Source organism: Larus michahellis, chromosome 3 (assembly GCF_964199755.1).
Source record: "Larus michahellis chromosome 3, bLarMic1.1, whole genome shotgun sequence".
Lineage (NCBI taxonomy): Eukaryota > Metazoa > Chordata > Aves > Charadriiformes > Laridae > Larus > Larus michahellis.
In genome coordinates this window covers 18,402,041-18,546,219 of record NC_133898.1, presented here as the reverse complement: position 1 = coordinate 18,546,219, position 144,179 = coordinate 18,402,041, and the positions used below count along the sequence as shown (strand labels likewise).

General features: G+C 40.7%; 2 protein-coding genes and 1 long non-coding RNA gene across 26 annotated transcripts; 2 read left to right on the top strand and 1 right to left on the bottom strand.

Moving 5' to 3' along the window:
* Positions 1–30,698: 30,698 nt before the first annotated feature.
* MSH6 (mutS homolog 6) lies at positions 30,699–49,008 on the top strand. 2 transcript variants are annotated; one of them, XM_074578914.1, is made up of 10 exons: positions 30,699–31,028; positions 32,286–32,488; positions 38,161–38,339; positions 39,894–42,435; positions 43,820–44,085; positions 44,715–44,832; positions 47,184–47,273; positions 47,755–47,909; positions 48,115–48,314; positions 48,839–49,008. In XM_074578914.1, exons 1-10 carry the CDS (start codon positions 30,772–30,774, stop codon positions 48,918–48,920), a joined length of 4,092 nt encoding a protein of 1,363 aa, XP_074435015.1. In that variant the 5' UTR covers positions 30,699–30,771; the 3' UTR covers positions 48,921–49,008. The 2 variants fall into 2 exon arrangements, with proteins under 2 accessions (XP_074435015.1, XP_074435013.1); XM_074578912.1 differs by having other exon boundaries at positions 39,891–42,435.
* FBXO11 (F-box protein 11) lies at positions 48,975–127,989 on the bottom strand. 5 transcript variants are annotated; one of them, XM_074578915.1, is made up of 23 exons: positions 127,494–127,989; positions 88,906–89,033; positions 88,705–88,786; positions 81,930–82,074; positions 80,456–80,585; positions 79,326–79,409; positions 79,111–79,243; positions 73,961–74,067; positions 73,751–73,862; positions 68,582–68,688; positions 68,358–68,495; positions 57,379–57,596; positions 56,964–57,049; positions 56,791–56,885; positions 55,569–55,691; positions 55,378–55,463; positions 54,938–55,014; positions 54,683–54,826; positions 53,646–53,756; positions 52,366–52,473; positions 50,900–51,008; positions 50,394–50,492; positions 48,975–50,315 (listed from the first exon to the last, which is right to left on the bottom strand). In XM_074578915.1, the coding sequence occupies exons 1-23, from the start codon at positions 127,603–127,605 to the stop codon at positions 50,186–50,188; spliced, it is 2,664 nt and encodes an 887-aa protein (XP_074435016.1). In that variant the 5' UTR covers positions 127,606–127,989; the 3' UTR covers positions 48,975–50,185. The 5 variants fall into 5 exon arrangements, with proteins under 5 accessions (XP_074435016.1, XP_074435020.1, XP_074435017.1 ...); XM_074578919.1 differs by having other exon boundaries at positions 81,930–82,089; positions 127,494–127,875; XM_074578916.1 differs by having other exon boundaries at positions 81,930–82,071; positions 127,494–127,849.
* A 185-nt stretch (positions 127,990–128,174) lies between these two features.
* LOC141740348 (uncharacterized) lies at positions 128,175–143,111 on the top strand. 19 transcript variants are annotated; one of them, XR_012585996.1, is made up of 4 exons: positions 128,175–128,390; positions 128,928–128,961; positions 131,286–131,388; positions 134,563–143,111. It is a non-coding gene; the product is annotated as an uncharacterized LOC141740348 (long non-coding RNA). The 19 variants fall into 19 exon arrangements; XR_012585993.1 differs by having other exon boundaries at positions 132,221–143,111; XR_012585995.1 differs by having other exon boundaries at positions 128,177–128,390; positions 128,866–128,961; positions 131,082–131,388; positions 132,221–143,111.
* Positions 143,112–144,179: the final 1,068 nt, after the last annotated feature.

Here is a 144,179-nt window from a genome sequence, read left to right as displayed (position 1 = left end):
CCTGGTTACAAAAGCTGTAGTTATTCTGTGGCCTACACTCAGCTGTGGAATAATTGCAGCACATCATAACCTCCTGCCCCACCACTTTGTCCTTGAAAGATTTTGGATTCACCATTTGTCATGACCTGATTAAAAAAACCAAGTGGGCAGGCAGGAAGCAGGCTCTGTGCAAATTCTGCGTGGTACTGCTAAAATAAACACACCTGATTGCTGCGAGGTTTCTGTCAAAAAAAAACCCAACAAGAATAGGACTTGACTGGAGGCAAAGGGAAAGAAACAGAGAAGAAATGACAGTTTGGCATCCAAGCCAGGAAGGGACAGTGCACGGCATCACCGGGGCAGGACTCTTCAAAGCGAATGGTTATTACAGTAGGGTAACCATAATACCCGGGGTAGGACTCTTCCGCGCAACTCATACGGCATCGTCAAGCACGGGGACACAGAGGCTTTGCTGACATGGGAAGCTTCCTCTGGTTCCAGCAAGTACCTCAGAAAGATCTGCATTCACTCATAAACATCTCTAGCTTTGGTCTTCAGCCCTGGAGCCCTCAATCTGTGCTCAAGGACAAATATCTGGCACTCAGCAAGCTGCTGGTGAGTGTGAGTCTGGACCCCGCTTTTTGCATATGGAAATCTGTCACAGATGCCAAATTATATGCATTTCTCCTCTTCCCCCTCCTCTTTTTGAGAATTGGATTTGATGATCCTTAAGGGTCCCTTCCAACTTCAGATGTACTGTGATTCCCTGACCTATTTTGCCTAACCATTTTTGTGACTCAAACTTCCAACTTTGCCACCTGAGGTTTTCCAGACCTCTCATTGATTTGCCTGTTTCTCCAGATGTGACACCAAACTGTGAAATAGGTGAGATTACAGCAATCAAAGTGAAAGCTGGGGAAGGAAGTGAGCTCCAGAAAAGCTTTGGGCATAAAGAAGTATTATCTGAGGGCACCTTCAACCGCCAACTGTTCTGGCCATACGGTGTGGACTTGCTGTTAGCTGCCTTTGACAAATGGGAGGCTGTAAGCAGTGAGCTAAATGGCTTGCAAATAACATTTCCACTCGTCCTAAGCCCATCATCAGCTCCAGTGGTGACAGCACATGCAGGCAGAGAGCACAATTTCTCAACAATCCGTGCTCTGCAGCGAAGCAGCAGGTTAATATAGCAAAGAGGCATGTTGCCTCCCAATAAGGTTGGCCCCAATAAAGCAGAAGATGAGAAGGCTCCAAGGAGACCTTATTGCAGCCTTTCAATACTTAAAGGGGGCCTACAGGAAAGATGGGGACAAACTTTTTAGCAGGGCCTGTTGTGATAGGACAAGGGGTAATGGTTTTAAACTAAAAGAGGGTAGATTTAGACTAAATAGAAGGAGGAAATTTTTTACGCTGAGGGTGGCGAAACACTGGAACAGGTTGCCCAGAGAGGTGGGCAACCTGGAAACATTCCTGGAAACATTCAAGGTCAGGTTGGACTGGGCCCTGAGCAACCTGATCTAGTTGAATATGTCCCTACTCATTACAGAGGGGTTTGGACTAGACGACCTTTAAAGGTCCCTTCCAACCCAAACTGTTCTATGATTCTGTAATTCTAATCATGCATCAGAATGGGCAAATAAAGAACAATGCAATACAGATGTGATGCTAGCAGTGGTGTGCTGAACTGCTCTATGCAAAGTATGATTCTGTGAATACAGAAACAAAATAAAAGCATATGTAAAAGAAGAAAGGTAGATACATAAAATCAAGAGCAGAGATTATGCCAAAGAAATGCTAATAAGGATACTACCTATTTTGACACTGTTCTGCCTTATCCAAGTTCCATGACTGTATTTCAAGAAGAGTTTGGAAATTTGTGGGTAGAAAGTTCTGCATGAACTCTCCTCAGGGTCAGAGGGGTACAATCAGAGTGACAGCCCTCTCTTGCATTATCCAACTCAAGGCTATGAAATAGCTTGAACTATAAAAGGCATTTGGATTATGATTGTAACATCTCAATTTAAGTAAAATGTATGTCAGCTACTTGGTACTCAGGTTGTTTTTCCTACCCTTCTGCCCATAGAAGCCTCAGTTCTCTGTCTTGTTCCTTTGATATTTTGTGATCCCATAACTGCCAAACGGCCTAACTAAAAAAAAGTTGACCTGCGCTGCCTATAATGGTCACTTCTATATGCTATAGACTAGCTACATTCTATAGCTATAGTGCTATAAACTACAGACTAGCTAAACTAGACTATATATAAACTATATACTTACATTCTAATAATGATCACTTACCACCTCCTGCATTTCTTGAACCCAGTACAACACCCAGGTGTCATGAAAGAGCTGGGATGAAAACACAGGACTACCTCAGAGACAGACCCTTTGGCCCAGCCAGTTGTGTCCCTCGTCCTAGCCTGGGAATGAGCTTGAGTATGCGGTAGAAGGAAGGGAAAAATCAACACCACATTTGGGCTGTGCAGCCTGGATGCACAACATTGACCCTGCTTTTACCTACAGTGGGAACCTGGAAGGATGGATGATGCTTGGTCACAGGACCAGAGTGTGGGGAAGACGATGTGACACTTCCATATCTCCCACCTTCTTCTCTTCCTGCCCTCCCTCTTTCTTGCCTTCCTACCTTTTCTTTGCCATTACTGCCTGCTCAGCCTGCTGCATAGGCAGCAGCAGCAGGAATTACAGAAGATCTGGCATATTTGCCTCCTCTTAACATCCTTCACATGGGTGCAGGGTGCATACTTTCTTGCTCTGTCCTGGCTATGACCCTACCATTTGTTCGCCCAGGGGAAAGCAGTGGGACTTCACTGTGCAGGAGATGATTGCCCAGGAGGGATCTGGCCCAGGGTGCAAGAAACACATCGTGTTCCCCTTGCTGGCAGGAGCAGTGTAAGCTGTCCCACTGGTAAGCTCTGTCTGAATCAGGTTCAAGAAGTGCTTGAAAAACTGTCAACCTGCCACTGAGACAGCATGATGCATTTCCCTGTAGTCAGGCTCTAGCAGACAAGCAGAATCAGGCTGAAAGCAGAAACCACGGTCCCAGAGCCATAGCCAGCACTTATTAGGATCTCACTAAGAATGAAGTTGGCAGGGCCAGAGAGACATATTGCTAAAAATACATTTGGCAGCTAGCAGGAGAGAAGTAAGACAAAAACCTGCTTCACTCAGCGCTCTTTGGCCACGTATCCTTAAAAGAGCAGGAGGGCCCACAGCAGGCATTCACTGAAATCATCCTCTGTGGGTCCAAGTAGTAAATCTGTATCAGTGGATTCGATACTGAATCCTGTTCAGTCCTGGAAAAACCTGGGAAAGGAGAAAGTATAACCATTTTTTCCATCAAGGAAATGATCACATGTTAAAGCAAATACATGCAGATTAGGAGTGTGACGACGAGTAGGAGCATCACACTGAACTCAGCTTCCATCCCAGAAACTCATCAGAGGGAGAAGGATGATGAAATGAAACCCCACTTTATCTTTTTATTCCACTTTCTCTTTTTAAGTATTTTCTCAGTGTCCGTGATGCATAAAGTTTCTTAGGAAAGATACCTTTCTTTGGAAAGACAGTTTACCGGTCAAGTGCTGTGTCCTGCACTTGCGTCACAACAACCCCATGCAGCGCTACAGGCTTGAGGATGAGTGGCTGGAGAGCTGCCCAGCAGAAAAGGACCTGGCGGTGTTGGTCGACTGCCGGCTGAATATGACCCAGCAGTGTACCCAGGTGGCCAAGAAGGCCAACAGCATCCTGACCTGTATCAAGAATAGCATGACCAGCAGGACTAGGGAAGTGATCGTACCGCTGTACTTGGCACCTTGAATATTGTGTCCAGTTTTAGGCCCCCACTCCAAGAAAGACATTGAGGTTCTGGAGTGAGTCCAAAGAAGAGCAACGAAGCTGGTGAGGGGTCTACAGCCAAGTCCTATTGAGGAGCGGCTGAGGGAACTGATCTTAAAGATTTTTTCCAACTTAAATGATTTTATGATTCTATTGGATCTCACCCGTCAAGTATGTCCTGGTCAAGGAGTGCTGGGGAAGATATCAGACGATTAAGTACTATGTTACAATTGCATTTTAACTGTCAAAGATATTTTTGAAAAGTTCCTAAAAGGTGTAATTTTGTCCTCAGAGCCTTCAGTTTCATTGTGAAGGCACTGCAGTAGGTCAGCTTCTATAAGATTTTGGGATTTATGAGGAAAGGAAAAAAACACCATCATCAATAGGAAAGCTAGAAAGGAAGAGAACTCACAGTAGGAGTGCGGATATGGAGGAGGAGCTGAGGGGGAGGGCATTTGTATTTACTGTCAGGGACAATATTGTCTCCTGGAAGAGGAAAAGTGCACAATACTTGCAGAGCTTCTGCTGGTCTGTGTACGCTGCCTCTTACTAACTAATGTGTGTCACCTACGCAGTACGGTAAAACACTTGACCTCCTTTTGACATTCCCTCTTAGTGAATACCATCTGATGGTAAATGAAGAGTGTCTGTAAGGCAGAGCAGGGCTTCTTGCAAAGACTTCTAATAAGTTGTCACACCTTCTTGCCAGATCTCTGCATCATGGATGCTTCCATGAGGACAGAGCTCCTGTATGGGTTTGGGGAAGATGAGTCATTCCATCCCAGAGGCAACCATGCTTGGGGACGAACTTATTTTCATCCTTTTTAAAGCATCACTTGCAGTGTCTAACTAGCTGACTTTTCACTCTTCAGGTAGTAGGTCTGGTAAAGCAAACCCTGCTTAGTAGTATCTTTTTCTCTTGGTTGTTCCAAGTCCTCCACCTTGCAGGCCTCCACCTTGATCTGGTGACCAGAGTGGGAAGGTAAGCAAAATTTGCTTCTGGCAGCAGAATAGGAGGAGAAGACGTGCTGTCTCATGCCTTGCAAAGTACAACAGTGTTTCTGTAAGTGTGGGGGTGTCCATAAGTGACTGCTGATAATCGTCTCCAAGCCACATGCTCTGCTGGAGGCAGACACTCTTCAATTTCTGAAAAAAAGCAAAGTACCCAGTAATCTTGAGTAAGTGCCGCATGGTTAGGCTATGTAGTTTTTACTCTTCACAAATACAAGTGGCAAGAAAGAAACATGCTGGGACATAAGCCTCTTCACATGACTCAGAACTTGAAATCTGTCTTCTTGCTTAATCCAAGTGTTGTGATTGCAGCGCAAGCACTTTGCTGGCAGTGCATAGTTCTGCTAAAAGCAAGCTGCTTCCTACGGGCAGTTCTATGCAGAGAAAATCTCCTTGGAGAGCTTCCTAAAAGGTTACTAAAAGAGATCCCCCACTAAATTCTACTTCTCAATATAAGCCCATGTTACCTGCTGTCCAAATAATTCCTGGGAGTCAATGTTTCACTCCAGCAAAATTTAGTAGCAAACGGAAATTCTTACAGAAAATTGCATCTGATAAACAAATTCTTGTATGACTTCTTTTTCAAAAAATTTATGTATAATCAAAGTCTAGATTTTCTGACATTGATCCATAACCGATCTGTACCTAATCTTTGTGTGTCAAGGAGTTTACACAAGTTTGGGATTGGTTTATCTCACATTTGCAGCTATGAAAAGCAGGATAATTTAGGCCATCCAGCTATTTATTTTGATAATTATGCCTCTTACATTTATAACGTGTTTTCATTGTAGCTGTTGTGACACCACGGATGGCAAAGCTGGGCAAACTGGCTGGAATAGTGGAATCAGACAGAAAACCTCAAGACTTTAACTGATGTTTTTTAACTGTTCTGTAAGGTACTGCAGTCACCTATTGCCTCATATACTCATTGCTGCTTTTCATCACAGGTGAATTTTATATTGTTAAAATGTGTTAAATCCTTGTAGTGTATTAACTCCATTTTCCTTCGTGCTCAAAAATTCTGAAGTGTCTGCTTCAAAATGTCCTGTATTTTGCCTGTAGTAGATTAAATTCCTAGCTATAGTACGCTGATCTCCTCAATCTGAAATGAGGAGAGAGTAACCCTGCAAAAAGAAGTGCTGCAGTTCTCCGCCTATCATTAGTACATGTCAGCACTTCATTAAACTGTCCAGAGCCTGCAAGCATAAGACAAATGGACTTGACTCTACAAAAGCAGCAGAAGGAAAAATAATCATTTTTCATCCTGTGTGTTTTGTTGATTAATGGATGTACATTCAACTGATAGGGATAAGAATTTGACTGGACAAGAAAGGCAGCAGTTTAAAATATCATATTCCTACAGTTGAAAGCCAGGTGTCTGTGAGCCGTTAGCCCTTGTAAAGGTTGAGAGACCGTTGGTTCCTGGCATGGGCCATGAGATAGTCACCCCTAGATACCTTGGGAAAATGAAAAGTTATCATGCGGTCCATTAGCCGCAAATTCCAATCTGTAAGGTCAGGGCTGAGGCACAATAGATATAAGAGTGCATGACACATTTAAATTGGTGTTGCACCTCTTTTGTAGACAATAATCTTCAGTTTCCAGCGACATTTCTCTCATTGAAAGTCATTCTGTATCTCTGAGAGTTCATGATTTTTAAATCTAAAGGTTTGAAGCTGCTGAAATGCAGCGGTACATTACGTATAGGCAGAGAGACCAAGCCGTTTGAAGAAAACACACTCCTCAGAGGTGAGGAGAGAACACAGGCAAGAGAAATAAAGAAGCAAATGGGCACATTTATGAACATAATTTAAAAAATTTAAAGCTAAAATAATGTTTTGTGAAACTAATTTATTGCACGCATTGTGTGCTTTTATCAGACTAACTTTAAGAAACAGAAGCAAGTCATATATAAGGAATGTGCTTATTTTTAGTCTATAGGAGGAAGAAAATCAGGCAAAGAGCATAGAATCAGGGGGAAAGGATGGCAGGTAATAAGTGAGTGAACACTGAGGACTAAAAAAGATAATAATCACCCTGCAGTGGAAAACAAACCTTTGGGATGACAGGGCCTAATGTGTTAGGATTGCTCAAATCCTCTTTATGCTGTTTAAATTCATGAGTGACCAAAACCACAGCTGGTTTCAAGTCATCCGAGGTTCCCAAGGGAGACCTAAAGTATTATTTCTTTAAAACACCTAGCCGGTTTTTAATTGCCTGAAAGATTATCTGTTTTTCCATGTCTATCTGATAAAACATATTTTTTCTCCTTATCACCCTTGGCACTTCTCTTAGACCAAGAGTACTACTACTGGTGTTTTAAAAGACTTGGTGCTGAAAAAACATGAAATAATCAGAGTGAGAAATACAAGCGCATCGAAAATCAGGGGGAAAAAAAAAAGTAGCTTTACTATGTGACAGCTTACAGGGAAAGAAACTCATTGGGTGAAATTCAACTAGATTTCCCTGAAAATCACAAGATTTATTGTAGGAAGATAAAAACTTTTTGGAAAAATGGCACCCCTTACAGGTGTGCAATCTGTGACTGCGAGATCCCAGAGAGCTGCAGAGCTCTGGGGTCCAGCCGTGTCCCAACTCCACACTGGGGCACAACATGGGTATCCACCATCCTCCTGAGAGCAGAAGGCTGTGTGAATGTGCAGGATTTGCAGATCAAGTAGTTTTGCTGTCTCCTGAAAGAATGCAATCCTTTTATTTTATGTGCTGTGTCCAAAGGGCTTTGCACCATCTCATACTGTATTTCAAAATCGATTTTATCCTCCTCTGCTTGCACGAGTTCCAGCTCTAACACGGGAAATGTTATAAACAAAGGCTGAGGGAAGGGAATCATGGTTATAGCTCCCTGCTCAGTTTTCGTAACGTAGATCTTGATATTTCAGAAAATGGGGCTTTTTTTCCCAGTGCCTCTGGAAATTTTTTTGCCCCTGAATCTCAGTCTATTTACAGATTGGAAAAAGACCCAGCTGGGCAAGGCAAGCAAATGTAGCACTAATAGTCACAAAATTACAACAGATATTAATGACCATCGCACAGGTTTCAGAGAGTGAAGAGCTTCCCGCTGCTAGAAATGACCTACCAGATCATTTCTATAGATTTTGAAGTTTTTTGCAAGAGCGAGACTAACCCCAATAAGTTACTTATGAATTCAGACTTATTAGAACTCACGTGGCAGCTACCTGAGAAGCTATAGCAAGCTCCCGAACAACTGATTTAATTAAATGCAATTTAGGACTAAGAGATATCATATGCATGCAATCATATTCTCTTGATCTAGCAATTCATATTAATAACTCTCAGAAAGCATTTTCAAATTTGTTATCTGCTGGTGCTCTTTTTTGTGTGTATGTTTGATTTATTCCCATTATATATCTCATTGTATACAACCGGCAAATTCTGCTTTATTATGATGCCGTTCAAATTCTGTTTGAGAATATGAGCCAGGCCTAGCAAATCCAAACAGTGAGGGATTCTCTCTGTCCAGTGGAAGCTACCTGAAGATTAAAAATACTAGCTCCAAAACCTCCCTGTGAGTATAAAATGCAACCCTTAAAGAACATGTTGGGACTCATTGAGTGAGTAATTTTTAGGTGTTAACTATATTTATTTGCTTTGTCTGACACATAGATTGGCTACCAACACTGCCTCTAAATTATTTTTGCAAAAGTAGTGCAGCACCCTTACAACAAGCATAGCTTGAACCATAGTATGAATTAAACTATTAAAAGACTAGCCAGTAATTCCTTCTTAACAGATAACAAAATAGAAACAAGTATCAGAGATTACCATAGAGGGAAATTATTATTTCAAAGCTGATTCTAGAAATGTAAAGTATTAGGAGAATTAGACCTGTTCTGTAAAACGTTAAACCAAATCACTTTTCCCACCCATACAATTGATATTTCTTTTTTTAGGGGATGAACAATCTACATTGCGGTTGATACATTACCCCTTACAAGCTCTTTAACCCACATCCCAGAAATAATTATGTGAAATGCAATGGAAAATAAAGATAATAGTTTAAGAATCAGAACACCAGTTTTGGCAAAGTCAAACAGTCAGCACTGATTAATACCAGGTTTGAATCTGAAAGAACTAGAGAGACCTTCCACTTAAAAAAATTATAAAATTTACTTTTGGTGGGTGTTTTCTTGATGTGGGATAGCATTTGTCAGCATCGTGCAAAAACAAAGGAGAGTGAATATTGTGTTCCAAGAAACCTTTGATCTCTTGCTTCGCTGAACACGCCAGGCAGCTGGAACTCCTGACACGGGTGGGCAGCATACCACCCGGGCAACCAGAGTCTCCACAGGTATACCGCAAAGAAAGGCTTGGGTTTTCTATAATGGCAGGACTCTTTTAGGACTCTCTTTTTTCTTCTCAGTGTTGTCACAGAGCATGAAAGGACAATGGCCTGCCAGGTTCCCTAAGAAACCTCCTTGGTGAAGAGGGGACCTTCCCATGACTGCCAGTCTGGGGTTCCTTGAACTGAAATGCTTCAGAAGCATCTGAGCTGACACAGTGCGATGCACACGGGAGATTTTACCCAGTTTTGTAATTCCTGTACTGTTTAAATGACTTACAATAATGTTAGTTCTTGCGCTAGTAGCGCTGTTCCTCTGTAGGAACATTCAGGGAATACTGTAAATCCTGCAGTAATTTTATGGCCAAGCCAATAAAATACAGTTATTTTGGGCTTCAGTTCACAGTGACAGAGAATTACATAAGAATCTGCATTTTCATAAAAAAGAAATGGCAAGTTTCTTGCCCTTACAGAAAGCTTTAAAGGAAGAAAATCTTCAAAATATGAAATTGATGCAATGTCACCTGCCTGAGGGCCTGAAACAAGAGGTCTAAAGAGGCTGATGCAATGTGATGTGATTGAGAGTCTGAAATGTGCTCGAAAGAGTGTGAACTCCAGTATGCATCTTCGTTTTGTATTTATCCCAGAATCCACGGTCCCAGCAAAGCTAGTGACAACCACCCTTGCAGAGAGCAGTGAAAAGGCAGGAACAGGTAACTGTGGTAAGCCCTGCCCACTCACTAAGTCACTGTGCCCTGCAAATTAATGTAGATATTCCAGGTTATCCTGCTGCTCTTGCTTTTTCTCTTACAAAATATTCTTCTGTTCCTATATTCCACTGCTGCTTTCACTGGTTAAATAGGACTACGGCAGAAGGCTACTCAGGACGGAGCCATGGAAGGCTTGTTGGCAATACGTATGGGCATTGAGTTATCTAATTCCAGCCGCCGTGTATTGGGAATGTCATTTAATAAGAGGATGCAATATGTGGATGTAACGCAAAATCATGTTGAAAGTTCATGAAAGTTGCATAGCTTGGTAAACTATTACTTTTCTGTGTAAAGAGCCCTGGAAGTACACATGGGGATAAGGGAAAGAGCTGAATCTGTCAGGAAACTGTATTGAACAATTTTGCACTTACAGCTAGAAGCAGAAAGAAGCCGGGACTCTGCAGAAAAGTAGAATTAATGAAGCCCATTCTTCCCTTTGAGACATAACGTTACCAGCCTGCTTTACTCTCGGTTTATAGAATTGGCTCATCTCCATTTTTTAAACTCAGTTATGTGGTATAACTGGAGGCATCATCTGGCCTTTTGGTATTTGTTACTATTTTCATCTGTTAAATCATTTAAGTATTTTTGTAATTATAAGTGGGGGGGGGTCAAGTGTTTGGTTTTTTTTTTTTCTCTTCTGGCAAAGCTGTTTTAATTGCTTCACTGCTAATCAGCTAATAGTAGTTGGTTTGAATATTTGTGATCTGAGAGTGTATTCTCAAGGGACTAAAAATATGCACATTTCTTTCTGATTTACTAGAAGTAACCATGACATCTAACTGACTGATGTCTTTATCCCACAGTGAACTTAATATAACCTTTGGTATACTGTTGGCTTGCAGAATAAAGAAAACCTTAACAGGGAGTAAAAAGAGAATAGAACTGAAGAAAGAAGTCATGGTAAAGCATCTGAAATACAAATAGGAACAGAAATATATCTGTATGTGTATGCATTGCTAGTTAGTTTTACTTCTCTCTCATTAGCCCCATTTCTGTGAATACATTTCCAAAGAAAAGAAGCTGAAAGAAAGAGAAAGGTGTTCAGAACCCTTTTTTTTTTTTTAAAGTAACGAGGGAAATAAATTGACAACAATAAAAGTCGAAAGAAGGGAAACAGCAGCGTGGGCCATAGCCAGATTTGCTGTTGTGGCTCCAGTTGGGTAAGAGGTTACTGTTGAAGCTGCTCCTTGCCACCTCCCCCTCGATGTTACTGCTGCTCCAAGTTCTGCAGGCATAACTGAACATACAGATTGGAGTTGTGTTATCTGACTTTAGGGAGTCACTGAATGTGCAACCCTGCCAACAGCTCCGAAGTCGGTACTACTGCAGGGGCAGTAGCATCCATCCGAGGGTCTACCTGGTGATAGTAACCCCAGTAACTCAGCTCAGCTTCTGGGAGATCACTTCTGACCAGCTAAATTTGTGCCAAACCAACACCACCAGACTTTTACTACTGTAACTAAGAGCAGAATGTGACACACAAAAACTGCAAACAGAACGGGAGTGAAAGTGCATCACTTTGGAGGAATAGGAAATGAAGAAGAAAAAGTTAAGATGAAAAAAAACGAAATGAGGCAGAATCTGGCTCAGATGTATAAACCATCTGTACTGTGTATCAGTGGAGCAACAAAGATCTGCAGCAATACAAGCTTCTAGGCCACGTGGAAGAGGAAGAGACTGCAAAATGCAGCAGTTTGTTTATAACCGAGGACCTGTTCCAGAGGAGTCTTTGGCAGTGATCTGTGCTGCATGGGCTGCTGGTGAGTCTCCAGGTGCAACTCAGGTGTAGCTTTTTGAGTTTGTGGGGTTTTTTTTTTGTTTGGTTTTTTTTTTTCTTTTTTTTTTTTTTTTTCTTTTAATGCTGTAAGAAACACCTTACTGCTTTTCCCAGATCAATATTTCCACCCTAAGATGTAGCTCGGTTCTGCAAAGCAATCCTGGCTTTTGTCTGCGTGAGCATGGATCTCACAGCTTTGTCGATAAACCGTGAATTCCCTCATGTCACTCAGCACGGAGAGGTGTGAATGGAGGTTCTGGGGTGAGACATTGAGAGATCACTTGAGTAGGAAGTCTTACAGTTGTGATGTTCTCAGAGATATCTGTTTCGATGAGGAAAACAACCGGTGACTGTTCTCTCAACAGCCAGTTGAATTGTGGGAGGGTGCTTAGCATAGAGCCAGTCCTCAACACAGTAATCCTATAAATCCAAAGAAGTTAATGGAATAAAGAGCTTTTTTTTACGACTTGAGAGCCCCCTGTGGCTGCAGATTTGGCAGCAGTGTCTGGCTTCATGTTCCAGAAATCTCACAAAAAGCTTTCCAGTGGAAAAGCAAGACATATTAGATCTCTAAGCCTCTGACACGTATTTCTCATCATAAAACCTAGTATTTTTTGTCCTTTTCTACAGACTTGTGGATTAGTTTTGGACGTCTTACATAAAGACTCTGTGGCTTAGTTTTCCATGTTATTATGCCCTCAATGCACACTTCCGCTGATGTCCTACAGGCATTACTGGTACCCCACAGGCAGTCAAAGCGTCTGACATTGTGGGACGGCTTTTACACAAACAAGGGAGGTGTCTAGTGCCAGCCCAATCCTTTTCCACTAGAACTACTCATCGCTATTTTTTAAGGAATCAGTACTTTTCAAATTGGCTTCCACAGTTACGAGCCTTTGCAGCACAATACAGCTTTGAGCTACCATTTGGACAGGGCTGGTGATTGAGACAGGAGTGCGTCTTTCCTAATTATTCTGTATTTTAAAAAGCACTACAGAAGGGGCTGCCACTGTCTCTGAGAAGGGACTTCTGAGAAGTGACAGAAAGATTCACTCTTTATAGTGAAAATGAACACGATCAAACTAGTCACTGTCATTCTGTGACTTTCACACACATTCTCATTCAAAGCTTGTTCTCGCCCCTATAAAATAAAGGCAACACGAGAAAACTTTAGACTGTGCCCAGCTCCCGTGTGGGAGCCCTGTGAAGGTAAGCAATTACCAACTCTATTCTCCTCCCTACTTGTAAAATCCCTTAGTCTGGTACCGAACCCACCCTGCGCTGGGATGATGGCTTTACTAAGCTACTTTTAGTACCATAGGAATTGACCAGCCCAAACTTTACTGAAAATTAGGCATATAAGAATAGAAAAACAACCCTGCTGGGTCCAACTGCTGGGACCATCCAGACCAAATGCTTTGTCTCCAGTACTGGCAAAGGTAGAGGCTGTGTAAGGAGAGTACCTAAGCCTGGCCAACTTTCTGCAGTGCATTCGCTCAGTATCTACAACTGTTGGATCGGGGATGTTAGAGGGTATGTCCCTTTAGTGTCTGCTGATAGAGCTGAAGACAGTTTGCCTGTGCCTTTTATGAACTTGCTGAGAGCATTAGAACCATAATGTCCTAGAGCAGCAAGTTCTAGAAGTTCAGACCTGGCTATGTAGAGCAGTACATCTTTCATCTCTTTTAAACCCACCTCCTGCTAGTTTCATTGAGTGACCCTCAGCTCTCACATTGCAAGACTTGGGGAACAACAGTTCCACACTCAGCTTATAGTGACCTTGATAACCACAATTATAACCTGCTCTGCTTTTTCCTCTCCACGCCAAACAGTCAAAGTCTTTTTGGTCTTTCTGTGCAGGGCCATGGCTCCATCCTTTGAAAATTTCATTGCCGTGTCTAATGCCTCTCTGCCCACGTTGAGGTGCATGGGGCCAGATCCACCTGCAGGGAAGATGCAAGCTGTGGGTTTGCTCTGGTGCTTTGCGGTAGCCCCAAAATGCCATCTGTTTTGTTGCCAGGACCCTTTCTGATGGTGCCCTGATGGTGTTTTGTTGCTTTTCCAGCTGCTGCCACGCCCTGAGCCAATGATTTCAGTAACCTGCCAGTGATGGCTGCAGGAGCCCTTTCCCAAGTGCTCTTACTGCCTGTTTTGAGCTCAATATCGTGTTAGCATGACTTAGATGTACTAACTATACTTTTATCTGCACTGAAGCATATCAGCCACCTTTTTGACCCCTCACTCAGTGCATCTTCCCCATCATCAGTGCATTTTTGACTGCTAATCTCCATAAATTTGGGGATTTTGCCGTCTGCCGCCCTCTCCAGGTCGCAGGGATGTTGAATGAAACCAGCCTCACAGCCAGCTCCCGAGAGACACTACTGTTGACCCTTCCCCGCCCTGAAAAAGTGAGTTTTGCCTTTCCTTTTGCTTCTTATCCTGTAATCAGATTTCAGACCATGAAAGGACCTTTCCTCCAATCCCATGGAAATTTAATTTCTTTAACAGTTTTCCATGATGAACCTTCTCAAAGCCTTTTTGAAAATCCAAGTGTATTCTGTCCATTAGCAATGTTTCCTATAATTCATGAAATGCTCCTTGTAAATCATCAACATACAGAGTTACCACACGGGAACTAAGCACAGTTATCACTTAGCTTCAGAACCAGAAGCACCTTTAAGTCATATGCTTTTATTCCTCAATTGCATTTTGCAAGGAATAGTCCAGATTCCCTTCCCATGTGGTGCATCTGCTAGCAGCAGGTAAGCGACAGAACCTAACTCAAGCTGCATTTTGTATATTGGTAGCTCAGAGAGTTTTCAAAAATGAAATCTGAAGAAAGAAACATATTCTTCATTTAAATAAAGAAGCTGAACAAATACGTGATTTTAAAAAGCTAATTGTTTAAGGTCTACTCAAAAGAAAAGTCTGGGGTTTCATCCTGATCAAAATAGAAAGTAACAATGATTGCTAGGTCAACCGAAATAGTTTTGAAATCTGATATTATTTCATTAGATTTCAATATACTTTCATGCCATCTTAAATAGTTAACTCGATTTTGAAGTAAAACATTTTAAAATGAAAGAGCAGCACACCTCATTATAAAATAAAAAAAAAAAAACTGTTTCACGTTTTAGGGGCTTTTCTGTATTTGTTGACTGAAGCTTACTGGCCAAATTCCAGTGTGAATTTGCAAGTAATTCCAGTTGATCCAAAATTGCATTGTCAGCAAATGATTTTTTTGTATGAAAAATTTCAGCTAACTTTATATAAACCTCTCCATTTGCAATTGTAAACAAAATGATATGTACTGCTGTTTCATGTGTTCTATTACTTGACTGACTATAGAACTAGAGTGTTGTAATTAGTACACAGGGAAGTTTAATTTGAGATATTTCACACTTCTTCCTCTCTAAACTGCATAAAGTCAGACTTTCAAACTGCTCATCTCACATACTTCCTGACATATTGCTTGTCTTGTTTCCACACAACTAAACTGAACTAAACTAGAATCTAACTTGGTAATTTGCCGTAATTCTCTTTTAGATATCAATCCTCTTAAAAACAGAATTGTTTTGTGCCATACTTTTTTTCCTGTCCTTTCATCGGAAAAGGCCTAGAGTGTCACCTCTGAATATGCCTCATATTACATCCATCTTTTGATAATTTTTACTCATACTTCAACCTCTTAGGTGTCCAAGTTACAAAAGGTTATTGTCAACACGCAGACCAAAAAGTCATTCAGAAGGGGAACTGCACAGGGTGTAAATCTGGTATGAAATCATGATTAACTGTATATGAATCACTCTTTGCAAAGACAAATGCAGGTACTTAGTGATCTAACCACATGCCTCAGGGAAATTTACATGCCAGTGATGTACTCCTCAGAATTTAATAATGCATACGCATCGTTAATGTGCTACTTAGCAAACCTAGAGAATATCATTTATCAGTCAGGCAGAATTTTTTCTAGCTTCATTTTTTTCCTGTTAGCGAGCTCTACAATTCAAAACGAGTAATCATCTAACTTTTACTTAATAAAAATACATTTAAAAAAATCTTTAGTGTTGGTAGGGGAGCTCTTGTTTATCGCACAGAATTTTGGAGATATGTTGAACAGTACAAATATTAACAGGCCTGCCTTTCACCAAGACCAATAAGACTAGGGAAAGTGGGGAAAAAAGTGGGGACAAAAAGTTAAGGGTGTCAAAATGTGTAAGCAGGGAAAAAGACAATTTCAGGATGATAAAAATGAAAAACATTTATAAGAACCTGCTACTGACTGTACTTAATGGCAGGATTTGAAAATACTACCAACTACAACAGGGGTGGCGTCCCCCTGCATATCTCTTTACAATACTATATAAACTTAGAATTTTTCTAAAAAGTGATCTCATATTAGAGCTTTGCTGTATTTTTACAAATGACCCCAAAGGTTACAAAATACTGCAATATTACCCCACCATGTGGGGTTTTTTAACTTAACAAAAGCTCTGGAAAAGGGGAAATAATGAGAAGTCAAACTAACAAGATTCCGTAGTCTTAGTGTATTATGTAGGGGTATAAGAAAATACAATTTATAAAATCATGTAAAGGATCTCAAAATTGTAACATCTTTAGCAGTAATTTATTATAAAAGTTAGGTTCAACATGCAGCTAGTAACTATTTTTAAATTATAACAATGTCATCAGAATATAAACAAATTCATTATATCCTGAATCTGGAGTGTGACTCCCCACGACTTAAGCTTTTTGTTTACCTATGTGATATACCACCTAGGATACAGTTATAATCTGTTGGTTTCATTTCATTTTTAAAACCAAATTATTTTCTTTTCCCTTTGAAAGCAAAATAAACATCCTGAGTCCAGTTTATCCAGCTTTCAAGAACAAAAACCAGAAAGTTGAAGTAATCTGAACTCAATTATGCTTTTAATGTTAGGAAAACATACTTCCTCCACTCCTTTGATATTGAAACAACTTAATCCAACCTGTGCGTTAAGCAAAAGTGAAAACTGAAAAGCAATGACAAAACATTATAAAAGCAACATAAAAAAAAAAAAGAAAGTCTTGAAGCAGTAACATTGTGCAACCTGTTTTTAACAGATGCTTATTTCCAGGTGATAAACTATAGTAAAACCAATTCAAGTACAATTTAAAAACATGTGAGTGACATGTAAGCGTAACCCTATTTCCAGAAGTGAGTGGGCAACCGTAATAGAAGCCCTTTAACAAACAGATACATACAGATAGGAGAAAGCACCATTTGACCCTCCTGTTTGTATTCTTTGCTCTTTAAATGCCTTTAGAAGTCTGTCTCATGAACATTAAAAAAAAAACCCAAACCCACACCTTTTTTCCCTGAAAATGTTATTAGGTCAACATTCAGCAGGTAACTACGTTAAACTTTACTTGCTCTCTCTGTTGTAACAAATCTATGATTAATATTGTATTAACCCATCACAGCTGCATTCAAAGACAACAATGCCTAGTGGTGATGCTAAACCTTTAGCACCTGGAGTTAAGAATTGTTTTTCTAATTAGGTTATTTCTTTCAATTTGTCTTACTGCATGAAGCACATGGAGGTACTCAGTATCCTAACACACAGAACACCACATTACTGGAAGATAAGAGATTAGCAGAAAAATTGCTATCATGAAACCAATACAATGCATATTATGTACTCTTGCAACTGTTTCTTCAGAGCGTTGGTTATTGCAGCAGACATGCCTATTTAAGTAAACACAACATTGCTGCAAAGTAGTTGAAAAATATATCTAACCTGTCAGCTGAGGCAAAGCGATCCACAAGCATCTAACAGAATAAACCCTTTTAGGTGGGGTTCTGTTTCTCAGCTTTCCTCTTTGATTACATTTCTTACTGGGACAGCTCTGATTTTGTATTGATTAAATAAATCGGTCCTTTGTAGTGATGGAGGAGGCCTGAGCATTCAGTACACGTTTCTTTCTACAGATCATTTTCTAGCCAAGCAAGTGACAGTTCACTTGGCTGACACGTGCATAGAGGAGCAAGGTAAGTGCAATGTACCTACATTATCAATTATGGATGGTGATGATGTGGCTCCCTCTGCTGCAGCATCCTAGATGGTGTTGCTGGTCCCTGTCAGGGTTCTCTGGCTTGGCTATGAGAAAAAAAGGAACAGTCCTTTTAAATGAAAACAAGCCAATCAATCCCAAAGTTTATCCTAATAAATCTGGCTCACTAAGAAATAGCTTCACGATTCTCTAAAGTAAGTCATGAAGATATGTATCATTTCAGATAGTAGAGCTGGCAGAAAGCCAAAACACTCCACTAAAAGAGGTTCAGGTGCAGTTGGAGCCTTGTAGCCCCTTGTAAGGCAGGGAGGTGTGTTAAGGGGGTGGGGTATTCTTCCAGAAGGGCTTTAGACTCAGTCTTGGGTCTCTTAAGGTTCCTTTTCCTTCTGCTTCCATTGATTACTCTTCTCCTTTTTCAAGTACTTTTTTCTGTCCTATGCCCTGATCCTTGTTATCTCCTTTTGTCCCACTCCTTACTCTTTTGGGCTTATTTTTCCTTTTTGATCTTCTTTGTTTCACCATTTCTTTATATGACAAAATGCTTGGAAAGGAGTTGTTGCTTTTTTTCTGGCAATAGCATGGACCATTGTCACAAAATCCTTAAAGTGGAGAAAAATGCACCGGCAGCCCCAAAAAGAAACCGGTTCAGCACCCTGATGCTGCAGTTATTACAGTGCACCAACACCCTGAAAACTAAGTGTTAACCACCTTCTGCCACCCACACAACCTCAAGAGGAAGTATGCTGGGGACCATGGGACAGATCTGTGTTTCTATATGTGCCCCATCTCCGTGTGGTATGACAACGGTGTGGCCTGTCATCTCTGTACTACGGAAAGCTGGTCTTCTCTCAATTAATATGGTAGAAACAAATTACTGGGGACTACATTTAGAACTGATGTGGAAAACGGTTAAATGGCAATTTGCACCTATTCTAAGCTCACTTATTTGAAATCAAGATGTAAATTCACACCTGTTTTGCAGACATCTGAAATGACTGTGGTGCCTGTGCAGGAGGTCATTACCTAGTCACTCAGCAGCACAATAACGCTCCGTGTTATTCCTCTGTATCTTTGCAATATCAGTGAACATCTGTGATTTGAGCTCATGTCTAACTTTGCAGTGGAAATAATTGACACTGGAATTTTCACATGGTCGCCTCCATCTGAAGCAGATGCAGAAGGTAATGTCCAGCTGGTTGGTAGATGACTGTGAGTCATCTAGCTCTTGTGCCATTCTCAACCACTCCATCTAGGCCCATTAAAAAATGTACAGCTACCCCCTTAGACTCTCCCTGCCTACTAACAGGTACTGTCTCCTTCTCAGTGTACAGTTCATGAAAACGGACTATCCTTCATCCACTACTGGAAAAAAGATCATTTTGGGAAAGACAACTTTCTCAATTTAATACCATGCGTCTATGTGCATGGGCATACCCTTATCCATGGGCACATGCACTAGGTGCACTCTAGTCGGGGTGATGAACTGCCCTGTTGTGTACCATCAGCTGCACAGTTGCGAGTCCCAGGGTTTTTTTTTTCCGTGAAATTCACAACACATGACACCTTTTGTGAAACCCCAGTTTACAAATCCCCAGGATTACATGAGAATTTAAGTTTTTATTTGAAAGGAAGGCAGGTTCTTAGCTTTCATCCTTCCAGAGAAATATTTGAAAATTAGACCACTTGGAGCTTGAAAAATCACAAGGCAAATTTAAAAGTTCATTACATTTTAAAAACTTGTTATTTTTTAATGCCTGAAGTTGGCAATATAGCATAAGTCCTATCCTGCTGTCAGCTCACAGATTTTACTTAAATTAGATACTAAAGGAGTTCAGTAGTCCTCACCAAAAAAATATGGGGCCATCTGTTTCCAAGAGTTTCTTCTAAAATTATGAATCCCCGTTGCGAGTACTGCCCAGCTGTAATTGGCTGAGAGGTAAGTAAGCCACCGCCTGAGGAGAGAGAAAAAGACAGTGATCAGAAACTTTAACCAGAAAATAAACAAACTATACTTCAGCTATTTAGTAATTTTTTCCAATACAAAAGTGTTTCAAACTAATGAAGTGCATCTTCCGTTCACAGAAAAATAAATGTGTTTAAGAAGTGCACCAATTCAATGAGCTAGTTTAACTATGAAGCAGGGTTTTCTTTAAGAGACCCTGTGTTAAGATTTAAGGAAGAATGTGGGAGGACACAGCAGATGCTCCAAGACAAGTGAAAATTATTTAGGTGTACTTCTATTAGTACAAAAGCTGCACTGTATTATTACTATGAACACAGGATATTCAAGACACACGGTAATAGACAAGTCAACCAATGATGTGGGAGTCTTCCGGCTGAAGTTACCTTCCTGAAACTATGAAGAAAAGAGAATGTGTCAAACAGAAGACCGTTAAATGTGAAACAAAAAAACAGTAATGAAAAGGTAGTGTGTAAAATGAGAGCCTGTCTCCTGGTAACCCTGTGGAAAAGTCAAATTTAGTGATAGAGATTATACCTTAAATTATGCATGGATGAATGTCACAGCCAGAAGCTTTGACTTCTGAAGTTCAGACGGCACTGATAGCAGACTTGCTGTGCAACTAGTCTAACCTCTCAACTGCTCAGTGTCAACTTTGTGAAAATGCCAGTGCCTACAGAATGAGCAATATAGACATTTTCTGACTGGCACAGGCACATGAACTCACATTTCTGATGAAAATCACAGTTCATAGGTTATAGGGTTCACATAGGCAAGATACTTATCATTCATGGCTACAGCAGTTCTGTTCAGAGATGGATAATTATCCCACTACAATTTGGCAAAAACCTCTAAAACCGCACACTTTTTCACTGTCCCTTTAAAATCAGAGCTGTTTACTTTATATGTTTTTGACTCCTGTGTTACACGTAAAATGAATATAGGTGCTGTCTATCATTTTTTAACACCCATCAAAGTTCTAACGTAAGGGCTAGTTGGTCTTTGTTCTGCAGAGCAACGTAGGAAGCCCATAGGGAATGTAGGAAGCCCTTGGATAAGGAATAGTACCACCAGGGTCATACGGTATTTGAGGAGGGGGACCAGCTACAACCAGCCTGCACATGCTCTGAATCACACAGAAGGGGTTTCTGAATATCAGTCTCATGAGGAGCACACAAGGGCTGGCCACGCATTCTTTCCATGACTCCATGTAGCAGGCTACCTGCTCCGTCCTGGCAAAAGCCTTACGCACATCTCTTCCAAATTGTCCACAGGAAAACAGAAGAAAACACTGCAGTGATTCTAAAAATGAAGCTTCAGATAACATTCTTGCTCAGTGCAGACCACCAGGGATGCATCAGGTCCCACTGTGATCGGCAGTGCAGGACCGTGTGGTTCCATGGCAATACAATTGTCACCGGATCATGACTGAATTGTTGGCTTTAGCAGGTAATTAAAGGAAGAGGTGGAGAAGGACATCTTTATATAGTAGCTTATTTTAGACATCAATAAATCTTAGGGTTTTTTAATTAAAACAGAAACTTGTTTTAGAAAGGAAATAATTTTTAGAGCCTGATCTATGAAAAGAATTAGTGTATTTGGCACTATCTCTAATTTGTGAAGATACACCTTTGTCCTTACCTGAAATGCATTCAGTTTTAAATCCCCTGCCTCTCCAAGGAGTGGATGCCAGCTGCACAAATGTATCTAATAATTCTGCACTGTAGGCAAATTGCCCCTGTGTGACTGCTTGCCTCACTGGTTCCCCAGCCTGCTTAATTGCCATATTGTATCATGAAATAGTATGCCATCCAGACACATTTAATGTATTTTTATTTTCTTTCAACAGCTACAATAGGAGATTACTAAACTGACTGCAGGTTATAATGTAACTTAACAGCAAATTGTGTACCAAAATAAATTATACTAGCAACTGATTTCAATTATAACTATTAGGTACCCACTAGAAGACCGATACTGGTTGTATTATTTGATACTTTGACAATATTTTGCCCTAACTTTAAAGCAGTATTAAAAAAAATAATGAACTGGACTTTGTATCCAAATGTGGTGGTATTTGTCTGCAGGGTTTGCTGCTGTTTCTGTTCAGTTATGGTGGTCAAAACTTTGTAAAAACTAGGAGGGGAATGAGGACAGATTGATAAACGCCTACAGATCAACACCTTGCAGCATAACATTGCCCTTACATATGTCAGTTTTGAACAGCAGCTTGGTGGAGCATGTAATATTAGCACCCTGCACGGCTTCCTTCTCGAAGAGAAAGAAAAGAAAACTAGCACCAAGTGGAGCTCTTGGCAGGGATTGGAGATGCCTGTAGAGAAAAGGAAAGCTTACAGAAAAAATAAAAGAACAGGAAACCTTGCATCCCCAGCATGTGAAGAGAGATATGGTACACGCAGCAAAAAAAGGAGATAAACACAGAGAGGGTCCTGAGCTTATGAGGGATGACAAAAATGGTATGGAGAGGAGCAAGTGAGGTGACACACAGAGCCACTGCCATGTATGGGAAGGGCAACAGCATGGCACAGAGAGTCTTCGCCATCACGGGGATGAGAGCCCTGGTAACTCCACCAAGAGCTCTCAGTCTCTGCTGTTTCCTCAGGTTTATATTCCACCACACATACCAGGGAGTGATCCCTGCTCTACCCTGGCCAAAGCACGAGTTGTTTCTCCAAGTTCTAGCAGAGGTCATTACTGCCATCATTGAGATCTCAAGCCCTGTGTCCCTGGAAGATTCATGTTACATGGCTCCCAAGTCTAGCTGATGAATATAAAGTGATAGTGAAAACCAAGATACATTAAAAAAACAGTGTTCTAAAACTGAAGCATCTTATAGCATGAACTACTAGGTTAGAGAAATGTGTATTGAACCAGCTCTCCAGTGCAGCCACAAGCATGCAGGCAGTGATTTTCATGAAAACAAACTCTCACTAAACATTTGAATTAATGTTCCAAGTCCCTCAGACCTTTTGCCCTTTGTGCTACTTTACAAGCACTAACCTGGTTGTTATGGGGAAAATTAATTTCCAGACTCCCTTCAATCAATAAACTGTTGACTGTCACAAACTCAGTGTATACACACTTTAAAGATAAATCCACATAAATATAAAGCTGCTAACAAACCAGAAACTTCAGGAAAGACACTTCTCAGATCATCTGCATTAAGAAGTCTGCAAAAAAGGGCTCAGAGTAGTAGTTCTAATAAGCTATTAATTCCCAGTAAGCTGACTGATTATTGTTTCCTAGTAAAAGCATACTCATTCGGCAAAGGTTCATAATTAAACTTCATCTCTCTCACCATGAAAACCAGTTGTCAGCTGAGGTCTGAGTGAGGGGATCGGTCCAGCATGGGCAGGGCTCAGTGGGCACAACACTCCTCCAGCGTGAAACTCAAAGCACTGTCTCACAGCAGAACAGACCACCTCGCCCCATGTCACCTCATCCTTGTCCCCATCTGCACCTCCATCAGAGAAACAACTTTTGGAAGATATTTCCCAGATTTAGTGCCAATGTCACTTGGCAAGAGATTAGCTACCCACAAGGAACAAAGTTATAGATTTAAGAAGGAAACCAAGAAGCCTCTTCTTTTTTCCCCCTGCATTTTAATTAGTAGGAACCAATCTTCCTTTGGCTCTCCCAGCACTATCTGGCAGGGATGCAGAACTGAAACATTTAATTCTCCAAGCAGTGACCGTACTTTTGTTCTTCATCACCAGGTTGTTTTCCCTTTGCCTCTCTCACCCATCATCCAAGCTGACAGGTGACACCTCTGAAGTCAGAGAACATCAGTCATGCAAAATACAAATTCTTTTTGCAACACCGATTTGCTAATTCAGTGCTGGGAAAAAAAACGGAACTTGCTTAACCCTACCCATCCAGCTCAAATTTATGTTCCCTGCCTCAACAGCGGCAAATATCTCATGGTACTTAATTAACAGACCATTGTCATGATCTCTCTTTGCAAACCTTTAAATCAAAACTGTTTGTTTTCCACAAGAGATTATCTGATATAAACAGGGATTGATTCAGGGAAATCCGATGCCCTGTGCTATGCAGGTCAGACTGTTTGATTGCAGGTTTTGTTTTTTTTCTGGATTTATGAGTTATTTTTTCTTTGCAAATTGAAATTATTAAATTGTATCATCGAAAAAACCACAAGTGTTCATACTATTAATAGAGGCACAATAAAACAGAAGGCAGGAAGCAGGATAGCTGTGGGTGGCTACTACACTTTCAAAAAGCAGGAGCATCTTGAACCCAACAAAATCAGCAGACGAATGTTCCTGCTCTGTGGGAGCAGGATGGAACCATGCAGAAGAGTTTGATCATCTTCAGCTCTGGTCCATTTTTCTTTTATTTTCTGCTGGGCTTTTTTCTTTCTATTTTTTTTTAGGTCATTCTATTATTATGCATGGATCTACACTGTATCACCTGAGAAACATCAGAATTGGAGATGCAGTCTGTCTGCGGTTTTGGTCGCAAATCAATTTCATGGGTTATGTTTAGACTTTTCTTGATTTTTGAACTCTTGTTTCTGGTAGTTCTGCTAGATCCCATTCCAGCAGTTCTCATATCGCTTCAGACCTGCATCTAAAAGAAGGCACAGTGTAAAAAAAAATCCTAAAATGTCATTTATTCAGAAATCTTACAGTTTCATCTCTTCCTTTTTGCTGCTTCGTGAGGTAAGAAAAATAGTAAAAAGGTTTTAGTCCTAGACTGTGTAATTAAAGGGACCCTAAATAAACATGCATTTCTTGCTTCATTTCTTGCTGCTATAGAAGCTCCTCTAAATCTGGTACAAGGAAGTTGCATGTCTGCAGACATGCAAAAAGAGAGCAAAGAGGAAATTAATTATCTTCTGTTACTAAAATAAAGGTGGTTTCTCAACCCAATTACAGAACAATGAGCTACTGAATAAACAGTCTCTGACTTATTTCATACTCATGCTTAGCCCATTATGTATGCCAGATGCTGTAGAGGAAACTGAGTAGTAGTAAACTTAGCACTGGGGAAAAAATGCCCTTTAAACACACTTTTACAACACCCTTACATAGTAATTTTTCCAAGCCTGCACAAAATTAGTATATTAGGATATCTGATTCTTACCAGCCTACCAGATCAATTATATTTAGGTCAGAATGACCTCAGTACTCATTAACATTTTGTCATGGTCATATTTTTCTTAAAACTTAACCTTTCACTGGCTACCACATTCACAGCGTGCATCTCATGCTTAAATTCTCCTTTGGGGGAATTTCTGAGAAAGGTCAACATTGTCTTCAGTCCTGTCTATCTTAGCACGATGGAACTATTTCTGTAAATTGTTCCACCTCACAATCTAAGATTGGTCTGGCACACTTTGTCACCAAGGTAAGGCCCATAAAACATTTAGCGCTGCTTTAAGGTTACTTCTGATCATCTCACCTCTATGGGTATAAAAGCAGTTCAAGTCAACCTCAGAGAAAGGACACACATTAATCGAATGAAGCAGTGGACTCATCTTTCCACTCCCCATTAAGCTATTTGCACGCCAGAGTTACTTCACTTGGTTTTGATATAGTTACCGAGTATTTGCGGCAGGCCTATAAAAAACAGTTAAGACTCACGATCTTCCTCCACGGTCATGTCTTGTGTCGAAAAATGAATATAAAAGATATTAAAAAGTTTTCAGAAAATGTGATTATACTAAAGGGGAAAAGTGAAAATTGTTACATTTGTCCCAGTGAGACAATTGCAGAATACTGAAATGAGAAAATTTGATCGAAATGAAAAAATCCTACCTAAAATAGCCAGGGGTTTTTTTTGACTCACTTTAAGAGCTTTCTATTAGCTCTGGAAGACAAATTTGTTACTTTGCTCAGCAGACACATAAAGAGGGGTAGTGCACATATCTTATACTTCAAACACCCACCAAAGTGAAATTTCCTAGACTGCTCTTGACAATAACTATCATGGATACAGTTCTTTTGCTAATGGTTTAGCAAATTTTGCCTGAGGAGCTTTCAAAAGCTTGTTATCAACAATTTGTTTGCGCTGGGCCCCCAGCCCCTACGCGAGTGATGCCTGCTGCAGGTGTGCCTGCCTCCAGCCCTGCCTCCCAGGTGGACCCTGGACCTGATCCACCCCCTCACCTTGTCTGGGGCTGTTGTGGTTATCAGTACCCTGCTCTGCCCACGCAACTCAATGTCCAAGTTGAAACCAGTAATGAGTGGTGTCTGGACTGGGACCAATAGTATTTAATATCTTCATAAATAACACAGACAGTGGGACTGAGTGCACTCTTGGCAAGTTTGACGACGACAACACGCCTTAGGGATGCCAACCAGAGGGACCCGGACAGGCTTGAGGAGTGGGCCTATACAAGCCTCATGAAGTTCAACAAGGCCAAGTGCAGGGTCCTGCACCTGGGTCAGGGCAACACCTGGTATCAAAACAGGCTGGAGGATGAAAGGACTGAAAACAGCCCTGCGGACGAAGACTGCTGGACAAAAAATCGGACATGAGCCAGCAATGTGCTTTTGCAGCCCAGAAAGCCAACTGTATCCTGGGTTGCATCAAAAGAAGCGTGGCTAGCAGGTCGAGGGAGGTGATTCTGCCCCTCTGCTCCACTCCGGTGAGACTCTACCTGGAGTACTGTCCGGCTCTGGAGTCCTCAGTACAGGAAAGTCATGGACGTGTTGGAAAGGGTCCAGAGGAGGGCCACAAAAATGATCAGGGGCTGGAGCAACCTCTGCTGTGAAGACAAGCTGAGAGAGTTGGGGTTGTTCAGCCTGGAGAAGAGAAGGCTCTGGGTAGGCCTTATTGTGGCCTTTCCATATATTAGGGGGGCTTATTAGATGGAGACAAACTTTTTAGCAGGGCCTCTAGTGACAGGACAAGGGATAATGGTTTTAAACTGAAAGAGGGTATATTTAGATTGGACGTAAGGATGATATTTTTTACTGTGATGGTGGTGAGACACTGGAACAGATTGCCCTGAGAAGTTGTGGATCCTTCATCACTGCAAGTGTGCAAGGTTAGATGGGGCTTTGAGCAACCTCATCTAGTGGAAGCTGTCCCTGCCCATGGCAGGGGGGTTGGAGTAGATGATCTTTAAAGGTCCCTTCCAACCCAAACATTCTGTGATTCTAGGATTCTGTGATTCAGATGCTGTGCTTCTGCATCATGGTCAGTGAGGGCACTGCCTGTGCCAGGAGCACCCTTCCTCCTGCTGCTCCGTAAGCCTCAACAGTTTGTTCTTGGCTGTGCCTGGCAACTTCAAGAACAAGGTCCCTCGCCTGAGGAATGACTCTTCCTTCCTGTCAAATGTTTCTTTCAAAGAATATCAGAGATAGGAAACACTATAGAAGATAAACAACCAGGCACCTGGCCTCAAGTGTACTTTGTTTTTCTGTTGTGGTTATTGTTCTAGGTATCCATTTTGATTTACTCAATTTCATTTTTCCCTCAGAATTACCTGGTTACCATTTTCCTTATTCCAGCATCTAACAAGATAGAAATGATTAATTCCAAACTCCAGAGGAAAGCCTAGGTATAGCAGAGAGTCACTGCATTGCAAGCTCTTGGATCCTGCCCCACCATTAACAACAGTCCATCATCCTCTTCTGCAGCAGCTGTAGAGAAGGTGCTGTATAATCTAGTAAAATAAGGTATATCCGAAGTTGTTTCAGTTTCAAAAATTTTGAGATATTATCTTGAAAAAAACCAAATCTTTGCCATTTCCAATGCTCCTAGAATGGAAATTGTTCAGAACCATTTAGGGAGCTAAAAAGCACAGTTGATGGCTGTGTGGGAGTATTTGCGTATGCATTGGCAGGGGAAGAGGGAGGAAAAGAATTAAGATAAATACAGCACTTTCCGGTGTTCAGCTGAGCTTGGTGTAAAGTCTGTACTACAGCAACTTAACAATTCCCTATGGTTTCCTCTTCAGAAGAGGATACTCAAAAAAAAGGGGGAAGGACAGAGCTGTTTATAACATTTTCAGTAATGTCACCACTTTCAAGTTTTAATTATTCTATAACCTCCCCTGCTGAGACTGGTAGAAAAACAAGTAGAATTCTATATTGTACTCGAGAAAAAGTGAAGACCATGTCATAAAAGCCCCCTCTGTGTGAGTTTGTGTGAATGGCCCTACAGGCATGTGTGGATGGAGAAATATGTACCAGAAAACAGCAGGCTGAAGAGAGGGAAAGCATGTGCCAAGTGGTAGCGTGCGAAAGTCTGCCAAGAACAGATAAGCTCCAGGGATTAGCAGTCCTGCTGAATCCACAAAAACTGATAAACCCCAAACACTGAGACTCTGCTGAATCTGTCAAATTCCACTAGCATGGGATGTACAACCCAGGCTACATCCAAGAAAGCTGCTACATGCAAAACTACAAGATTATTTATCTATCTACCTATCTACCTATCTGTCTATCTATCTATCTAAATACATAAAATAACGTGCGTGTGTATATATATATATATTTGTGTATATATAAATATATACGACCAAACAAATCATATGGAGGGACTTCCTGAACACCCACCTCAAAGCCCCTGGCACATCAACACATGCCTCTGCTTTTAAGTTTAAAACTTAACTTTTTAAAGTTAAGTTTTTAACCTCTGCTGGGGTTGGTCTCCCAGCTCTTACTCCACCGGGGTACATGTTAGTACGTGTGTGTTGTGAATTGCGTGAGGGAGTAAGTGAATGCAGTGTGTGATGAGTCCCTTGCTATTAATAACAGCATAACAAAAGGCAATTTAAAAAATACTGGTCTGAGCTGTGTTTCCCCCAGCCTGATCCCACCAGAGAAAAGGGGATGTACGATAATCCAGTATTGCAAAGTTTAACTCCTACGTTTTTGTGGATATCAAAATGCGGTGCTACCCCACCTTGGGGAGGGCACCTGACATTGGATCCATACTTTCTAAAATACAGACTTAGATACATTTCCAATGAGGCATTTCTTAAGTGGCCGTCACCGTAGATGTAGGAATGCCCAGACCCAGACATGGGGACACCACAGACCTGGAGAACTGGTATCATTGCATGGGACAAATTAAAAAACTGCAAACCAAAGTATTAATCTTCTCACAGGTGCATACTCCAGGCCCCTCGCTCAAGCCTCTGGACCACATGGTCCATAAATTCCAATGTCTCTTCTTGAGACCTCCACAGTTGTGCCAAATCAGTAACATGCCCCTCTTCCAGCAGAGTCACCAGGACTGACACACGTGCCTGAAGAAATCCCAGGGCTACCAAAACCAACCCCAACACCAAAGTGACTTCTGTGGTGTTCATACCACGTGGGCTCAGGAGGCCACCAAATTCAGACGACCCTTCACGTTTTTCTGTCTTCTCCATTCCTCATACGAACTGACAACAGCCATCTCCAGGGAGAAGCTACCAGGATCTATCAGGCGTCTGCTCAAAACAGGCTTCATCTTTAAAAACTGGGCCTGCTTTTAGCACTCTCCCAAGTTTTTTTCCCCTCCCTACCTCACCCCAACTCCCTGCTTCTACCTGACAGATGGATGATTAGAGTGTAATTTTCCAGACAGCTACAAATTTAAATACGGTTGCCTATTTCCTACAAATAATTGACATAAACGTGCAACCTAAACATTTGTGCAGGTACGAGTCCTGGCAAGTGTTTTTGACAGGAACAGCAATACCTGCCGAGGGGGTTATCCTGCAACATGTTCCACTTCCAAGCACTTCACAGTCCATGAGCTTTGGAATCCCCTGGACTATTCTCAGGAAACTAAATGCAGCTGTTTTTCTACTTCAGTTTGAGTTGTGTGTAGCTGAGGACACATCGGATTGTTTATGAAAGCAATATATGATACGTTAAATGGAAATCATGCTCCGAAATTAAACGGAAATAATTCTTTTGGAAGCAACATGCTTTTAAAATCCTTCAGTATAGTTTGGGTTTGCGTGACCTCTTGTGGTCAAATCTCTACTTTGCAGTTCCACTTTTTTAATCGCGGTGGGAGCGCGCCTGTGACATTTTTGGCTACAGATGTGCTGGACGGTAGGAGAGGTTTTGGCTTACAATACTAAAATATTTTCACTTTTAGTGAAAGAAAAAGCTATGCTACCAGACATCTAGTGACAGTAAATATTTTTTCTCTGAATTTATGCTGATAAAAATAAGTTCTTATTTTTGCTCTGTGGCTTAAGCCCAACAGTTAAGAACCATGAAGCGGATTGTATTCTAGTGCACCAAAAATTGCTTTTAAAGGACATAGCCTCACCTATGAATATGAATAAAAAACATGCAGGAAGAGCAGAGGAAGAGATCCTAGTATTTTAGCTGCCATTTCTTAGCTTTACTGTGCATCTGCCACTAAAGCTGGCTGGGAAGTACCAACTTGCAGCCTGGCAGCTGGGCAGACAACTGTCCAAGCCTTGCCTCTGGCCATGTACCAGCCTCTCCTCTTCACACACCGATCTTCTTGCCTGCTACCGCAGAGGCGGCAAAGACATTCTCCAACGGAGGTGCCAGAGCCACTCCTTCCCCGAGGATGTAGTTGTGGGAAGGCCCCCGCTCACCCCATCCCAACATTCACCGTAACCACCGCTACGGAGCAGGAGCAGGGTTTGAAGGGCTGGAGCTAATGAGGACACACCTTGCTGTGAGACACCGAACCGCGGGAAGGCCCGACGGGGAGGGCAGCAGGCCGGGACGCCGCCTCACGATCGGCCCTGAGGCGCCGCGGGCCCTCTGCCAGCGGCGGGGAGAGGGAGGGCAGGGCAAACACGGAGAGACCGAGGAGCCCCGCCGGGCGCCGGGGGTCTGGCTGTCGGGGCGGTACGGGGGGGCCGGGCCCCGGAGCGGCCCGCGGAGACGTCGGCATCGCGGAGCCACGACCAGGCCACCCCCTACAGCGCTTCCCGCGCGCGGCGGCCGAGGGGCGGGGGTGGGAGGGAGGCCACGCCCAGGGGGCGGGGCGGGTGCTGGCGGGATTGGCGCGCGCTGGCGGGTTTGGCGCGCGCTGGTGGTGGCCCGCGCTTCCCGTCCCGGCCATGTCCCGCCAGAGCACCCTGCTCCGCTTCTTCCCCAAGGCCACATCGGCGTCGCCGCGCCCGCCCGCACCGGCTCCGGCTCCGGCGCCCGCCCCCCCGCAGGCCGGTGCGGGGACCCGCCGCCGCCACTCCTCGGGGGAGCAGAATGGCCGCCAGGCCGCCACCAGCCCCGCCGGCGCGGCGGGCAGAGCTGCGGCCCGGCGCAAGGAGGCGGGGGAGAAGGGCTTGGGGAACGGGGCGGCCGCCAAGACCCCCAGGTAACCGGGCCGGGGGGGAGGCCGCAGGAGTGCGGCCTGCGTGAGGGGACGGGGTGGGGGGGGGCGGCAGCAGCGCGCGCGGGCCGCTGCGGGAGGGGAAGGGGCGGGCGGTGCCGCCGGTGGCGGTTGGAGCGCGGCCGCTCAGGAAGCGGCCGTGTCGGTGTTCCCCGCCCGCTGCCCCCCGCCGGTGTCCCCCGGAGAGCGAAGAGATTTTCTCATGGAAGCGGTGGCCGGCCGGGCCCGGCGGGGCCTTCCCTGCGCCGGGGGAGGGGGCGGGGCGGCAGCGGGCCCCGCGCTTGTGGCCGCCTGAGGTGACGGCGGTGGTGGCCGCGCCGCGCGGGGCAGGGCTCGTTCGGAAGGGCCGGAGGGTCCGTGTATGTGTCAGGAGGCCGGGCGTGCGGCGGGGATGCAGGCCGGGCCGCCTTCCCCTCAGGCAGGGCGTGGGGAGGCGGGACGACGCCGGCAGCTGCGGAGGGGGGACGCCACCTCTATAGTTTTTCTCTGTTTTGAAATACGTTTTTTTTACTCCTGCCTGAATTTCTGTGCTGTATCGGGATGGTGAGTGTCTCACGCGTCAGATAACTGTATGTCGTGGTGGTTTGGCTACAGCCGAGAGGAAAACCGCCGTCCGCGGTAGAGGGTGCCAATGAAATCTCGGGGGAGGAGGAGAGAGGAAATACAAGCTGCACCAGGTGCTCTGCAGTGGAGACAGAGTTTTTATTTATTCATTTATTTTTTTGTAGCTTGAGGGTTTTCTGAAATCTTACTTATATTCCCTCTACGTGCCCTGTTGAGAATTAGCCTCTACAGGAAAACTTACCTAAGTTATGTAGGTTGTCAATTCATAACATGTAGTCTGCAGTCTTCTAGTCGATGCCTGGTTGGACCCAGTTACTCTCCTCCTACCTTAAGAAATCAGTGAAGGGTCAGGTTACACGTGGCTCTTGGTGGCCCTGCTTCAGCAGGGGGCTTGGACAAAGAGACCCCCGGAGGCCCCTTCCGACCTCAGCCAGGATTCTGTGACTGTGAAGCTCTATCAGCGTGGGGAGCTAGTAGAACCTGGAGGAGCAAATCGGAAAAGTCAGGAGTGATATAGATAGTGATATAGAAGGACTGTATGATCCTGGCTGCGTCACCTAAGAGCCTTCCAAGATCTTCATTGGGCAAGCTGCTCAGAAGCAGTGTGCAGTCACATTTATGGAGAGAGCTGTTTTAAATGTTTATATTCCTCAAATTACACATCTGTTTTCTTTGCAGTGTCTCCTGCGAGTATTCAGCTGGTGACTTGGTCTGGGCTAAGATGGAAGGTTATCCTTGGTGGCCGTGTCTCATATACAACCATCCCACTGAAAAAACAATAGTCAGAGGAAAAGGGAAATCCAGTCGTGTCCATGTACAGTTTTTTGATGACAGCCCTACAAGGGGCTGGGTCAGTATAAAATATCTGAAGCCATATAAAGGTAAGAGATATAAATAAAACTTCCGAAATGGAAATATGCCGCTTGTTTTGGAAAAATAGGCGTGGAGTGTAGGGTACAGTATTGTCCATAGAGAAAGAGCAGCAAAACCGAGATTAGTATTGAGTGGGAAAGCATGTTTAGTACTTCGTAAGTTAGAGAAAGCAAGTTTTTGAGGGTTACAGGTGCATTTATGGTCATACAGTTCTTTAACCATAAAACATTAAGCTCTCTTGTTTATTAGATTAGAACCAAAACTTGCTTATGTTTCAAAGTTTTTTTTTTTCTTTATTTCTCCTGTCAATATTATAAAGATCTTAAAGATAAATCCACTATTTCAGTTTTTAGCCCTGAAATCCTTAAAATGGATTGTCAAACCTAGGGATGTCAAACCCAGTTTTTAAGCAGCTGTTTGGGAACTGCAGTTTGTTCAGAAGCAAAAGACTAGGCATAGGATATTAAGTAACTAAAATGAATTCAACTGTGGTGTTATTTCTTTTAAACAACGTAGTACAATTTTATTAATAAAATATGTATATATTGAGAATTTGGAGTGTTTGTAGTTACGGAGCAGAACTGGTTTTTGTCGTCTTGAAGAAATGACTTTGCTAATTAATGAGAATCAAATGTAGTCAAGAGTTAAAACATTTTGCATAATAAACCATGATCTGGTTTTCCCTTGTTTTATGATTTTACTGTTGCTGAAAACTGTAAATGATTGGTTGTAAACTGTCACGTGTAAATCATGTTGCTGTAAACTGTCTTGTTAGTCCAACAAGTACTTTGGGTGTCATACAGTATTTTTGATACACTGTAGGATTTGTTTATGATGACATACTTATGTAAACTGAATTTAAACAGTTTCTTCCTTTTTACAAGTCAGAGTTCCATCTAATGGGATCGTGCGATCATCTTTTTTTGGCTTGTTTATACTTAAAGGTACTGCACTTAAGCCATAGGTAGTTTTAAATTGAAATAGTGATGTTATTACCATAAATGTTAGCATAATTTAATGCAAGTGAATTACATCCATGGTTTATATATGTCTTTCCTGAAGGTATTTTAAAAGAATCAAATATATTTTAATAAAATATATGTTAACAGCTCGCAGTTGCACTTAGAAGCAAATACACATAAGGAGAGTTGATCTGTTCACCAAAAGAAAATTGCAGAAAAATAAGAATTGTTCAGAATGTTTAAGAATAGAAACGTTAGTCTATGTGCAAGAAATGTGGTTAATGGAGAACAGAGTAAAAATATTTAAAACGCATGCTTTGCTTTTAAATTCAGACAAAAAGCATCTTTGTATATAAAGTAAGAGTGTCAGAGTCTTTGAATGATCAGGTGCAAATCAGGGCCTGTCCCCCCAAGAAAGTGGTAGGACAATTAACCCAACTGAAGTGCATCTACACTAATGCACGCAGCATGGGGAATAAGCAGGACGAGCTGGAGGCCATCGTGCAGCAGGGAAACTATGATGTGGTTGCCATCACGGAAACGTGGTGGGAAGACACACACAAGTGGAGTGCTGTAATTGATGGCTACCAGCTTTTCAGAAGGGATAGGCAAGGGAAGAGAGGTGGTGGGGTGGCCCTCTATGTTAGGGGCGGTTTTGAATGTCTAGAACTCAACAGTGTGAATGACAGTGTTGAGTGTGTATGGATAAAAATCAAGGGGAAGGCCAACAAGGCAGATATTGTGATGGGAGTTTGTTATAGACCCCCTAATCAGGATGTAGAAACCGATGAAGTATTCTATAAGCGGCTGGCAGAGGTCTCGCGATCATCTGCCCTTGTTCTTGTGGGGGATTTCAACTTCCCGGATGTCCGCTGGGAATACTACACAGCAGAGAGGGAACAGTCCCGGAGGTTCCTGGAGTGTGTGGAAGACAACTTCCTAACACAGCTGGTGAAGGAACCTACTAGGGGAAGTGCCCTACTGGACCTGCTGTTTGTTATCAGAGAAGGTCTTGTGGGGGATGTAAAGGTTGGAGGTCGTCTTGGGCAGAGTGACCATGAAATGATAGAGTTTTCAATTCTTGGTGAAGGGAGGCGGGGAGCCAGCAAAACTGCCACCTTGGATTTCCGAAGGGCAGACTTTAGCCTGTTTAGGAGCATGGTTGAGAGTGTCCCTTGGGAGGCAGTTTTGAAGAGCAAAGGTGCCCAGGAAAGCTGGTCATACTTCAAGCAGGTGCTCTTAGAAGCACAGTTGAAGGCCATCCCCATGTCCCGAAAGACGAGCCGACGGGGAAGAAGACCAGCCTGGCTAAATAGAGAGCTTTGGCTGGACCTCAGGAAAAAAAGGAAGGCTTACATTCTCTGGAAAAGGGGCTTAGCAACTTATGAGGATTATCAAGATATAACAAAGCTATGCAGGGGGAAGATTAGAAGGGCCAAAGCTCAATCAGAACTCAGCTTGGCCACTGCAGTTAAAGATAACAAGAAGAGATTTTTCCAGTATATCAACAGAAAAAGGAAAACTAGGGAAAATATAGGTCCACTGATGAATGAGATGGGTGCCCTAGTGGTGGAAGACACAGAGAAGGCAGAGTTACTGAATGCCTTCTTTTCTTCGGTCTTCACTGATAAAGCCGTCCCTCACACATCCCATACCCTGGAGGCAAGGGGGAAGGTCTGGAGAGAGGAAGATTTTCCCTTAGTTGAGGAGGACCGGGTCAGAGACCACTTGGCCAAGCTGGACATTCATAAATCCATGGGCCCTGACGGGATGCACCCGCGAATGCTGAGAGAGCTGGCAGATGTTATCGCTAGACCACTCTCCATCGTCTTTTAAAAGTCATGGGGAACAGGAGAGGTGCCTGAGGACTGGAGGAAGGCTAACATCACTCCAATCTTCAAAAAAGGCAAGAAGGAGGACCCAGGGAACTACAGGCCGGTTAGTCTCACCTCTGTCCCTGGGAAGGTAATGGAGCGACTCTTTCTGGATGTCGTCTCCAAACACATAGAGGAACAGGAAGTTATTGGAAGTGGTCAGCATGGATTTACCAAGGGCAAATCATGCCTGACCAATCTGATAGCTTTCTATGATGTTATAACGGGTTGGCTGGATGAGGGGAGAGCCGTAGATGTCATCTACCTTGACCTTAGCAAGGCTTTTGACACTGTCTCCCATAACATCCACATTAGGAAGCTGAGGAAGTATGGGCTAGACGAGGTGACAGTGAGGTGGATCGAGAGCTGGCTGAGTGACAGAACGCAGAGGGTTGTGATCAGTGGCACAGAGTCCAGTTGGAGGCCTGTAACGAGTGGTGTCCCTCAGGGGTCAATACTTGGACCAATTTTGTTCAATATATTCATTAATGACCTAGGTGAGGGGACAGAGTGTATCCTCAGCAAGTTTGCTGATGATACCAAGCTGGGAGGGGTGGCCGACACTCCAGAGGGCCGTGCTGCCACCCAGCGTGACCTGGACAGGCTGGAGAGCTGGGCAGAGAAGAACCTAATGAGGTTCAACAAAAGCAAGTGTAGGGTCCTGCACCTGGGAAGGAAGAATGCCAAACACCAGTATATGTTAGGGGCGGACATGCTGGGAAGCAGCTCTGAGGAGAAGGACCTGGGGGTCCTGGTAGACAGCAAATTATCCATGAGCCAGCAGTGTGCCCTTGTCGCCAAGAAGGCCAATGGCATCCTGGGCTGCATAGGGAAGACTGTGGCCAGTAGGTCGAGGGAGGTCACTCTCTCCCTCTACTCTGCACTGGTGAGGCCACAACTGGAGTACTGTGTCCAGTTTTGGGCTCCCCAGTTCAAGAGGGACAGGGAACTACTGGAGCGAGTCCAGCGAAGGGCAACCAAGATGATTATGGGACTGGAGCACCTCCCTTATGAGGAAAGGCTGAGAGAGCTGGGACTCTTTAGCCTGGAGAAGAGAAGGTTGAGGGGGGACCTGATTAATGTTTACAAGTATCTAAAGGGTGGGTTTAAGGAGGACGGAGCCAGGCTCTTTTCAATGGTTCCCAGCGACAGGATGAGGGGCAACGGGCACAAGTTAGAACATAGGAAGTTCCGTTCAAATACACGGAAAAACTTCTTTACAGTGAGGGTGACAGAGCACTGGAACAGGCTGCCCAGGGAGGTTGTGGAGTCCCCTTCTCTGGAGATTTTCAAGATCCACCTGGATGCAGCCCTGAGGGATGTGGTTTAGGCAATCCTGCTCTAGCAGGGGAGTTGGACTAGATGATCTCTAGAGGTCCCTTCCAACTCTGAAGATTCCGTGATTCCGTGAATAAGAAAATAGAGAAGTTTCGTAAGTTGTGTTATTATTTGTAACTGAATAAATATAGACAGCACAGGGCTAGACTTCTAACATGCTAGTTGGGCATGCAAGAAGTGGAGTTACATACAAGTTGGTTAAGTGAATATGCAGGTGTTGCACACTTGAGTATGCGGTTAAATTATATGATGAGACTTTTTTCCTGGCATTGTTAAGCTGTCAATATTAAATGCAAAATATTTTTAGATTGTCTCACTGCATTTGCAAAACCAAACTGGAGATCTGGTTTGTTAATGTGTTGCATTTGTGCTGTGGAAGCAGCTACTTGTAACTCCATGCTTTGCTACTGCCAGCTCAAATAAATGACTGTGAGAAAGAATTCTTTTTTGGCTTATTTCTGAGATAGTTGGCCTCCTGTAAGTCAGATGCCTTTTGTCTACCATTGACTGAGAACTGAAGCTTCAGTTAATAGCAGTGTATGAAGGGATTCACAAGAGTGGGTGTAAGGACCTATCCAGGCAGATCCTACTGTTGTCTGCAGCTAGTTAAACTTATAAGAGCAGAAAAAGGAATTGCCCTTCCCCATTTCTAGTGTACTCTTGTGTCCCCCTTCTTTCTTTCCCCAAGTTGAATATATAATATGTTATATATACCATTCACTTTTTCAGCGTGGCATTAAGATGAATCTCAGTGTCTTTGAGGACCCTTTTCAGTCTGTAGGCTGGTTGGCTTTGTTCTTGTGTTTACGTACAGGTAGTGGAAGGAGGAACTGTGGTGCTCAAGGGATATGAAAGAGGATGAGGGAGTAGTGCAGTTATTAATAGTAGGCTTTGCTTGATACCCTGCAGCGTCAGGGTAAATTGCCAGTGTGATTAACGATCGGCTCATCTGGCTAATAGGTTGGTGGTGGGTCTGGACACCTTGCTGTACTTAGAGGAGCAGTTTAAACGTCCAGCAGAGCTTTAGCCAAGAGCTCTGTCACAGATGATTGATGCCCATAACTTGAAGATAACTTTATGGTTGAACTTACCTATCATTGCTAAAATAGCCAAGTGGTGTCAGTCAGGTCTGCTGCACTGCTAGTATAAAATATTGCTTTTCAATAGTAACTATAGCTAGTGTGACAGTGTTCAGAGCTTAGCTTAGAAGTACTCAGACGTGGTAAGGAGTTACAGAAATAGAAGCAATTCTTCAAGTGTTCAGGTACTAGGTAGGTATTTCATTTGTGAGCGTTTAGACTTTCTCTAGGGCTAGTTTATCAGGCTGAATGAGTGATGGGTTGCTATATTTAAGATGTGGTGAGAATGACTGGTAACAACATGGAATGGTAGATAATTATGCTAGTTGTCTGAATACTTTTAAAAGTGAAGTATGAACAGTAACTAAAGGATTGGCTAAATGCTAGACTAACTTCAGTTTCTGACAAATTATTCGTGGTTTTACAGGCTCATCAGATGAGGAGACTCTGAAGGGAGGTATGTTTTATAGCACAAAGCCTGAAATTAAAAGAGCAATGGTGCTAGCAGACGATGCAATGAGTAAAGATAAAACTAAGCGGCTTGAACTGGCAGTATGCAGTGAACCTTCAGACACAGAGGAGGAGGAAGAGGAGGAGGAAGTGGAGGTAAAATTTTTCTTACTTGCTGTCATTTTCAGAAATAGTGCTAGAACTTATCTGTTGCTTGGAACTAAGCATGGATATCCTTCAGTTCTCTGCTACAGTAATCACAGCTTATCTGCTCTTTAATCATGCATGCATATGTATCCATATGTCTTTTTTTTTTTTGTACTGCTTCTGTGTTGCCTGGTCATACACTGGTGTCTCACCTTTTCTAGTTGGAAAGACAAGTCTAATATCTCTTTGGTGTTGTGTATGGTGAGGACTGACCTCAGAAGTTATTTAACTTCTCTAGCTCTCTTCTGGGTAACCAAGGTGACCCACTTTCTCACTCATAAAGTACTTTTTTATATTCTCTAGCTGCTATTCATCTTCCAAGTTCCCCTAAATTCAATCTGAAGTTTTAATTTGTCATAATGTAGAAACTTCAAACTTTTTGAGTTTTCATCTGAAGGTGTTAAATTAGATTTTTGGAGCCTGCCCTCATCTCGTAGCATAGCACTAAAATACAAATTCTTGTATGGTTAACACCAATCTGTTGATGGGGTAATTAAAAAGAGATCTTCTATTGTGTTGTATTGGCATTGTATTGTGAATGATTCAAATAATATTTCAGTACCTCCATATGCATTGCAATAGATTCCTTTGGAAAGGAATGGTATGAGGAAACTGTTGATGGGATAGTGGTTGTCCTTACCTCTTCTTTCAGCGTGACCCATCTACTCTTTCTCCAGTGTGACGTTGCCCTGGGGAACAGGTGCCACTCCAAGCAATATGTCATGTTCATGGCAGCAGTGCAGTGAGCACTGGCACTTTATACTGATTACAGTCCCTCCACTGCTGTTTTTCTCCAGCACTGGTGCTGAAGTTCTTAAAGTTTCAAGCTGAAAAGGCAAATCATGGAATTTCTTTCTCCTAGACATGGAGGCCCAATCCCTGGAGGTGTTCAAGGCCGGCTTGGGTGGGGTGTTGAGCACCCTGGTCTGGTGGGAGGTGTCCCGGCCCATGGCAGGGTGTTGGAACTAGATGATCTTTAAGGTCCCTTCCAACTTAAACCATTCTATGCACAATCTTCTTGAAGGTCACTATAAGGTAGTATGTTTGTAGGTGGAAATAGGTAGTTAAAAAAAAAAAAATCACAGGCAAATGGTACTAAAAGGCTGCAAAACCCAATCATGTTTCTGATATAGGTCAGTAGGAAAAAATTACAGCACAGAGTTAGCTTATGGAGGTGTTTTTCCTTTGTGCTGAATTTCATATACAGTATGCCTTTTGTCCAGTTTAAATGTTTTGTTCATCAGCATCACTTATGCAAAGTAATGAATAAGGCTGTAAAGAATGCAGAGAGGAGTAATTATGCTACTGGTCAGTAGCAGTTTGTTATTCAGAAAAAATTAAATTCAGTGAAGGCAAGAGGAATTGGCTGTGGCTCTACTGTCCCTTGCTTGAAGTATCATAGCTACTGCATTATTGCATGTTTTTACGCTTCTTTTTGCAGCAGTGATACTTTATGTTGTAGCTAGAATTTTCTATGGGTAAAATAATTTATTTTTCCAGCAGATGAGTGAAAGTGCATCAGGCAACAGTGATGACTGCAATAGTGAGGAGGATGTGAAGAGCAACAAGCGAGTAGCGAACAGGGAAAGTGCCATAAAAGCCAAAAGAAGAAGAGTGTTGGATTCTGACAGTGATCATGATGGCTCTGATGTAGAGTTTAAGCCTGATGTGAAAGAAGTGGCAAGCAGCGAGGAAGCAAGTAGTGGGGTGGATGAAAATGAATCTACTGACACAGAGACGGATGCAGAGAGTGTTGCAGAAAGTCCCATAAAAGTCCCTTCTAAGCGAAAGAGAAGAGAGATAAACAAGCCTGCTAAAAGGAGTAGCTTAGAAAATGAACGTTCTGAAACTCCCAAAAGAGCAGCAACGGTTTCTTTAGAAGCCAAGTCTAAGCTGACATCATTTGCAGCACCTGAAAGTTTTGAGTCTCAAGCAAATGCTTGCAGTGGAGGCATCAGCGGCTTCGCAGTATGGGAACATGAAAAGCTTGATTGGCTGCAGGAAGGGAAGAAGAAAGATGCACACAGGAAACGGCAGGGTGACCCTGATTATGACCCATGTACTCTGTATGTACCTGAGGACTATCTTAACAAGTGCACGCCAGGAATGCGGCGGTGGTGGCAGCTGAAAAGTCAGAACTTTGATGCTGTGATTTTCTACAAAGTTGGAAAATTCTATGAGTTGTATCATATGGATGCTGTCACTGGCGTAAATGAGTTGGGCCTGATCTTTATGAAGGGTACTTGGGCCCATTCAGGTTTTCCAGAAACTGCGTTTGGTAGATTCTCTGATGTTCTGGTGCAGAAGGGCTACAAGGTAGCCCGTGTTGAGCAAACAGAAACACCTGAAATGATGGAAACGCGCTACAAGGCAATGGCCCACCCAACAAAATTTGACAAGGTTGTACGCAGAGAAATCTGCAGAATCATCACCAAGGGAACACAGACTTACAGCGTTCTGGACTGTGATCCCTCTGAGAACCATAACAAATACCTTCTGTGCGTTAAGGAAAAAGAAGACTCCTCTGGACAACGTGTTTATGGGGTCTGCTTTGTTGACACGTCCGTGGGGAAGTTTTATGTAGGCCAGTTCTCAGATGACCGTCACTGTTCAAGGTTTAGGACTTTAGTAGCCCATTACACTCCTGTGCAGGTACTGTATGAGAAGGGGAACCTGTCTGTGGACACACAGAAGATACTGAAGGGCTCACTTATATCTTGCATTCAGGAAGGGCTGATCTCTGGTTCCCAGTTCTGGAGTGCATCTAAAACACTAAAAGTCCTTCTTGAAGAAGGATATTTCAAGGAGAAACAAGACTCTGAAAATGGATGCTCTCTGCCCTCTGTAGTCAAATCTCTGACTTCAGAGAGTGATTCGCTGGGATTAACTCCAGGTGAAAACAGTGAATTAGCTTTGTCAGCTCTTGGGGGGTGTGTCTTCTATCTCAAAAAATGTCTGATTGATCAGGAGCTGTTATCGCTGGCAAACTTTGAGGAGTATGTCCCTGTGGATATCGATATTGCAAAAACTATGAGTTCAAGTAGTTTCTTTGCGAGAACTGACCAGCGGATGGTGCTGGATGGAGTCACCCTGATGAACTTGGAAGTCCTGCAGAACGGAACCAATGGAACCACAGAAGGTACTTTGTTGGAAAGGATTGATTCTTGCTGTACGCCGTTTGGGAAGCGACTCCTGAAACAGTGGCTCTGCGCTCCGCTTTGTAATCCTAAATCCATTAATGATCGTTTAGATGCTGTTGAGGACCTTCTGGCAGTGCCAGATAAAATGTCAGAAGTTAGTGAGCACCTGAAGAAACTTCCGGATCTTGAAAGGCTGCTCAGCAAAATTCACAGTATTGGATCGCCACTTAAAAGTCAGAACCATCCTGACAGCAGGGCCATCTTTTATGAAGAAATCAAATACAGCAAAAAAAAAATTGCTGACTTTTTGTCTGCACTGGAAGGGTTTAAAGTAATGAATGAAATTGTCGATGTCATGGAAGAAATTGCCAGTGACTTCAAATCTAAAGTCCTTAAGCAGCTAGTCACTCGCAAAGCCAAAAATCCAGATGGCCGCTTTCCAGACTTGAATGCAGAGCTTAAAAGATGGGATACTGCTTTTGATCACAACCAGGCTCGAAAGACGGGAGTGATTACTCCGAAGGCGGGTTTTGACCCCGATTATGATAAAGCACTACAGGATATTAAAGCTGTCGAGGAAGATCTTCACAACTACCTGGATAAGCAACGCAAACTGCTTGGATTCAAATCCGTGCTGTACTGGGGGGCAGGCAAAAACCGGTATCAAATGGAAATACCGGAAAGTGCAATATCACGTAATTTGCCTGAGGAGTATGAGCTGAAGTCAACCAGGAAGGGATATAAACGTTACTGGACCAAGGAGATCGAGAAGATGCTGGCTGCAATGGTTAACGCCGAAGAGCGCAGAGATGCAGCACTAAAAGACTGTATGAGGCGTTTGTTTTACAACTTCGATAAAAATAGCAAGGACTGGCAGACAGCGGTGGAATGCATTGCTGTGTTAGGTAAGAGATTTTCTTCATTTTGATGTACAGTAAACATACTCCTCTATAGTATATGATGAAATCTGATCTGGATAAGCAAAAAAGGCTTGTTGCCAGCTCTTAATTTGTATTTTAAAAGCTCTGGTTGTGATAACAGCATTGATAATTAACAGTGATCACCTGTTTCCTTCCTGTCAGTAAATGGCTCAACAGTTGCTGGGTCTTGGTGTTTGCAAGCTCGCTCTTCGTTCCTGTTGTGTGATTGTAGGTGTGCTGCTGAGTATTTCTCACAGTTCAGCGTAGCCTGGTGGGTCTCTCGCTGCTTCTAGGAATCTCGTGTATGGATTAGTAGCTTATTAAATGAAGGCAGTGATGCAGATGGGGGTATAAAAATCTAACCTGCTAGTCTCCTTTCCACCTGAGTAGGCTGCTTTCTCAGCAGTCTTTAAAAGTAAAAAAAAAAAAATAAAAAAAAAAATCACTGTCACTTCCTCGAAGAAGGTGGTCTAGTAGGAAAGCTTCTCCAAATCTTCCTGAAATTTCTGGGGTAGAACAGTCTCCTGTATTCCCTTCCCAGGACAGGCGTACTCTTGTACTGTGAATTTTCTGCTAGCATGAGCCGGTCTGGGATGTCTTTGTTCCAGGGAAAAATGAAAGCCCTCTGAATGCCGCGGGGGCAGAAGAGGGAGGACAGGCAGGCAGCGAGTGTTGTCTCGGAAGGGATTCTCTGAGTGAGCTGGGAAGCAGCCACATTGGCTGCACCACAGAAATGAATTGATTTTCAGTAGAGAGGGAGACAGCTTTCAGGCTCAGCTGTACTATGTCTACATAAAGTCTCTAAAATCACGTAACGCGGTCTCATTTTGTAGGTAATCAGCTTTCAGAACCTTAGAGCTAGGCTAATGGAGGGGGGTTGTGCTGCTGCTTTCTGCTAGGCAAACAGAATTTTAATGTTTATATAAATTTATTCTGGCAACTTTCAAGCAGTATTATGATTCTTAACAAAATAGTTCACTGTCACCGAAGCTGGTTTCCTCTTTGCTAATCTTGTTCCAAATTAAAAACCCATGCAAGAAAATAATGTTCTGTACATGTACATTAAAAAAAAATAGCCATAGAAGTGAAGTGATGCAGATTTTAAAGATTTCTAAACTAAGAACTAGAGGGGAGGATTTTAAATCTGACATCAGTAGAAATCTGCAAGCAATGAGGAAAGACATTGTGAATATCCCCAGCTTTTACTTCTTCTTGTGGAGTACTTCTTGGGTGTTTTCCTTAACCGGAAAATGGAATAGAAATGGAAAATTGTCTTTACGAAAATGCTATTCAATGAGTAAATGCATTCCAGTGAATGAATAAAGAAAGGTGAAAGCGTCACTTACTGGAATTTCTCTTAATCTTATAGATGTCTTGATGTCCCTTGCTAACTACAGTCAAGATGGTGATGGACCACTGTGCCGACCTGTAATTCTACTGCCTGTGGATAGTGCTCCTCCCTTCCTGGAACTTAAAAATTCACGCCATCCATGCATTACAAAAACTTTCTTTGGGGATGATTTTATTCCTAATGACATCGTGATAGGCAGCAAAGATGAAGATAGCAGTAGCGAAGCTTCCTGTGTGTTAGTAACTGGCCCAAATATGGGCGGCAAATCTACGCTCATGAGACAGGTGATTGACTATCTACATAAGATGGAATGTTCCGGAGTACCTCTGTGTTTTGCATAAAGGAATTGCATGACTTGACCTCCTTTGACATTTATAAACAGTCACAGGAGTGATGTGCAGGGTGTGCAGAACAGTACAGCAGTAACACCGTAAAGACAAAACAAAATCTGGTAGAAAATGCCTATGTTTAGATAGTAGATTTTCTACTTTCGCTTACTTTCGTGAGGAACAAGTTTTATTTCTCGTATGAGAGATGGTTGGGAAAGAAGTGATAGAGTATCTTTTATCTTTTGCAAGGAGCCTTGTCTAGGACTTGGCATCGTGTGGCAAAAGATGCTTCTGCAGGTTGAACAAGATGAAAATAGAGCTCAGTGGCAACTGGGAAAGCAACAGGGAGTTTGCTTTATAAACACAGCTTGCTGTGATAACTTGCGTTTTGAAGGCTTTCAGAGCAGCTTCGTCCTGCTTGGAGATTATGATGCTGCAGCCTGGAGCTGTTAAATCAGTAGGAAGCTTTATCTACTCTAGTCTTTGTTTTAGGGCAAATACGGTTTCATTCTCTCGTTCTCTGTGTGGAACTCAAGCTCCAAGCACGTAGTAAAAATGGAAATGTTTCAATGTTTGTTCTGCAGGCTGGTCTCCTGGTTATAATGGCTCAACTGGGATGCTACGTACCTGCTGAAGTCTGCAGGCTTACACCGATTGACAGAGTATTTACAAGGCTTGGGGCCTCAGACAGAATTATGTCAGGTGAGTTGCTGAAATCCATCTGCCCAAAGTGCTTTTGCCACCGAGTGAGTTTCTCTTCTTGCTTTGAGAGTCAAGTTGGAAAGGGATGGTCTTGGTCTGTTGATTTTGTAGGGAGAGCTGAGCAACTAACTTGCCTCTCCTTGTTCGGAGTAGAAACAGGATTGTAGTTACACTTGATTTATTTGATGTGCTTGTCCTCCGTTATTTTTGACAGACACATAGGATCACTTTTTAATGAATTGTAATATTAAAAGCCTGCCTGGCAGCTGGATGCAAGTCTGAGGGATATCTTTTTTGATATTGTACAGTTGTGTTCTACTTACATAGGTATCTTTTTCTAAGTGTTCTGCAGTAGGACAGTGATGTTTGGGTAGCTGTTGTAGAGGAGTTAGTTGGTTTTGTACCTTCTCACAAGTACTAGAGGTCCCTTGTTTCAATCAGAATGCCTTCCTCGTGTCTGAAATCCAGTTTCTTCAGAGAGGCGGGCTTCCTCCTTGGAAGCAGCAGTTGACAATTCTTGTGAGTATTTTGTCTGTCCAGCGGAGAGGAAGGGAGAAGTGGAGGATGACACAACAACTGGAACGGGAAAGTCATAGAATCATTTAGGTTGGAAAAGACCCTTGGGATCATCGAGTCCAACTGTCAACCCCACTCTACAAAGTTCTCCCCTACACCATATCCCCTAACACCACATCTAAACGACTCTTACTTAGTTACTACTTCAGTTACTTTAGTTTAATACTTCAGTCTGCCTGTGGTGGTAGGCAAAGTGTCATGGGGCTAGAAAAACAAAGTATTTTTTGTGATTAAAAGGAGTAGTATCACAACTCATTTAAGGAGGGCACAGATTTTCTGTGATCTTTCTGCTGAAAAATGTGGGTCAGTGGATATGAAAGGAGTTAAGCCTACTGAACTTGTTGCACGTAAGGAATTTGGAAATGAATCATTCCAAGTTCTTAATTAAAAAAAAATATTTACACTTCCCCAAATCAAGGTTGGTTTTTTTGGTTTTTTTTTTCTAGCTAGAGAATTTTATTAAGGTTTTCTTTGCCCAGCTATTTTCATTTTGTTTAATCTCACTACAAAAAAATCTTAAGTGCTTATGGTAGAAATAAAAACTGCCCTTTCTGCAAGAGAGAGGTGGTCTAGAAAAATGTAGCATTTTCAATGTTTTTTTTAATCAGCTGAGAGCTGTTCTTTTCTCTTCCAAATATGTGCACAAATGTTTTAACCTTTCACATCACGAAGCTGAGCGCTGCACAGCAGAACTGGCTTTGAACTCCGTGAACATTTCTACGCACTGTGTAGAAATGAAAGCACAGCCTAAGTTCTTCCATGGCAGTCATCTCCTAATGCACATCAAAAGGGCTTTTACAAAGTAAATTTTAAGTAATATAATTTTTACATTGCCTATGAAATTTTAGGGGTTTATTTTTTTAAAGTGAATAAATGGTTATTCCTAAACATTGTTAAAAACATAGTAAATCCTGGAAATTCCTTTGAATAACTGCAGAAAATCAGGATTGCTGGACGCGGCTTATGGTGAAAAATTTAGGTTAGGGCACAGCAGCAGTGCTCGTGCAGCATGAGTGTGGGAAGTAAATTCTTGCCTGCTCTGAAACTACATTAATTGCTGCTGCGTGTGATTATTTGGAATGAACCCTACAAAGAACTAGTGAATCTTTATACATGTGGATTTATAGTGTGCAAGGGTCTGAGTAATTGTGTGCTTCTGCTTATAATTTGCTAAAAACCAATTTCGGGTTGAAATTTCAGGCCTTGTATTATCTGGGTTGCTGGAACAGCTGGAAGATGTTCAGTCCTTAGCAGCAGTGTATGTCTTTTGTCAGACTTCACTCGAGTAGAGTATGTATGAGTACAGCCTTAGTTATCTGGGTAATTCATTACTTTATGACATCAACAACCGAACCAAGAAGTCTAGTCTCTTAGTCTTTTTTTAAGACTTTCTGCTTGCTTTTTCACATGCCACACACCTTAGGCCTGCCTTGGGCATTTAAGAAGGGACAAAAGACACTCCCCATCTTGTATTTATTCGTTGTGCCCCTCTCCTTGTCCAGCTGGTACATCTATTAAAAGTAGACAGCTATGGTGGCCTAAAACCTTTTTACTCAATTAATTATACTTGTGCCCATGCCTGTACTCTTAAGGAACCCAAACCTGCTTTTTCTGTCAGATGGAACCCCACCATTTTCAAGCTTTATGTTTTTGTTCGTAGTTTGCTGTCAAGCTTCGTTTGAGCTTGACTGAGGCTGAGTGTGGAGTAAATGGGGTTTTAGTTGTGCTTTTCAAGATCTTTGACTAATACTTCACGCCTCTTGTTTCTTTTTAAGGTGAAAGTACCTTCTTTGTTGAATTGAGTGAGACTTCCAGCATTCTTCAGCACGCAACAGAGCACTCCCTTGTTCTTGTGGATGAACTGGGTAATTAGTCTCTTTTGTAATAGATGGAAATTAAATCTAAGATTAAAGACTAGCTGGGCAGCAACCAAGTGCACAGGGGTACCTTGATCTTAATGTTGCTAATGTTTAACTCGTCAGTAGCTATGTCAATCTCTTTAAAACATGTATTTTTAGGTGCCCTGGAAACTAATACAGCACTCCTCCACCCCCCAGTCGTTATTAGCCTATTTCTAGCTGAGTTTTCCTGCTTTCCTTTGCAGTTACTTGCAGGAAAACTTGAGTGAGCCAGTAGCAAGTCTCAAGAGAGCAGAAATGTGGGGGTTTTTCTGCAGTGCAGAAGAGAGTGATTGTTATGGGGCAAATATTGGGGTCACTACTGGGTGGCTGTCACCGCTCACTGCTGTTTGTCAATCTTCCCCACAGGGAGACAAACAAACAATACAAATTGAAAGACGGCAAACAATGCATTGCATTTGTCTTTGGTTTTCCATTTCTTCTCCAGGCAGAGGCACAGCTACTTTTGACGGAACAGCTATAGCGAGCGCAGTGGTGAAAGAACTTGCAGAGAGAATCAAGTGCCGGACTCTGTTCTCCACACACTACCATTCCCTGGTCGAGGATTATTCGCACAACGCGGCCGTGCGGCTTGGCCACATGGTACGTGTCAGTGTAATGCCCCGGGGGGAAGCACCCAAGTGGGGCAGTTTTCCTCGGGGCTGGCAGATCCGCTGCTGCGCTGCTTTTCTGCGCTCTGCTGCCCAGAGTCACGGCAGTGTCCTGAGAAAAGGAAGGGATGTTTCATGTATTTGTTAGTCGGTAGGTGAAGTTTTAAATACACTGACTTGTAACTTACTCTTTCTAGGCGTGCATGGTTGAAAACGAGAGCGAAGATCCGAGCCAGGAAACAATTACCTTCCTGTATAAGTTCATTGAAGGAGCGTGTCCAAAGAGCTACGGCTTCAATGCAGCGAGACTTGCTGATATTCCAGAGGAAGTTATTCAGAAGGGGCACAGAAAAGCAAAAGAGTTCGAAGAAGTGACCGTTTCACTGAGAGTATTTAGGTAAGGCCTCGGTTTACCATTTTTACATTGCATGTTGCTTAGCAGGCATCCATTTTAAAATCCGGGCAGTGGTTTTTGCTCATCGTCTCCCAGCAGAGGGGGAAGCTACACTATTTTTGTGAATATCGAATGTACTTCACGAGCAGCGAGGGAGGGAAGTACTAAAGCCTGACTGCAAGAGGGCAGAGAGGATGAGTAATGCAGTATTTTAAGCCTTGGGTTGCTGTGACTGTCTCTGGGGCTAAAAGCTTAATTTGCATGGAGGTGCTGGGCTGGCCCTGAGCTGAGCCCAACCGAAGGGATGGCTGAATGAAGCCCAGTGATGGGGGGGCACCGGGGGGACAGTACCGTTGTACTGGAGCCCGCAGCAGCTGCCTCTGCATCAGGCAGTGACAGCCGCTGGCAGTCTTTACACCAGACGCAAAGTGGCATCTCTGTCTTCTAAAGCTGTGCACGTAACAGGCCGCGCGGGCTCTGCCCTCGGTGTCCGTGTGTGGTAAAGCCGACTCTGGTATTTCCCTCAGGTACCTGTGTCTGGTGGTGGATGGCGCAACAAGCGACGCGAACGCTGTTCAGAAACTTACCGCTATGATCAATCATCTTTAAGAACACAAGCGTTTTTGTACTGGCGGTTTCTCAAAAAGGTGGTATCAGACAACGTTATGATCTAATAAACTTTATTTTTTAAAAATGACCATTTTTCCATTGTCTTTCCTAGGAAATTAAACCCTTTAATTCTTACCTACCCTCTACATAATGGTTATTGAGTACTCCACAATATATTAAGTCTAGATGTTATGGTACATGCATACACTTTCAGGCTGTTGATTACCCACTGTCACCAATACACATAAATGGAAAAAAGCTATGAAACTGTATAGGGCTGTATATATACTTGTCTCAGCTTCATTAGAGCAGGAAATTGCTGTGATTTCCAGCAGGTTACGTAAGTAATGTCCAGACTGTTCAAAAAAAACTATGAACAGAGTAAAGTACAAGACTGTTTTGAGGAGACTTTCTACGGTGTACTTTAAAACATAGTAAAATCTCATTCACAAAACTTAGTTACATGGGTACTTTGTTTTATAGTGCATTATAGTCTAGGAAGTCTCATTAAAACACTCGCTTTTTTTTTTGTTAGGGTGGTTTGAGTACAGACTATTGCTGGGGCAGGGAAGGAGATTATTCTAACTTCAGAGGACACCAGAAAAATTGCTGGATATAATTTAAGATTAGTGTTTTCTCTTTCATAGAAAGAACGTACATACTGGGACATGAGTACAGTTACAGCAAGTCTAGGTGTGCTAACAAAACAGGACACATTCAAGTACAATAAGATTTTTTTTTTGCTTGAAATTAGAAACAAACTACATGAGATTAAAGCATTAAAATCATATTTCTCAATCTGAATAAATGTTAAAAAAATCAAAAGAAATGCAGAAGTGCTAGCTCACATTTTTTTACCATGTTACAAAAGCAATTGGTACCCATGTCCATAAAGGCAGCAACAAAGAATGCTGCTTGTCTACAGAATAGTACTACTGCAAATTGGACTGCGTTTCAATGCTACTTGTAAAAACACCAGCTTTCAGAAGTTGGTATCTGTACAAAATTGCAGCTTATTTGTCTTCACTTCTGTCCCTTCAAAGTCTTTGTTTTACACAGTAATGCTAAAACGCCCAGTTCTGTTATCCTGAGTCAACATATTGCCACTTTCTTTTTTGGTAGGTTGAGCTCCATAGTGTCAACACCTCACACATCCGCTTTAATACAGTCTCTTTCTGCAGAAATGGGCAAGTATAACTTCCTCCAAAAAAAAAGTTTGAACAGTTATGATATTAGAATGGCAGGACTTGCTTTCTGAAAGGAATTCAGTTGTGCTGCAATGTATTAGATTCTATAGGTGGAGCAGAGTCATATAGTGTATCTGTATCGTGTGTAGGCTCTCCAGCAAGCGTACAGGGATTCGACAGTGTTCCAGCACCACAGTCACAGAAAAACCTACAAAGAAAGAGAGCTCTTTAGTTTCTACTTCACTCGCCTTGTCGGAATCGCTCAACATACGCCTTTGAAACATACCTATCGTGTCTAATGAATTCTACATCATGTCCTTGATGGCACTTCTTAATGCAGTTCACACATATGGCATTACGGTCTGTGGTGTTGCAGGTGTGACATCTGAAGTAAAATACACAACATTAGACATGAATCAAAAAACTGATGAGCTGAGTGAGGCGCTCGGGGAGGGCGTGGGGGCAGAACGGCACCAAAGGAAGGGTGTGTGCAACACTAAAACTTGAGAGTTTTACGTGAACTTGGATTTCATGGCATGCTTTTGGTTGCTTGTTTTGAAAAAGCAGTTCTGCCGGGCTTAGGCTGAGGTTCACAGCAACAATACATTTTCCTCAAGCCCACAGTCAGTTCAAGACAATGGGAACTTGTTTAATCCTCTTCCACTGCAGTTGAGGACAAGCGCATGTTTGTGTGTTAACAGAACATATGGCAACCGTTCCAGGCGTCTTGCTAGAACAGGAACTGTGATTATTTTAAAACTTTACTGTAGGGGACAGAAAAGAACTTGTTACCTGTAGAAGTCATGCATCGGATAGCTGGTGTAACTGGATATCTTGTATAAACACTGGCCTCTGCTGACAGCTTTTTCTATGGCATCTTGATTGTTCATTATTTTGTTATCTGTTGGGGGGGGGAAGCCAAGAACTAATCAAACCTGGGTCAATGACTTTTTTTTTTTTTATAGCAGAGCTCCCCCAGCCCCCTGTCCCTTTTAAGAGCTAAACCTATTAGGAACAGTTAGTTCTATGCCTGCGTCTTAGTTTTGGCATTTAAGCATATCAAACCCTCCATGCCAGATTACGAGGCAGGTGGCCAGACAGCACAGTGCACTCCTCAGACCAGAAAGACTCCTCCTCTTTGCCCGCGTTGCATAAAGTCCCCGATAAGCCTTCATTTAAATGCTCAGTGTGAACTGGTTTGTGAATAAACGGTTAGAGAAACAAGCCTTCCTACCAGGCTTACATTTTCTGTTGAGAAGTCTGAAAACCAAACGTTTGAAAGCCTCTCATCTACCGTAAGGAGTTTTACACCTCCCTCAGAAAGCAGAAAAGCATGGCTTTTCCCCCAGGGGGGTTTCAGAATAAGGCACTTTCCAACACAACGGAAGTGGGAATTGGGTCTGACCATCTTCAGCATTTAAAAGACGTGTCCAAGGCACAGCGGATTTGATAAGCCTTCCTGTTACTCAGCTGCTGGATCTTCTGCCACGTCCCAAAGTGCACCTCAAACTAGTTTTGCCCGCTCCCAGCAGTATCCCGGCACCGACTGATGCAGTCAGTGAGCCCAGGGCCTGTGAAGCAGGGAGCCAGAGCTTGCGTTTTAAGTGGTGTAAAGAATAAACGGGAAAAGGCATAACAAGTACAGCCAAGCAGGGAAAAATTCTGCAAAACTGAACCTTTTTCTTCTCGAATAACCTCCCGGAGCTGTCTGGCATTCAAACCATCACTCCAGTTTCCTCCAAGAGGATCCTGTCTCACACACAGGTCCTCACTATACATGGGAGCTTTATGTATATAAACTGTTCTTATTTTCTGAAAAAAAGCCATTTGGGATTGTGAATATTCATGCTTTCAGATCCTAAAAGCCAAGCGAGGCGTGTTTCTTTACTAGACACTTGTTTTCAGATATGTGACAAAAGACTTTCCACGATACTAACTTAGAATTGGAATTTGAGATGGGCCAAAGACCAGTAACCAGCTCGGGAACAATTTTGAGCCAGAAGAGCTAATAGCAGAGTTTTAATATGATAGGAAAACCTTAAGTTACCTTTGAAAGTGTCTGGCTGTCTAAAAATCTAAGATAGTTTAGCTTAGCTTATTACCTTCAGCTGAAACTCCTAGTTACAAATCAGCTTAAGGTGGTACCAAATCTGAGCCAAAAATGGAAAAAAACAGTACAATAAACCCAAACCCCAGCACCAAATAAAAAAAAAAAAAAGCAAAGTGAACAAACACACCCAACGAGGGCTCAGGCTCACCTTTCATCGTGACGTTGACACCAGATGCTAGAAATAAACCTCCGAAGCGGTTGTTGAAAATCTGATTGCCTTCTAATGTTGCAGTTGCGTGGTTTGTTATCTCAATACCTTTAGTGGGTCAGGGGAACAAAGAAGAGAAAAGAAAGCGGGAAAGTTAAATCCTTAGACATGGCGCATTTGTACCTCTCTCATCGTCTGTAGTTTGTTTGGTTTTTTGGTTGGTTTTTTTTAACCCATCATAAGCTCATGGGATAAAAAGGAAAATGACACGGCTAGATATTGCAGTGCAATTTTCTATAAAACTGAGGTTCAAATATTTCTGTTGAATCCCTTCAAAGAGCTACAGCTGGCATGCACGGCTTCTGGCAGCAACAATACACTACTCGTTTATCTGATAATCAAATGGTACCGGGATCATGTATTTTCAAGGGGGATATGATTTTTGGGTGCTTAAAGCTGTCATCTTCACGTGGATTTAAACATTCTTGTGCACATATCTTACCCTTTTAAAAATATCTTTTTTAAAAAGTTTTCAAGATGGGCACCTAAAATTCATTTCTTTAAATCTGAGCTTTTATCAGTAACCCGTCTCTTCCAAGTCATTTGTCCAGGACTGCTCTTGACAGCAACCTATCCTTCCCCCCCACCACACTGAAACAACACCTTTAGAGGCTCTTCTCAGAAAACTTGCTTCTTCTGAAAGAAAGATGGGAGAAAACTCAAGAATGCAATTTTAGTTGAAATGGAATGGGAACGCAAGATGTATGGAACTGCGATCATTAAACAGTAAATTGCACAAAAATCACTATTAAACATTCTTCATCTCTTTTGGAGTAAGAAGCGCTCATTTTAATAATTTTTCAAGTTTGTGGAGTGAGAAAGTTGCACTTGAGATGCAATTCAAATCTCTTTAAAATGTATATTTGCTCTGTTACTGAGGTTTTAAAGCAGTGATAAAATATTCAAACCAGCATCCAGCAGGTCAACTATAGATATGTCCTAGACACCTTTATCCACTACTTCTAAAATGAGCTAATGAAAAAGTATTTCACAGGAAAATGAGAAGGCAGCACGTGTGTTGTTTCTCAACAGGCCACTAATACCAGAGAACGCTGTAAAGATATTCTGGCTACAATTCCGAACTCTCAAATGATTTCTAGGATGCGCTGACGGACATCCCAACCTCTGTTAAAATGTCTAAATACCGTGGGGTAAAGAAACTCAGAGTTAGCTTCGTGAAGAGCGCTAACACTTCAAAATTTGCTTTAAACAACACAAACCTGCAGCAAATCCGTCGAATATTCGATTTTTCCTTAGCACAGGGTGGCTATTGGTGCTGATCAGAACACCGGCTTGAGCATTCCTGAAGATATCGTTCTCTTCCAGAAGCCCTACGGCAGACCAACAAATGTGACGTTTGAGCTTGTGAATGCCTCCTTTCCTGTAACCATTCTGTGAAATATTTTCACAAGATCCCATGTATCGTTATCCTGCTAATTCCTTTCATTTGGGGAACACCCACCAATAGCACTGAAGTTAGTGACACAAGTTTAAAGTAATTCTCAGGGTATAATCATCTAAGTGTATTTTTTTCAGTACACAGAATAGAATCTGGGATTGTATGCACCGTTAGAGAAAAACTCCATTTTATTTCTGAGGAAACACTCTGCCTTTTCAACTTTCCAAGTTTTTCCTAACCTCTTTCTGTTCCTGTCTTCTAAAACAAGCAGCCTGACAAAGCAAAACTTTACTTGCATTTTTGTTACTGCAGGACGGGATTGTTTTAAAATGTTTAAGTTAAAATTAAATCTCATTTACAGCAAGTGATTGCCTACCAAGTACCAGAAGCTGATATCAGGACACGCAACAGTTCGGGGATTTCAGAGGAGGACCACTTCTAAGTTCACAAGTATACAAGAGATCCTTAAAGATCTTATTTTCGCCCCCTGAATCATTGACACTGGCAGAACCTGAGCTGTTCCAACGCATGATTTTGGCTACACGACTAGAATTCAACACTGTCTTTCAGTCAAACGGCAAAGCTTACAAAAGCAGATGGGATAAAAGGACTGTCCTGAGCAGCAATGCAATAGTTGTCTTGGATGAGATTAATTACCTCTCTGCCTCCCACAGATTTCAGTATTACTGATGTAATTAAGGCTAAAAAAGCATCAGTGTATGTTCGTTATAACTATTTTATTACTTCAGAAGACAAGGGCTAGGTTTCTAAAGAGCGCTTTAAAAAGGACACAGCTTCATCTGAAATTAAACCCTTATCCAGAATATTCAGTATATGCCAGTAAGGGAAAAAAACTACCTCTTCCCCCATTAAATATACAGATGCCTCCATCTCTTCCATCATGGATTTTATTTCTTCTTAGTGTAGGATTACTGTCTGTTTTAATCCATACACCAGCCATTGCATTATCGAAAATTTCATTGTCTTCTATAAATCCAAGCCCTAAAATTGAAGGAAGGGTGGAAAAAAATAAAATTAAAAAGGGCAATAAACAGGAAGAGATAATAATGCAGAACATAAACAATTCTGGATAAACGTGAAAAACAAACCTACCAGAATTATAGACAAGAATACCACCATTCTGACCACCCCAGATCTTGTTGCGTCTAATTTTGGGGTTGCTTCCAGTTCTAGAGAGAAATGTAAGCAAAGCAGCCATTTAAAACAGTTTACTATCTCCCAAGGCCACCCAAACACACCTCTACACAAGTGCCCCGTAGATCTCACTGCTTAAAAATCTTACTAAAATACAGTTATTTCCATACATGCAAACATATTTTAGCTTTACAGACTTCAAAGGCCACGCATTCTAGTCAATATCCAGGCTCTATTGCTAATAACTTTCTTATAATCTGAAGCAGAGGAAATTCAGACATATTTGATTTCAAAAAAGTTATTTTTAGAAAAAAAAAATGACGAGAACAGTTAAAAAGACACAAAAGAGCACAAAACAAAGTATGTCTGTTTTGACATATAATCAGAATACATTTTACCTTATCTGAACCCCTGAGTACATGTGATTATAGATGTCATTGTCTTCTAACACGCCATGTCCATTGTCATAGAAGTAAACTCCAACCTAACACATCGAGAGTTAAGTTATTAGTTCCAAAGTAACGAAGTATAAAAATACAGAAGAACTTTCTTCTCTACGGCCCCCTTGTAACCACCGAGCAAAACTCACTTGTTTCCCGCTGTGTATTCTGTTTCTCCTCAGGACTGGAGTGCTCCCTGTTGTCACCCAGACTCCAGCCAAAGTATTGCTGTAAACTTCGTTTTCTTCAATCACACCTTGTCCTTTTTCATGCTAAATACAAGACAATTGAAGAGTTAAGAAAACCGTCTAACTGCCAATACTGTTTTTCTGGCTGTACCCATCCCTCCTCACTGTGGCTTCTTTACTGTAGCAAAGTAATTCTTTGCTATTTCAGTACATATTTTCACTCTTTTTTTTTTTTTTAAGGAACAGTACATCATGGTTTTGAATGTTTGCCATGAAAGGAAGAAGGCTCTGCATGTAAGATCATTATATTTCAAGGCTCTGCAGTAGTATTTGCAGATCTCTGCTAGCTGTTGGTACAAGAGGGACCACCCCGGCGCCACGCGACCAGATGAACGCTCTGGCACCTGGCACTTGAACCTACACCCTGTCCTGTCCACCACTGACAAAAGACCGGCACGGCTCAAGGTAACGATCTTTACCACGTGTTTGCACTTAAAAGTAAAGCAACAGTATCCTTGGTCAGGGTAAGCTGTTCTGGTTAGATTTACAGAATGACCCCATGAAGCTGCACACTGGCAGCATCAGCTGAACCTTAGGTGACTTTTGGCAGAAAGGTAACACAAATATTTCGCAAAACTCAATATTGCTTAAGGGAACCTGACAGCTCTTTCTGTTCAATTAGCAGAGCCCTTGCACACGCTGGTAACTGCGCTTTATTCCTCACTTTTACAATACACGACCGTACAGCAATTGCTATGTATATCATCCTGAAGGGAAAAAAAAAAAGAAAACAAAAACAAACCCAAAAACTTTCTGAGGTTAGCGGTAAACACATTACACTCCAAAAAAGTTGAACAGATTTCCGATTTATTTTTTTTAAACAACGACAAACTACTATGATAACTAAACCTTTAAAAAGCTCTTAACCAAGAAATGATGAAATTCTGTCATCTACCCCATTTTAATTTTTTTACTCTGCAATAGAAATAATTCAGTGACATTCATAAGAGCCTTCATCTTTTAAACATCAGCACCAGCTTCAGTCTATCATAATTAAACTAGTTTATAATATAAGAAATTCAGTAATTGTAAGTACAGTCAAACGTTTTACATAGAGTACCCTTTTCAAACATTTATATGGACAGAAAACAGGTTTGTATACCTGTGTGTAGGTAATACTTACTACGTAAATTCCACCATGTTGACCATCATGAATCTTGTTGTGTCGAACTATGGGGCAGCTGTTTGTTCGAATCTGTATTCCTGCTAACGCATTACCTGTTAACAAAAGTGTTACTTAATACAACTCACTTGTTTTTCCTCAGAATTCAAGATGCAATAAGCACATTAGCTTACCATAAATGTCATTTCCTTCAATAAGGCCTCTTCCATCACCAAAGATATAAACACCACCTTGATTCCCATTAAAAATTGCATTGCCCCTAAGAAACAAAAGTATATGAAATTTTCACATTATGAAATGATTATAATACACTGTATAATACTATACATGTATGTAGTGTCTGGGACCATACAATATTCAGATTTAAAAATAGAGAATTCATGTTCTGTTGTTCTGAGAAACACATACTTCCAAGTATACACGCAAGTTAAAAATGCAGTTCAGCCAAACACAGACAGCAATTTCATTTTTACATATTACAGGAGTATTTATAGTTCAATTATGAACAAATTAAATAAAATTGCAGTTTTCCCATCCCCATTGAGCCTCCTCTTCTAAGTAGTAAAATATCAATGAGGAAAACGATACCTTATTGTTGGGTCACTGTTTGAGGTAATCCAAACACCTGCAAAATTGTTTGCATAGATTTTGTTCTCTATGAATTGTCCTCTTCCTTTTTCATGAACATAGATTCCTCCAGTCTGGCCGTGATGGATTTCGCACCGAACTACCGTAGGATTGGCATACGCTTTCACTTCAAAACCCGCTATCCTGTTTCTATGTATGTTGCAGCTTTCAAAATAGCCCTTAAGACACAAAACATGCGGTTTCCTGTAAAAGTCCTTTTTAAAGTGAAGGTTATTCCCTTCCCTCCCTCCCCTCTAAATACAATCCTGATTTAAAAGGAAACAGTACCAAAACTGAGAATATGTAAGTAGTTATAGAGCTAATTAAAACAGCTACTGCCACTATATTTTTTTTTTCCCCTCCAAATAAAATACTGTTTCAAAGACACTCTGTATTGCTATTTATTACTATCCACGGAATACCAAGAAAAAATGGCAACTCTGGATATAGCAGCTCGAAGAGGACCAAGTATCGGGTTTCCTTAGTAGCTCCTAAGGGGCCATAAAGCCCACAGGTCCAATATAAAAAGGACAGTGCTATGGAGAAGACTACCTACTTATTTTCAGACCCAGAACCATATATATTCAGTAAGAATATGATTTATTTAGGAAGAAGCATCCGAAATTTCTTTGGAATAACTATAACTGGTCAGAATAAATACATCTGGATGTGGGAGATGAGTAATTTTTCCAGGGCAGGGATTGGTTCGAGTTGCCAACTGGTAAACTCCCCCCCTTCTTTTTTTTTTTTTTTTAAAATGGTGTACATTTCTGTTTAGACACTGCATTAGTTGTAGTAGGCCTACAACAAAACTGTATTTGAACTAATGTTTTATAAACAGCAGACCAACGGAGAAGGAAAAAAAAAAAAAAGAGATTCCACGAAGCCACTCCCAGCATGCTCCTCCTCCTGCTATAAGCACTCGCATAGCAGAGGGTGAACTGGTCCACCCGAAAATTCATCTGGCAAAACGGCTGTTTTCTGCCCGATGATTTCTCTGATTGTAGCTCATTCCAGGGCCACGCAAATTAACTGTGTGATTCCTTTCAGAGCGTTTTTCTGACATGGTTTTAGAACGTTTTGATACTAAAATTCAACCTATTCTTTGAGGTGAACTTTAATGGCGTTATATGCCCGTTTTTCCCAGCTAAAAGAACAGAGACCAAACAACTGAAAAAGAGGAAGCGTCCCTTACTAGAAATGGTAGACAACCACCAAGTGATGTGTTTTAATTTGTGGATGGCTTGGCTACAAGCTCTTGAAAGCTCTAACCCAGACTATCTCCAGCGGGCAGCTACAGAGGGCAAGACTAAAACCAGAGCAGATGACATTCAGAACAGTACTGACAGAGCCAGCCAAAATCACAGTCCCTTACATCCAAAAAACACATGGTTGAAAGAGAACGTGAACCAATCTTTCTTTTCTCCTAGATGTCTGTGTGTCTGTGCTCTGCAAAGCCATCTATAGTATAAACAACCCATATAACTCCAGCTATAGTTTTAGCAGTAAAAGTCCTCGTCATGCAAAAGACTACCTATATACATGTCATCAGTTCATTGAAACGGTAAAACATCTGACGCAAAAGGAAAGCGGCCCAGCTTTCACGGATCTTTGTCACCCTCATAGGCACCTCGTCCAAATACCATTTTTCCTGTAGTCGCCTAAATTAGTTATTTAGTCTCAGCTAATTGTGAGACTTGTTTTATTTGCAAACTCACTGCGTTGATTAACTATTCTCCAAAAAAGTACTATCGGCATGCACAGCTTGGCCCCCCAGGCCCCTCTGGGTGACAAATAAGTCAAATGGAAAAATCCTACTTTCTGTAAATATGCAGAATGTATTTTTTTCAAGGATTTAGGATGAGATTTTTTTCAAAGGGAGTCAAGATGTTTTCAGAGTTCTCAAGGAAAGAACACACTAACAGCCAGGGGAATCTAAAGGAGATCTCCTCAGAAATACACCTTTGTGCCAACAGACAGTCTTTGGGGCTTCTTATCCCAAGACAAACCACTTTTTTTTTCCTCCTCATTTTCACTTAAAATGAAGCCCTCGGATAAACTTAGGTAAGACGACAGTTTGTTATAAAGTAAAGCTTAATCCTCTTAATGGAATAGGCAATTTCAATTAAAATATTGCTATCCATGGCCTGGTATCTTTTTAATTGCTTTACACATTATCTTCCCTTTGGGCGCCAAATACATTGCAACTACAGCAACATGATGCAGGAAAAGAGGTATTTCAGATGCGCTTCATTGCAGCCGTTTCAGATGCCATCGAAAAGTCACAAACAAGCAGAGCCTTTATCATGTGGTAGGTGGTATCTTCCCAAGCTTCAGCAAGTACTGTTACTTAATAGTAAGGAAATTTTGGTACAAATCCTCTTGGTTCTTGAAAACAATGCCATATACTGTGTAACTTTTAAACTTGTTTGGAAATTAGGTGAAAGAGAAGGCTCTTGGAGACACAAGGATGTCTCCTTGTGTCCCAGTGTATCTACATAACATGCAACTTCAGAGAGGAACAGAAGAGGTACCCGATTAATTGTACTCTGCCCACTATGTTCTAGAATACCATAACATCACTTGACAGCAGAGTACAAGTGTCATTTCTTCAAAGAGTAGAAAATGGAGCCTTCAAAATGATTACTCTTCTACCTTCTTAAAAAAAGCAGGACCACTGATTCAGAAGAAACTGTGAATTCGCTGTAAGCCTCTATGAAGCAAGTGCTCTTCAAAAGGGGGAGAAGAGAAAAAAAATATCTGTATCTCAAATTCCTTTATAAGGCTTTCTGCTCGTTACAATCCTATAAGATTTGATATTCATAACGAGAAACTGCATTAAAAAGTGCAGTCTGCCTCAAGCAGAGTGAGTTTAAGCTGAACTGCTGACTTTGAGCTACTGTAGTTAAACCCAGTATATTTTTCCACTTGTTGAGACTACGTCTGAACACCACCGGTGTGCGTAATTATTAAACTGAATTCAGTTAAACCAACAGAATTGCTGTTTGTCAGAAACACCTGCTCTTCCACAGTCCTGAGCGACTTCCTCGTTCCCAGACTGCCCATTTCCTATGCCATTCTCTGCTGAAACCAACAATTTCTTTGGCTCAAATTCCCCCCTTAGGGAGAAGGCCTAAACTTCTCTCAGCCTTTAAGATGCCCCAAGGTAATCCCTGGTATCTTTTCTAGGCAGCACAGCCTCTCCCCTTCAAAAGGTATTGTTGTGCCTTTGAACTATATCCTCTTGAAGATGTCTTCCCTTTTATTTATTTTATTTTTAAAGTGATGAAGTTCACATACGGGTTCAGGCAACATTATCCTCCTGGAAAGCTCACAAGTATTTTGTTAACAAGGAAAACAACAAGGAAATTGCGTTTCTAAGTATGGAGTTAAATGACCTATTATCCGTAGGGCTCACTAATGCTGCTTGCAAACCCAAAGCTTACTGTCAGCTCCAGGTATAACCAGTAACACCACTAGGAACAGCCTGTTCCTTTCTTACCCCTTCTGTCTAACAGCACAACACGGGCTGCCCAACCTGCAGCTCTTAAGCCCCGTCCAGCTGTCGGGCAGCTCAAGCTCAGATCCTTTATGGAGACTCTGCCAGGTCACTATTAAGGTCAGGAAGGTCAATACTCCTCCTCTGCACAGAGGGATGGCAAGTGTTATGTTGCCTCTACCGCCTTCTAAGAATGATTTGCAAGCGCGCTGGGTATTTTACTTGTGTTTGTGGTGGTTTCTGGTTGTAATTCATCAACTAGCAGTGTAAGAACCTGGAGGACGCAGCACCTCGCAGTGCCAGGATTGCTTAGCAGGAAAAAGAGGCCACTGTGATTAATAAGGAAGAAAGAATAAGGGATGCACGTGGGGAAAAAAAGTAATATTATAACCTTACACAAAGGCACCAAGCGTAAGGAGACTCAAAATACCTTAGCAGTAGCTTTCTGCTTGAAAAACACTGAATATTAAAAAGTAGCTCTGTACACTAAATTTATTTGAAATACCAGGCAAACCGTTAGCCGCGGGCACAAGATGACAGCTACAGTGACAGAAAGTGTGGGCAAGAACACACCGCTGCAGCCTGGTAAGATGTGAGCAGAGAAAGTAACCACCACCAGACACCACCACAGTAATGGTAACGTTGAGGTTTCCACACACAACTTGGTGTACAGAAAAAGCTGGTGAGATGACAAAGGAGGGGTCCTGCGCAGCTGGACAAGCTCAGAAGACTTTTTACATCAAGTCTAACTCAGTAATTGATTTATTTTTTTTTGCTTTCTGCATTTTACCTAGTCTAACAAATAGTGCTTTGAAATGCAGTTAAAACTTGTAGCTGATGGGATTTTGTTCATTGCTTTTCTTCTCAGAGGATTTTTTTCCCCGTGTATTTCTAAAAAGGGGTTTTTTTATTTCTTTCTTTGTCTCAAAGATCATAACATTACAGAAACACAGATGTATTTCATGTTATTATTTGGACAATAGAGGTATTTAAAAAAAAAATAAATAGTTGTGCAAACTTTAACACTTCCTAAATATTTATTGACACTTGTACTCCCAACAGGGCAAGAAAAAACCAAACAAACAGGAGACCAAGACAGAAAGAAATTAACTGCTAAAGAGTATCTGACTCTGTATCAACTTAATTAAAGCGCAATAATAAGTCTGAGTGACAGCATAAAAGCTACATTTATAAAAAATTGCCTTCCAAAGCCTGGAATAGTCTTCATTTGAGAGTTGGTGGATTTTATAAAAATCCAAATGCGGCACAAAGAAAGCCACATTCAAGACGCAAAACAAACCCTTTATTTTTAGTGCATAGGAAAAACTTGCTTATTGCAGCAAAAGGCCAAATGAGTTTTTATTATAGCCTGTACAGAAATTGGCATAAGCTTAGTTTATATTTTTTGGACTTTATATACACACTTCTTTAAAGTTATCTGATTTGTAGTATTTAAAAGACTGAGCCGTCAACTAGTCACAATCACCCAACTTAGACACATGCTACTATAATTTGCTTTCATCAAAAAGAAGAAAAAAAAACCCAGCAACAGTGATGTATTTCTCATTTGAGAGAAAAGAAAATGAAGACTTTTATGCCTAGATCCCAGCTTTAAACTACAAAATTATGCTTATTCTTACAGTAAATCAGAAGTTATCTGTTGCCTGCAAACAGCTACTAACTACAATTTATGAAAGAGGTCTGGTAACTCATCTCAGGCGACTGGCAAGAGAGGTCTGCATAAGGCAGAGGGCTGCCAATGCCATGCTGCATTTTTAATGCCTGCTTGTTAAACGTTTGGCAGATGCGCTAAGGCAAATGTCAGAATATCGCCAGTTTAGAAATACGAGGTTAAGTTTCTACAAGTATCAAAACACAAAGAACAGTCCGAGAGCACGAAACTGAAAAACAAAGCACTCTTGAACCTCTCAGAGCCAGCACTCCAGCACAGAAACCCACGGGAAAAGAACGTGTAGGGTAGGAATTCAGCACTGGAATGTACTTATCCCACTCCACAGAAAAAGAAAAAAATACACGGACAGAAATAACAGAAGGGAAGCGAGAAAAGTGAACATAGAAAATCTGTTAATTTGTTTAGGTATGTAGGATTTGTATCTGAAAGATACCATGTCATTTAAAGAGTACGTACATCTTGCCAATGGTGTCATTACATCAACTCTATCACTAGCACGATCCAGAACAGAGAATGCTGCCAGAAGACTTTGAGACGGAAGGGGGGGGGGGGAAATCTTTCAAAGAAGTTTATGACTAGGAAAGATTTCAATAATATTTGCAGCTAGAGAAATATTATTCACGTGTTCTCTTTAATATGCTTGTGCTTCCTTTAAACAAAAAAAGAAAAAAATCATTTCTATTCCATTTTGCTTGTGATATCACACTGATCACAGCATCAGAACAGGCATTCCACCAGTAAGAAAACAGATCAAATACACTTTTATTTCAAATGAATCAAGTGAATTCAGTCTGGCTTTTTAATTTTTTAAATATTTCAGTACCATATATTTAACATTTCTATTTCAGTACTTAAACGAGAAACAGCTCCTACCCAGCCTTTCCAACTAACTACAACTCAAGCCTACATACAGGCATCACCCCTCCAGGAGTTGGTGAAGCACTCCTTTACCAGCTTTTCTATAACTGAAATTACTTTGTTACATGTTTCCGAGCCTGTTTAAGTTTTGGAAGGATGTATGGATACAGGCATTCAGCGAAGCCAATCAGGAGTGCTTATACAGTACGTTAGTATAGCTTGAATGCCGCAATGGCAGTGTCCAAACAATGAGATGATATATAAAACGAAGATGTAACATCTTCAGTTTGCCAGCACTCTTCGCAAAATGGCCAAAAAACTGCGTTTCTAGAGAGTATCAAATGATGTAAAGAAATCGGTCAGAAGACTGCTAGAAGGACATTCTCCTGGGCTGGTATAATCTTGCCCAACATAGAACAAATACGCTCCTTAGGATAGAACTAAGAGAGTGGAGAAGAGACACCTAACGGAGCAGAATCCCACCACGTCTGACCTTCCACTGGCAAGATTTTATGTGAGCAGCAAAAGTAACAGCACTCTGTGCCCTGTTTACCTTCCACTGAGACCAGGAAATTCCAAATCAAACATCTACAATTAGTGGTGCATTGCTCCTCTCCCCTGCCTCCCCAGCAACTTGGGTGGAAAGGAGAATGGCCTCGCTAGTTCCTATCCACAGCCGATTTTCTGTTAATGCTATTTCCAGACTAGCAACACACATCAAGAACCTGACCAGATTTGGGTTAGAACTAAAGCAATAGAACAAGTACTTACAAGGGAAGAAAGCTACCCTATCAAAAGGAAGAGAGATCCACAATTTAGTAAGCCTAGGAACACCCAGTCAGGGATCAAAATACTGATCTGCAAAACCCAGCTCCTTCTCTTCTTCCTCTTACCCAGGATAAAGCTACATTTGTTTTCCTGAAAGCTTGTTATGTTATGTATTAGCTATAATTGCATTACATAATTGCATTAACCATTCATCAAAACTATGGAAATTTATTTCCCCAAAGAAATGTCTTATTATGAGATTATGATTTTATTCAATAGGCATCCGAGACCTAGCCAACGGTTCCCCAACACATAACACAGTGCAGAAAATTCTCATGTAGAAGTTCAGTAGGAAAGCTAAAGCAATTTAGTACCTGAATTAATAAATATTTTATTTAGGAATAAGGTTACTTTAAAAATGGTGGACTATAGTTTCCTTGGAGCAAGCATCAAATGAGTCTAAGTTAAAAATGAATGTCTACTGTAGTTAGATCTCTGAACATACTCAGTTCAGGGAGGGCGGGGAGGTGGATGACAGCAAGCTGAAATACATGAGGGACATGGAACAAACAGTGGGTCCAAAGGTCAGACGATAAAGTGAGAAAACTGAAATGAGAAAACAGAGGTCCAGTCTACACCCAAGCTATGTCTGCAAAAGTGTGACTTGGGAGTCATCCTTCTCAGCTAGTCAAAGCCATTAGTGTCTAGTGCTTGCATTTTTACAAGTATTTTTTACAAGTATTATTTGTCTGTCTTGGGGACTAAAGAAGATCTACCAGCAAAACTACTACTTAGATGATAAGAGACACTTACTTGCAAAGAACATCCATGGATATAACACACCAGGTCTAACTATGGTCTTGCCAAAGAACAGGCTTAGCATATATTTAGCCATAGCTAGGCAAGAAGCATGTCAGGTAGTAAGGCTAGGAACAAAATGGACGGAAGGAAATAAGCACTGGTATCCCAGAGTACAGGAAACATGCACTGGTTTGCCTGACCTCGTTCTTCAGCAGCATTCTGAAATCAAGTCTGTTACAGTGAGGTTTTTATTACAGCAGCAACACAGCAGCAGAGAAGAGGTTCCAATTTATCTACAGCACCTTTAAAACGGCAACCTCCAAAGCAACTGACTAGATATTTTATTATTATTAACAAAGTTAGGGCAATCTATGCCCTGCAGTATCCAATGCCTACAGCAAGATAACCAAATTCTGTGGTATCCTTGTGAAAGCAAGAGGGAATCTGAAATCATGTTGATTTTGAACATTACATTTGATCCGAAAGTGAGTAGTATTAACACCAGCATTCCTTATCCAGTTTGACATTTAGTTCACCCTACTCTGATCACGTTTTGTACTTTTATGCGTGTAATATTCAAAGAATAGTTTGGGCTGGAAGGGACCTTTAAAGGTCATCAGTCGAAACCTCCCTGCAATGAACAGGGACATCTTCGACCAGATCAGGTTGCTCAGAGCCCCATCCAACTGACCTTGAAGGTTTCCGGGGATGGGGCATCTACCACCTCTCTGGGTAACCTGGGCCAGTGTTTCACCACCCTCACAGTAAAGAATTTCTTCCTTCTATCAAGTCTAAATCTACCCTCTTTTAGTTTAAAACCATCATCCCTTGTCCTATTGCAACAGGCCCTGCTAAAAAGTTTGTCCTCAACTTTCTTATAAACCCCCTTTATGTACTGAAAGGCCGCAATAAGGTCTCCCTGGAATCTTCTCTTCTCCAGGATGAACAACCCCAACTCTCTCGGTCTTTCTTCACAGGAGAGGTGTTCCATCTCTCTCATCATTTTTGTGACCCTCCTCTGGACCCACTCCAACAGGTCCATGTCATTCCTGTGCTGAGAGCTCCAGAGCCAGACACAGTACTCCAGGTGGGGTCTCACCAGAGTAGAGGAGAGGGGCAGAATCACCTCCCTTGACCTGCTGGCCACGCTGCTTTTGATGCAGCCCAGGATGTTATTGGCTTCCTGGGTTGCAAACGTGCATTGCTGGCTGATGTCCAATTTTTTGTCCAACAGTACCCCCAAGTCCTTGTCTGCAGGGCTGCTTTCAATCCCTTCATCCCCCAGTCCATACTGATACCAAGGGTTGCTCTGACCCAGGTGCAGGACCCTGCACTTGGCCTTGTTGAATCTTATGAGGTTCACCTTCCTTTTCTGGCTGACATACCTGTAGAAGCCCTTCTTATTATTCTTTGCGTCCCTTGCCAAGTTCACCTCTAGCTGTGTCTTTGCCTTCCTGACCCCATCCCATCACAACTGGGCAAGCGTCCCTATACTATTCCCAGGATACCTGTCCCCGCTTCCACTGCCTGTGGACTTCCTTCTTGCCCTTTAGTTTGGCCAGCAGGTCTTGACTCAGCCATGCCAGTCTCTTGCCCTCCTTTCCTGATTTCTTACACCTGGAGATCGAGAGCTCTTGCCCTCTACAGAAAACATCCTTAAGGATCTGCCATTTAAGAGTGACTAGAAGAAAAATGGTCATTTTGCCAGCTGAGTTGAGGGAATTGGGACTGTCATTCAAGCAGGAAAAACAATGATGTGGCACTGTTTGGAAGACATGCAGAACATTATGCTAAAACAAATCAGCAAATAATAATCTTTTATTTCACTGGCAAAAATCCATTCTGTTTATTTCAAGGGCTATGCAAACTCACTACTCAATACACTTTACGTGTATGTGGAAGCTACCCCCTTTGCGCCACAGAAACAAACATTTTTGTGAAAGAAGGCCTGAATTCTGAAACAAAATTCTGTGTTAAAATTGCATGACTAACTCCATACTAGAAAAGTCCTCTTCCGAAAGAAGTTGGACATATCCTGTTTCAGAGATTTAACATTAAAATAAGACTAACTAAGTCTCCACAGAGCATTTTATTTCATTTTTAAATCTTCCAGCATCTTATTTTTTGTTCTGTTTCAAAGGAAGAAGAATGAGGCGATAGTGTAAATGCAAGCCTACCATTTACAACCTATTTCAAGAGGTATTTTGTCACTGCAACATAATTCAATGTAACAGCTTGCCAATCAACTGCAAAAAGCTTGCTTAAACCTCTTCCAGCTAAAATTGTCTTTGAAGTGAAGTTGCCCACTGAAGGTCAAGAGAATCATAGAATCATAGAATCATAGAATCATAGAATCATAGAATCATAGAATCATAGAATCATAGAATCATAGAATCATAGAATCATAGAATCATAGAATCATAGAATCATAGAATCATAGAATCATAGAATCATAGGGTTGGAAGGGACCTCTGGAGATCATCTAGTCCAACCCCCCTGCCAGAGCAGGGTCACCTAGAGCAGGTTACACAGGAACATGTCCAGGCGGGTTTTGAATGTCTCCAGAGTTGGAGACTCCACCACCTCTCTGGGCAGCCTGTTCCAGTGCTCTGTCACCCTCAGGGTAAAGAAGTTCCTCCTCATGTTTAGGTGGAACTTCCTATGTTCAAGTTTGTGCCCATTGCCTCTTGTCCTGTCCCCGGGCACCACTGAAAAGAGCCTGGCCCCATCCTCCTGACACCCACCCTTTAAGTATTTATAAGCGTTGATAAGGTCACCCCTCAGCCGTCTTTTTTCCAGACTGAAGAGACCCAAATCCCTCAGCCTTTCCTCATAAGAGAGGTGTTCCAGTCCCCCAATCATCTTTGTAGCCCTCTGCTGCACCCTTTCCAGCAGTTCCCTGTCCCTCTTGAACCGGGGAGCCCAGAACTGGACACAGCACTCCAGGTGCGGCCTCACCAAGGCAGAGTAGAGGGGGAGGATGACCTCCCTCGACCTGCTGGCCACACTCTTCTTGATGCACCCCAGGATGCCATTGGCCTTCTTGGCCACAAGGGCACATTGCTGACTCATGGTCATCCTGTTGTCCACCAGGACTCCCAGGTCTCTTTCAGCTGAGCTGCTCTCCAGCAGGTCAGCACCCAACCTGTACTGGTGCATGGGGTTGTTCCTTCCCAGAGAAGAACAGTAAGCATATTTTAAAATATCTGTTGACATGAAAAGCACCTTTTTTTAAACGTTTCTTCAATGACAGGCAAAATTTGAAGACTTTAGCTAATCAACATCTATATTTCTTTCTTCAAAAGAAAACATATACGTTACCATGCCATGGTCAAAAGTGAAAACGCCAACATCACGTCCATGGTGAATGTGATTCCGTCTGATAATGGGATTTCCATGGTTTTTAACCCAAATCCCTGCTAATGCATTATTGGAGATCTCATTGTCCTCATATATTCCCTGGGAAATAAAAACGTAAATTAAGACAGGAATCAAGAACCGTAAAACGATTTTATCAAAGTAAAGATATTGATATCAAAAAATACCTGTGCATGGTCTGTAATATAGAGTCCAACATTTTCACAGTCGCTGATGTTACAGTGTTTAATAGTAGGACAAGCTCCCTGGCCACTAACGCATACTGCAGAGCCAACTGGAAGAAAACAGTACGGTTACCATAGCTTCAAAGCATAGTGTATTTATAAATAGTCTGGCAGTGCTTTTGCAAGAAAAGTTAGTGTGAACTGGTATTTTAAAAAAAAAAAAAAAAAGATTTGGCATGCACAGTGCCAAAGTATTGCAAGCCACAGGCAGAAAAACACTAATGTCATCATTTTGCAGATGCAAAAAACCGAGGTAGGAGCTGCTTTAAAATCACTCTGCCAAGGTTACGCAGCTGTGTATGACTGCCAGAATAGACAATCGTTTATATAATAATTCATGCTTATGGAAGTTCTCACTCATTTATTTCCCTACATTAGGCCCACTGTATACTGACTGTTCCCAAGACAAAGGACAACCAAAACATAATAAAGTTCTATGCTAATTACTGCCTTATTTTACTTCCCTTTAAACTTTCATAACCCAGTACTTCAAAGAGCCCAAACAACTAATAATTTTGTAGCATACAAAGACACACTGTCTAACTAAAGATGAGCAGGAGACAGACAGCACAGTCTTGAGTACAGAACTACACATTAGAACCCAACAGGTCTCTTCCCAGCTGAATTACAAAGCTCCTTGCTGCAGCTCCTCAGATGATTTCAGCTACCATACCATTACTCAGACAACAAATGAGGCAGGCAACTAGGACTCAAACTTCTCAGGACTTCACCAGATCAGTTCAATTCCCTGAACTCCATGAAGTATGAAAATATGAAATTCTGCAGCCACTAAAAGTCAACAACAGATTCACAGCGATTTCAGAAATGTAGACCTCATCTCAGGGTATCTGGCCTACATAACACACACCTTCCCTGCAATTAAACCTCGCTCAATAAGCAAGCCAGTACATGCTCTATTAGTACGTTTCCCTATTACCTTCTAGCATAGTACCACAAAGACTACACTTTAATAATTCATAAACTCATTTACAGAGCTTTTTTTAAAAAAATAAATTGTTTTGATTGTCTCATCTGACCTTATGAATAATACAGGTTATAATAATTCCCTGAATTAATTCCTGCCTCAATTCTAGTAGCAGGAACTTCAGCACATATCTTTTAAAAACACATTTAATTTCGATTTGAATATTTCCAACAACTGAGAAACCACCATAAAGCTTTGTTAGCTGGTTACAGAGTTGTTACCCTGTTAATTTACACTTTAATTGCTCATCTGAACTCCTGCAGGCTTAGCACCCAGTTACTGGTTCTCGTTATGCCTCTCTATGCCATACCCAATGCATGCGTGTATTTACTGCAAGCAATTTACTCCTTCGGCCTTCTCCTTGATAAAGTAACAAATTGCAGTCAGTATGTTTTTCATTACAACTGAATTTTTCTGCTTTATCTTTTAGGACTTCTCTCCGAACCGTTTCTAAATTTTCAACATGTTGCTATGGACACCGGGAAAAAGCCCTTTATTCTGAAGAAGGACTAAGCAAAGGCTGAATACAGTCTCTCTACTTCCGCTCAATATCCCCACAAGTATAACTAAGGATCACATCAGTTCTTTGGGCCACTAGACTACACGAGGGCTCATATTTAGCTGTCTAACCCCAAAGACTCTTAACGTTTTTCCCAGGAATCCAGCTTCTCTGAAGAGAGGTTTGTCACTTAAAACTAGGAACAAACGCAAGCTGCGTATATAATTTCACATTTGTCCACACTAACGTGAATATTGTTTGGGAGCCCACCTTCCAAAAAGGGCATAGCAACCCATCCTCCTGGCTATTTATAATACCTAAGTCTTCACTGTCATTCAAGTCTCATCAATATGCATTTTATTTCTTCTGTGCAAGTCATTGATAAAGTGGCTTGAAGTAATCTTTGAAATAGACACAAAAGAGCCATTCATAACAACCCTCAAAGTTCTTTTTCATCTATTTAATGTGCGCTCTGGTAATTCTGTAAAATTCTAATGTTTTAAGGCACTGTATGTTGAAGTCAAATATTTTTCAAAGATCTATGTAATTATACCAGGACTTCTTTTAGTCAACGTCATCAAAAATGCTAGCGGTGTGATGCAACCGTTACAACTTTCTGTAAATACACACTAATTTGCTTCAGTCATAACATTTTAAATTCTTGATTGACCAAACCCCCACCTTTACTATCTCATTATTCTACCCCGGATCGATCGGCGGTACTACTTCATCCTGTTTACTCTCCCCCACGCTGCCTGCCCCCAGGGACATAATACACCATTCTCATCCAGGGTTCAAGTTACTGTTGATAAATAATAGGAGCCAGAAGATTTCTTGGCCAGTTCTTTTGAAACTCCTGCATGATTTTAGGATGTCTATTTTTACAGCTGTTTAACCTCATCCACGGTTACTGTCAAGAGTGGAACGTATTTCATTATCCCTCTAGGGTATGAGCACATTTATCATTCCAGCCTATTCTCATTAAATATGGAACAAAAATTACACAACACTTTGCCATTCAAATTCTTCCATTCTATGATGGATCAGCATCACTGCTAAAACTCCCTTTGCTCCCCAAGACACAAGCACTGTCTCTTCTAGTCAGATGTTATGCCTTGCCTTGTTTATCAAGTTCCTTTTGGCGGGTAGGGGTATATTTTGTTGGGGTGTTTGTATTTTGGGGAGGGTCTGGTGTCCCCCTGCAGTTTCCTGCAATTCCTAGTTTCCTATTTATATTAATTGCTAATAGTGTCTCATTTCTTGTATCTCATAATTGCTTTCACTCCCCCTTCCTCTACCTCTTTTGGTGACACTGAGGAACCGTGGATTTTTGGGAAGCCAGTGTGATGTTCTAAATGACGTACACATCTTGCTTATTTAAATGAAAGCAATCTTTATTTTGACTCACTTCACTGGACTTCATTATTGATTGTGTGAAATCGGTCCTTTTAGAGTTCCAAGCACAAATATTACTGGTTTAGGCTTTAATTTTTTTTACTCAGAACATAATGATTGCACACACTTAAGCAATACTTTAAGAAGTCACATTGCCATCCACTACCTCTGCATTAGTCCTCACCTTGGTAGATAAAAGATTTCCTCTACAATGGATGCAATGGAACCTCTAGACTCAGGATCTCGCCACTTAAGCTTTATTTAAAAATATTTCAAAGATGCTTTGAACTGGCAGCAAGAGAACTCCAGCTTAAATCACTTGCACTTACATAGCTCCCATCTTTACATATGACATACATTAAGAACTTTACATGTGACATAATGTAGAAATATGCTTTAATGCAATTAGGAAATCTACAGAGAGAGTAACAAGCATGTGCTAAGAAAGAGATTTTGAATGGTTATGGATCAATATTTCAGAGATGTCACTGACTTGGAAACAGTAAATGTCTTTTCTGGCAGACTGCCCTTTTTTTTTTCTCCTCCCCCCCCCAATACTTCCTGAGGTTACAGCAAGGCTTGGTAGGATAAGTCAATAAAAATTAATAATCAATAAGCGACGACAGTACAGCCTACACACAGCCTCCAAAATTGACCAGAAATTTTAACTCTGGAGAAGAGAAGCAACAATTCAATGCTGCAAACACTGAGGATTCCAGAGCACTAACAGCAAAAGTCAAAAATTCTCAGAAATAGTCTTGCAAAATGAAAAGTGGTCATGAAAAAAGTTATCAAAGCTTAATTTTAACAAACAATTTTCACAAAAGCATCCAAGACCTACTAGCTTATCTGTAAGCACATTTTTCAATATGAAACAATGCAGCTCTTCAAACTACTTTTATAACCAAGCTGAATGGGGTCCAAAAAATGAATCTAATTCCTCTCATTTCTTATTGGTGTCCCCAGTATTAGTATATAAGAACTTCCGGAACACGTTTTCTTCATATACTTTAATTTCCCAGTATTTAGCATTAAACAAAGAAATCAAGACACTGAGAGCAGCTAGCTGTCCTTCATTCCTCTTTTTTCATTTTAACACTTACACATACTAGCTGATATGTCTCCAGTAAAACAGACGGTGATGTAAAGCATGGAGCTGCCGACCAAAAGTGAAGTAGCATTCTACAGCCTGAAGCCTCCAAGAAAGAGCTGATCTTCCTCTAAAAGGCACAGACAAGGAATCCCTCCAGCATTCTTATTACAGTTTCCTGCAGAATTCCCTCCTCCATAGTTTGTACCAGAAGAGTAGAGTTTTTCTATCTAGTCGAAGATCTCATTATTTCCTTGCCTTTATGCAACCTTTATGCACAGCCTGCTGTATAGATCCATTCCATTTCACTAGCTGAACTTAGGTATATAAAGTTCATATGGCCATTTCCATAAAGGACTCAATATCTTAATTCTTCTGTACCTCTTCTTTCTGACAGTCCAACTCCTTTTCATCTGGTTGTGTTCAAACACATTAAACTTGCCACGTCTTGTGTCTAGCGATCGTGAATGGCAATGTCTTCCTGCCAACGACTGAACTGCCATCCAGCCTCTCACTTCCACTGTCTCTGACCCTGTCTTTCCTCAATTCAGACTACCAATGTTTCCCAAATCAGGCAGTATAAATTCCTCGTTACCTCTGATGGTGAAATGAGTTTAACTTTCCACAGTATGCATTTCTTCTACCTGTACCAGCTAGGAACTCACACTGTCAAATCATTCCACTCTTGTCAGGAAAGTGAACTTAGCATAGCAGTTACAACTCATGACTGTTTTAATGCCATCAATCTCAATAGTGCATATTGCAATGAACCCAACATAAAAGTCCCACGTGTGCCCCCTTCAAATGCCCTCTCCTGGCAGCTACAACTATACACACCAAAATCAGGTAAGTTTATATAAACTGTCACTTTTCAGGTTTTAAACTAACTGCCCAGAGAGTCCAAACTGATCCAAACAGAGAGCAAGTATACATTATCACAAAGGTCTTGGACACAAAGAAGTCACTGTAATAATGCCATTTCAAGGCAAATAAGGCTTGCAGACCTGTATGAACACCTGCATCAAAAAAAACGAATTATGCGAATAGTGATCATCATCAATTTGTTTGCTGCTTCCACATGCCCTGGTTAGTTTAGTAACTTTAAGCACAGTGTTAATTTCAAGCAATAAAAAGCCCACTAACCCGTACAAGTACTTCGAATAATACAGTGATCTATAATTGGACTGCAGTTCACGGTAATCTCTAAGCAGTGGTGTGCATTGTGGTGCTGAGCAGATTTGTCATCAGGGTTGAACTGAAAAAGGAAAACAACACAGAAATGTAGTATTTATTTAATTGCTCAGGCATTAAAATGAAATTGTTAGAAGTTCTGCTGAAGTTTGAGATTCTTACCCTGATTGTCATATATCCAACATAGGCATCTTCAGAACCCTCCATAAAAACGAAGGTGGAATCTCTAGTGTTTTCTATTATAACTTTATCTGCTACTTTTCCAGGTGCTGTAAAGAAAACATTTATTAAGTCTTAGTTTATGCCACTGAAAAAAAAAATCCCCTGAAGACTTATAGAATTCTGTTCAAAGCAAAATAAACGCTATTCTTGACACGTTAATAGTCTTCATGTCAAAAGAATCTTAAAACAAAGTTTCAAAGACAATGGAGAAACTAGTCTTTGACTAAGACAACCTTGCACCAATTTAACATCTGTACCGTGACAAAAATCTTCTCTTGTACAGAGCTAGTTTTTGACTACTACTTATTACGAATGGAATTAACAGTTTAAACATAGATACTAGTCTGTATCTATGCAATTCTGCTAAGTACAATTTATTTTGATATTCGAAACCCTTTTATTAACGCTAAATACATACATTCCATCACTAATTTGAACCAATTTAAACAACTACTTAGTAATCTGCTCATGACCTACAAGTGACCTCCCCATACTTCTCAAATGTAAGATTCAGAGTTTTGAACTGATATCCTCATTATTCTTTAGAAGAAAATCTAGTAAAATTAGATTGAACTATACTTCTGAAAGTATGTACAGAAGGTATCAAAGTGGTTAATTTGAAAGTTTCCATTATCTGCGATTTGATTTCCTGTGTTAAGAGCAAGGCTCTGCTCTATTCTTTGCTCTTAATCCGAGTGAAGGAAATGTTTACATTGGTATGGCAACAGCCAGCAGAGGGAGCACAAGTTAACAACAGCCTTAACTTTGGTATAAATTCAGTGACACTCATTCATGAGCAAGGTAGTTCGTCTGATTCAAAACTGCACATTAAATATGCAAGCCAGAAGAAGCTTTCCTCAATACATGAAATGTAAATACAGAAGTTTCACATATTATAGCAGACAACTTATCTGATAGCAATTTCAAACCATTCCCAACTCGAGACATGCGAACATGACCAACTATCTGCCCAAAATTCAGTATTTTATTGAAGAGCCTACACACAGGATTTCTCACGAGCAGATCTTTCTCAGCTGTCTGTTGACACTAGTGCAGACAAGTGGTATGTCCTGTTCTTTATCACTCAGGCAGAAAGGTGCCAGTCAGAATGAAGCAACATTTACATCATTATCCAGCTTGTTCTCACTATCTAAAAGCCAGATCTCTGCTTTCATTACTGCAGAGCTGCAAATATTTTAAGGTAGTCTAGCTCTTCTTCATACCACTATTCACTTAGAACTAGATAACAACTAAAAGAGGCTTTGATGAGGACTTGTGTCATCATACAAAATATTTTTCTGCGGCCTGGTAACATTTCATATATAATTAACTGTTCTCCAGCATGGTGCAAATGCACTGACATATACACAACAGCAAACCAGCATCTGAGAAAGAACAGCACCACAGTATTGTACTTGAACCAAAACCAGAAAATAAATGGAGCATTTAATAGGCAATAAAAGAACTGTAAATTAATATCAGAATTGTGTTCCCTTCTTAGGTGGGTCAAGGAAAAACTGCACTTCACATTAGATGCTCTGAAACACTATCAAACAAAGCAGAGAGATTTGTGGAATTGTGCTTGGAGGTGTTTGCCGTGCACTTGGATGACGTTCTCCACAGACGCCTTCTTCCTCTCAGCACATGAGTTACTTTACAGGTCTCTGCGTTTGGAGGTCCCAGAATGCCCATTACGGAACATGCCAATTAGTTAGCCCACTGCATTTAGACTCTCTCCCCGGAAAAGGCTGAAAAGGGAAGAGGACTTGCTCAAACATTAGTTTAATTCTAAATGCATCAAAGAAATTCTCTGCAACATCCTAGTGAATCGCTGCAAAAGAAATAGTCAAAGAAATATCTATGTTTCAACTGGTAGCTTAGACCATTTTAGGAAAGAGAAAACAGCATAGAAATGGAAAAAGTAAGAAAAGGGCCACTAATTCCATAATCAAGCAAAACATATCTCCCAAGAAGTCTATTTGCTAAAGTCGAAGGGAGTCATGTTCCACAGGATCAGAATTCACGCTCACTTTAAGGACCAAGATGAGAACGTTTAGAAATAATTTAGCAGAAAGCCTACGATAAGGGACTGCCTAAAGAACTAAAAATTAACTCGATGTTGCCTCAGAATTCTTTTATTCCTCAAAAGGAATAAACCAATTTCACTTTTCAGTGCATTAATAGAAAAATTACTAGATTCTGCAGGAAGCAATTGTGACCCTGTTCAATTGCAGCAGGCAAAAAGTGCAGAGGCCCTTTTAGATCCTGCAGTCTGTAAAATCTACAGCAAAGGACACAGCTCCAAACTAATCTAAAATATAAACTTTTAATTCAAAGATGCAGAACAGGTATTTAAGGAAGAATTCAAGCATGTGAAACTTCTTTTACACTCTAAAGTAAAAAAACCCCACCTAATTATGACAGCCTTTACCACTTTAGATTTTTCTACCCTTAAAATGACAGTAATTCTTACTGTTTTTATTAATGTTTTGTCTTGACTGGAAAATCCTTTGATAACCCCTTTTTCACTTACTTGCATATTATTTAATTCAAATGGAAAATAAAGGGGATAAATGAAAGCTTTATCTCCTAAAATACAGAAAAAGCACATAGTCAGTGAAGATTCTCCAATCAGGACACACGTCTGTACAACTGCTGAAACGCAGCTATTAAGATGAGAGACTTTGTGTCTTGAGTGAGATAAGCACTCCATGGAAGGCTTGTATTCCCGCAGTAATCTGACACCCCCTCCAACCCTGTAAAACAGAATTCTTTTAAGAAATTCAGAGGTATTTCCATCCACTGAACCAGATGCATCAATTTCCTTGCAGGACCTCTACTCTAGCTTCTTAACTGACACTCAGATAAGCCACAGCACTAGCAATACCTCCCGAAGGCTTCCTTCTGAACCCGACTCCTTCCCCTAGATTTAAGGGAATAAATCAATAACCCCAAAATTGAACAGACCAGGCATTATTCCGTAATAACATTTTGTTTATACGAGAAAGCAGAAGGTTCTTGAAAGCTCAAGGTATATAAAGCTGCCTTTCCAATAAGGCTGTGCTTCTGAAGAAGTCAGCAGAAGAAACTATTAAAGAAATTTGAGTAGAATTGCAGAGAGATTTGGTGCTGCCTTAATCCTACTATTCTGAAAAGCACGCCAGACTGAACAGAGAAGAGGTAGTTCTCCAAGGCTTAGTGGTTCACTTTAATTTGTTTTCTTTTCCAGACAAATGAAAATTGACTCCCTCTACAATGTCACTGACCATTCAGTGGAGAAAGCCCGACGAAGTGAAGAGACAGCAGTGCCAGAAACTGAAATATAAATACATCTAGCATTTCTGGATTCCTCTTGGAGGCTTTGTTCCCCAAGACAGCTATTCTGTTACAAAAATACACAATGTAGATCCCTTGCTTTTAAAGAACTGTAGTTAAGATAACTGTTTTTCTGAATAACTTAGGTTAATTCCAGTGGAAGGGAAAGCAGATGGCCTTTCAAAACTTAAAAAGGAGCCAGAGAACATGCAAAGTTTAACCAGATATCAAAGATGTCATTTCAAGTCTCATGAAGTAATAGAGAAATTTTCTATTTTAGGACAGTGCTGATACAGTTTCTTCTGGATTTTAAACACTTCATGAATATGACTTGACCTATTTGTACTGGCATCTATTACTGTCATCCCTTTCTGAAAGAGAAGCTGGGGGTATTTTGTTATTTGTCTAAGGCCACGTCTGCATTAGCAAGCACTGCAGCATAACAGGAGTGGTACTACGGAGGGGAATAGTGCTGAGGCTCAGACATCCACACCACACGTGTTGCAGGACAGCAAAGGCAGAAGAGACTGACTTCGACTAGTCCTAGCCTGGTCCCTCTGATTGAATGCACGACAACTATTAGAGTGCAATAACAGTATTCCAGGAACATGTCTCTTAGTCTAGTCTCATCCAAAAGGAATCCAGTTTGTGCTCCAAAACCTCTCCACAACACAAACCAAAGCACAGTAAGTGGGAACGTTCAGGATGTTAGCTTCAGAAATGTAGTCACAAACTGACAAACTAGCATACTAACACAGCTGCATCTTGCAGATCTGCAGGGATAAGTTTTAAGTCTAACACTGGAACGATCTGACTGCATTGGTCAAACCCATTCTCGCTGCAGAATGCAGGCAAGAAATGGCAGAATAGGTTCACTCAAGAACAGAACAGTTGGTATGCAGAACAAATAGATACCTAAAAAGAGGGACCTTTTTTTACCCCCCCTTTCAAAAAAAACACCCCAAACAAACCAAAAAACCCAACCCAGACGGACAGTATCTCAGAAAAAGCAGGCAGCAGGCAATTCAATTCTGGGTTATCGCAGTGTAAGAGGGCCAAGACCTCTTAACCAAGATGTCTACCAGACATTAAGACCGTCTAAATTCTTACCACTCTATTATGCTACTAGGGATTAGCAAGCTCACAGCAGGGACAGGAAAAGCAAACAGCTCCACAAGCACCACAATTTGCAGCCAGATGCATTGTATTATGTTAACTCTTCTTAAACCTTTCCTATTCTGAAAGTCTTATTTCCTTCTCCATAAAGGTTCTCCTTTAGAGGAACAGTTGGGAGATGAACAGAGAAAGAACCTCCAGTCTCAGAATCTTTCCGCTGGATGCTCTCATTTCCAACCTTGAAATGGGATTACGATGCTGAAGAAAATGGGACAGATACTAATTTGGGCTTGCTCCCACTGCTAGAATCTACTCTGGAGATAGGTTATATATAAACAAATTTCATAAGAACCACCTGAAAATCTCAACTGCAGTCACGTAACTGAGTATACTTTCTGACAAATTCAATTTTTTTTCCTCCTACTGAAATAAAAAGTAAGCAAACTATTCCAAGAACTAACAAGCAGACAACAGTACTTCAGCCTGAAGCATCAGCTACTTTTTAGTTAATGACACTTGTACAGAAAATACTTGTTTACTAGGCTAATGAATAAAGACAAGCATTTAGATTGGATATTTAATACACCAGGCTCTCTTTGTAATTAAGGTGGTAATTAACACAAGTCATAGTTTGAGACAAAGTATCTCAGTTTAAATACCTGCGCCGATCATGGTGATTGGAGATTCTATATATATCCATTCATCAGTATATATACCAGAGTGAACAAAGATAAGTCCATCAAAATGAGCTTCTTGAACTCCACCAAGAGCATCCTCAATGGTATCATAATACTAGAAGAAAAGGAACAAGTTTAGAGAGAAATACCCATACAAAGATATATAAATGTTCTTAAGAACTGCTTTAGAAACATACCAACATATTTTCTCTTCCTTTATATCTTGCAGGATTACTGTAGAAGTGTTCAGCAAAGCCTGGCTTTACATGTGCTCCTTTGTACTGAAACAAGGAAAACAGTTTATAAAATCTTGCAGACAGGTGGATCTGAATGCACAGACAAGAGATCTACTAAGCCCCCAATTAACAAGATATTTGTTGATATCAGTTTGTTCCAGGAACAAGGGGTCATATTCTGACCTACCATATTAGGCACCCAAGTTGAAATGGCAACACCAAAAAGAGTCTGAGCCTAAGAGTGATCAACTAAACCAAGAGGCTAGCCTACTTACACAGCCAGAAGCCTCTAAAGTGACTGAAAAAGCTTCATGTACCTTATTTGCTCCACAACGGGTGTTCTCATTTCCATCTTTTGATTTTTCTAGCAGCTTGCCACAAAACAAATTGCATTTATGTGGTGAGGAAAGAAGAATCCTACACCTTCACGTTTGATTGAGTACTGAACAAAGAAGCTAAGTCAAGCATTTGTCCTCAACAGGCTTCATAATTTCATTAACCAATTGCACGCAACACTGTATAATACACTCACCTTGATATATTTCCCTCACTTACACTTTTCAAATATCATGCCCAGCCGTTCTTGCAATACCTTTGACACTTTGGATTAAAGGTTCAGTCACATGCCTTAAAAGGTAACTTGTTTAGGTCAAGTCATGTCAACTGCAAATCACTATTTAAGTCCAAGCAACATTATCAATATATTGTCTGGTTTACTAGAGGAAGATGCATACAAATCTGATAACCAGCATGCATGCTGGCTTAATAGTATATGACACAACAATTTTTTTGAGGTTTATTTGTGAGCTACAGACCATGACAATCTCTTCCACAGAATATCAGCAATGCAAAACATGAGGAAAACCCAAAATAGAAGAGCTGGATGCTCAAATGCTCCACTTTACCATGATGTGTCTCCCCAAGCTGTGCTTCATAACACAATACAGGAATCTCTCCCCACCTCCTCATACCATCACCTTATTTAAAGTCTAAAACCAAAATAATTAGTATTGTCAGCCACATTTCAAAGTTGGGTTTTTTACCTTTATAAACAATCTGTAAATTGGAATATAAATGAATACTACTGTTACCAGTTGCTGAAAGCTTTCTTTCCAGGGATTTGGATGTTCATATTCTTCTGGATTAATCTGATAAAATTTACCAGGTTCAGGATGCATCATTGGACGAGTGTACTCAAATACTTCCATATACAATCTTTTCCTGAGCAGAAGTGTCAAGCAGAAAAGAAAATTAATGTATTTCTGATTACTATTCCATTCTAATATAAACACACCAAATGTTAAAAACTGGGATTTTTCCAACAGCATTCACCAGTCTGTGACAGTGGATTTGACCAGGATCAGTACCAACCACTTAAAAACACTTCCAAAACAATTTTTCTGTTGGACTGACTTCTGTGTTTTTCTAAGAAAAATTTTGACATGTGTTTCACAATCCAAGACACAGTTCTCAACATGTAATTTCCACAAAGAAATTTAAGTAGTTATACTGTTTCTGGAATCAGAGTCTATTAACTACAGCATTGTTTTAACACTTAGGAAAGCTAGTAGCGTAAGAAGAACAAAGCTTAAAATGTTCCACCACCTCTTCCTCACCTTACCAAAAAAAAGGCTAAAAAAATGCATTCAGAGAGAATAAGTGATGCACTGTATTTCAGAAAGAGTTCATTGGTAGACAGATTACAGTGGTTCAAGAAGAAGCAAATAGCACACGAAGCACACAATTGGATTCTTTTCATTAGTGCCAGAATACAAATAATCGTATGTCTGAGCCTGATGATATTAAGCCCAGACTTCCAAGATGACACTGAATTTCAGAAGTTGTAATTCATTTGACAAGACATCCCCAACACGGTCTTTAAAAAAAAAAAAAGAACACTCCCTACACACACACTTTTGTGATGTTATACCCAAAGTTTGATCTTTTTCTTTTAGTCTTAATCATTATTTAAAAAAACCAAAAACAAACAAAACCAAACAACCTAGAAACATGTTATTTTTTCCCCTTATAAAATAACAGAAATTGAGATCCCATTTATCCAAGCTATCAATAACCCAGGAGCAGGGTGGATTCATATTGGGGAAAACAGCCTGAGTATCCAACCATTAAACAAAACAAGCAAAAATAAAACCAGTCCCCATCCTCCCCAAAAGATCTAAATAACACTAGACAAAACTTGCATTTAATGTTAAGAAATGTGTTTCTTCTTTTGTGTAAAGGAATACAATCCCCACAGAAGCACGAAAAAGGTCAAAGAGGGGAAGAAAGGAAGGAGTGGCTACTGAGGGAATACCTCACCGATTTTAAACTGGACATTATTTAACTAGTATCTAAACTACTAGAGAATTAAAAGTTTTACTGTTTAACACATATAATCAGATATTCATAAGTAACAAATAATGCTTAAGTAAACCAGACATATTAAAATACAATTGGTTTTAATTCAACTAATTGCAACCAACATTTCAGTTTTTCTATTGCACTGGCATCTCGTGCAGCACATCTAATATTTCTCAAGATAATGAGGAATAGCTTTTCGCTTACCACAAAATTGGATCATTAGCCAGCTCACTGAAGCGTTTACACACACAGGCTGCTCTACAGAGATCCTGCTCCAGCAGGTAGGAGAAGATCTTTAGAACGACTTCATCTGGCAACTTCTCCTGAAGATATTGTTCTGCAGGGGCTGCTATTAAACAGTAATCTGTATAAGATTATTGACATATTTAACCAGACCAAATTATGACCGAAGTAGATCACCAACTTGCCATTTGAAAGATTCACATTTAAAATGCCAATGATCTCAAAGCAACTTTTTTTTTTTTAAGTACATTTCATCTAAATCCAAAGGCAAAAAAAGTAGTAAATGGTTGACTGGAATCAGGCTGAAGTTACAGACTTCAAGTCCTCTTTCAGAACTTTTTAATTCACCTTTTCTATTGGAGGAATCAATCTGCACACAATTGCAGATGTTAAGTAGGCTACTGTGCACGTTCCAGATATACTCGCTCCTCACCGCTATTACATTCATTGTGGTTCAATTAACCCACGTTATCCATATAATAATCCAGTCCCAAAGTCAAAATCTCTGCAAATGTTTTCAAACGCAAGAGAATTTACTCAGAAATAGTCACCATCTAAAAAAACTACTAGTAAAACTTCCTTGTTCTCCCACAATGAGCACATTAGGAAAAAGGATGTCTGCGATGCAGGAAACCACTAGCAAGCAGCAATTCCAAAGTCTCCCCCTTCCACTTACTCTCATTTAGGCTCTTTTTTTTTAAAATGAAAAAATCTAAGCCAGAGTTAAGTGTTAGCCTTGCCAGATGTTGTCTTTCTTCAGAGAGCTTTGAGAAAACGGCATTCCTGTAACGCTGTGCGGAGACGTGTGCGCACTTTGTTAAAGCCCCGCTCTTGGACACACATGCACTCTACGTACCCCAGTTCATGTAGGAACCCCCCAGCTGCAGTTTGTGTTTCTCATGAGACACTTCTGTGGCAGCTGTCCTCACAAACAAGTTCTGTTTGCACAGGTCACTTGTTTGGTTATTGTCCTTGGGACACTTTCTCAGGCAAGTTTAGAGGATTTGTATGCAAGGCATTAAATGTCCTGCTACATTCATAATGCACTTACATCCGTGTAATGCCTCTTGCATTATTTGTTTTTTCCTAGAACATCTGAACCTAGGGAGCAAGAGGGCCATCATTTTGGCTACTACAGGAAGCCTACTAAAGTGGCCCTCTGAAAGACAACCTACTAAATTTGAGGGAACAGCTTTCTGAAAAATAGTTTCCATGTGAGATTCCACCCCACCCCATCCCCTCCCCCCCCCCCAAAAAAAAAGCCCCCTAGTCTTCCCTGAGCAAAGCAGCCCAAATAGCGATGTTGTTTCCAGCTAGAAGACGCACGAACTGCAAGGACCAGAACTGTGGCTTTTAGGAAGATGCTAAACTGTGGTCTACAGATGACATCACCAGAACCTGTGTACTATGAGAGAACTGATTAAAGCTGTTTTTCCAGGGTGTCATGCTTACACCTGTGGTCAGATTAGTTAGTAGAAATTCTGAAATATTACTGACTTTGCAGTGACTTTCCCTAAACCTGTTCCCTGTTCCTTCTTGCACCATTGTATGAATGTCACCTTGGTGATTCACAAATACTGATTTTCTCTAAAATGCTAGGAGGGCATTTATCCAGTTGACTGATGCTGTTCTTGACAGTAACGCTGCTTACAGTCATAAGCTATAGATACATGCCACTTTAATCCAACAGAAATCTATGCTGTACAAAAGGGATGAGTCTCACCATTCCGCATGCCAATAGCTATTTGCTCCCAAAGTATCCTTTAGGTTGGTAGTACTGATCATGGACAGAATCAACCAGAATTTTTTTTTTCTTCACCCTTACCCATCCTTCTCCAAAATAATTATTTTATGGATCAGCTCCTTGTTGTAGTTCATTGCAAAGCTACAGAAGTGCTAGCATGAGCACAAGGAAGGAGACAGGAATGAATGCCCAGAAGCTGGCCAATACAGTATCCTTCAGCAGCTGTATTATTAATACCAGATTAAAAAAATTACTTTTATTCAAAAAAACAAAATAAAATTACGAGTCAGGCTGAAGCCAGTAAACTAGCAAAACTAATAAAAAGCAAGTTATCTGGAAAGGCCTTAGGCTCAAAAGGCACTTGGGGAGCATATACCAGCAGTCCATCAGGTGAATGTGGTTGGGTATCACCAAAAAAGTGTTACACGCACCATCAATGCTGCTTTTTAAGAAGGTCTTTTTCCACTGAAACTATAAAGGCAGCAGCAATCCAGTCTACAGTCCTAATTATCCTTGAAATGCATCACAGGGTAACTGGACATTGCTTCTGAATTCATCTTTTTCTGGTAGCTTTCCAGTTAGATGTGGAGATAGTCTTCTACTGTCTTACAAGCTGAAATGCTATGTTGCGAATGCGAGGCTGTAAATCCTCACAAGCCTTCCATGACTCGTCTTCTCCTTTTAACATACAGATCCCCAAGACATACAATTTGATCATCTTCCCAAGACAATCAGCTACTTCCCTAAACAACCTGCAGAATTTTTTCTTCCTTAGGAACTTGATTAATTTTTTATTGAGGAGGGAAGTTCACTAGTGTAGCGCCTCCCATCGCTCAACAGTTCATACTCCCATTTTCCTCCCTAGGTCCTATCTCGAAACAAAAACTGCAATCCAGATGCATTTCCTTACTGCAAGGGGCATGGACCAACTTTGATAGTGTCAAAAAAACTTCTTGCAATCAAAAAAAAATTGCCTCAATAAAACCCCACCCCACCCCCTGAAGTTTTTCAAGTTGTATTTACTCAGAAACTTAGGCACTGCTTGCAAAATGAAGACGATGATTTTACAGGTGTTTGCTATCCTCACCCACGTTTATCCAAAATCCTGTAGAAGTGAGAGATTTAATTTAAATTGCCCTTCTGCTCAATTTAGAAAAAGGGGTTGATATAAGATTTCTCCACTCAAATCTCTGATATGGTCATTACTAGGTGGAATTCTCCAGTATAATTTGAAAGCTAATTTGCTTCTTATGTGAAGACTTAAATACCCTCGGGGTCCAAGAGGGAAGTCCATGCTTTTGTTTTATAAATTCACAATTGGGGTATCTTTTAGTAATATGTTCTTCCTCCCGGTTTACAAAAATAAGCCGAAACAGTTTTAAAGGTTTGTCTGGCCTCCAAATCAGAACCATTTGTGTGCTGCAACTGCTTACAGTTTTATGCCTATTGACAAAGTGAAGGTTAAGTCTGAAATGTATACTCTTACTAAAAAAAAATAAATTGTCAGTTTTCCAAAAAAGTGTTAAAAATAGACAAGAATAAAAATAAAAACAAAGTGCAAGAGGTCATCACCAATCTATCTTTTCCCTAACATAAGTTGACAGTTGAACTATTTATGATTTTAATAAAGTGTTAATATACTAGACAACTGAAAATTAGAAACACAGCTGGTTATGTCATTCTGTTTCCACAGGATATGCGTGAAACTATTTCAGTTTCAATTTTGCTCAGTTAGTAGACAGAAACTAGTATAGTAATACCAAGACAGAGGGCAGAGAAAGCTGCCTGAAAGTGAATTACCTTCTTTGTACAAAGACCAAGAATGCCATCCCATGAATCCCAATTTGTAAATTATGCCTTGTATGGATACCTTTTTTGTCTATTTTAGTGGAGAAGATGGAGACAAATAGGTTTTGTTCCGTAAGGAGGCATTTAGTAAAAATATTTTCTTGTTAAGTAGAAATACGTCAGAAAACATAGCATGCAGTGTTCTTGGAGGAGTGTCTTATAAATCAATAGGAGAAGTCAAAAATAAATTTAAAAGGCAGTAAGTTCTGTGAACTATGAGTTGTCCATGTACCTAACGTACAGAACAATCAGTGAGCGATCCAGTAACCTAGAGTATCTACTGCGACTCTGTAGTTCAGAGAAAAGGAAGAAATTACTTGTCTCTGAACTGAAGTCTCCCAAAGATGGTTAAAAGTCAGCAAGAACTGCCCAGCATAAAACAGATATGCAAATGTAGTAATCTTAAAGCAAGAGAGGAAAAAACCTACACAGTAACAAACAAAGAGTATGTCAAATGATTAAAACCCTGGATTAAAATTATATGATGAGACGAGAGGTACTGAAGACACTGAAATATCCCAGTAAGAGGAAGCCTGTTTACAGTTGAGGTAACGTAAGGAAATAGTCAGAATATACTGAATTTTAATATTTCTGTAAATTAAGAAATATTATAGTAATACATGATACAAATATTTAGATTACTAAGATCTAAAAGCTGTCAATGTTTTCTACAGATGTCAAACAAATGCTGAATGTGTAGGTTTACCAGTCATTTGTGATGTAAGCAGCACAGCTCCATCATAGCTTTTCTTATCTAAATTTTCGGTTTCTTCATTTTTTGTATTCTACTTAAAAGACTGTAAGTGAAAAATTATTTACATATTTTCTATAATGCGTTGCTTTCTCATCAAGATTCTTGTATATTCATTAATCATTCTGTCTCAGGATTGAAGAACTCATTGTCTACTGCAGAAACCACTGGAGGACAGGGTTGCAAATAATAGGAAAAAAACATGTCAGTATTTCAAAATTCTAATGCGTTCTTCTTGACAGTATCCCAGAGTAATCCCCCCCCCCCCCCCGCCCCCGCTTACAATTTGAAATAGCAACTCTCTCTCAGGAGCACTAATTCTGAAATCAGTATTAAAATAAGGAATAGTCTTTTGTTTTTTCCCCAACTACTGGCTCCTCTCCAGTTGGAAACACTAATTGACTGGCATTTCTCCTTTCATCTCTGCCAAATTTTCCTCAACCTAGGGTCCATACCAGAAGGAACGGATCTCCACGAAGACATTTTCCTGTGTTTCTAGTCCCATGCCTTCATTTCATCTACAGTTCTAACATAAACAGTTGTACATTCCAGGTGACAATACACCATCTCCACTGATGACAATCCAGGAAGTCTCATGCTTACAACTCAGTCACAACAGCTATCATTAGCTATGCTAACAAAAAAACAGGGGCGGGGGGGGAGAAAATCTCACTGCAATCAATACTTGTACAAATTTACAGCGATATCTTGCAAACTCAATGGGGAAAATAAAAAATAACCATCATCTATACTGGGAAAGAGATTAATAGAAAACTAGGAAAGAAATTAATAGAGAACGGGCTGAGAGAGACACTCCCTTGTTAGATTGTGACTGGTTTGAATACAATCTTGAAAGTACAATTATAAAATCATTGTTTACAATTCCTCTGGTAATTCCACGCTGGAGAAGCCTCCACAATCCCGGTACTTTCTCCACATGAGCTCAAGAATGTAATAAAAGGAACGCGCAGCGAAAGTGTGGAGAATTCCTTTGGAAATTAGTGTCATTCATGCCATAATTTGTACCACAGGACTCCAGTGGAAAAAAAAGTCACATACCTTCACTAAAGCAAGGAGGCAAGTAAAAGTATAATGAAGAACACATCAACAGTGAAGGACATTGAAGAAAAACTAAGAACTGGCAAGAGAAACTGAGCCTATGACAAAACAAGTTTGCACAAGGCTTCAGATATCAGATCAGGAAATGAAACTGGAAGTAAAGTGACACAGGTTGATGTTCAGTTGGTTCTGGCAATTTCAAGGATATAAATCTGAGGTTAAGTGATTCTTAAACACTTGCTGAAATAGAGTTAATCAGGGAGGGGGGGAAGGTGGCAGTGGTGAACAGAGAAGGTGAAAAGCCAGAAAAAGCAGGCTTCAACAGAAGCAATGAAAATGGACAAAAGCCTTATGCCAGCTGCTCAGTTTTAATCCACAATGTTAAGGGAGACACAGACTGAAAAAAAAAAAAAAAAACAACAAAAAAAAACAAAAACAAAAAAAAAAGAAAACACCACACACACAAGAACAGCAACAGAAACCACATCAATGGGAGCTGGCAAGCGTTGGTTCTTGATTTTCCAGGAAAAGTGACAGCAGATCTCCTGGAACTAAAGAGTGTGTCAGGAAATAAAAAGGGGAAGAAGCACAGAGACTGAAAAATGACATAGGAAAAAGAACAAGTAGGATACATGTGCCTATGTATGTGCGTGTATTTATATATAATGTGTGTGTGCAAACAAAAATCACACACGTAGACATACAATATAGTTACATACGCATGTACTACATTATGTGTTTGTTATACAATGTGCATATACTGTATATGTGTGTGAAATATATGTGCGTGTATGCATGTAGATATATGTGTAGTTTTTTATTTATAAACACACACACACACAAAATCTCTCTCTCCCTGTCTCCACAATTACGTGCTACGATGACATACCAAAACTATCTCTAAACAATATACTGGGGCAACACATCAATACGAGGAACGGTAAATAAGCCTAGTCAGAGTGCTGCACCATTGCAGCATTACGGCTTCTAACAGTAGCTTGGATACAACTACATAGCACTTGGAGGAGAATAAAAAACAAACAAAACCAAAACAAAAAACAAAAAAACACCAAACCAATGTGCCTGCAGTGAAGCTGGCAGACTAAAGGACCAGATTCTAAAAGTCAGCTTAAAATCACACTTCCAAATTTCAAGTTCAAAACAAGTTCGTAGTTGTTTTTTTCACTAGTGTTTCTTAGTTTGAGAACAGACGGGGGGCTGGGGGGCGCGCAGGGATAAAAAAAAAAATATCAGTTTGGCAGTAGTGTGTGGGTGAAGGCAAAATGTCTCCACCCCTTCTCCCCCACCCCCTTTTTTGTACAAAAAGTTATTACCTGATAAATCCTGGGATTTTCCAGATACTCTAGCACGTTTAGCTCGGTGACCAAAGTTTTCAGTAGCTGAAGTGGAGGCACCCTTTAATGAAGTAAATAAGAATTAGTTTAGTCATTAGGTAACTCATGAAAAGTATTAATTAGCTTCCTATTCTTGAAACAGTAAGATTTACTTTACAATTAAAGCCAAACAAAAGTTACCTCCATGCTGCTCTTTGTAGGGCAAGCTGTTCTTTTAGGTAAAAGAGTTTTTCTGCGAAGTTGGTATGGACTGTTTTGTGCACCAGGACCTGATTCTTCTGCAACCATATCTGCAGGTACATCATCATCTGTCAACAAAAAAGGAAACGTGCTAATTAGAATTGTAGTTTTGTTTTATACCATAAAAATGCTACAGAAATTTTGAGATAAATACATCCAGTCAGTGAGGCGGGGAGGAAGTGCTAGAGCACACAGAACTTTTAGTGAGAAATCAGACATACACAGCATACATAAAATTACATGAGAAAGTACGCATGAATTAACTTATGTTCTCCATATGTACACAGCAGCTATACCAAAAGCTGCTCAAAAAAAAAACAACAAAAAACTGAAACAAATCAAAATCCTAGGCTTTTGGTTTCTCTGCAAGCATATAATGCACTGTGCTAATTCCATCACCTCATTACCTCAAATTTTTCACCTATCAGTGTAACAAGAAACACTGGAATTTCAATTATTAACCAGACCTTATCAAGAAATCCTTTAGTAAACATGGCATTTAGTACAAAACTCAAGGCGGAATTATCCCCAAACATTTCAGGAATAGCCCAGGCTAGCACACAAATCCTTCTGTAAAATGGAGGTAGCTTTAAATACATACATTCCGATTGCCTAAATTACACTTAGAAAAGTAAAAGTATATTCTCTCCCCGCCCTTTAAAAATAAAAAGTGAAGAAAGTGTGATGAGTTTAATCTTTAAAGTTTTTGATTCATTAGTTTCAATTTTTCAAGTTCATATATTTATGGAACATACTCAAAATAAACAAGGAATAATTACTTATCACTGCATGCCATACAACTAGCATCACATAATAGAGTTACAAAAATTTAAAAGAAGACAAGAACAATAACTGTCTAGACAATAAATTAAAGCCCAGCTCCACTTACAAGGTATACTTTCTGCAGATGCTTAACTGCGAGAAAAGAATTTTGGACTCCCTTTTCATTTTAACTGCTTTTTTGTTTTTAAACTGGGTAAAACATGATGTAAAAGTGACAGCCAGAAAAACAATATTGTAAACCAAACCGTTTTCCTGAAAATATTAGTGTGAAGAGAGACTGATGTTGCAAAAAAAAAAAGACACACCCACCCTAAACGCCCCCCCTACCCTTCAAATATTGAAAGTCTGTTTAAAACACAAAGAAAAGCCATTTTAAAAGTTCTAAAGATTCACTTATATTTCAAGATCTTAATGTCATGATTTTCATAAGGGTTTTTTGTTTGTTTTTTGACATAAACTACAAAACATTACAGTTACACAAGGTTATGGATGCCATTATAGCCCAAGCTGCTACATCAGTGACAGCTAACCAACAAAATACTGAGAAAAAAAAAAGCTATTTCAGTGTCCTCCTGCTTTACTCTGGTCCCAATCTTTCCTCTGCCTTAGCAGATATTTATAAATTACAAACCTTGTCATGTATCATAAACGGATCACAACACTGATGGGATATCTAGAGGACAGAAGCTGGTAAAAAGATGAAGTTAGCTGGTGGTACGTGTGCAACTTCACACAGTCATCTCAGAGTATCCTCAGCTCATTAATCCACGTGAAAACTAACCCTGCAAGAGGTACCTCCATGACTAGCCCTTGCCCAGCCCAGCAGCTGGTCCAGCTTGGCAGAACCACATGGAGGGGACAAGACCACACGACTGGGAAGAACAATGATCCCTTTTGCACCAACAGCACAGGTTTTTAAGGACAAAAGTGTGGAACTCTTACCAAGAACCCACCACCTTTTAAAACAACAGAACAACCTCCTTAACTTCAAATAGAAGCTAGCTCCCTCTCCCCATGACACCCCTCACTAGCACCTCAGCACTTCTCTACCTCTGAAGGTGAAGTATTTATGCATTATGCAAAAAACCTGAAGGACACTGACGGATGAACTGCAGCGCATTTTCCTGTGAAGGAGTGTCTGGCCCAGCGTTGGCATTGCACGCCTGCGGGAGGTTACTGACCCCAGAGCAGACCCATTGCACGCTCATGATTCAGTCACCTAATCTTACCTGTTTCTTTTAATCTCTGACAGAAAATACCCTACCAATTTAACAAGACATCAGAAGGCGGAAGAGAGAAGCTGCTACAGGAGAGTTCCCAGCCCTCCCTAGCACTCCTGAGTGGAGAAGCAGCTGTGGGGCTGAAGTGGGTCCTGCCAGGAGGACTTCAGGTGGCCACCACCAGCAGCCAGGCTCTCACAGCAACACACCCAAACTCAAATACTCAAACACTGCAGCATGTATCTACCTTGCACCCGTTATTTCTATTTAAGATCCGATACAGCAATTATGATTTCTGTTGCTAATATCCCCCAGAAGCATGCTGCTCAGGGATTCTGAGTGTCTTATCTCAACCCTGTTCCCCTATTTTGCATTGAAGACACAAAATGACTGTCTGAACGGCTGGGTTTTTTCCCCTTGTTCTGGATGGTCAGTACAATAGTTCAAAGTTGCCACATGAAACACAGCAAAAGCATAATAAGCAAAGGAAACAGGGGAAAAAAAAAGAAAAAGAAAAATCAAAGCACAGAATTTTGATCCTGCGGTAGGCAATGAAAAGGGCACAGGCAAACCCCAATCAGGTCCTTAGAAGTAAACCCACAGAGGCCACTAAGGACAAAACATATTACTGCTGGAAAGAGAAGGCAAAAAGCCTGTGGGGGGAAAATGGAAGTAAAGGTCAGTTTGGCTGAAACACTGAAGGACTGTTTAAGCAGAAAAGAAACGTATTCATTTTCTTGTGGTGGATTTAGGAGGATGGCAGGAGTCACACTCAAAGATCACTTTTCTAGCACAGCTGACATTAAGGCATATGCACACATTCACTCAGATTCACAGCAGGTATCAGAAGAATTAAAATCTTCCTTTTTTCCCATCGAAGCGGTGAGGTAGATGAGAGAAGGGCACCAGGGAAAGCCTGAATCCATGCAGTGCAGGGGAAGCAGAACTATCAGCGTGCCCAGCGTGCCCGTCACTGCTGAGCAATGCCAGCCCATGGGCACCAGCGCATGTGGGACATACCGTGACAGCCGCTCACATACCATGAGAGTGGCTCTCAGGGAGGAGAGTACCTCAGGAACCAAGAGCCTCCAGCCTGGCCCCACTGCCAACCTGCTAATTGCTCACAGGTAATTTGCTGGCTATAGAAGGATAAGGAGAGTCAGGTGAGTTAGATGCCTTCTTTCTCACCAGCTGTTCCAGTCACTTCTGAGGGGCTGACCAGCTCCTGCACAGATTTCTAACCTTTCAGGAACAATAACAACTGATAATATTTTTCCAAATGTGGCCTGTGTAGTTACTGTCAAGTGAAATGTTATCAAGAAACCTGGAGGTCTTAAGTGATCTGTTACAGAAGTAGCCCCGGTGCTTGTTTTCAGCCTTCCAAAAGCTCCCTTGGAAGCTCTGAACAGACTAAACCAGCTAGAGATACATACTGCTCAGAAAGTCGTATTTCCTGAAGACTGCAGATTGCCTTTCCCCAAGCAAACCACATGACAACACTAATACAGACCGAGGACTCCAAGAGCTGCATTTTGAAAATCCTCCCCTAAAACAAACCCCCACACTCACCTAACAGACATGCAACTGCTCTGAAATGGAAAAAACAATTTTAAAATACAGAACCTGAGCGCCTCCAAAATTTTTTTCAAAAACCCTATTTTAAAGCATAACAGTATCAGCTACTGCATCTAATAACATAAATGAAAGGCACTATGATCACGTTTGTTGATGGTAGAAGTATAAAAGTCAATAAACAGATTTTGGAGAGTGTGTGTATAATATTAATATCCTCATACAAACACCTGCTGAAATGACTGCCAGATGCTCTCAGAGTTTTAACCAAGTCAATACATTTGCAGTTTTTAAGAGATTAAATTAAGCTGAGTCTGCTCTCAAGTAAACATTTACGTGAACATTTTACACCAATTATATTGTATAGTAAGATAAAACAATAGAATGGTTAGAGTTGGAAGGGACCCTAAAGATCATCTAGTTCCAAAAATGATTTCAAACAAAATCACGTTTATTGAAAATTAAAAACTTTGTGACACTGACAGGTCAAAGCCTACATTTAAATGAAGAGACATCTTATTTGATAGTTCAAAATGGCTCATGACACATGAGCCACAACACTACAAGCTTTAACACCCACAAAAGACCAGTAAGCACAAACACTTCCAGGAAGGAAAGAAAAATAAAATTAATCTTCTACTCTGTCAACTGCTATAATCAAGACTGTCTTGCATTTCCACAAATGCTATAGAACCGTTTACATTAAAAAGTACACAATTAACCTTTCTGTTTCAGGAAGACACTGTAAATTACAGAAAAGTGACAGAGGACTGTCAAAATAATTTATTAAAAAAAAATACACAGATCACTTCTAAAGAAAGTCTATCACGTCTGCACCATCTTCTTTACAAAACCATGTACATGTGGTTTCACTTCTACCTTACGCATGTTCAGATAGTATTTCCAAGAGTCATCTTTAATATTAATGACAACTGTTGTGAAGACATTAGGGCTGATAAAAGCTTTAAGAAAAAAAAAAAGTATTTAACCCCCACAAAGTACACGCTTATCAGAAAAAAAGAGAAAGGGGGGGAGGTTTCAAGGGACGAAGCTCATACACTAATCTGCAGTGTTTAATCACTTAGTTTTAACATGGCAATTTCACTTTTTTTTTGTGCTGTTTTTCCACATCTTCACAAGATGGGGTGGGGGGAACAAAACAACCCAAAAAAAAAAAAAAAGATTTGTAGTCAAGAGAGGTGAAATGCTGGGAGCAGCAGGTATTCCCAAACAGACACAGCACTGAAATTGTTTCTGCAAACTGGGGGAAGAAAATGGTGGGAAACTTAACCAACTAGTTTTAAAATAGAGAAATCTGTATCAACTTGGGAGTAGGTCCAAGACAAAGACCTCTGAAAAATAAAGTCAACGTATATTGAACCTATCTGAATGAAGGGATGATTCATCTTGCCTATCAAATTTCAAAGTAACAGTTCATCCTACAGTGGCTTAAATAGAACCAGTAAAATTTCTGTGTGAAATAATAAACTATTAATACAAAAAATCCAAGCACTGTCCATCTTCATAATTAGAAGAAAATCTGAGAAATGCAACTAAAATGTGAACTCATATATAGCTCACTCAGTTGCTTTGGGTAGAGTGAATCTTGCCGTGTATTTGGCAAAACACGGCTAAGGCATACTGCCAGCCTGTGAGATGACAGCTCCAACTACCTCACTGCTGGAGTAGCTTAAAATTGCTGAGGAGAAGAAAAAATGAAACAAGTTTAAAGGAGCAGAAAAGGAAGGTACACGCAAAAGAGAGAGCAATAAAGACAAAATGACTTACAAAACAGGAGTACAAGGCAGGAGTTCTGAATTTGTACATACAGTAACTGCAAAAACATTAACAACTCCATAACCAATTGTCAACCCAAAAAACAAGGAGAACACGCCCACCCACCATTTTCCTTTAAGCTACAAAATCTCTGGGAGTGAGCTGTTAAATAAATGTCAGTAAATAAAATCAGTAGTGTGACTGACACTCATCCTATGTCCTTGCAAACATTCCCAACAAGTGGCTGACACTTAAAAGCAGATACAGTACCAAACCCGGAAGACACTGAGTATAGAAATGGTACATTGTATTCCATATCTCCGAGCTAGAGTTTACCACACCAGTAGAAGCTTTCCCATTGATTCAGGGCTGCATTTAAGGGTTAGTTTAAATTACAGAGGGCAAGTTGCTTTTGAAATGGAGACCATTTTCTTTTGAGAGCTATCTGAATCTCCCTCTGAAGAGGCAGCCACTAGCTAGGAACACCACCACTAACAAACAAACAGAACAGAAAACAAACCAACCCAGACAACTCAAAAACTGAGAAAGATGACATGCAAAGTTCACTGAGCCCAGACCCAACATGTCCTAAGGGCAAGAGCATTTTGGTGGTCTTTCGCTGTCAAGTTCCACTTTTCTAAAGCGGACTTCAAAAAAAAAAAACCACAAAAACTGAAAAAACCCCAAAAGAAACAGGAGGCATGTATACAGCAACTCCATTTTATGTTGAATGTTAAAAAAACCTTGATATTAAAATAAGAAGTAGCTGCAAACTCATCTACTACTAACACAAAAGAGACCTTAATAATTACCGTAATATGTTTTAATTATCGTTATGGAAAGAAACCCTGTAGCATTTCCCAAGCAATATCCAAAGCAGCCTGACTCACATAAAGATAAAATCTAAGAATTGGTATTTTTGTAAGGTTCTGACAGCATAGGTCAACAAGAAGGATTAATCTCTGCCAGGAGTCAAGGCTGTTTGGAACTTGAAGAGACCCAGCAAGAAAGAGATCCAGTGAGGGATCTCCACTCAGCGTAGCTGGCTTTCAGTTTGGAAAGGGGACAGACCTAACATTAAAAATGTATACTTTCTTAAAGCCTACAGAAAGATCAGGCTTACTGAACGCCATATGGAATAAAGAGATTCTGCCTTCTGGGAAGCAATAACTAGACACCATAACCATTACTGACTACTAGAATATTTTAAATATACATACAATTTCTTACTGATAATAACCCAAAGATATACAATATAAAAATATGCAAGCTTATTGTAATTTGCAATGGCTTATATAATAAACAAAATGTACATGGAATATCTACAATTTTTCCTGTATAGAAATTACTTCTTAAATTGAGAGAAGGGAAAAAAAAAGTTACACTTTAAGATAAAAGTCTTGGTACTTGTACAGAGCAAAATAAAAACACACACCACACCACTCCCCCAACCTCAAGAATCACACAGCACCTTTTTGGAATTTACATTTTAAGGTTTTAAAATCAATACCCAAATGAGGCAGCTTATTACTCTTTGCAAATAGGTCGTGCAGTCATGATGGCCTAAAAAGAATAAGAATAGATCAGACACTCAACTCTACCTGTATTTGCTCAAAAGCTCATGTTAGTTTTACAATACATTTAAATGTATTTTCTACAGGGAGAAAAGTAACTACTACTTCTATCCACATGGAGAATTTCTTAAGGCTTAGATTTTTTTTCTCTGTGTGTGTTATTCTTAGGATCTAGTGGAAATTAACTTTTATTTAAGAATCTGATCTTTTCTCCTCCTCAGCACATTGTGAAGCCCACTACAGCAATGCTTACATAGGTCACTCAGATCAGACAGGAGAGAAAACACTCCCTCCAATGGTTTGTTAGGTCAACCAGCACCCTCAAAATGCTGCGTACTAAAATACAGCTTCTATACGCAAGGCAAAAAACATCAAGTTCTTACAACCGGCACCAAGCGAACAGAAAGTGAAAGGAGACAACTGGGAAAGATAAACTGGCTGCAAGCCCAAAACTTGTCCCCGGCTGTATTTCTTTAAAAATTATCAACCATCACAAACAGCTGCTCACATCTCTGAATCTCGTTCACTAGGAAGTTCATAGTTTAAAACCATCCAGCACAAAAAACACGTGTGAACACTAGTTAAAAACCCCTCCGGGTACTACGAAGAATATTTTCCTTTTCAGAAGCCACAAGCAGAAAGTGGTACCTAGGATTTGATGAAAAAAGTCGAGTTTCTTTCCACAACCACCCCTCCAAGAGAGATATTTAATACCAGGTTAAAGCTTGGTAAAAACACCATAGCACACACATTTTTATTAGACATACAGAATAATTGTGCAAGTACCTGCGTATTTGAGCTACTTGTTAGATAACTCATTTTAGAGAGGGAAGACAAAAATCTTTTCCTTAGAACAAGCAGCTCTAATAATCAGCACTAGCATGTTTCAAACAATAGTACCAACAAACTACAATAAGGAGATAGATTTTTCCTTTGGTAATTTTAAAAATTATACTGTTTTCCCAAACTGATGATAACTGTACTACAGCATCCTCTATAACATTTAGCAAACTCATAAACAAATCTCCAGGTGGCTGCTTTGCAAGTATTTTATTAAGAGAACTTCCCCTCCTGCTTAATAGGCAGCTTGACTCCTGCTCTGACAAGCTTTCATTGAGAAGGGACAAGGATCCCTTTTTGGGTGCATTCCTCATTAATAAAGCAATACTTTCAAAGCTGTGGCCTTGCTGCATGGTTCCTTGATGCTGCAGTGAAAAAGCTGACCAAGTAGATTTTAAAGGTTCAGGAATATACAACATTTAAGAGCCTTTCCTACGTAGTGCTTAAGAGCCTTTCCTCATTACATTTCTGAGTGATACTAAAGAAAACAGTCTTTATTACTACAAGCTGATTTTTTTTTCCTGTCTATTCTGACTACTGACTCAAGTTTCAAACTAGAACCAATTTAATTAAGATTTCTACCTGGTCATATCGCTTCATTTGTTAGAGCAGTCAAGTTACCAGTCTCGAAGGTCACCCCCCTCTTTGGCTGAAATACAGCAACTTTCATCTCATTAAAAAAGCATAGCCAGTGACAACAATAAAAACACACTGAAAGAGGTTCCAGTTTCCAGTATTCCCATTTTATTCTGCATCACAACTGAGCAGAAAAAATGTTTCTGATCAACCACCACACTTTAACTTCAGGGAGTACTTCAAGGTGCCTGAACAGAGGTGAGAATGCAACCCTGTGACCACACCCTTGGAACTACTACAATGGAAAATAACACCAAACAAGAAACCAAACAAACCTCTTCTTCGCCTTCCTCCCTACAAAAAAAAAAAATCTCACCTTACCAGGAGGTGGTATCTCAGAGAGGAAGAAATGATAGATTCTCCAATAGCAACACCAAAACGACCAAAACACATGCACTTTGGTGGCACAGAGGAATTGTTGAACCAAGCAGACATTCACACTTAATAAAAAAACCCAGCCCAAAAACAACCCAAAAAAACCACCATCACCCAATAAAGAACTCAGTTCCCTGAACTATGCTGTTAGGAAAACAGCTGGATATTGATAGGATGAAAACCAGGCTCCAAAACTTACGTAATGGGAAGAGGGCAGACTCTGGCTGGGGTCAGCTGGGACAATTAAGCAAATTAGTTTTATGGAACGGTCATTAAGGCAGACCAGTCATTGCATCTTGTCTGACAGCCTGGCTCAGGCTAGATAACATTTTCCTGAGAAAAATGTCATAGCTAGCATACGTAAAATAAATACAAAATATTTGTGAGGATAGGCTACTTCTAATAAGCAGAGAGTAGCTGAGCTATGAAGCAGAAAGCTTACATTCTTTAATTAGACTAAGTCTAGATATTCTTGATATTCAAACTCAAAAAAGAATGAATTAGAAGTTTGTAAATTCCTGGTTTTATTAACTTCTGGTGCCAATTATTTCCAGCCTAATCTCATCCTGCATGAGTAACTGCCTTTAGCACTGCTGGAACTAAAAAAATGAGCGTGAATGACACCATTAATTTTTTCTTCATTTCAGTTTCTGGTATCATTGAAAAAAAGATGGAGGGAAACCCACAATATAGGAATGAGTAAATTCAGTGAGAATGCAGAGATTTCACTTAATGCATCTACAATTTACACTTTAAATTTTCTATGGCCCGTAACTGATCCATTTGGAGAGGTATTTTTTTTTGTGATGCACAGGAAGCTAAAAGAAACCTTGTTCAGAGAAACATGGGTCCCCCTGAAAGGACAGGAAAGTTTGTGTGTAACAAAACAATCCACATAGCTACAAGTCTCATTATGACTAAACGCTATTGCAAGTATTCAAGCATAACTCCCGTAAAACATAATCTCAGGGCACAATCACTTCACCAAGTTTTCAGGAAATGAAAGCCTCCCACAGATTTCTCTGCCATGAGCCACATCTGCAGAGCACTGTTATAATACAGGCAGAAAGAAAAAAAAACAAAAACCATCTATCTCCTGCTACTATAAGAGTAGTAGCAGATTTGGAGATACTTGCCATGCAAAGCCATCTGCCTTATATGGACCCTCCATCAGAAGTGACTGACATCTATCAATACATTGGCCCAGCTGGAACCTAGTTATGTCAAGGAGCAGCTTTGATACACTAAACTAGGAATTTCCTAAGGTTCTTCAGAAATACAAGCGTTTCTGAAATGCCTGTCATGACAAGGAGAGGCAGCGATGGATCTGTCTTGCAGTGGCAAAAACCTAAAGAAAGGCAGGCAACCAGGTGAAAGGCCAGACAGCTCTTTGTGTGTGCTGGGGGGAGAGGAGAGTACAATCAGTATTATTTCCTCCAAGAAAGAAGCAAGAGGGGAAAAAGTAGATTAATAGTACTTTAAATCTTACTGGGTCTGGCTGTCATTCTGCCCTTTCTGTATCCTACTATAATGTTACATCAAAGGAAGAAAAATAATAATAATCAGGAACCATCAACTTAAGCACTTTATATAATTTAATGTAACTAGGAAAACAGAGTATCACCAAGAAAATCTTAGTTTGATTCTTAACTTTTTAGAGATCCCAGGCAACACTTTGACATAGCCTTTGTAAGTATTACGAGCCAACAAGACTACAAAGCATAGTTTTCTGGAGAAATCCCTACTGGTATAGATGGTGCAAATACATCCTGTACCAAGCAAAGTTTCCAAGTCATGTTCAACTGCAGCAGCAATTTACACCAACTATTAATCTAGGAAGAAGCAGAGGAACACCAAACAGTCCAGAGGCAAAAAGCTGGACCTTGTAACTTTGACAGATAGCTGGGAGGAAAAAACCACCTTGAGCCAATAATATTCATAATTCTGGATATCCAAGAGCATGTCACTAGAAAAAGATAACTGGGTGAACTGCAAAAGGCAAAATATCAATTCCGCTACCTCTTTTTGGCTATTTCCCCAAACTTTCTATTACAATAGTATTAAACATACATGCTACTTTCTCATCATGCTCAAGTACTACAATCAACATTTACACAAGTATTTCAGATGTTACAGCCAAAACGAAAAAGAACAAGCAAGAAAAACAAAAACAAAAAAAAAACACGAAACACCCACAACCCAAAAAAACCCCCATAAAATGCCACCATATGAACAACATACATAGCAAAAGTATACTGAAAACTTAAATACACTACAGATCGGGGAGACGAAAAAATAAATAAATCAATAAATAAAATCATTAGATCCCCCCAAATTATTGTTCTTTTATTCACTGAAGAGACAGACCTCATATATAGTTATTTTAACCTGGCTTTCAGCAGGGCTATTCAATGATAATTATGCCAGAAACATACACACACAAAAAAAGAAACCAAGCAATTAATATCCTGGGATCAGTCAAAAGTATGTTGTGTCTAATGTAAGAAGGCTGAATTTTACAAGACTAACTGTGGCTTGGTTTGCATGCACCAAGTCAGACTTATCTGATCATTACTTACTCTGAAAACTCTTCTAAATGACTGTTCCTATTATTCTATTACTTGAATTACGAACTCCAAAGTGCCTGACAAGAGCAGGAAAGCACGGCTCTGTTTAGCTTCAGGGAAATGACTGAGAAAACAGCATGTGGAACTATACTAAAACCAAACATCATCAGGGCACAGGAAGAAATTGTTTTGTTACTCATTATTTGCCAGCATGTATGTTATTAAGATGGTCTAAGAAAGCTATCATCAAACTGTAAAACACCAGTGTAGTAGGTGACTTCTGATTCAAATCTAAATTTAAGAGCTACAGTAAAAAAAGAACCTAATATCAACACCAAATACCACAGCACTAAGGGTCAACAGCCTAAACCCAAGCTGCTTTGAGAAAGAAAGGAAAGTAAACCCTGTACAGACAACAACTACCCATATACAAACCCTCTGCACTGGGAAATAAGGCTAAATAGGTTTTCTACCAAGTTTTACAATATTAATACATTATATAAATACAAATGGGAAGAACAGGACTGTCCATTTTCCATTGCCAACATGTGTTGCAAAACAAACATCAAGAAAGTTGGAAACAAGGTTTTGTATTATATGTTCAAGGAAATTGCAGCACAGGGAGGACACACTGTTCTTCCTTGCCCTGTAGAGTAAGGATCTCCTAAGCACCCCCAAACCAGCACTTACTGCTCTTGGACATCTGGAGGGGGAAAAAAAAAAATAATAAATTACAACCAGACTTTTTATTAGAAAATAAAATGGCATTGTTTTATGTATTAATCCAAGTTTCTACCTTTGCTGTTTGTTTTCTTGCCTCCTAAACAGAACTTTTTTAAAGAATCATGCTTATTTTTAAAGACACACTTCTTTTTTTAAACCTAAACACTCTGCAAATCCTATACCCATTAATTACCCAGCCCATTCCACAGCACTTCATAACCAACCACTCTACAACACTCACCTAGTTTTAACTTTCCCCTATTTTCAACTGCAATGGAAACATGTTGCCAGATGCAGACTGATCATTTATTTTTACTATTAAAAGCAGTATCATGCACTAAATACTGCATCAATGAACTTTTAAAAGCTTTTTCCAAGTAGCAATTAAATTTCCATTAGTGTTTTCTATTAACACTGTCATCTCACATTGTGATTAGCTCTTACACATGGGTTTATGTATATGTTTAAGTGTATCCGAACTTCAGAAAAAAACCAAAACATTTTTAATACAGACCACAACTAATTTTGACACAGGAACTCAGTTTTTGGTAAAACTTCAGAGACTAACACACCAGCAACTGCAACTGCTAAGGTGTGTGTGTGGGTGGAGAGCAAAAATCAGTGCATTTTGTTGTTAATTATGTCCTTTAGCAACTAATTACAGATACATTCTGAAGTGTAATGGCAGCTTAATTTAAGAGTTTCCAAATTAAGGCATGTTTGCAGTGAATACTCTGAAGTTTAAAACCCTGCAGATGATGCCCTGTATCTTGATGAACTATTTTCAACTACTGATAATTTAATTTAAAAAAAATAAATAAAAATCTAGCTTCTTTTCTCAGCATCTCTCAACTGTTTTTCTCATAGCCCAAATATGGCTAAAGCTGTTATACTAAACAAGATGGAAAGACCATAAAAAAAAATTTAAAAAAAAAAAAAGGCTTTTAGATACGCCTTCCTGCCAATAAAGGAGATGCTTGTTGATTGCATTTAAAGTTTATCCTTAACAACATCAAGAGAAAATAAAGTTCAAGCAGGCAGCATAAACTCAGTTACCTGACAGCAAGTGTAAGTTACAAAACAGAGGAACTACTAATTTTTCATATTGTCTAAAATACCCAGAAGTACTAAGTGCTGGAAGTTTGACAGGGTTGTTTTTACTCCCTCCACTGCCTTTTGTGTCCAGTGTTTCAGTATATCTACCGCAGAATCCTGAGCTTTTCCTTTTCTTAAACAGGTCTTCCTTCTTATGCACCTGAATTCCCATTTTGTTTAGTTTCATAGTTCTACATATTCACTCATTTTAAGACCAGATAGAATAGCTCTCTCATTTATTCCATATCTATTTTGAAGTCCTGACCCACCACACCTCCAACAAACTCCCTATAATTTGTCATGCCTCAGTATAGTAAATTTCTATTTGAAAAACTATTTTAAAATCATGTGCATTAACTGTAAAAGCTGTTTGAACGTATGCAACAAAAAGCAACCAAAGTATGGTTGGAGAAAAAGTCCAACAACACAGCCCCTTCCAGACTCTCAAAGCCCTTCACTATACACACTAATCCTATGTTGTGAGCCATTAAAATAAAGATTAAGACAGCCATCAAAAATAACCCTTATGCTAGAAGGCCACAAGGACCTAAAGAGGCTTTAAGAGGGAGAAGTGTTTTTTATCACCATGGCAAAAATTTAAAGATTACCTAGAAAACTGACCATCTTAATATACAAATTCTCCTTTCATGTCAGGATAGTACCATCGCTATCCAGCCACCTCGCATATTTTCTCTCAGACACATACACAAAGCAGGGTATTTAGAGACCAAGACACTCTGGAGAGTTAGTGGACAAAACGCACACAGAAAAAACGCTAAATCATTAAACTCCCTTTTCTGATTATTTTACCTACATTTTCTGATAATTTTTTCCCAGAGAAAGAATAGAAGAAAATGGAGAAAGATCAAGTAGAAAGTATTAAACGATGTCAAGATTTCCCATGGCAGCTCCCCATGGGGACTAGTGCTGACTCCCCCCCCAACCCCACCCCCATATTCCCAACAAGCCTACACGGTTTGATCCTGTTCCTTTTAGTAATTCTTAGTGTTGATGAAAAGTTAAACAAATACATAGAGAATAGAAATGCAGCTGTTTGCATATGCGTAGCTGTCCAGGCGTTCTTCTGCAGACAATTTTGATATATATACAAAAAACACATCATAAGAAAAGAGTCACAGGTGTACAGCTCTGGAACAGTTCCAAACATGCTGATCCACCAGAAAAGATAAACACCTCTCATTTAGCCAAACTAATGTTACTTAGTACGTCAACAGACTAGGTCAGTCGCAATACCTCTGTTGAAGAGGGCTGCCACTTCATAGTATTAATTTATTGTGGTTTCTAGGTCATCTGACTGTATCCTTAAAAGGTTGCAGGAATAAAGAGTATTAACATTAAGAAGGAACATCATATTACGAACAAGACAGATGGCTAACAACCCTTCAGATAAGTTCTGTATGACAAATAATCTTATAGATAATTATCTCTTCTGGAGGACAAACTGCTCAAATATTACTTAAAATAAAAACAAAGACTTCTTTGGCCCAAAGCACTGCAAAAGTTCACTTAGCTTACAGCTCTACACAAATAAGGTGAAATGGCATTTAAGCACTGGAAGGACATTATAAAAAAAATACAATTAATTATAATTAATTAAAATTATATGAAAAAATCCATCTGAACATAAGGAGATTTTTTTATTATTTATTACTGTGAGGGTGACTGAGCACTGGCACAGGTTGCCTGAAGAGTTTTTGGAGTCTCCAACCTCTGTGAGCCCTTTCCACGGCAGCCATGGCTTTGCTCAGATGGTTTATTTGAGCTAAAACAAGACAATAAGCAAAAAATCAGCTCAAAAGGCTGTTACATCCATTTTTGAAGGATGACCTAAGTTAGGAGCCCAGACTGCCCACATAGTCAGCAAAGGGAGAAGGCCCCATCAGAGAACCATTTGTTCATTGCTTGACTCCAGCATTCTCATCAGGCAGGTAACAGCTCTCCCACTCCTGCTGAACACGCCAAGACTAAGTATTTACCCTCTAGATTTCTGATTACACGGCCTCACTAGCACACTGAAGCTCCAATCCAACTGCTTTTATCCAAGGAATGCTTTGTTATAAAACATATATTTGTAGTACGTTAGCATCTCGAAAGCCTCAGCCCATCTTCACTCTGCTGAGCACATCCAAAAATCCAGACATTATGACATTAGGATAGGAAGACAGACCTTAGTATTTTCTACCATACACACATAAAACTACGAAGCTTTACATAGCTTACAAACTGACACATAAACATGGGTATTTTCTACACTGGCAAGTGTTATTATGTTAAGCATTCGAAGAATCCGTATCAGAGTATATTTTGTCAGCAAGAAACCTATTATGAAGGAATAAGAAGAATATTTTAGACTAAATCAAAACATCCTCAGCATGGTAATTTAAAGATTTGATTAAAGTACTAAAATATAACTTGTTAAAGCATTCTGCAGTTCTAGAAACTCCCTCCTCCTTCTCTCAGTGTTTCCAATGTATACGTTACTTCATGCCTTCCCAACTGTTAGACCCAGTTTCTCATTTCATCATCTTCCTGGTCCAGAGGTTTGAGGGGGAGAAACCCTCCATTACCAAGCATTCTGACCGGGATTTAGGATGCCAGTCATCATTGGGTACTTCTACCCACTTGACCAAGCAAGTGAAATACCAGCAAGCCTTTACAAACACACTGTGTTTATTTACTAACAAACAGCTGAAGAGCTAGCAACTGATATTTGTAACAAAGCACTATTTAGAGTAGTAGCAACATTTTTACTAAATTGAATGCTGTAACTGATCAAAACATCACTTTCAATTTCTTTGTATCTACAGAAAAAAAAAAACAGGTAAGAAGTCAATCTCAAAGGTAACCAGCAGAAGTTTTAAATAGGACTCAAGGTGCTTCCCTCCTCATCTTTCTGCATTAAGGACTTTTCAAAAAGGTAGAGATATTTGTGTTTACCCTGGAAGGCGGGCATGAAGACAGCCACAGAGAAATAAAGAAACTACTGCCCGTGTCATCTCATTTACGTTGCTCAAACTTGGTTATAACAAAAATAAAAGCTTCGATTACAAAGGCACAGATTTATCCCTTACTGCTAGTGTTGCGAAACAAAGCGAGACAAAGTCCAAGACACCCAACAAGTCTTCCTTAAGAGAATGAAGATTTCAAAGTTAAGCGCTAAGGGGAGGACAGAGCTGTGATAACCTCCCACCTCTGTTCAGAAGCCAAGCCCTCTGGAGCACAATCCCACCAGGCACGTACCCCTGTGCTGGGCACCCCGAGCTCTCCCGGGGCTCAGAAAGGGTGGGCGTCCGGCAGAGGTAACCACAGCCAGCTCCACTCCCTGCGCTCCCTTCCTATCCCCGTCTTAGGCTCTTTCAGTCTTTTCTGTTTGTGCCAGGATGGATGATGTACTTGACTTACAAGTACCACCTACTTAAGGGTGATCTTCAAAATAATACCACCCCCCCCCCCCCATATCTTTCATCTGGAATTAAATACACTACTGCTGTACACCAGCTTTGTACAAATCTGAATATCCTCACAATGTTCATTATAATTCATTCTTTTCCCATATTGTTGTTTTAGACTCTCAGTGTTTAAAGTAAAATAAATAAAAAATTAAGAAGCACTACTGTGCCAATTCATGGTTTCAAGGATCTTTGCAACTGTAAATTGAAGTATGCTAGACCACATGCTGTCTGAACACACTGAAAAACTCACCTGCTAGACAAGATCACACCAGCTAGAAAACCAGAGTAATAATATATTCAACCTCCCACACCTTCACTCTAAATGACAGTCAATTTGCTAAAAGTGAAGCCACGCACAATCGCTCTCCCTTACAAAGTATGTTCTCAAACTAATGAATCTGCAGCCTGCGCTAAGATGGTTATATAACATCAGCAAATTAAATTTATTTTCCTGGCCCTATTTTCTGTCAGTCTTTGTAATCATCGTCTTAGTTTCAGTTTCCTTCATCAAGTCACCCTGTCATAGTTTCACCCGTTCTGAATTTACCAATCTGACACACCTATACACTACTCAATTGTTCCACTGTTAGTAATTTGCAGTAGCACCTGGAGACAAAGCCAAGTTACTCACTTCAAACACTTGGGGGGAGGGGGCGGGGAAGGGGGGAGGAACCCAAACTTACCCTGAAGAGCTTGCGGACATGGTTGCAAGGAAGACTAGAACAGGAGAAAGGAAGACACAACAAGTAATCATGTTGAGTTTGTTTTCACACAGGCTTATGCCCGCATATTAACTGTGTGGATAAATAAGGGATAAATCTTTTCCTGTCCCTGCTGGCTTGCTTACGGCCATCTCTTCTCCTCTCCATCTCTCCTCCATCTGGGATGATGGCCACATAGTTTAAGAACTACACCCTTAAAGACTTGTTTAAAACTGATGAAGACAATTCATAACTGGCTGCTGCCATCTTGAGATTACCCGATTCATGAGCACATAAATGATTAATATCCTCCAAAATTAGGCGGGAGTGTTTAAAAGACATTGCTGCTTATATTCTTTCAACTGCTGCTTCTTTCAGACATCACTGCTATACAGCAGGGTAGAATAAGTATTTTCTATGAACTCTTTGCATTTCAATACCACTGAAAACCTCTGGTGACAACGAAGGAGTATCTAGTGAACTACCGTTTCCAATGTTTGATCTGAATTACTTTACCTTGTGCTAACGCTTAGGAGATCAATTCAGTATCAGAAGTCCTTAATTTCATTAACCACATTTATCCCACATTTTTCTTTACTGAATTTGCAAACTATAGTCACGCTCATTACTGTGCAATTGAAATTTTGACAGAATGGCCACCTTTTCCCTCCACCCCAAAGACAACAAAAGCATCCTGATGCCACACAAGTGTGCATGTGTTTCAGAAACATACAACTCCCAAAAGGTCTTTGGGCAGCAGTTAAACTTGTAAAGAAAATACACAGCCCATGGCTTCTCTATGCTCCCAAGTAAGGGCTGGAAAAGTGGGTATTATTCAAACCCTGTGAAACCTAAGGTTTCCAGCCAGCAAGGCTAGAAGGCACGCTGCTTTGAAATACAGATTACACCATGAAGAACCCTGTCATTGTACAGTAGCTGGCTGACAATATTTTTTTTCCCCTAGATGTCAGAGCATATGCCACCATTGATGACTAAGTAAGGAGCACAAAGAAATTTTGGTACGTCAGTCAAACCATGATTGAAAAACTATGAAGCCTGACATCAAATCAGGCTGCTATCTTTGAAGTGCAATACTTAACAGTCAGTGAATTATTTCATGTCAGTGCTGTGTGGATTTCTGATACTGACACAAGATGAGAAACAGGCCAGAGCCTGAACTATGATGGAATTAATCTTTATTTCCAGTTGATAGTCACAGTGGACACTAGTAGCAGATAGATGCACTGCACTATCTACAGTGATATTCTTGGAAAATATTATGGTACTTGGAGGTGTCCACTTATAACTGGAAATGAACAAGTAAACAACACTGAGACATCACCATAGATATTTATTTCCATTAACAGACACCTCTCAGATACGTTTTCAAAGTATAAGAAAATATTTCCAGAAAAAAAAAAATAATCCACTTTACATCTCAGACTCTCAGACTTACAGGAGGTTCTGTCTTTGGTGGAGGAAAGTTCAAGACTTCTTCACAAAATAAGAGCTATGCATGTTTGCATACAGATATTAGATAATAAAAAAGAATGAATCAAATATTGAGAAGAGTCACAGCCCACTCCTGTCCTTTTGCATTTCCTGCGTAACTTGATCCTGGAGAACTGCAATGCTTCAGGGAACACTGGTCAACGCCAACAATTCAGCCCCAAACCAGTACTAACCATCGCTTCTAGAGACAAGAGGTTTTTATTGACTATCTAACATCTTTACCTTGAAGACAGCCTCTCTAGAGAGTCTGAGTCTTCCTAGTGGAAAACCTTGCACAAAAAGCATCTACAGGCTGATGATACTATCTCATACATGGCCACTCCATATGCCACATCCACCTTCTCGGCAGACCAATGCCTACCACAGGATAGGGACATTATAGAGTGCAACCTCAGTACAACAGATCACAGTAAGTTTAAAATCCTACGCATGCAGAACATATAGGATGCTGTCCATCTGGAAGCATAAAAAGCCCCCATGAAACCACTACATTTATCCAGTCTGTTATGTTCTATTTGAAGTGCAAGCATAGCCACAAGCAGATTCGGTATCGCTAAATACTCAAAAGAAAAGAATCCTTCATGAGTTGTTCTTACACAATTTATAACATTTTTAGCAAGTAAAATATATTTTGTGTACTCAAAGTATGTCACATGGGTCACAAACACAGTTAAATCCAGCCTACTAAATAAGTGGATGTTTTCCTCCACTGAACTAAAATATACAGTACTTATCAACTATTAATTATACTCCATCCAGAACAGCATCCTTAGATGTCTGTTCATTGTTTGTTTTTCCACTAGCAAAACTGGGATATTCTAAGTGTTCTAATATGTATCAAGGATGTTCTACAAGTGCATTGAGCTTTGCTGTGCTTCCCCTGTACTTTGGTTGAACACATGGAATATTAGCCAACTTTATTATATTCATGCTCAACATAACCACAAAAATTGTCTTAACATGCATTCTAAACAACTGTCAAATTGAACTCTTGCAATGTTTATTCTCAAACTATGGTTAATTTAAAAACAAACTGCTCATATTCTATACATTGAACAAATAAAAGTTTTGTATGAAAAATGCCAGTATATTTATTGAAGTAATTTGTTTACACATAATTTGTATGACTACTGTACACAGAATACAGATTTTAAGACTAATTCTTAAAAATATTAACTTTCAGCATGCATCATGTCTAACCATTCTGACATTACTCTGGAAGTTTTCTACAGCAATCTTTGCTCTTTTTCCTCCACATGTATCAATGTCCATCCTATATCCAGATGCTACAAATATGCCATTATGGGTTAGCTTTCTGGGGTTTAGTTGATTATTGGGGTTTTTCTTTTTTTGTTCCCAAGTTCAAAAATTAGTATATTGGTAGAAACAAGTAATTTCTCAGAAGAACTGTCCACCTCTGTTAAGGAGGGATGGCTAGTATTAATTTACCAAGAACCATAAATCCCTTTCCAGAAGGCACTTTGTTTTCTGCAACATGAAAAAAACAAAGAATTACAGCACTATCTTGCCTCTTTCACATTTTCTTACTTTCTCCTCACTCACCCTAACTGAAAGCTGTGAGAAGCAACCTGTCCTTTGTTTTAGAAATCCAAAATATTTTTTCCATCTGATCTTTAAATAATGTACCAGTATGAATTTGTATTAATACAGATAAGATAATGCAAAGCTCATGTAAAATTGGAGGTTTCAGTGGTTTGGACTACAAGTTTCGCTTGCAGAAGTAGTCACGGAAGGCAGCAAAGGAGGATTTACAAACCTATAAATCTGTATACAAAGTGACCAGCCACAGCAGCTGTGGCTGATTCCCAAATATTTTAAAGAGTTTAAGACATAAAGCACAAATAAGAGGATGAAGCCTTCACAGCACAATTCTCCAGTATATGTTACCTCTTTAAACATGACTTGCTTTTATGATCATTCAGGCAAAGAAGTAAACACACTCCAGAATACATCACCCATTTCTAAGATTCTCTCCCATCACTTCCTTCTCATGGAAGCTTGATACATTTGGCCTTCGCCCACCCGTCAGTAACAATATAGAACACTGCTAAGATCTTCTCTACCTTTTCCTCTTCATCAAATTACATTTACATCTGTCTCCCCCTAGGATGTATCCAGCCACTGAGTTACCTCCACTTTTTGACCACAAAGCAGACTTATCCAAGTGAGGCTGAGATTCCCACATTTGGTCGTTCATTTTTAAGGACCAAAAGGGGGCTGGCTGCAGGACACAACACCTGCCCTGAGTCTTACCTGCACTTGATTCTCCTCTATTCCTACATTCCTTAACTGCAAAATTATAAGCCTCTCCCTCCTTGCTGTCACTGACTAGTATGCGTAGACACAGCTGGGAATAGATACTGGGGTTTTTTTCAGAAGAAAGATAATCTGCCTTACTCGCATGGTGTATTCAAAGTTTTGAGTTTCCAAATATCCGCATCCACCTACTTTTTATTATCAGAGTGTGCATATATGGTACATGAAGAATAAGACAGCTATAACAATAAAGACTACAAAGCCAAATACAATAGCATGGGGCAAAGGGCAGAATATGAAACAGGAGGGACCCCAACCAAGTAAGCAACCCAACACAGTCAAGGGAAGGGAAGGGAATCCATCATCAATACGAGTGCTGTGACATTTCCTCTCCTACTGAGGAGCAAGTGAGATCTGAATTCTTGCGCAAGACTAATACCAGACATAAGTTGGAAATGGAAAAAAAACAAAACCAAACCACCAAACAGTAACCATCCAAAGTTTAGGTTATAATAAAAAAAAGAAATTTAAAAAATTGTAGCTCCATACCTACTGCAATTTAAAATAAAGTTCTTCAGGAAGGGGAAAAATTAAAATAAAATAATATCAGTTTTCTTGATTCAGTACACCCTCCAATTCTCCTGAGTGGGGGATGGAAGGAGAAGAATTACTCAATACAAATTTATAAATTCCTATTTTCTAGTAACTTTGGTAGTTTTAGCTGAAGAAACTGCTATTCATATCTTCTTCCCAACACCAGCCCTCCCAACCCCAAAGAGCAAGCTCTGCCGGTGTTAAAAGCTGTATGACACACTAATATCTTGAGATGTAGGCAATATAGCAGCCCATACTACTCAACAAAAAAAAAAAAACCCACCACAAAGTACCTACATAGGCACCACGTATGAGAAACGGCTCACAAGCAACTCTAGGCCTTGCATACAGGCAAAAGGCTGATAGCTCCTTTAAGCAATATACACCTATTACTTTTAATTAAACATATAGAGAAGCAATTCACATATATTGGGGCTCCCATCTGGTACTAAGTAAAGCGTATACAGCAATAACGTATTAGATACTTTCTGGATCAAGTGCACTAGTCAGATGCAGTTACCAGAATGAAAAAAATTAAATATTAAACACTTGTAACAACCTAGACTGAGAGAGTAAAAGTCACATTTAGAGCTCAGATTAGATTTACTGCCAGGCAGCAAACTGTTGAACACATATAATTAAGCATACACAAAACAGTATTATGCTAACAAGACTTTCAGAGCAGCAGTTAAGTAAAAGACTAAAACCATCTTTCATTGCAGCAAACTCTTTCGTATTCCAAGGGTGAGAACCATTTATGCTATACGTGGTGCCATCTATTAGTCAGAAAACGTCATCATTCCTCCAAACAAAGTGAAGAGCTGTGAGATAACATAACAGGTTTTGAAAAATTTGTTAATCACGTTTCACACTTGAGAGCTAGTGCCCTCAAACTTCAAAAGTAAAATAAAAGAAGCCACATGCATTTCAAAACCAAAATCCAGTTTGGCTACTTCAGCTTAGATTTTTAGGCAAAAGAAAAAAGCCTTTTTAAAATATCTTTTGTGTTCTTTAGAAAACAAATGGGAACGGAGAGGAGCTTTCCTTTGATGAAAAGTAATGGATTGTGGCTGAAGATCTGCAAATCTTCAGCTATGACAGTGTTGGGAATGGAAGAAAATCATACAAAGGGAATACAGCAACAAAACTCCCAGTGACACAAGTGCCAAAAAAAGATCTGCTTTGGTGCCCTTAGTGGACAAATACAGAACTGCAGAGATCTTGAGTAAAGAGCAGTTTAAAATGAATTTTCATCTTTGATAAAGCCAAACCTTACTGGGAACTAGTTCTGTAAATCCAGAAGAATTCTGGATTCCCAACAAAGAAGAGACTTGAGATGAAAAGAAGGGGAGGAAAAAGTCGTACCACCACCACAAATTACACTGGTGATAGGAGACCCACGTGTAGTAAAACACAAGTTAAAAAACATTTAGAAAGCAACACCAGCACTCTACGGCCTCTCCCCCCTGAAACAGGACAGCCTCAGACAAGGGAGCATGGTTGCTAACATAAAGCTGTCTCTAATGTATCTATTAGGAAGCATGGTGCCAGCATAAAGATCAAAATCAAAGCAACTAAATCATGGACTTGAATGTCTCAAAACACAGATACTATCAGGCAAATCCTTTATCAGAAATAATTACACTGGAAGTAATTTTGAAAGTGACGCTGAACTTCATTTTGCCACTATAAATGAGTACAATAGTTTGTCAGTGCCCTTTCTGGTACTTACAATTGTAACTTTTTATTCCAAGTCATTATAGCTTATTTTTTTAAAACCAACTATATTTTTCAGATTGAAGAGTACAGAGAACTAAATATAATTTCCTGGAAATTTGAAGCAATTATTAAAGACAGATGTTTCCACCACATCTGAAAGAAAAAAAAAACAAAAAGAAAAAAGGTTTCACATCAAAAATTTGCTTTCACCTAGCAAATGACACAATTTAGTAGGACAGCTCTACAGAAAATTTTAATTCCAGATTGTTCTCTGAGCTACGCGTAGCAACAAGGGGATGCTTCAGACATGCCCTACTGCATGTTCGTAAGACTCCAACCTTAACTGTCTGGGGGCCCTACCAATTATTTCTAAACATTGGAAAGGCACAAGCAACACTGAAATTCTGAGACCAAACCAATGTCTCTTTCCAGCACAAAGTCAATAAATGCATGTTGCACATATTCCCTTTAATCACCTCTGGTCTGCCGTACATGCTAGAAAAGCAGGGAGAAGTAGACAGAGCACACGTATGCCACCTCTCTTCGTCCTTATAAAGGTCCTTTTAGAGCACCTGACAGCTGATTTAAGTTAGAGCGGAATTATCACCTGCACCAGTTGAGATTATGATTGAGAACTAAGAATCCATTATTAATTAAAGTTATACTGTTTCCTACCCTCTACTCCCAGCATATCAACTGGCTGCGTGGGATGAACAAGTGATAGCACTTAGCCTTATGCAAGAGCCAACGTCAAATACTATCCTGGGCTCCCTGAGAGTTCCCAAAACCAGTAAACTATCAGTTCATTCCTGGTCTGAAAAAAAACCAAAACAAACAAATAAAAAAGCCAACCAACCAACCAGAGAGGGAAGAGTATCCCCTCTTCTGATAAAAATACTCAAAGCATTTCAAATTAAAAGCCATATATTGTTTGACTGCCAACTGCAGTGTTTTCTCCAACTACTTATTTTCACAACAATTACCTTTCATAAACCCCCATAGTCTTCCTCATATAAAGTGTTATTAGTGTTTTTTTTCATCTCTCTGCTCACAGCAATATGTCCAAGTGATCAATACCATTAAGAGCTCCCACATCCTTACAGACGAGCCTCTAAGATAAAGCTTCTAAAGAACCAGTGCGAAATCTAAGTGTTTGAATCTTCCACATGATCCTTTCTGTAGGTTGCCTCTCAATGTATCTGCTTTGGTATTTGTGCTTTTACAATATAACACCACATTTTAGTAAGAATATATAATTTTCCTGTGCCATATGTACGGTTCAATGCACCCACGGGCACACCTATGGCTTCACAACTGTCACATTATTGTTGTATCGCAAAACTGCAAGAAATTGTCTGTAAGGACACAGAATGCAAGATATACAAACATAATTTATTCTCACAGAAATGCCCACCATTCCTCTGGGGATTTTTTAAGCTAATTGCACAAACAATTAAGGCAACCCCTACTCTCTTCCTTACCCACAAATAAGAGCTCTGACTGACACACGGTGGCAAATTAAAAAAAAAAAAAGTCTGCCAGCTGAAGCAAGCCTCAACCCTGCCAGCTGCCCCTCAGAATACAAGTTGTTGCCCCAATGACAGATGGCCGTACAGCTCACGTGGCAATTCAAGAGCGGCTCCAGTTTTCAGCCCAGCATAATTAAGCCAGCCAACTGCAATTCCCATTTACCTTAATATGCTGCCCTGAAAGATTAAAGCACCACCACAACCATATTTTGAGCTGTACAGTGATCCTTGCCTTGAACAGGGCTCAGCTGGGAGCACAGGACGAATGACAAGAGAGAGCAACAACTCCCAGTTTGACCGTCCAGTTTTTACCCTGCAACACGCTGAGCACTAAAGTAAGTCCAGACAGAAGACAGGTATTCTACCAAGAGAGACTGCATAGTTCAAATCTAGACTACCAATCACAGGAACCCAAGAGCACCACGTTCAATTCTGTGCTTTGCCACAGGTGTGGTTCCATGATAAAGTTAAAGCAATTAAAGAGTATAATACTGCCAGAAAGGAGAGTACAGACCTTTTTCCACCAGCTCCCTCACACAATGGCCAGTGGTTGTGCAGGTGCACTGTCCCTAAAACCAACAAAGGAAGGAAGAAGCAAAGCACCACCAAGAAAATCCCTTTTGGTTGCCATCTTCAATTACACTGCTTAAACCAATGGTGAAACCGTGCCTACAGACTTCCCTGGTGACTTTGGGCAAGTTACATCATTTTTTTTTTTTTTTTTTTTTTTAACTTTCATTTCCCACTGCTGAAGTACAAAGAATGGTACTTCACTACTTCCCAGGTGTGCAATGAGGACAACTACAGACACAACTGAAAGCCTACAAGACACAAGAGTACTGCAAGACAAATATCCAAATTAGTAAAACAAAGGGGAACCTTTACCAGTACCTGAAATTACTCTAGGCCATCACTCAAATCACTGTAAGAAATGACAGGATAAGAGGTATTACCCTACATTTACTGCAACCCAATGCAGTATCTTCAGGCAGAAGGGAAGGATTAAAGTTGAGTGCACTGATTAGTATCTTTTTACATTACTGAATGCTTTAACAGCTCTTTCCTGAACATAAACTCTTACCATGAACAAAAATAAGGATTTCTATGAAGAGATAGTACATCAGGAAACTTCTAGACTATGAACTGCTCCTTAGCCTCACTCCACCCACTGCATCACTGTTACCAGAAATACTGAAAGAAGAAACAAAGAACCACCGAATTACTCCTCTCACTTTAAAGAAAACAAGTTAAATACGCACACATACATATTGGTCTATTCTCAAAAAGAGGGAAAAAGAAAATCACTAAAAGAAGTAATTTCTTATTTAAACCCCTAAGATCATTAAGTCTTTTACAGGGACTCTCACTAACAGAAATTTTATCTAGATGGAGAGACTCTGTCAGCTAGGTTTGGAGAAATGGATGCTTAAGAATTTTGCTTCCACATACATGAAGAATATCTGATGGGTGGAAGAAGAGGCATGCCTTGGGAGGAAATATATCACCTGTCTGTATTTAAAAAAAAAGGCAGTTGATTTTTTTTTTATACTGATATACAAAACCAACACAAGTAGGATTTGTGGATACCAAGTTCTAAAATCTTGCTATTCTGATCTATCCCTCTTTGCCTCTTTTTCAAACCATATTTTGATTTCACAAACTAGAGGAACTAAAATTTGTTTTCTGCACTATATTCAGCTACTTCTGCAGTACAGAAGAATTTTGGGGAAAGACAAAATATATGTCCCAGAAATCTTACAAAAGAGAAGTTAACCAGGCTCAAGCAGCTCCCCCAGCCACCACAATACAAATACAGTATTTACATTACTGAAAAATATAACCTTTCTGCAAACAGGACCCTACACACAAATATTAAGAAAAATCATAGTGGATGTTTAACACACAGTATATACACATAATTTTAGCGAGTACATCTGCATCAAAACATCACTAAGACACTAAAAGAGATCACTTCTTCAGTTTTTCTTACTATTTAAAACTCGCTCATTATGAAAGTGGTAATTACTTCCACCACTCAAGTGACAGAAACAGTTGAAAATTCCTGCCTTCCCCTGCCATTACAGTACTACTTCACAGGCTCTATCTGTTTGCCAATAGTGGTAGTCCAGAGAAATGCTGGAGGTCCAACCTTGCTGCTAAGGAAGAAACACTTGAGTGGCACCCAAAGTGTATTCAGTCTAAAAATCACTGTGCCCAACTCACTAGGATTTCAGCACACTCAGTATTTCTGCTACTGTTCTTGATTTCACACAATTGCATAACATTTCTAAATCTTACACACACACAAAAAGATACATTGGCAGCAATGGTCTTTGTGATCTTGGTCGTTAAGATGACTGAAATAAGTGAAATGAGCTAGGCAGTCAGTCTGTCGGGATCTACCCAAGAACATGGTAATGAATCCACTCTTACAGCATCAGTGGATGGCAGGTATGGCTTGGTAGGCCTTTCAAATAGAGAAATTTAAAATCATGATTTTTCCATACCCTACCTATTTTTAACTTCCACTGTATTAATCAGCGTAAGAGCAAGCCACAGTAGAGTGCACGCTCAAATCTCCAGTTTCCTGAAAAAGTTACCCATAAATCATAGGCTGAAAGATTCATGAATTGTATGTGAAAACTGATTTTTAAGTTGGGCTACCACAATATCAATATTAAAAATTTCAAATGAAATTTAAAAGTTAATTTTCCATTCTTTTCCCCACATCATCCGCATTTTTACAAATAAGTTAACACTTCCTTTATACTCAATTTTTATTTTCAGGCCAGTTATGGAAACTATAGCTATACTAAAGCAAGAAGCCTCTAAAAGATAAAGTGCTTATTTCAACATTAGCATGACCTATGTATTTTCTTTTAAAATTACGTATTAGAGTTATTTTGTCTATAACTGAAAATCAGAATAGTTTCACCACCTCTTCCTCTCTGGCATTTAAAAAATAGGTTTAGATGAGATGGATCTGTCAGAAAACATTATTTCCTATTAACACTTTTAACGTTAACAAGCTCAGATGTTCAAACGTTACTTAGACAAAATGGGAGATCCAGCATCACAGCGACATGTACTATGACGACTTTATCTTCAGAACAGAGCTTCATTAAACACCCACTGAACCTACTCAGGTATGCCTTTTTCAGTTACTTAAACCTTTTAAATTCAGGTAAAATTTGACAACAGTAAGCATCCATACTGATACTGTCAAGTTTATCAGCAGATTATTGATCACAAGCTGCTGATCAATGAGCAGCTGCTGCCAAGAAATTGGGCGAGACATGAAAGGCTCTAAACTTGTTATCAAAGGCCACCTGAAGTCATTCAGATACTACCTATTATCACAATCACACCTATTCTTCTTCCAGTCATCCAGACAGTAGCCCAAAGCATTTATCTCCTGCCTTCCCACTGATGCTTAGCTAGCCAAATGACTGCACAACTTGTGTTGAAGGAGGTTCTCTGAACAATGACCTGAAGCATATGCCTTAGAGGCTCAATTACTATAGCTCTGCAGCAAGTTAAAAATGGAGTCAGAGAGGAAGGTCCAAACGGATCTGAATAACATGGTGGTTCTGCAATGGAAAACCCGCTACTGATTTTCGTGTTCCGCAACCACCCTAGACCTTCAGCCTTGCAACTTCCCAGGTCAAAAAGGATGGAGCTCAGCTATTCCCTGTCCCTATCCACGATCTTGACTTGAGCAGTTGCAGTCAATACAGGTCAAAACGGAGCAATTGAAATTCCAGAGTAAGTTCTGGTTTACTTTGAATAACTGATCTCCAATCATTGTTGAAGAAGGTGAAGGGGCAGAACCTTTCTGCCAAAAAAAGATGGTCACAGATCTCACCATCTTCAAAGTAAGGTGAAGTGTCACATCTTGCCAAAGACTAATATAACTATCTAAAGAAAGCTGTTGTCCTTCCTCCTTCAAGACAGCAACAACTTAAGGAAATAGCAAACATTAATTTGAAGGGCTACTACACACAATTTAAATTGGTGACCCAGCAGCATTTGGGTCATCTTTCTGGTCTCTTGCTTACCCAAGAGTCAGGGAAGACTCATTTAGAAAAAAGAAAAAAAAAAAAGGCATTTATTTTGTCCTCAGGTCTTTGAAAAATGATTAAGATCTGAAGTTTTCCTATGCTTCTGCAGCATAAAGTCTTCTCTAAAGGTATGTTGACAAACTTTCACAACTATTTATTTCTCAGAGGACTACAGCAAGTCTACACCAAGGCCTATGTCTTAAGATGACCGAATTCCAAGGAAAGAAAAAAGTCACACTTTTCCACTCACTCTCCCAAGTACAAGAAGCTTGGGAACTGTAAGTTTTACCCAATACATCCTAGAAAACTCTCATTGGCCAAATAAGAATGGAAAAACAGGGAAGAAGCTTTATTTATTTGTCATATACACAGAGGATCAGTAGTGCAGTACTTAACTAACCAGATTCATCTCTGGGAGAAGGGGATATGAGATAGATTCAAGAGGCAGTTTTGAGTTTCTCTTTCTTGAGCCGTAGAAATTCAGTAAGGCAGTAAGACAGAGTCACAACATTCGACTACTGAAAAGTATTTTTCCATATGCATTTAAGTAGAATTTCAGATTTTTAGTAGTTATTGATGAGCCACACTGGATAGATATGTATTTACTGTTGCAAAAAAAAAAATCAAATTTCAAATAAGAACGAAGCACTAAAAAGAAAATACGTTGTGTTACCTTTCATGTCATTTCAGATCAAATTCGAGTGCCATCTGTAGTCAATGGGAATCTTTCAGCTAGCCGGGATTTCAGTGGGCTTTTAATCAGAACATCCAAAAGCATTATTGCAGTGTTAGAATGATTTCTGAAAGAACTTGAAGCAAAACCTACTTCTTTAAAAACAAAAAAGAAGTATACCAAGATATTGTGAAATAAATGACTTATTTGTGGTGTTTTAAAATGCTCTAATAAAGCTTTCATAAGTTTTGCTAAAGAAAAATGCACCTGGTAATTATAACATCAGACTGATTTTCAGGGTAGCATCTTTGTGCTATTCATTCCTTCAGCAAGGTACAGTCTCAAAACAGCAACAATCCAGGAAACTGTGGCAAAGTCCTCATCTTACTGTTGTATAGATCCACCCAAACTAGCTTGGGGACAGAAACTGCATTATTGTTTTAGCCAAGGCACTCCAGCAGGTCTAACAATCCACATGGAAAGGGAGTGCCTTGAAAGAGCGTAATGAAAGAGGGTCAAGCTAACTCAAATTACCTTCCATTTGCCACAGGCTAAGAGCATACACATGAACAATTACTGTGAATCAGATACCACAGATCAGCTGACATATGGTAACCTGTCATCCTACAATAACCTGTCCAAATACAAAGATAGCTTGAAATCTAGACTGGCTGTGGAGCTGTAACTCACCCCTATTCAGAAAGCAAGGGACTAAACCCTCGAAACTTCGCTTCTAGAGGTATAAACTGAAAACAAGCAGTAGAAGAGAAGCCACAAATCAGAGCCCTTAAGGCAAACAGGCTGTTTCCAAACACTACTAACTGGGATTACCAAAGGAAATAGTTACTGTAACATGACCTATTCACGCTAACCAGTCCTTTGGTATAAAAGCATGCACACACTACGATGACCATGAGACTGCAAATTCAGCTCTTCTGCTGGTCTGGACAGTGGTTATTTAAAACAAGTGTAATGACTCCAAGTACAGTTGTTAATTTTGCCTTGTAATGGCAATTCACAGTAGGACAAAATCCAATCTTTTGCTTCTCAACCTCATTCCCAGGAATGTTTGTTTCTCTATGCTGCGTTCAGGAGCTAGGAACCAAAGAGTTCTCTGGAACATAAGGAGGACTATCCTTCCAGTGGCCTACAGCTGGAATAACCCACATGCACTCCCCTACTGTTCACCCCCATTTTTTTCCAGCCCAAGAGCTATGTCTGATAAGAGGTTTACTTCACTTTTAAAATGAGTTTTCACTACTAATTGCAGAAGCCATCATCAAACAAATAACCCTAATCCAAACACCTATCAAACTCAACGAAGTCAAACAGGACAGAAAAACCCAGGAAAAACTTTACATTCTCTATCAACACTAGGCAGGCACTCACATGGCAGAGCTATACAGCTGAATCAGTTTTTTTGGAACACAGAACCAGTTGTGCAAGAAGATAAACACTACTATTATTTTGATATCGGAATACCAGTAACATCCGGTATGCATTAGAATGACATTTCTATACACTTCTGCTGAATAAAATAAGCAGAATCAAGAAATTATAGGTGCTTATCAGAAACAAACCAAGGAGCCTCAGCAACAACATTTCTAGGCAGAAAACAACTACATAGCAGTTCAAGCTCCAAGAACAAACCAGCACCTGAACTCTCCTTCCATTTAAGACATCAGGAGAGACCTGACAAACCTGGCAATGGAGTGGAAATTGCAGGTTTCCATTACAACGAACAGTAGGTTTCATTGTATGTAACACAGCACATTTTAGAACAGAGCCCCAGCAGCTTTCCAGCAGCTCCTCTCAAAAGGACAGGACCATCGCTGGTCACCATGAGAGGCTCCCGTCCCACACAACTGACCTGAGGGTCAGCGGTGAGGATGAGGGGCAGTCCCCCACCTTCCTCCTGCTCCTAACTGCCTACTTGACGACCACTTCTCTCACGCATTCACCAAACTCTGTAGTTAGTTAGTTCAAAGAGGTAAACCAGCAGATAACACTTCAGAGATGTTTTGGAGGCTTGGTTTCTGTGGTGATGTGGTTCAGGGAGCTACAAGTGCCAAGGGAAGGCAGGGGATACAAACACAGGACTAAGAGCAGGAATAATGGGATGACCCTTTCCTCTAGCAACCAGGCTCTAAAATTAGTTACTTTGTCAAAATGCTAACAAAAGAAGTATCGCTGAGGAGAGCATAAAAATAGTCCCTAAAAGCCTGCTGAAAGAACTGTATGTTTTAAAAGTGTTCATTTGTTGCTCGTCTATGTCCTCCCAGCTTCTAATATGGATGAACAATAACATTTTAAGAACAGGCAGCAGTATAACCAGCAAAGCTTAGTTATAGTGAAGAACCACAATAACCACTATGCAAGTTATCTTTTAAGAAGTATTCCAGATTCTGGGATTTTAATCACCTCAAAAAAAGTTCACTAAACTTTCTAATAGGAAGTACAATTTAAATGATAGGAGAATCCTCTAGAGCATCTTCTTTACTTTAAAATCTACATCTTGCTCTTCCCTTTTACAAGAATTTGTCTTTTTTTAAAGCAGCACTGTATTATAAAAGCAGAATTTTGATACATGTTCTGTAATTTCACTGTATGTTCCAGTTTGCTTCCAACTCCTTGCTCATTTCATCAAGAACTGAAGGACTGGGACTAAAATCCTAGGCTACATTCAGATACAACAGTTTAGCACCATGAAGAATAAATAAAAGTCACCAAGTACGCTTCCCCTCCTATTCAAGCCCTGAGCGGAGAAACACAACATAAGCAAGAAACAAACAGAAGTACTTAACAACCAGAAAACACGAGAGGATTAGGTAATGACAAAGTCAACTGAACTAACCTTTAATTTTCTCAATTCCTAATAGTTCAGTCACATTTTCCTCTCTTCTCTGCTTTTATTGTCCACACATTGCACAGTTCTGATTTATTTTTCCTACACCACCTATTAGGATGTATAAGGCCAAATATACTTAATAATCACAATTTAGAAATCTTAGAGAAACACACTACCTCCTCTCCCTAGCAGGCCAAACAGCTCACAGCCACAAGCTGCAAGAGGAAGTTTAAGTGCTGCCACAGGTGACCCACGTTACCACACACCTGGTGCACACTCACTCCCTTTGCAGAAGTGACCCAGAATGGAGGATGGGCCAAAGGAAATGTCCCCCCTGCAGTGGCAGCCCCCTCTGGCTGCCACCTGGCCTCCCTGGCGACACCACCGTGTATGTGCAGAGTAAGTGTGTTCAATGTGCCGAATAAACACACGGGCACAGCAGTCACCCTGCACTGGCACTGCAAATTCAGCACTCGCTGGGCACACCAGATTTACTGTGCTGGGGAGGAAACTGCCGATGTAAAGCAAGCTGCAAGCCTGACATTCCCAGGCAGCTGCTGGGCTGACAAAGCAGTCACAGTGCTCCAATTCTAAGCACATACACTAAGTCTTCCATATCCAGCACATATAACATTTATTATGCTTATTGCCCTGCACACCTGCAGTAGAAGCCTGTCACACATTGGACAGCTTTGGTCTTCTCCACAACTGTGATTCTCCCAGGAAGCACCAGAGAAGGAGGATGGCACAGGGCATAACCTTCCCCTAAAGCAGAAATATATCGAATAGTCTGATGCAGGAGACTTCATTACCTCTTTACTTAAAACCACTGGGCTCAAAGTTCTTCTAACACAGAAACTAAATAAAAAAATATTTTGTATTTCTGGGAAACTGTAACAGATGTTAATAGTCTTATGAATGACCAAAAATATACCAAAACTATGGGCAATGCACATTACTGCGTACACCGAGAACGAATAAACTTGATTTTGACCTCTCCAAATTAGACAGAAAGCTTAAATTTAGGCACTTGTCCTACATGAAGGACAACAGAGGAACCCGGACACTCCTTTGTACTCTTCATGCAGAATCAGGCTTTGGGAAACAGAAGTTGTACTTGAAGTACCAAATTTATAGATCCTAATTGTTTATCTGCAAAGTAGACTTTGGAAACTTTTCACTGCAGAAACAAGGATTACATATCCATATGTCAATATCTTTTGCCAGTCTAGGACTGTCTTTTAAGGAATATGCAAAAGCCTGAATTAGATTTCTTTCCACCTGGAGCAAGTGATGCCTGACTTCTTGACTTCTTGCCATAAGGGATGATCCTACAAAAACTGAAACCCATTTAGCTATTTTGATGCAAGTCTGGGCATTTGCTTCAGAATAAGAGTCTTTTAATTCAGTTACTGTTACAGCCCAGCACACACTTTAAGCCTTTTGGTGCATATATTAAAGAAAAAAAAAACAAAAAAACAAACCACACACATGCTTACACACATGCACTTGAAATAGGGCCAAATAAAGACTCCTTAACTTTCCTGTGATATTTATCTTAACATTACAAAATTCAAGCTTTGTGAGCAAGAAATCTACTGGAGCTTCGTTTCTACATGTTTGTGTCTCACACAGCCTAACCTACTCTTTCTCCCAGTACTTCAAGCCCTCATGTCCCCTATACAGGCAAATGACTAATTCAATTACCTTGTGTGCTGACAGGCCAGCTGGTTGCTGCTTCTTGGCATGGGTAGAGAGGGTGAGTTATAAATGTCTCTCCCTCATTGTCTTCTTCCTCTGCCCAGCCAATAATTTCCACAAAACTTAAGAACTTCACACCCCTTTGTCAAATCTGGTTGAAATGAGCTAACAAGTTCAGAAGTTGCAGAGTGACAGACAGATGGACTGTACGGGTGTGTAAGTCTTGTTTTCTTTGGAAAATAGATTGGGGGAGGAGGGACAGCAAACTTGCAAGGTAGGTTTACAGGTTGTATGTATTAAATATGCCCCAGCTCCAAAAGTATTGACCCAGCTTAACCCAATCTCAACTGGAGCTGCCGCAGTCCCACCACACCCACAGGCATTCAGTATTATCCTTTCTCTTGCACCAGCACTTGTGCCAAAAAATCAACCTGGGAAAGAAAAAAAAAAAAAGAAAAAAAAAGAAACAAAAAAGAAGGCAGTTAGCATTTGGTGCAGGCAGCTCCAGAGCCAGCTCACTGCCTTGTCACATGGACACTGCTACCACGCAAAAGGAACGCGCAGGATTGTGGCAGACGCCATGGTGCTACACATTTGGTGCTTAACAGTACACAGGATACAATCCTAAGGGCACTTAATACTGGACATAAAGCTCAGAACATCATTAGTACCATATCCAGAAATGCGCTGATTTTGTAAAGAAGCACATATGCACCAATGTCGTCATTATTTTGAGAACAGAAACAAGAAAAAAAATTCTTATGTGATAGCTCTGAGGTTGACAGTTTTAGCTGCATTCTGGGTAAGATTTATTTTTTTTAAATAAGTGTCTAACCTTGCCTTCTTCCTAAAACTGCAGCCAAACTTATACCCCCAAGGAAAAAAAATAGCACTGCAAGCAAACACAGGAATATTTAAACACAGGCATCACCCAGTGCAGATTTTCTTTTGGGTAGACCATTGTCCTGAAGAAAATGAAAGGACCCATCTATTCTGTATCCTTCATGCAGAATTCCAAAACCACAGAATAAACCACTGGCAACCCCACTGGTGACTGGGGAGAGATCAGGAGGGAGAAGGTAAAACAGAAGTAGCACAGTGTAGCCAGCGTGGCTAATTTAGATGGAGGGAGGTGTGAACAGCAGAACATAAGGCAAAACATCTTGGGAAGTATATCCTGATGACATCTTATCTTGGCTGTACAACACAGTGAGTCTGGGGGAGAAAAATTTTTTATCCACAATCATTTATGGATGATTCCTTCCCCACTAATCAGAATACAGGTACGCAATCATTGTTTATCAATGTATAATATAGATAGTATGATTATGCATTCTTTATATCTATTCATACCACATATAGAAAGAAACACAGTATAAAACACAGCTTTGTATGATTTTTAAACCCTTACAAGGAACCTTTGATGGAGGATTTTAGAAAACCATTTTTTTCCTAGTGATCTATTTATTAATAGCAGGAGTTATAACTTGATTTTTACCCAGTGGTGAAAATTTAACAGCTGTTACACAGTTGCAAAACACTGTCTACTTATGCAGCATTATATAGTAAATAATGCTCAAAACCTAGTACACATTTTACTAAGCAATATACTTTAACGATATGAAACAACAAGAAGATCCAAAGATTAACTAACTATGTGCTACATTATAAACTCTGTTCCATGATATTTGTATTTATAGGTAGTATGAAGGAGGAAACAAATTAATAAAAAATAATTTTCATTTAATCACAGCTGCACTCACATTACCTAATAACAATTTTTAAAAACAAATTTAAATCTGAGTTTAATAGAAACCCCTTCCTAATAACTTACGCTGCTTCTTTTGTACAGCCTTTTTTAAGATGACCTACATTGCTTGGGAATAAAGGTGAAAAAAGTCACCACTGACTTGTGTGGTGTAGTCTAACCCTAGTATATTGGCTTATAATTTAGTAGCATTATTCATCGTCCTTTACAGTAACCAGCCCTGAACAAAGCGATCAAAGTCACAGGTAAAACTGGCATTAGCTACCAGAGATAGTGGATCAGATCTTGCAAGTTCTGAGATAGGAAAAGGAACTGCACTGGAGACACTCCAAATGTAGATATAGCACTAACTACAAAAGACCGTAACACGGCTGATACATTTTTGGGTAATTCAGACCTAGTGCAACTGACCTTCAAAAATGCAAGGAAAAAGCTAGCTGTGATCCATATGGAACAGTCACCTCAACAAACTGATTTTCATACAATTTTATCCCCACTGACTGGTAAACAGAAATGAACAACATAAAAAATAATAATAAAAAACAATAAGGTAAATGTAGAGTTCCACAAATGTCAGAGTTATACAAATAAATTCCAGCCTCATATTTTAACAGAAAAAGTTTCTGCCTGTATCTTTAGCAAATTAATATGAACAGTTTGAGACAGGCGGTCCAATGTAAAACTGAATGATGACAGCATTTAATCCATAAGCACACCTTTCCAGATGCCTTTTAGAAGTTATATTTTCATCTGTTTAAACGAAAAAGTAAACTGAGGTTGAAAAAATTCTGTATTCTGTCTGTGGAACATCGATGATGAAAATCCTCAGTGCATGTCATTGAGAGGAGGAAGTTCTTTTCCTTGTTGTTTTTTTTGTTGTTTTTTTTTTTTAAATGTCAGTATACTAGAGAAGTCATTTTAATTATATAATTACTGAAGATTTTGGAAGGTTTACACAAGACCCATAATTGGGCATAAGACATCACATCCTCTGGTTATATACACAGCAATCTGGTCTGGGTAACATTCTTTGCTCTGACCAATGTGTGCGAGGGGGGGGCGGGGGAAGGAAGGGGAGGGAGGGGAGGGGGGAGGAATAGAGAATTAAAAATACTTCCTCAGATTAAATTTTCTTTACTTCATTTGCTTAAAATGTTTTGATGGCATAAAACGCACTAAAATATTAATCACGATGCATCTCCGTATTTAAAATACCTTGATCTCGATGTGATATCCTAGATACTCAAACAAAAGACGTTCGGATGACAATGAGGGCTTTTTTTTTTATTTTAAAAAGACATTTGTACATCTAAAACTGCACCACGGATCAGTCTCCTTTATCATGCCACAGTTGTGACAGCCAATGCATAAAAAATTAAAATCCAATCCACCAGATAAGACATGCAAAATGTCTCCTCCAATCCCACCCCCATCTCGCCTTCAAAAAAAAAAAAAAAAAAAGAGAGAGAGCGAGAGAGAGAAAAAGAAAACCAACCCTGCACACAGGGAGCACACACTCGCACCCCCAGGAGCCACCCTTGTGGGGGGACATTGCCGGGGCTGAGGGACCGCCACCCCCTCGCCGCCGCCGCCACCACCCCCCCCCCGTACCCCCAACACCAGCGGCCCCGCTCCGGGCTCCATGAGGGGCGGAATCCCACCTTGCCGCTTCCCCATCCCCTCAGACAATGGTGCTTTTTTCCCCCCATTAGCTCTAAATTGTCAACATTTTTTACGCTAGGCCCCGGCCCCACCGGACCCGCCGGGCAAGGCTGAGGCGGGGGTGGGGGGAAGCGGGGGGGGCGCGGTGTGGCTGAGGTAAATAAATGGCCGATGGGCTGCGGCCCGCGCCCCCCCGGCGGGCGCTGTAACCGAAGCCCGGCCGCCCCAACTGCGCAGCAAACATTGCGCGGCGCGGCGGGCCGCGGAGGCTCGGCGGGCCGCGGAGGCTCGGCCAGACCCGGGCCGCCGCCCCCGGACACCATTTCCCCGACGGCAGCGGGGAAGGTGTCGGCCCAAGTTGCCCGACACCCCCACCCACCTCGTAGCCCCTTCCTTGTCCCCCCCCCCCACACTCCCCTGGCACCGCTCCCCTCCGCCGGCCCGGGGGCCCAGCCCGCCGCTCCCCGCGGGGAGGCACCGGCTCTGCCGAGCGAAGGGCGGCTCGCCTCCCCGCAGCCCCCGGGGACGGGGCGGGGGGGTCGTTCGCCGCGTTCCATTCCAAAAGGCCGGCGGCGATCGGGTTCCCCCCCCACCTCCCCGGCGGGCGTGGGAGCGCGGACGGGGAAGGGGCCGAGCCCCCGCCTCCCTCCCTCCCTCTCGCTCGGCGGCAGGGCCCAGCGGCCCCGAGTCGGGGCAGAGCCCAAGCCAAACAAAGCGCGGCCTGAGCGGGAGCCAAGGGTGAAGCAGCCTGGGCTTTTCCTGACGGTGCCCGGCCGGGCGCGGCGAGGCCCGGCGCCGCCGGCGAATCCCCGCGCAGGCCCCGGATCGGCGCGGCGGCGCCTGGCTTACCCCGATCCCCGGCGGCGGCGGCGGCGGCGTTGTTCCTCTCCTGCTGCTGCTGCACCGGGCGCGGCCTGGACACTCGCCTGGGTCTCCTGTTGGCGGCTCGGACCGAGTTCATTTGCCGACTCGTGTGGGTGGCGGGAAGGGAGGAGGGGGGGAAATCCTCCGGCAACCGGTGCCTCGTCGGGGAGGGGGGGGAAGGAGGGAGCCCCGGGGCGGCCGCCTCGCAGCAGCGGGGAAGGAGGCGGGCGGGGGGGGGGGAAGGTCTCCAGGCGCGGGTCCCGCCGCCGCTGCCGCCTCGCTGGAGAGGCAGAGGAGCCGCCGGCCGCTGGCTCTGCCGAGCGCTGGCTGTGGGGGACGTTCGCGCCGCGGCCCCCCTCCCCGGCCCCCCCCGAAAATCCTTCTCTTAAAGGAGCCCCGCGGTCCTGCCCGCCTCAAGCCCGTCGCTGCTCCGTGGCAGGAGGAGCCATTGACACTGCCCGAGACACACACACACACTCGCAGGGAGGCGGTGGAGGAGCGGGCGGGCGGGCGCGTCCTCCGCCAATCGCTGTCTCCCACACAACGGGCCGGCGGCCCGGTGGCCAATCGCCGCGCCGCTTCTATGGGGCGCTGGGCGGGCGGGCGAGCGGCGCGGCGCGGGGTGGGGTGGCGGAGCAGGATATAAGGGTCGGGGCGGCGGGTGCGGGGGGGACTGTGTCGGGGAGGTGGCGTGAGCGGGGGCTGCGGGCGCGGGGCCTAGGCCTCGAGCCTGGTAGGGCCGCGCCGCCCGGATCCGCCTGAGGCCGGTGGCCTGGGGGGGAGCGGGTTGTCCCTCTGAGGGCAGCCCGAGTGCCTGTCACCGGCCCGCCCGCAGGCTGTGTGCCGCCGGGACCTCTGCGGAGCCTGGCCGCGGGCAGCCAGGTGGGAGCGCAGCAGGAGGAGGGGGTGTGGAGGGGCCCAGTCGACCGCAGCCCTCCGCCGAGGCCGTGTGTGGGGAGGGAGGGAGGGAGGGGGGAGGCTGGCGGCTGGCAGCGTTTGGGAAAGGGCCTTGTGTGTACGGTGTGTGCTGGTAACTCCCCCCGGGGTGTGGGCCCAGCCGTGGTGCCGCTTGGGCTGAGGGTGCTCTCTTGCTTCAGTTGCTTGTTTCCTGACTGGTTGTTAATGAATTTTTTCACTAAGGGGAATATATATATTCCTTGGTCACTGTGCACACTCGTATTTCATTACCTTTTGCTAATACAACAATATGCTATTTCTCTTGGGCTGGCAGTTCAGGCAGTGTATGAGGCTTCTCCTGCTTTATTGTATTTGTCATGTTGGTTCTTGGGTGGTGGCCTGAAAACAGAAAAGAAAAATATGATTGATGTTAGTTGTGCTTTTTTTTTTTCCTTTTCAGGAATCACTTAATAAAATGGATGTCAAAATCCAAGCATTAAGGAAGATATTTTCTTTTTGCAGGGTTGCTCAGGAGTCCACTTCTAATCCTGTCAAGGTGGGTTTATGTGTAGTCCTACTTAAGCTAAGCACTTGGAGTCTGCGGAACAAGGGACTATGTCTGTACCTGAAAAGCGAAAGTGTGTTATCTGGTGTAAAATGTAAATAAATGGTTGTAATTAAAAACACATTAGGTAGGAGCTTGTTCAAAGCTGACAAATGAAGGTATAATATAACCATAGGAAATGACAGCTTTAAAAAAAGCTTTAAAAACATTTATACTTGTGCTTCTGAAGTAAATGACATTGATGCTGTACTTTTAAGTTCATATCAGACCAGAAATAAATGTATGAGAAATCTTACCATAGCTGTTAAGGAGCATTTCTTAGACTTAGTATTTTGTTGCCTTGAGGAATGACTGGAGAAATAGTGGAGGACTGTTTTCCTTAAAAGTAATTCTTAACACTTTCTCTAACAGTAGGGGAAGAAATAATAAAGGTAAACTTTTGTGAAAAGAACTTCATAGAGAAAGAGAATAAATGTCATTCTGTTTGGGGCCTGTTTCTGATATAACAATTACCAGATTAGCGTACTAAGCATTCCGTAGAGCTATGCAATTACATGAAGGTAAAGATACTCTTTCTATTGATAACAGCATTGTGAAACTATGCTTTAACTCTTGAATGTGAAGAATAACCATACCCAAGAACTGTGCTGAACTTACTGTGTAATGGTTAAGGATTTTCACCTCATTAAAAACCTATAATATTTAAAATACAATATTTTAATAGTTTAATGGCATTTATGTTCAACTGTTCTAGCTGTGCTTTCTTCACCAAGATCTAGCAAACGAATTCTTAGTGTCACAAGGTTACCTGAAATTATTCAATATTGGTGTACTCCAAACTTGTAGTACTCTGACTAAATCTTTGAAAGTCTGTTCAAGGGTCAAGATAGATGACAAGCTAATTTTCACCTAAAGCATATAAGAATCTAAAGCTTCTGTTATTAGAATAAAATTGTATTGAAAACTCTTATTGGAGCAGACTTTAGACTTTTTTTAAAAAGTCTTGAACTAGTTTGAAACCAAATAATGTCTTGGCCTAAAAAACCCTTTCTGTAATTGACTTCTTAAGGTGGTAACTTGTGTTAGGAGCATGATGGTGGGAGTCTGGCGAAACTTACTGTAAATGGGGAAAAACAAGAGTCTATGTATAAGCAGGTCCAGTAGGTAGTCCGACTGACTGAGCCAAAATGCATTGAGAGCCATCTGTTACGCAGAAGTTTGCATGCTCTAAGTTGATATGATGAGAACCTCATATGCTGAGTAAGACAAACTTGATGAAGTTACTAAATAAATTAGTATTTATTTAGTAATTCACTGGTAACTTACGAGACATGGAGTATAGAAATAGGTACAGTGTTCTTGTCTGATATTCTTAGTTGTGCTTTAGGAGGCCAGACACTAGAAAGCCTGAAAAATTCATAAAAAGTTTTTTACTAGAACTCTGTATCTCTTCTCATAACAAAATTAAATCTGTCCTATCTGATTTGTGGCAACTGGGACTTGATCAACATAATTTTAGTTTTGTAAATCAATCTTTAAAATGTTATACTTCACCATCCCATGCCTCTGCTGCTGCTGTATAGCCTCTGAGAGGAAAAACACTGTTCTTTGATGAAAATGACACTGCAAGTCCAAATTAATATTAATTGAGGCTTCGTTGTGTTGACCACTGTGGAGATGCTTTAAACTATCTTGTATGATGTGCTAATAAACCATTCCTGAATGTGGGTGCAATTTATACTGGCAAGATAATTTTGCCTTTGTCAAGACAGCTTTTTCTTTATTTAAATATTAAGAAGAGAGGGAATGGAAAGTGGAACTAAACTATACCGTGATTTTTTTGCATAATTGTCTACAATATGAATGCTCGCTAGACTGGTTATGTTGGCCACAAATCACCTTTTGGTGACCCATGAACAATTTCACATTATGAACAGAAAGGCACAAGACCTGGGTGAAGAGTTTACTTGGAGCATTTACAGCATAAGCAATTTGGGCAGAGTTTTCAAGTGCTAGCTCATCATATGAGACTATATTCTAAGCTGCACTGAACTTCAAATGTATATGTATTTAAACATTAATGATATTTGGTTCTCTGTATGTACATGCAGAGTCGGCTGCTGCTTTGAAGAGATCACCTTCCTGCATGGAGGAAGGGATGCCACAGAGTGCTTAGTGATAAGAACAGTAACTTGTTAATTATGTGTTAACATAGAATAGTTAGAGCTTTGTAGCTAATGAGGCAGCTTCATAGAGTAGTAGTGCAAGTTGTAGTGAAAGAAATACTGATATAGGGCTTCCTATTTGTTTGTGAGGATGGCATCCAGAGACAGAAGAGCGACTCTGATTCAGCTGACTTGCTGTAAAGTGAAGACGACAGTTAAAACAACTTGAAGATCTGATCAAGATAATGGAACAGTTAAGTATTCCTTTTCTAGAATCTCAGTAGAGAATAGATGAGAAACTAGAGATGGTGAGGACACGGAATAAGCAGGATTGGGAAATGGATGTGGGGAAGTGTAAACTGTTAAGTCAGCAAGGCTGATTTAGGCCAGAGTGATCTGCAGGGATTGCCACTATTTTATTCCCTTCAATGTACACATCCACTAGCAACCTGAAAAGCCCTGCTTTAGAGACTGTTAGAAATGCTTTGAATGTGGGACAAATTCATGGTAAGTTGTTACGATCCTTACTTGCCCTGAGGATGTGAGTATTGCTTTAACAGTTGATCAAAACAAGTCTAGGATAACAGATTTCAATGAATGGTGATCTGTGGATTATTTCAAAGGGGCTCACAAAAGATAAGTAAGAATAGACTTCAACTTGTATATGATGCCCTAAAGCTCTATTTAAAAATTGTTCAGAAACTGCAAATTGAAAAAACCCACTAAATTGCTGCCTTGCAATTAACTGGAAAATGCACAGTATTCTCACTAGCTGTTGCCTCCTAATATTTGTGAGACAAGAGGGAATATTTTGAGAGCACTGTTGCAGTTTGTTACACAAAGCCCACCACAGAGCCTTTAGCTACAGCTTGCGGATTTGAACAAAACAATAAGTCAGTTTTTATCATGCTTTTTAATCAGTTCAAATGGCTTTGCAAAGGAGACACATGTCTATCCCTCTCCTTACAGATGAAAGTGAAGCATAAAGGGTTGAAATTACTTGCCCAAGAGCATTTACAGACTATTAACAGGGCCAGGAATAGAACCCAGGGTACAGGAGTCCTTATCTAAGGCTTTCTCCACAGTGTCACATTACTGCTTTCAGAAGCAGAAGACTTCTGCCTATTATTTCTAACCATCTCATAAGCTGTTAATATATCTCTGAAGTAAAAATGCTGCATTGAAGATTTGGGACTGACCCAGTGTGGACTATTGACTTTAAAGTCTTTAAACCTACAGGGTTATTTCTTATCGGCTTGGAAGAAGTGGGCCTTTCAGAAATAGTGATACCTAGAACTGGTTGAACCTGCTTGCTTTGCTGCTCAGAAATATAAATGCCATTTTGTTGCAATTTCTCTGGCCCTCAGTTCTTCTTAGTTGTGTTTTACATTCCATCTAAATGCAGCTAAATCTTCCAACTCTTACAGAAAACTACTCTTCAGTCTCTCCTCTATTTACCTGGAATCCATGTCTCCTGAAATCTAGCTTGATGTTAGTTGATCTTGGTGGGTTGTCTTCTGGGTGAATGTCTGTGGCTGGGGTGTTTTCTGTTGTTGTACCAACATGGTTTCTGCAGGAAGAGTAAAGTCCTTGGCGTGGGGAAATGTGTGTTGTTTCCTATAATCTCGTGTGACTATTGCAACATGTTAATTTTGATTCTGCCCTAACAAAAGCGCTCTGGAAGCCTGAATGGTACTTCAGTTCTCATTAATTTTTTTAATAAAAGTATCTGCTGAAAAAAGTCCTGGAGGGATGGTTTCTGAGTCTTAAAACATTATCAGCTGTACTGGCAGAAATTTTATACCCAGATAGATATATACACATCAGCCACCTTCTCGATTTTCTTGGGAGTATTTTTTTTTTGGGGGGGGGTGGGTGTGTGTGTATGAAGCTCTTTCCATCTGAGGGATGTCAGCTGTTGGGAAGAGCACCTAGTTTTATATTGTTGGGCCACTAGCAAGGAGGGAGGCATAGGCTAGGGGGTGGTCCTGTGGGCTGCTACCATAGAGCTCTTGGTGCTGTCATCTGGCTGGTCCCATTGATCCTTGGGAGTCAGAAGCAGGCTTGCAGTGGGGCTCGGTACCGTGCTTGCTTGATGTGCAGGATATGGGAGCATGTGCAAAATGGTCTCAATAGCTACCTTTGTGTCAATGAAATTTTGAGAAAGTGGTATGTTCAATCCCAGCTATAAATCATGAGTGCAAGAGGTCTGGAACTCAGAGTGAAAGGTGCGACAGCTCATGCTAGAGATGAAGCCTGAATGACAATTTTAAGGTAGCATTGGGGTAGATGCTACTGTGCAGACCAGCCTACAGTCAACAACAGGAATTTATGTTAAGCTAGAGTGGACGACATCTGTTGCATGTGAAGGTGGAACTGTCTCAAGCATTGAATCTACAATTTCAGCCTTGTTTTCCTAGTGACACCCACTGACCTCCACTCAAGTCCCAAGCCTGGGCCACTGGATTGTGCTGAATTTAGATGTTTCAGATAGTCTGAACTGATACAAGGCTTCATTGCTTAAATACATTGGGTATCAATCATGTAACTTTACAGGTGACCTGTCAAAATAGCATGATTGTCCCAGATGATCTGTCTAGACAATATAATCCTGAGATAGATAGTATTCTGACTTGATGGTTGTCATCAATTCAAGGTTTGCTTCTGACTACTCCTTTTCGAAAGTGTGTATAGAAATAAAAAAGCATGGGATACACCTTACACTTGTAGTTCTCAAGTCTGTGGTTCAGATTTAAGAAATTTCCCTAGATCTTGGTGGTAGTTTCTCATTTCAAATTTGTCTTGGACTCAATTTTTAGTTCTTGGAGTCTACTTTTGTTTTGCTCATTGCATCAGCAGTGCGTCCATATGACAAGTTCTGTCTTTAGAGCTGAGGTTTCCTGCCCCCAAATATGGCACATGTGTCTGTTTATGTTGCTTTGGAGAGGATACAGCCTGAACAAATTTTTCAGCATAACAAGTTGAGTCAGGCCCCAAATGAGAAAGGTTTACAAGAGGTAATACCACCAATTGGAAAAATCAATCATTTGCTACCAGGTGGCTGGAGTTGTATGAGAGCCTGTCTCCAGATTGAGATCTACCAAAGGAGAAAAAAAAAAAAAAAGGCTTGTTTAGGTAAGTTTTTGCTGGTTTGGAGGATAGTTCTACCCCAAAAACCTATCAGTAGGATTCTGAGGTCCCCATTTTTACAAAGCACTCATGCTACCTGATGCTTATCCAAGACAGGCTGACAGTGGCAGCAGCAGTTAAGGATATTTTGCTTCATCTTCAGTATGAGCAGATAAATCTGAAATGAGCACCAGAAATCCCAGTCTTCATTTTCAACCTGTCAAACTGTTGTGGGCATTGTGGAGCATCCAAAGGGTGCTTCTTAAATGGGATTGGGTATCTCCGTACACCTCAACAGGGGGTCAGCAGTGAGAAGAAATATCCCTTTCACTCCTGGAGACAAGAAACTGAAAGCAACTGCAGTCTTGCCATCAGCATGTGAATACATATACAATTGCCTTCACTTCAAATCTTGAGAGCAGGTGGGTTTGGGTGCTGTTGGTATTATCTGAGTATTTTACACTGTCAACAACTGATTTTGTTTACAGGTGGGGACAAGTTCTTCATGCTAAAAAGGGAGAATATGAGGAATACTAAGGCTTTTAACTTTGCTGCCTGGTAGACCAGTGCCATTTTAAATCTGATCCAAAATTATCCTTTTCTACAGAGAAGCGCTTTAAATACAGAAAGGTTGTGAAATTAATTCCTATGAATCCAACAACCAACCAGAAAGAAGAAAAAAAAAAATGTACTGTGTCATATGTATATATCTTAACAGTTTGCTCCTTTTCTGGGTTGGGCAGCTAGAAGAGATGAATCTAGATTCTTTTCTGTACATCTCTCAGCGTCAATTGCATCTGTCTGTCATGGCTTATCTGATGAGTGGGGGAAAAGGTCTAGTTATCCTTGTGGCTGGTTCATGAAAGATAGTTCCCCAGAAGGGGTTTTTGAATGCCTTGAAGAGCGTTTTGTGGTTAGGGTCTAAAGCATCATTGCCATTAAGAAGCAATCGTGCTCTTTACAGGCATCTTTTTGCTGCTGCTACCCTGTCTCTGTTGCGTCAACTAGTATTTATGCGGTAGCACAGTTAGGCAGATCAAGGAGGTAATCCGACTGAAAACTAATCCAGCTGAAAGCGCAGCTATTTTTCAGGCACATGTGCAAGTGTTAGCACAGAGTGGTGGGAAAGCATGGCCCCTGTGTGGTGAAGGAAGCTTGCACACAGATTGGCATCCTGGAAGCATGCCTTTAGCACTTCCCTAGGCCTTTGGGTAAAAGTCACCTTTAATTAGATGTGTTTTACTGGAGTGTTCTCAGGCATAGCTGCTCTGCCGTAGGATCTGTTTGGGCTGCTGATGAAGCACCACATTATATTTCTTGATTGAGCTATCCAGTTAAGCAGATGGCAGCATGTACTTAAAAGATGACCAACTTGGGATCGCATAGTAAGTATAGACATTAATCTGTGTAATGATTTTAAGCAGTTCATTTCTCTTCATTGCCACGTGGTGGTGATGTTGGTTGTTGCCTTCAAGGAGCTTTGGACTTCCATTGCTGAGGGTAAGCGGCAGATAAGTTGGCAAGGAATGTTTTCCAGGTCAATATCTATGATGGCCTTTTCCAGTTCTGCAGCGTTTTTCCCAGTTATCCACATGGTGGGGGCATTTGAGCTCCTATTTGTATTCCATTTTACATGTAAACATTTTTGTACCTCAGCAGGGCCAGCTAATAAGCAGTAGAAAGTATTTTGCTAAGGATAACTTTGACAAAATACAATAGATTTCAAGGTAGCATGCTGCGGGTATCTCCATTTGAATCCTTGCTCAGCTGTCATCCTAAGTTACTCTATATCTAGAAGGTTTTCCTACCCTATCTTTACCAGATCAATCAAAGTCTTGGTTGTGATCTTTTGTCTTTGCAATGAACCTGTTTCTCTGGCGAGATCTGAACTCTGTCCTCATGTCCTCAGTGGGTCAGCTCTCACCTTCTCTGAACGTACAGTTCTTGGTGCCTTTCATTATGGTGTTGCTGGTTGAAGCATAGTCCTTTAATCTCTGTCCATCTTGAGACTCCAGGACTTTGAGTAAAGGCTCTTCTGTGTGAAATACTGACTTGTTTCATTTTCAGGGTGACAATGTTTATAATGAGTCTTGTATGTTTATTTGCCACTAACTAGCTAATCTGGAGATGATGGATGTTTATGCTTGCCAAGGTGAGTGGTGGAGTGGTCGGTTGCATCCCCGGAAGACTCAAAGATTTTGCAGTTGAAGGGAACGGAGCGCTTGCGTTGCTTTCTCAGCAGAGTGTGCAGTATATGCCCTATAGGTGTGTATTCTCTAGTCCTGACTGTATGTCATCCAGCATGTGAACATAAATACCAAAAGATATGTGACCTTTTCATTATGCAAAGGACATAAAAACAGGAATTCACCAAATTAACTGATAAAGAATAACTGTGCTGTATATGGAAAATGCTCTCCTCTCTCTGTTGCCTATAACTAATGTCTCATTGGTTTCATGCTGACAAGCAGAGATGGAGAAGAGATCATCCATTCAGAAGAATGTGTGTGGAAATGAGATCAATAGCACTGTAAAATCCTCTCCACTGACTATTGGCGATGAGCATCAGTGTGATCTATGCCTTGAAGAAATTTATATAGTATAGGTAAATGCATATTCTCTGTAAAGACAGCTTACAAAACAACTTGTTTAAATATGTTAAAGTCTGGGTTTTCTCCGCTTGCCTGTGTCCAGTACTACAAACTCAGATTTACCGAGTCTTACATCTTTTTGTTCCTTAGCTTAAGTTTTTATGGTTTTCTTCACAGAAAGCAGAAGAGGAAAATGGAAAATCAAGATTATCATGTATTTTCAAGTCACACTTGGCTAAGATAAGAAGGAGAACTTGAGTAAGACAAGACTTGTCTAATATTTTAGAGAATTTTCCTATTAGGAATGGGAGAAAGGGAAGTGATGTGTTTATGCTGTTTTGTACATACAAGTCATTGACAGACACTGGAAGTGCATGTTGGAGATAGGTAGTCTAGCTGTCGCTCTAGAAGTTTTGAGCCTTCATTGTTTGTTTTGTAATCTTCATTTCTTAACAGCTGATCTTTGTCTTGCATTTTTATAGAACTGGTGATCTTATTACTCTTATTATTAAATGGATGACTTTGTCTTGTAATGTTGCTTGGCAAAACCAGGCACATTTTGATGCAAGTTGGGTTTGTTTTAGGTTGACATCTGTGTAGATAGCATTACTTCTGTGAGCCACTTTCAGTATGAACTAGTATAATATTTGTTCACAACAAAACATTGAGTTTGGCGTTTTATTTCATTTTTTTTCAGTGATACATGATGCAGAAAACAACTGAGAAGAAGAAAAGAAAGCATCAAATCAATTTTTCTTTATATAAACTCTGTTCCAACATGACATTAGTTACAGTAGGGAATGTTGGGCAGTGCTGGGCTGTTGCGGCCCGGTGCTGGGGTTTTGCATAGCTCTGAACATGTTTGGGTGGATAGGGGATGTCCAGCTATCACAATCATAGAGTTTCCACAGCCTGTGTGAGTGTCTTGACAGCTAACTATGTTCTGTTGCAAGACGCTGTGTTGGACTGTGTGTACATAATGTTTCCATACTCAGCCTGTGAGGTGTGGGAAAAAGAAGGTAGCAGTCTTGATTTATGAGTCAAAGTTTTTGGAGGTGTGGAAGAGTAGTCAGGGAAGGAACATAAAAAGGTGAAGATTGGGGAATGGAATGTTTGGCGTTGGTTTTAATTGGAATCATCCTGTTCATCACTCATATTGTGAGATAAAGGAGGGAAAATATCCATTACTATAGCACACTCAAAGAGAAAATATTTGTATTATAGTTAGTGAGCAATTCTAATTGACCTGACAAAGGTAATTGAACTGAAATACAGACCTTACTCCAACAGTAAGTGTATTTCTCTTACGGTAGCGTGAGATACACAACTGCCATTATATTTATCCCTAATCTGTCTGCAATCTAATGACATGTCTAAAATTCACGCTACTATTAATTCAGTATTAAACTTAGCAATTATCTCTGTCAGCCAAAAAATTAATAAAGCCCAATCAATTAACCTTTCTCTCATGAACACAAGCCTTCTTGTGCCTCTCTCCTGAAAAAGGTAAGAAGACGACACTCGTTACGGCCTGACAGAGCGACTGTTGTAAACCAGAGAAGGAGGTTGGTCGATGACTTTGAGAGCTCAGAGCTGAAGGTTCTTCTGAGGTTTGGGGGACTTCATTCTTGCCCAGGAGGAACCAGCCGTTGAACTTCTCTGCTTGCCTTCTCCAAGGTGTGGTGCTGTGACATGACGAGGGGCATGTGCTACCTGTGACGGCAGCTAGTCAGCTAGCCATGGAGGGCAACCTATGTTGTAATCTCCCTTCCAGCAGTGCAAACCAACTGACGTGACCGATGCTGTTACTTCACGTGTTACTGTAAATTAGATTAGGATCTGCTCCTCCTGGGTTTGTTGAATTAGCTGGCAGTATCTTTAAAATACTTTGTAGAGCGTTTGGACTGTGATGTGAAACGCATCATTTTTAAGGCTGAAACCTTACTAAATGAAGTGAAACAATCTGAGATCCTTCCATGTGTCAAGGGGAAAAGTTTAAGAGGTTTAAGTTCAGATCGTTCTACATCTTATAATTTAATAAGTGTCAGGATAAGTGTGTACGAGTAACCCTTTCACCCCCTAGTTGATACAAAAGATTTTTCTCACTTTACATGAATGTCTCAATGTAGATTGTAGCTTCCTCTAAACCAATTTCTTTTTTTGGCTTCTGACTTAAAAACATGCAAAGAGATGTTCCAGGGTAAGTACTCTGAATTACTCTCAAGCTGCCAGATGTCTTACCTAAAAATAGTGGTAGAGAAAACTCTTAATTGATTGCTTTCCTTTTCTAAAAGATACAGTAAGGCAGTTTTGACATTATTCCATTCAGGTCATCAAATTCATGTAAGCTATTGTAGTACAATGTAAAACATACATTTTAGAAGAATGAAAAGTGCAGCAAGTTTGAATGATGCGTGAACATAAATTTACTCATCTTTTATATAATGCCTTCTTGAGGTGCTGACGTTTTCAGTACATTAATTGTTCATAATGAATACTCTTGCATAAAATATTTCAAAGGTAGTTTTCTGAGGCCAAAGAATGACTAAAAAGTTATTCACTAAAGAGCAGCCAATAATCTGTATCCAAAAGGAGACCTACGGGATGTGAAATAAACTGATGCAACAGGCAAGAAGTTTGGTTATATGAAAGAATCTGCCCTTTTACAGCTTTGATGCCCTAGAACAGAAGCCACGGAAGCGATGTTGGCTGGTGCAGCGGCAATATCATTATGTTCTAATCATATGCCATTGAAGGAAAGGAAAAAAACAGCTTTGGGCGAAATATCCATACCTCTTGTAGCAGGAGTCCAAGAGATAGTCACTTCTGCTGCAAGTAATATGTGATCATTTTTGTGCTATATACTTCAGGATGGATAATACTAATCAGTGAAGATAAGGTATGTTTAAAGAATCTGCTTAAAAATAAGGAAAATAAATTAGTCAATCGATCGGACTGCTTCTAGGCAGTAGATTTTAAACAACTTGTCAAATATTTCTTGGCTGTTACAGCCTCACATAAGAGCTTTTCCTCATTCATAAAGAAAATCAATAGTAAATAGTGAAATCAATAGTGGTATTTAAAAACTCACCAAACATTTTCCATCCAGAGAAAGTCTCACTTTGAGTGCCACTAATGCAACAGGCAGAGTGGGAAAAACACGTAGGCTTGACCTTAATGGTAAATAAAAGAGAGTGCAGTTAGAAAGTGCAGTGAAGAAAGATGCTTTCAGAAGCAACCTGGAGGAAGACCTGCCTGCTCGCCTACAAGAGCAAACCTCCAAACAGAGACACTGTGGGCATCAGCTTGCAAAAGTCCTTTGCTTGAAGAGGTACTCTCGATGCTATGCTGACTTCCAGCTGAAGGAATCTGGCGTGAACAGCAACAAAAATGTCACGTAATGGTGAAAACACCAACAGAAACACAGTAGACTAAGTTTCTTGTAGCACATTACAACCGTATGTCCTGCTGTGCTCCAGGCAATGAAGAGGAAACATTTGCTGCTTCAGGGTGCTTCATTCTGCTATCCCAGAAAACCTGGGATCATTGTGGAAATGGGGAGATAAAAGCCATGTAATTAGATTTGTTTGTTAGTTTATATTTTTAGTAGAAGCATGAAGAGGAGTAATACAGTACATGGTGATCTTGCGGCTGTGTCTGTATTAAGGCAACTTCTGTGCTGAAGAAGATGTGTTTTAGTTACAAGCTGTACCAGTTAATACAACTGTAATTGCCCACAGTTGCCACATTTGATTTATGAAAACAAATAGGATTTGTCAGTATCCCCTCTCCTCCCCCATCCTCCCCAAAGCAATGCAGAACTGTTTTCCAGCCTCTTGCGTGGAGTTGTTCGGAAATAGCAGGAGGCAGCAGCAGAAGAGCAAGCCTGTGGAGTTTGGGAGCCATGGTCTTTCCTGAAAGGCTGATTTTCTGAGCTGCTGCAGCCAAGATGAGGTTCAGAGAGTTTGCTCAGTATTGGCATCTCCAGACACCCATGCCCTTGCTCTCTCGGTGGCATTCAAACAGATTTTAAAATATGCTACTTTATTACTCATGGTGATATCTAGTTTGGAGGGTTCATGTGGTTCACACTTTCCCAAGCTTTTTCTCTGAACTTCAGAGTTAGAAATTCGTTTTTCTTTTTAGGTTAAAATTCAGATTCACATGGAAGCACTTGACTCCAGAAGCTGCGGCTTCAACCAGGAGATAGGAGATTCATGATAAAGTTGGCAGAATTGTACTGTTCTAAACACTGTCAGAGACATATGCTGCTCTTCCTCCTCCTGGAAGTAGTCCCACAGATGTCTCATGATTATTCACTTGAGTCATGGTTGCAGAATTGAGTGTTTGGCGGTTTGGATTCCCAGATTCCTACGCTGCATATTTAGGGTGTTTAAAGTGCAAATTCTAATAGAAGACCTGCCTGTTTTAAAACATAAAGGATGTGTTTTCCCAAACCCCAGTGTTTTGAATTTAAACTGAATCGCCTCTTGACTTACAACAATGTTTGGTCAAAATGAGACCTCTCCAAGGACAAAGAGACAAAAAAATATAAAAATAAACTGGACATGGCACACTGCTATTGAAAGTTTGGTGTTTTTTTTTTCTTGCTCTTGTGGTTTTCACCGGTGATATTGTTGTGGTATTAGTCACTAGGTGGTGCTCTCCTACATGGTCTTCTGCATTCCTGTTTCCAGGGTGTAAGTGGCCTGGGCTGTAAGTTTTCAGCTGGCGTTTATTTTGGAAGGAAAGTATGGGAGTTATAAAGCTAGACGGCAGCATCTCTCGCCTGTTTGAACTGGAGTGAATTTTTAGAGTAAAATTGCTCTAGGGGGCCTGGGTATTATTTTTTTGGCTGATATTCCAGCGATGAGAGATTGCCTGTGTGCCGTTTATGACTATCTCTGCTCCCAGGTTAATGTACTTTGTAAGAAACGTGTTAGCACTAAGCCTGTACTTACAAGCAGTTTAACTCTGTGCTGCAAGGCTTTAATATCTAATGTATCAACACAGTAATAGCTTTTTTCCCAGGTGTGCTTTTACTGTTAAACAACTGAATTTATTATATTTATTTGTATATGCTGTACCATGAGCAGATGTTAGGCAACATGAGAAAACTCAGACTTTTCTTTCATTTGCTTTGTCTTTTAAAATCGTATTTCAGATTCATTCCATCAGGTTTTTTTAATAGAAAAGGAAACGGTCCTTTGCAGAGTTCAAAATCTTAGATATGTCCTGATAAGAGAGATTTAAAGATTCGTTGAATACTAGAGATGTTCTGAAAACAGTAAACGTTTCTCAGTGCTTTCTCTAAATTTTCCACAAAACTTCTGGTACATTTGAATCAACTGCCTCTAAGTCAGTTCAGTTTTTAGGCAAGGAAAGTTGTTTTCTTTTTCCTCACTTGTAGTATTTTTACGAGAAGTGAGGACAAGATCAGGCAGATGGAAGGAAAAAAAAAAAGTGTGAAGGAATTGCAACATGAAAGTCTTTAAAACTGCAGTATTGCTTTGAAAAATGAAAACATTAATTGTGTAGCTTCTGCATCTACATCTCAGGAAGTTTTAAAAATGCCATTTTAGTTTTTAAAAATGCTGCATTTATTCGAAGGGGGCTGAGAATTAAAAACATTGATAAGCTCTACTAAGCGTTTTCATATGGAATCTATTTTCAGCCACATACCAGAAAATGTCTTTGTTATTTTTTTGAATGAGACCCTAATCTTGGAATGACTTTTCATTTATCAGAGCCTTTTAAGTCTGCTATTGTGTTTCCAGCCAGATCCTTTCCACTCACTTCTTTTTTCCTGTGTCAGCCTCTTGCAAACTCACCACAGGGCAAAGTTCGCAGTTATTTTCCACAGGCACAAGGATTTCCCCTCTCAGGGGTGCACTTGGGCTTTATGCAGTGGAAGCCAAGCACAAATTAATGCCAGCTCTAATCGTCTGTGATAAAGTTTCTTGTGGTATATTGTATTTAATAGCAAAACCTACAATTTGCGATTTAGCTTGTTAGCAATTCGAAGGCCTTTGTTTCTTACGCTGTTTAGTCAGATGAAGTGGCTTAGTGGGCTTTTTGCATCACCAGCATTGGCATTTGTCTCGGTGTCGGTGCTTTTATTAAACATTGTGTTGGTGTTTTTACTAAGCTTCCCACTTCAACAATAATTTAATAATGTTAAAATACCGCTTTCCACGAAAACAAGTAAGTTCTGGTATCTGCAGTTGAGAAGTAGGAAAACATGCCCAAAAAAAACCCAAAGAAAAAGAATTCACTCCTTTTAAAATGTCATGATTTTTCCATTTTAGGGGATTAATGATACTGTAGCATTTAGATTCTCTGAAGTCTATCTATTTTAACTTGTCCCAGGGTATTCACATGTATTTCCATGTATTCGATGGGCAAGAAACATCTGAAATTCTCTCAGGAGGTTTAAAAAGCACAAAACCTGTTTGTCCTCCCCTGATCCACCATTACAAATTCTGACTCTTGGTAGCAGCAAGGGTTTGTGTTCGTATCCCTGATGGAAATATTCCACCTCCCCATCCTTCTGCAGTGAGGATGTGCCGGTTGTCAGCCCGGCTGCCATCTCCCAGCTTCCTCCAGCTGTGGGGAGCTTTTCACCGCCCTTGGAAAGTGCTTTGCCATCCCCTCGGATGAAAGGCTGATGTTCAGCCTGTAGTTCCTCTTATCAAACATGCATTTGTGTTTCTCACTGGACGTTTGTTGCCTTCAGCTGGAGCTGAGGAGACCAACAGTTGTTTGCCTGTGGCAAATAACGAGCTGTAACAGGAGAGAACTGAGGATGCACGGATCAAAAAGAGACAAGACTATTCTGCTTAACCGTACCATGGGCTCAAATTGCTCAGTAATGTTTTACCAGGTACCAGCATAAAAATTTAATCAGTCAGGTTGTTTAGCTAACCTATGCTACCTATTAGAGGCCAATAAACATCTGCATCACGAAAGGAAAGCGTGGGCAAGCAATGCAGGCATTTTGTGCAAATGGTGCTTTGAAAGAGTCAGCCCTTGTCAGAGTCAGGTCCCAGGGAAGGTATCACCAAGGTACCAGCGCAAATCAAGGGGGGCTCGAGAGGCTGCTGCTAGCACCAGGCTGGCAGCGCAACCATCCAGCCCAGCGCCTCTTTTTCCTTTTCCTCCTGAGACCGAGATGTGACCTTTGGCTGATTCCCTTCCCGTCTCTCCACGCTCTGGTCTCCTCCCATCTTTTGATTGCTTTGTCTTTTTAGAGTTGAGCTCCCGGGCAGGGCGAGGCTGCGAGCTCCATCTTATTAGGTGTTTGCGAAGTCGGTAGCACAATAGG

Excerpts from the sequence above, each read along its gene's own strand:
- MSH6 (XM_074578912.1), top strand. The coding sequence starts at position 30,772 with ATGTCCCGCCAGAGCACCCTGCTCCGCTTCTTCCCCAAGGCCACATCG. Across the intron at positions 31,029-32,285 it reads GCGGCCGCCAAGACCCCCAG|TGTCTCCTGCGAGTATTCAG; the intron begins GTAACCGGGCCG and ends TTTTCTTTGCAG. Across the intron at positions 47,274-47,754 it reads TGTTCTTGTGGATGAACTGG|GCAGAGGCACAGCTACTTTT; the intron begins GTAATTAGTCTC and ends TTTCTTCTCCAG.
- FBXO11 (XM_074578919.1), bottom strand. The coding sequence starts at position 127,605 with ATGAACTCGGTCCGAGCCGCCAACAGGAGACCCAGGCGAGTGTCCAGG. Across the intron at positions 57,050-57,378 it reads AACAGTGACCCAACAATAAG|GGGCAATGCAATTTTTAATG; the intron begins GTATCGTTTTCC and ends TTTGTTTCTTAG. Across the intron at positions 55,015-55,377 it reads TACTCAGGGGTTCAGATAAG|AACTGGAAGCAACCCCAAAA; the intron begins GTAAAATGTATT and ends ATTTCTCTCTAG.